At 36.6% G+C, this 144179-nt stretch overlaps 3 protein-coding genes and 1 long non-coding RNA gene across 4 annotated transcripts; 1 reads left to right on the plus strand and 3 right to left on the minus strand.

The window, feature by feature from the left end:
* Nucleotides 1-4355: 4355 nt before the first annotated feature.
* Nucleotides 4356-13919, minus strand: LOC135156888 (uncharacterized). Its single transcript, XR_010295929.1, has 3 exons — nucleotides 13730-13919; nucleotides 5427-8611; nucleotides 4356-4737 (listed from the first exon to the last, which is right to left on the minus strand). It is a non-coding gene; the product is annotated as an uncharacterized LOC135156888 (long non-coding RNA).
* A 10656-nt stretch (nucleotides 13920-24575) lies between these two features.
* LOC129277515 (nuclear receptor subfamily 6 group A member 1-like) lies at nucleotides 24576-57476 on the minus strand. The gene is made up of 6 exons (XM_054913682.2): nucleotides 57428-57476; nucleotides 43584-43742; nucleotides 40324-40491; nucleotides 36871-36926; nucleotides 27658-28381; nucleotides 24576-27354 (listed from the first exon to the last, which is right to left on the minus strand). Exons 1-6 carry the CDS (start codon nucleotides 57474-57476, stop codon nucleotides 27116-27118), a joined length of 1395 nt encoding a protein of 464 aa, XP_054769657.1. The 3' UTR covers nucleotides 24576-27115.
* Nucleotides 57477-60643: 3167 nt separating this feature from the next.
* Nucleotides 60644-64416, plus strand: LOC129277518 (cylicin-1-like). The gene is made up of 4 exons (XM_064110054.1): nucleotides 60644-60655; nucleotides 61828-62211; nucleotides 62292-62726; nucleotides 63688-64416. Exons 1-4 carry the CDS (start codon nucleotides 60644-60646, stop codon nucleotides 64414-64416), a joined length of 1560 nt encoding a protein of 519 aa, XP_063966124.1.
* Nucleotides 64417-71650: 7234 nt separating this feature from the next.
* Nucleotides 71651-95846, minus strand: LOC129278001 (transient receptor potential cation channel subfamily A member 1 homolog). The gene is made up of 23 exons (XM_054914193.2): nucleotides 95673-95846; nucleotides 93310-93401; nucleotides 91621-91791; nucleotides 90846-91067; nucleotides 89596-89689; nucleotides 88687-88936; nucleotides 86684-86879; nucleotides 86101-86198; nucleotides 84877-85029; nucleotides 83073-83187; nucleotides 82129-82274; nucleotides 81586-81704; nucleotides 80994-81131; nucleotides 80332-80429; nucleotides 79358-79459; nucleotides 78637-78957; nucleotides 78170-78322; nucleotides 77372-77480; nucleotides 77059-77150; nucleotides 76281-76493; nucleotides 75001-75069; nucleotides 74263-74439; nucleotides 71651-74001 (listed from the first exon to the last, which is right to left on the minus strand). Exons 1-23 carry the CDS (start codon nucleotides 95719-95721, stop codon nucleotides 73861-73863), a joined length of 3318 nt encoding a protein of 1105 aa, XP_054770168.2. The 5' UTR covers nucleotides 95722-95846; the 3' UTR covers nucleotides 71651-73860.
* Between the last annotated feature and the right edge of the window lie 48333 nt (nucleotides 95847-144179).

Genomic DNA, 144179 nt, shown 5'->3' on the forward strand with positions numbered 1-144179 from the left:
TTGATGCACCTCTCGATTTAGTTTGTTTTATTTTTTGTTTTTACCTTTTTTCGGCGAGGCTTGATTGTTGAATTTCTTGACAGCTATATACGCCACCAATGCATGGAGTTCACAATGAGACACTTCATGCCATGAATACAAATTTTCTACGCTTTCAATGACTTTGCTGTGATTTTTTGTGTCAAATGCTTTAGACCATAGCACTCAATGATATTTTTACCGCAATATATACACCTGTGAGTCAATGAAATACCACATAGTTTTCCTTAAAAATGATGACATACTACTCCCACCCTTTTTCCAAATTAAAACGCACATACAGTAGCCAATAAACCTGTGTGATAAAATACCAGGATTTATCATGTTTATTGCCATACAGAATGGATTTCTTAATAATGCAAGTTTAAAGCATGCACAATCATGCCTTCGTGCCAAAAGGTAATTAAAATCCTAAAATGATATCGCTAAAAATGCGCAAGTTTATGTGCTTTCATATATGCTAATATTGGACGTCGGATAATTTTGAGGGTATATTATTTTATATGCACCAGACTGGCTCATTTCAATCTCATTTGATTTTTAGCTTTGTACTCTCTGATATGCCCCCCCCCCCCCCCCTTGAGTTCCTTTGACGGTTTTCGCCTGCCAGGAACCTTGTAATTCCACAGACTCAAAGTACACCATATTGCAATATTGAAATGAAAAGCAGTTTATTATATATTCCCTTTGATGAGTTTGTACATCACTGGTAATTAAACGATGTCATGGTTAAAATAAGGGTAGATGTTGTTTTATTCTTGAGTAGAATATTCATAATGCACAATGAATTTATATCATAAAAACAGAATTAATTCTTCCCGTGAGCGAGATTGAACAGTAATACGATGTAAAACAAATACAAAATATAGGACTATATTATGATGAGGAAACGGGAATGAAAGGCAAGAACAAAAAGAAAAAGGAAGAGAGTCGATGATAATTACATATGAGAGAAAACGGTATTCAAACATGTTAAAAAGTGAAAGAAAAAATAAAATCATAAAATTTCAAGACGGATATTACCCATCCCCTGTTAATAGCTCGTTCCCAACATCGTGCGATCTTATATACGAACGCCGCCACCGGCCTTTCGTAACTGCTCTCGACAAGTTTTGAACCATTCACAAATTTCTACGATCAATACGATTACCAGGACTGATCTGATACGATCACTACGATTATTCCACGATTAAGACCACCGGTCCAATCATGGCGCAAATCGTGACAGTGGGAACGTACTAGCTCCTATCGGTCTGGGCCCCACCTTACAGAGAGTTACGATTGATCCAATCAATCGTAACTCTATGGAAATCCATCAGTGTCATAATTTTTTTCTACAGGAAATTCGCCCAATGTCCTTTGTAAATACTGAGAAGCACAGTGAATTTTCAAGTAAACAATGAATGCATGAACATACATCATGTTTAAAAATATTTTGAACAAACATGCATTATATATGTTGACGTTGGTGGCCGTCCATAGTTACGATTGATCGGATCAATCGCAACTCTTCGTATAAAGACGAGGCCCTGGAGTCGATATCCTTCGTGTGACAGTCGCCATCATGGTAGCTTTACATTTTCAGTTCAATAACAGAAAAATGGAGACGAAGGAGGCGTAAAGCACGAGACTTGTTTCCAAATTCTAGTAACATTATTAAGAACATGCCAATAATGGATAGGACCTATAGGCCTAAGTATGATATGTCATCAGGATAGGCTGCGATAAAATGAAATAAATAATACGGGGCAATATACAGAGTATTCCCTAAATGGGCAGGGGATGGGTAGGGTGGGGGACATGACGATTGAACAAAAATCATGTAATTTCTTATAATAATCTCCATGGCATAAAATTATTGTCGTATAGATGATAATTATAACTTTATATACACAGGCCGCGGAACAGTTTTGAAATGGGGGGGGGGGGGCGGCATATAAAATAAGATGGTCATTAATACGTTTTTGAACACGAGTCTAATGGAAGGGGGGCAAACCCTCTAAGCACCACTGTTCGGCAGCCCCTGATTCATTTTTTAAAATATAATTCAGTATTACGAATATGCTAGGAAATATTGAAAGATAAATCAGGCATCTTATATTTCAAATGGAACCCAACTCCGTCACAAAAGCAACAATGTGAAAAAATGAAAATGAAAGGGGCTTGAAAACCTATTAAAATGTTGGTAAATCCCCAAAGGGGCATGTCACTATTTCCATTCATTACTAGATTATATTGTGAATGCATGTGCCCTAAAACGAATGTGGTGTGGATAATATAAACTACCAATTTGTTAATTTTACCGATTTTACATCAAACTTTTCGAGCTGGTGCCCGATCAATACAAAATATCTACGCATTCTTGTATTGTATTATAAACCCCTTTGCAAGCACGGAATGGGCTGAAAACTTCAGGATATAATCTCTGTCAGTCCTATATATCAAATTACTACATAATATGTAAAGTAGGAATTCAAAGGGCTATTTCAAATAAATATTGCCAAGAGCGGGCGCTAGATGCCAAAATTCAAACCCTATACGGCTGAAAAAGGGTCAAAATTGAATTATAACGGATGAAAACACATTCAATTACTAGGCTTATTTTATACACTTTTATTATATTGGGATGTTAGATGATTATGATGATACTCGAGTCTATTTCAAATTAATAAAAGCCCTTGACCACAGTCTTAGACGCATGGCCAAGTCCACCCCAACAAATGAATTTTTATACAAAGAAAGATCATGTTGATGAAGATCCATAATATGAAACCAGGTATACAAGACAAAGTTATGATCTTTTAAAAATACTCTTTGTGTATACAAACAGTATTACACAAGACTGTTTCACTAAAAAGCTTATGCACAGCCTATACAGGCGGCATGAAAATTAGATAATTATGTCATCCACTATTCATGATATAATAGAAAGTATTCAACTTATATTGTTTTTCCTCTTATTGCAAGTTCAGCTTGGAGGGGGGGGGGGTGCATGGACCCCAAGGTCTTCACGACCAAGAAAAAATGAGAAGAGGAAATAAAATGAAAGTAAAATGCTTGAGATATGATATCAATCCATTGAATATTATGTACAAATCTGTCACAGAATCAGATTTGTGTATTTTGAAGGTCAAAATGTTTAATCACTCGCTTCGCTAGCTCCCAGCTTTTTAGAGATTTAGTGCCCATATGTCATATCTGGCCCCCTCAACATCTTAGCTTATTACGCTACTGCCTCATTACAATGTGAAACATGGTTTGACTCAACCTGTAACATGGAATAGCCATTATCAAAACGTATGATGAATCAATTCACAGCTTCTTTATGCCAATAATAAATATTTATGATTTATTATCTAATAAACAATCAAAATACAAAGAAGATTGTGATTGTTTTGAGATTATCTGTTCTCTCATATACACTCTTTATTGTGCAACATCTGTTTCATCAAACAAGCGAAAATTTCAAAGTGGATGAGTATAACTGTCTTTTTCCCCCTCTGATTTCGATTGGAATTTTAGTGTTGTACATTGTTTTTTTCGATTCATTCAAATTAATTTATGTCTTAAAAGTTTATTTTTACTTTTTAATTGATTATTTATTAATTTCATTCTACTATCATTATCATCATTGCATTATTATTATTATCATTATCATCATCATAATTATGTTGTTATTATTGCTATTAACAATATCATTACCATAATTTTATCACGATATACATATTGATTTACGTTTATTTTTCATTCATTCATCAGGAGCGAAATATATAGGCCTACATGTTACCATGGTTATGATAGCTCTACTTGTGGTTCCTCTTAGGGTTGTCCTTGCTGCGTTGCCAATTTGCAGTTAGGAGTTTTGCTCGTTTGTGTTATCGGCGATTTGGGTGGATTGTTGATTAATTTTTGCTGGCGAATGGGCGTATCCGCCTTATAGCTACGCCCTTGCACAAGTTGCACACACTGCAGAATATCGTAGGTTGTCATTTGGGTAATTACTGGAGTAACCCTGGACAAACGGATGTGTTACCACCAGACAAATAGTAAACAGCGCATCCTACGTCAAATCAAGGGAAGATGTCACGAAACGATTTGTTGGTGATTATTTCACCCATACCTGTTATAAGCTCCCGAAATTCTTGCATCTGATTGGCTGAGAGCAAATTTTTCCCGGAATATCATTGACAAGATGTTTTATGAAAGGCTATTCGGATTTCCAATGTCCCTCTAATTTGTTGTCATGGTAAGTATATACGTAAATAACTAATGGAATGAGTGATCAAGTTTTTATTTCCCTTTTCATGTTTTGTTTTCACTGATTCTGATCAACGTCTCTCTCTCTCCTTAATTATCCTCTTAATGGCACTAAGGTTTCCATTTCATCTGTCTAGGCCAACTGAATATATTTGACAAAAACTAGTTCTAATCTCTTTCACATATAACCTTTCTATACTCTATATATCTATTTTTCTTCTACTAATTTTCTTATATAAATTTTTTTTTCTATATCTCTCTTCTATATATCGAAATAAAACTAATTAGCGTGGGCTTCAAGACCGGAATTCGTCTTCATTCCATCTCCTACAAAGTAAAGGAGCTTAAACGTTTGTTTAAAGGTCAAGAAAATTTTGATCGGAATCAACAGAGGAAAATCAAACTAGCATAACGCTAAATACGTATCCGGACATCTACCCCCTGGACATCCACCCCCCGGACATCCACCACCCGGACATCCACCCCCCGGACATCCACCCCCTTAGGACATCTACCCCCTAGGACAAGTACCCCCTAGGACATCTACCCCCCGGACATTTACCCCCCGGACATCTACCCCCCGGACAAGTACCCCCCGGACATCTACCCCCCGGACATCTACCCCCCGGACATCTACCCCCCGGACAAGTACCCCCCGGACATCTACCCCCCGGACATCTACCCCCCGGACATCTACCCCCCGGACATCTACCCCCCGGACATCTACCCCTTGAACATCTACCCCCCCGGACATTTACCCCCCGTATCCAAAATATCCGTGAGTAGATGCCCGGGGGTAGCCTGTCTGGGGGGGGGGGGTAAATGTCCGGGGGGTAATTGTCCGGGGGGTAGATGTCGGGGGGGTAGATGTCCGGGGGTAGATTTCCGGGGGGGGGGGTAGATGTCCGGGGGGTAGATGTCCGGGGGGTAAATGTCCGGGGGGTAGATGTCCGGGGGTAATTGTCCGGGGGGTAGATGTCCGGGGGGTAGATGTCCGGGGGGTAGATGTCCTAGGGGATACATGTCCTAGGGGGTAGATGTACTAAGGGGGTGGATGTCCGGGGGGTGGATGTCCGGGTGGTAGATGTCCGGGGGATGGATGTCCAGGGGGTAGATGTCCTAGAATCCGCTAAATATTTCATCAAACTCGGAGGCAAAATAAGAAAGTTATGGCACTTTAAAATTTCGCTCATTTTTGCACAACTCAAGGGTATGCAAAATAATGAGAGAGTAAAAAATGATGTCCCTCACTCACTATTTCTCTTGTTTTTTATTGTTTGAATTATACAATGTTTCAATTTTTACAGATTTGACAATGAGGACCAACTTGACTGAACCACAAAATATTACAGGAAAATGAGTAAAAACTATTTGATATTTCATATAGCAAAATACAAAAGAAATGATGAATGGATGACGTCATCCGTCCCCTCATTTGCATACTAACCATGGTGTACATGTAACTGTGTTTTTTCTATTAAGCGAAACTTACAAATGTCATAAATTTCTTATTTTAAACCGATTTTTGCAAATTTTCAGTGTTATGCTTGTTTGATTTTGAATAAACCTTAAAATTTTCATGCAACGCTCTTTGCTTTATGAAACTTACAATAGTTTTAACAATTTAAACGAGTGTATAAAATCTTAAACAACAATGTTTGATTTTTATACTTAATTCTCAATAAATTAAGCATGGTTATTTAATCTGTTAAAATACCTATTGTGAGGTTCATTAAACAGCGTCAGTATATTTTACTGCATGTATCTACGATGGCTGATTTTTTTATATTTCATTTACTTATCCTCTTGATTTGTCTTTAGTTGAGCCCTTTTAATCATAAATTTGTTTTTGTTTCATTCTCTTGCATGACCTTGAACCACTTAGTCCTTGTGAAAATGCAGCCATTAACAAGCAGACCACAAAAATGAATTATTGCTGTAAGAGAACAGTATCAACGAATTGAAAAAAAAATGGCCAGCAACGTAGAAGGAAGCACATGAATTAATATTTTGAACATGTTGAATCAGAGCAACAGATACAGTCGGTGGCGAATTTTCTTATAATGCATGCTGGATCAAAATTAAGATAAATCCTTGTTGATAACTTGATATTATAATTTCAATATATTCTTTAAACATGGAGAGAGGGGGAATAGAGAGAGAAGGGGAGAGGGGGGTGAGAGAGAGAGGGGGGGTAGGGGGAGGTGGGGAGGGGTGGTAGATAGGTACAGAGGAAGGGGCTGGGCAAAGTGAACGTTATTGAACAAGATATCACAGACATCAAAATCGAAAACGTCAACTTCGGCACAATCATGACAATTTTGAAGAGAAAACCCTCAAATGTTGTATACCTAGATGTTCGATTAGAAAGCATGCAGGAAGGTAAGGAACGCGGATAAAGTTGGCGAAAATAGATAATATTCTGTAAGATAACCCGTCCCCCTACTATATACACTGTAAAAATATTGGGTGAAACGAGCACGGGGGTAATCATGACTGTGTCCATGGCAACCATGCATGGACCTACTACAGTCAATTTTGGGCAGTAATTTACACGATGCGAGAAGCATATAATGTCCAGTAAGGTTAAAAAAACCAGCCGCAATTACTTTAGAATGGGCAAAACTGTCATCACATTGGATAAATAAAAATGCCAAAAAGAAATGCCCAAAATGGTTGGACACATTATTACCCTCATCGAGCATTTTTACCCAATATTTTTAAGAGTGTACGTGGCATAAAAATTTTCATCGAATATCTTGTGATTCGAATTCACTCATGTGAACATCCTGAGTCCATCCGATGGGACTTCTTAACCATAAGTCTCTTGGTTTGTTTAAGGGGGTACTCCATGACGGACCATTAGACTGAAAATACTATGATTTGAACAGTATGATAAAGTAAAGTCAAGCAAAGTACAAAACACTACAAATTTCGTTGAAATCGGACAAGGAATAAAAAGTTATTAGATTAATTTATCAAATTTAAAGTTATTTCGGCGAAAAAAGTTCTGTGCACGTCTTCATGAATATGCCTTTAGCAAGCTAATTTTTTGAAATTACATTATTCAAAGTTTGTCATGCAATAGTAAAAAACGGTTGAACATACTGATTTAATATGTACGATCACTGCTGCAACTCATTTTGTTACAAGGGAGACATAATAATCATACACGCCTGTATGAAAATATGAAATGATTATGATTTCATGTAAAATCAAAAGTAAGGGGAAGGCATCATCAGTCTAAACCTATCGCATAATTATAATGATGCCGTGAACAGTTTTCACGAAATATTAAATCATCCAAAGGAGTTAACAGCGCCGGTAACTCCTTGATCATTCAATAACTTCGTTTATTTGATATTATAAGATTTTGATGAAATATCAGGGTTTTGTTTTTCCCCGTTAAATTTCACTCAATATTTTTAACCCAGAGAATCCGTTTTGAAATGAAAAGCGTATAAGCCTATATAACGTTTTCTCCCACGCCCCATCGACTATACGTTTACTATCGTACCTCGTACAGAACATTATCCGTGTTATTCTGCTTTCCATAATATCTCTCGGTCATATTAAAGTCTGCGACTCCTGCGAGACAGTAACAAATTTAATATACCATGACTAAGAACTAAAGAAACCTGCAATTACAGTCAAATATGCATGCAGAAAGCACACTATAAAAAATGGTTGAATTTTGGGTTGAATTCACCATCCAGGCTTTAAGATAGAAATATGAAATATTATTGTTACACATAACAATAACAAATAAATCTATTTCGTTTATGACAGCCTACACAGAGGAAAATACTTGGTTACCATCCGAGAAGGAACGTATATAGATAACGGAAAAATGTACAGCCATTAACGTATCTGAAGTAAAGACGTTCCTCTTTATCAAAATGCATGATAAAATACCCCCTGCACAGTTACATGTACATGTTTACATAATGACTCTCATCCATCGCTGAAATGCAAGTGACAAAGGCACATTTTGATTTTTTTTCAAATAGACTAGCAACATAACATGAAGAACAACAACAAACAAACACATATAGTCATTGCAATTATCGATATAATCATAATTTAGTATGGGATATACCATGGATCTATATAGAATAGTGTACATTACCAGGCGGCGACATGAGCGAGACATTGGGCGGGTAATGATCATCTAACATGGTTGAAAGCCCCGGTGCACCGGGTGCTCCGTGGGGAGGAGGTGGTGGTGGCGGCGGCAGCGGCGGCGGTGGAGCTGAGTTGAACATGTACATTGGTGATGCTCTGCTGCCGGGGAACTCTCCCGTTGAGCAATGACCTGAAACGCGGTGAAGGCAATTTGAACAGTGCATTGTTAAAATGAATGGATTCGAATGGATTTAACGCATTAATTCATGCATACTCTTTACCCATCCATATCTCCGTCATCCCCCAGCCATCTAACTCAGTTTTCGTCAATCTATTATTTATAATCACTCCAAGGGAGAGTAATCCCAACACAGTCGAAAATGTGACGTGCAATCGAAAAAAAAAAGACTAAACACATCCATAATCCCACACAACAGAAATAAGGACTGTAATAATGATAATTATGCAGCATCTTAATTCATATTCTTTATAATTCCGCCTACTTATAAGGCTGAATTTAGGAATAACCTTGAATATGGGAATCATATCAGCATTTTATTAATAAATATATTCATTCGTTTACTCTTTGATTTTCTTCAATCAATACATCCTATTCCTTTTGATCATTCACACTTAAAACATAAGCCTCGACATTATTCAACCGTCACGTTTTGTTTTTCTTTTCGTTTCTACTTTAAAGTTAACATCTCTTCCATCGTACATTCACTCCATACTTCTTCCATTCATATATTATTATTAATCATCGTGTGCGTCCATCACCTATCCATTAATCCATCCTTTTTTTCTTTTGCCCTCATTCATTCATTCATTCATTCATTCATTCATTCATTCATTCATTCATTCATTCATTCATTCATTCATTCATTCATTCATTCATTCATTCATTCATTCATTCATTCATTCATTCATTCATTCATTCATACATTCATTCATTCATTCATTCATTCATTCATTCATTCATTCATTCATTCATTCATTCGTTCATTCATTCATTCATTCATTCATTCATTCATACATTCGTTCATTCATTCATTCATTCATTCAGTCAGTCAGTCAGTCAGTCAGTCAGTCAGTCAGTCAGTCATTCATTCATTCATTCAATATAACATCATTCATTTAATTAATATTACGACAACTATTCATGTGGACATTTGACTCGAATCAAATATGATTTCGATATAATTGAGGGATAAAATCTCTCTATGCAAAACCTCGAAACATTAATATTTTTCCTTTTTACCATCATCGCGGGCTATTTTCAATATAGAATGTGTAATCAATATAATCATATTTCTTGAGGTAAAAACGACACATTAATTATTCTTTACTTTTTTCTTCAGCGCATTTCTAGATATCACATTTTCTTCTTAAAGGAAAATGAAACCTTTGGAACAAGATGGCTTGTGTGAAAACAGAAAAATCAAAGAAATAGATCAACAAAAGTTTGAGAAAAATTGAATGAATAATAAGAAAGTTTTGAGCATTTGAAATTTAGTTCATTATTGTAATATAGATCCTCCCATTGGCAATACGAGTAAGATGTGTGATGTCACATGTGAACAACTTTCCCATTGCTTTTGTAAATATTTCACTTAAAATGCCTTTTTCATTACATCTATCAGTAGATCATGAATTATTTCTAGTATAGGAGGGCTTGTAATACAGATTTTCAAAGAATATATTATGGATAAAGAGTTTGTATCACCATAAGAAAGAGCAAAAGGAAACATTTTGGGGTATTTTATAGTCCATCAAATGGAAAGTTGTTCACCTGTGACATCACACATTTTTGTTGCATTGCCAATGGGAGGATCTCCATAGCATTAGTGATCGCAATATTTAAATGCTCATAACTTTCTCATTATTTGTCCGATTTTGCTCAAACTTTCTTTGATCTTATTCTTTGATTTTTATTTTTCCACACAAGCCCACTTGTTCCAAGGGTTTCATTTTCCTTTAACTAACGTATAGAATTCATGTTAACAGAGAATAAAATCTCTGTAAATATGCGACTGAAAACATCTATAAGAATCGCATTTTTTTTTACGAAAGGCCTTCGACAATGGTCGTCACTGAAAGCACATGAATTACGAATCCATGGACATCGAAAATTGTGGTAAAACAGAGACAACAAACTAAAAAGACAAAGAAACCTGCATGAATTAGCATTTTTTAAAGGGCAATCATTACATGCTCTTTCAACTAGAACGAAGTATCTCACATTGTCATTGTTGCATGAGTTACGCGACCCTGGAGTATGTATAGGTCAAACGATGGTACAGCTAATTACTTTATGACCTCATTGAGTTCCAACAGTATATACATGTACGTTAATAACATACGCCATCATTCAGTACGTTCATAACATAAACGCCATCATTCCTTTTCACAACATCGCGTTTTGAGCGAGAACACCCCCCATACATATTTAATTAAAGGACAAGCCCACCCCTCATATAAGTTGATTTATATAACAGGAGAAAATTCCAACAAGCATAATACTGAAAACTTCATCAAAAATCTGATGTAAAATAGAAAAGTTATGACAATTTAAAGTTTCGCTTAATTTCACAAAACAGTTATGTTACATCAAATGAGGGGACTGATGGCGTCATTCTACTTACTGATTCTTTTGTATTTTATTTCATGAAATATTCTAATTTTCTCCTCAGTGTTCTGTGAAACAAATTTTTACTCCTCCTGAACATGTGGTAATTCCATTGTTTTAAAGTTTTCTGGTTCGGTCAAGTTGGTCCTTAATAGCAAATCTGTAAAAATTGAAATATTGTTTAATTCAAACAATAAAAAACAAAAGAAATAGTGAGTGATGGACATAATCGACTCTCAAATTTGCATGCCACTGAGTTGTGCATATAACTGTTTTGTGAAAAATAAGCGAAATTTTAAAATGTCATAACTTTCTTATTTTACATCCGATTTTGATGAAATTTTCAGTGTTATGCTTGTTTGATTTTTCTCTATTTTGTATTTTTTTAAGAAAGAAAAAAAAAACACACGAAAAGTTCAAGTTCATCATAAAAATAGACCGATGTAATTTGCTTTCCCAATTGTTACACAATTGCAAAAATGTGGATCAGAATTGCATGATGAATTTCGATCATAATTATGCTGCAGTTCTACAGTGATGAAGTGTGGCACAACATGGCGTAGGCCTTTGTGAGGAATTTATAAAAGTTATTATAAGTAATATTCGCGAAATAGCAAATATTTTGGCCTTTTAAAAACTTAAAATCTAGTCTTGAGATCACATTTCATCGTTTTCCTTTATTTTTTTTTCTTGATCGTGGAAGGTAAGACAGATATGTTATACAAGGGTACTTACACGACCAGGGTCGTCGATCCTTTTACGCAACTTTGCGCAGAAAAAAATGATTGATTTTATTTCATTCATAATTATATACATCATTGCCAACTTTACATAACATTTTGTCATTGGTATAAAAGGATCGTCATTTCGCTGCAAGAGCTTGAGAACGATGTCCAATTGACAGTCTTGCAGGTGCGGATCCAGGATTTTCCAAAGGGAGGAGGCACATTTTCCCAAAAGAAATTTGAAAAGCAAGCAAAAAAAAAGGTTTTCATCAAAAATTGAAGGTCATTTCGTCCACGAAAAATTTGACAAGCAAAAAAAAAGTCCTCACTTGTGTATGAAGGACATAATTATTCTCATTAAAAACATATTCTATGACTTTTTTCAAAAGGGGGCACACTTGTGTAAGAACGGCATATTTACATTAAAAATCTATATTATGGCTCTCAAGGGGGGGGGGGGTACGAACCGGATGTGCCCCCGGATCCGCCAGTGCAGTCTTGCATGTTTAATATATATTTATGCCAAATAAACATTATTATATTTGCAATGCATATTGTAAGTTTTACTTGTTAAAACGAACGAGTTCACAAAATGGTACTATTTGATCAAAGATGACTTGATTAGGCTGATATAATTCATTTTGAAACTTTTTCATTCCTTCCTTTTTCTTTAACGTAACTATCATTATATGCCACAAAACGTAAGTCACTTGTATACATTTCATTTGTGAATTTCAATAAAGGTTCACCATGAAATGAAATTTGAAATTCAGTGTATTTTCTTTGAACAATAAGTATCAAATTGTATCGCGTATGCAGTGATTATCATACATATATATACATATTTCAAATTGAGTAACTTTGTGGAATTGTTTTTTTTTAATCCGAGCTATGGGGCCCTCCAGCTATCAGTCCACATATATGCAATAATAATTTATTTCAAAACCCAGAAAATTTCTTTCATAAGCTTCATTACGTTTTGCAGTGAGAAAAGATTAATTTCCGTCCTTGACAATTATTTGGTTGAAATAAAAGCATAGAAATTGGACAAAATATTGGTGAAAGTTTGATGAAAATCCATTAAAAGAATAAGAGTTATGAATGTTAAAAGTTTTTAAATTGTGACGTCATATCCGAGCAGCCCTCCCGCCCCATCATCGTGTAATATAACAGGGAAGTGAGGTCTAACCTCCTACTTCCCTTATAATTATAAACATGATAAATTACATGAATTTGATTTTTAATGCCTTATGGAACAATAAAAATACATTTATAGAATATAATCACTGTCAATTCCTTTTAGAAAATTACATTTCCCTATCCCTTAAAAAGAGATGGGGAAAATGGTAAGAAGTTGCGCAATATAAGGAGAACTTCCTGAAACATCGCGGCGCAATGCACGTTGCCGATATATCTCGTTAGAACCAAAGTCCTCATGAAACTCCCATGAAAGACTTCCTTTTTTTGTGGGGGTGGGAGGGGCGGTCGGAGGGGTGTTCTTCACAACATTAGAATCTCCTTCAAGTTCAAATCATACTAGTAGGTCAATGTTCAAATGGATAATCAACTATATAGGCCTAGTGTGAATATGACAAAGAGGGGTTCAAGTTTATTTATGTGTACTATAGCTTTAGGGCATTAATATCAAGAATTTGCATTAATGGAGCAAATACTAAAATGTTTTTGCGGTTGCGATAGACCAAAGCTGCACTATTTTTTTCGCTCGCTGTCGTTCAATATTTTTAGAATCTCAATCCTTCTTATCTGTCGTCCACAGAAGTCAAATTCTTCCCGAACTTTTCCCGGCCTATTGTAACATATAGGTATATCATGGGCCAATTGGTCCATTGGTGTATATATATATATATATAATACGGAGACGGTGATGCATATATATTACAGTCGAATCTTTTGCTATGGAAAATGAGAATCATACAATGAATAATTGCTTTACCTGAAACATACATGGACAATCTATAAGCCAGAGGGATGAACGAAAAATACCAGGTAAGCCGTGTACTGTCACAAGATAAGACGAGTGGTAATCATACTCCGAAAATAACTAAAAAGTCACACTTTTTCGCAACATAGGCCAAACATGCTAGAATGTAAAACCTTAATTCAAATATAACGGTAGGGCCAGTAAGGCGAAGTAATGTGCTGGACATGAGAAATAATCGAAAGAAAGCCAGCCTAATATAGACTTTTGTCTCCCGTTTCGAACAATCCCGGTACATAGGCTACCCTTCTTCAATACAATACACACAAAAATGAAGCCTAACAAGTGAAGAAAGGCGAAGTGACTTCAAAAGTGCAGCCTATAATTATGTTCATTGGGTATCTCAGAAAAACAATAGCCTATGTTCTTTGGTACTGTGGTCGATAAACTTATTATAATACATGCAGGTCTATACCACATAGGCCCTATAACCATGATCATAACAAAAATTCTTAAAATTATATATAATTAGAGAATATTCATTTTTGCAAATAACATGTTTTATTTCATTGCAAGTCAGTGCAAGTCAAGTCCCGAAGTCAGTGCAACCAATCTCAACAAATTTAGATGTTATTATTATTATTATTGTTGTTGTTGTTATTATTATTATTATTACTGTTATTATTGTTATCATTATTGTTATTATAATTATGATCATTATCTAAACTATCATCAATACAAATGGACCCAGTATCTAAACATGGAATATGGGTAGAACCATGCATGGAAAGTTCATGTTTTAACCCCGGGGGGGGGGGGGGCACTTCCATTGACGAGTGGATACCATGCGCGACCATGGGGTCTCGAAAAGCACCCTAAACACGTATTTTCCATATTCTGAAAATGCACCCCTTAACACGTATTGGCGTGTGAAACCCTACCCTTAACAAGTATTGGAAACAAAACGATACTCTTGGCAAGTATTCCCTGAAATGAACCCCTAAACAAGTACATGAATATTTTGTCACGGGTCCTTCGGTCGTTGGTTTTACCTTTTAATACACATCATTTGGTTTAGTACGACCCCACCTTTCACACCTCGTGCAAATCGGACTCTAAACACGTAGTGTTGGGGAAAAAAGGACATCCTTTATAAAACATTTTAATTTTGTTTTATCATCCCCGCAAATTTGACCCTAAACACGTAATTTTCCTAGCGAAATAAATACCCTTTTTTCATTATTTTTGTGTTTTTGACACCCTTATCACGTTACGTACGTAACGTGGCCTATCTTGAAAAAGACATCCTTTTTACGTGTTTTTTTGGTCGCGCATGGTATCCACTCGTCAATGTAAGTGCGGGGTTTTAACATCAGTAGACCATTTCAGTTCCTGAACGAACTCTGAAAAGGGGTCAGAAAAAGCACACAAACACACATCCAATCAAAATAGCACTATAGATTGACTCAAGTTTTACTACTAACTTTGTGTCAGCATGGTATAATCATCAATTGACATCCGGAAGCCTGTCGAACAACTTGGGTTCAAAACTCTTTTGTAACTCCTCGTCGGCTTTATTGGGACCTCTGCTACCATCTTCGCCGCTACTCTACGAAACGAGGAACATATTTTTACATTCAGTGGTCCATGAGTCTTTTTTTTTCAGGAGAGCATGAATCGCATCGTGTTTTGTACGGCTCATTCGCTCTGCGACCCAGACGCTATTACGTAACAATGATTGAAAATGTCTGGATGGTCAAATCACCTCAACAGATTACCTGGTAGTCTTGGCCACGCAAACTTTTCAAACTCGTAGACATAAACTCGTAGACATAAACTCGTATGGCCTGATCAACAAGATCGGGTACAAGGTTTGACCAGAATTTCAAGTATGTGTATATGTTTATGTCTACGATAAAAGATAAAAAAGTTCAAATAAGTGCTTCTTTTTTAACTGATATTATTTTATTGAAATTTTGCAGTTAAAGGATTCTGATGAAACGAATCGAAAGACCGGTCTCCCGTCGATTTTGTTCATTGGTGTGAAAATCATTTTAAAGGGATACTCCGGGTTAAAGATATTTATATCTAAATAAATAGAGTGAAATTCACAGATGCTGAAAATTTCATCAAAATCGGATAACAAAATAACGAAGTTATTGAATTTTAAAGATTTGCATTATTCCGGTGAAACAGTTCTAGGCATGTCTTCATGAATATTCATTAGGAGGGCTGATGATGTCACATCCCCACTTTCCATTTTCTTAAATACGTGAAAGCATATTATTGTTTCATTTTTTTCATACATGTGTAAATGATGTGTCTCCTTTATGATGAAATAAGTTGCAGCAATAAATAACTAATGCACTTAATCAGTTGTCAATCCAATTGTTTTAGTTCTTGTTGGAAAAATTTAGAATAAACCTAATTTCATATAATCAAATACAAAAGAACAAGTGGGATAATGACATCATCAGCGCACCTAATGAATATTCATGAAGCCATGCCTAGTTATTTTTCAACGGAATAATGCAAATCTTTGAAATTCAATAAATTCGTTATTTGTTATCCGATTGTGATCAAATTTTCAGCATTTTGCTTTGTGAATTTTAGTCTATTTATTGAGATATAAATATCTTCAGCCTGGAGTATCCCTTTAAGTAATCCATAAAAAAAAAATGTATATCACTGACGTAGAGATATAGAGGGATTTTTTTTTTTTTTTTTTTTTTGGGGGGGGGTCATGTTCCATTATCAACAAAAAATGAATAAAAAGAAAGAGGAAAGAAATATAATGGAATGAAAAAGAGAAATCCAAGATGGTATTTTCTGAATATACAAATCTATAACAAAAATGAGATTTTCATGTTCAAAAGGTTAAAAAAATAAAAAATTGCATGCTCGCTTTGGCCTTTTAGGAAAAAATGTCATATGTTGTGCCCCCTCATTTTTTCGCTCATTACGCCACTGACATATAGGGATATGGGCTATATGCCTATATAACCAACTGATGTTGAAAAAAAGATATGTCGTGAATGATTTTTGTTTGTGAAAATGGAACATAATGTACGTTTATGAATGAATGAATGAGTGAGTGAATGAAAAAGAAGAATGAATGGATGAATAGATGAAAGAAAGAAAGAATGAATCAATAAATGAAAGAAAGAAAGAATGAATGGATGGACGAATGAATGAATAAATTAATTTCATCGAAATCGGATGTGAAATAAGAAAGTTATGACATTTTAAAGTTTCGCTTGACTCCACACGAACTGCAGTTACATACACCTCCACTGCATTATTTATATTTTTTCCCCCTCATAACTCTATTCTACCCTGATGACGAGACTCGTTATTACTGAATAAATATTGTTGTGATTAAGTAAAATAAATAAATAAAAAAGAAAAACTACAGGCTGAGTTACGTCATAGGCTCTCCGTAATTTGCATACCACTTTGTTGTGCACCTGTGTATAATTATCTCTTTGTAAAAAGGGAGGTGAAATTATTGAATATTATAATTTTCTTATTTTACAACCGATTTCAGTGAAAAGCTTCTCTTGATTTTCTCCTTTAAACATATTATTTTTGTTGAGGTGGAATTTCACTTTATATTTAATCTATAAATTGTTTTTCAGATACTCTATGAAGTCAAGAGGATTTCATGTGGTTCAAACACCTAATTGCCACTTATCAAAATGTCATCAGGACATCAGCGTAGACATTTAGAACAATACTGATAATTTGGAAGATCATTTTCCTAAATGATTAAATTTCAAGAACATTTCATCCAGCTATAAACATCTTCATTCCACTCCAATTGTAGGGATCTTTGCATTCTGTAGAGTACCTCCCTGTAATCATTATAGAGTAGTTTTCTACTATAGTGTACTATGCCGGTGTATATAGGTCTAAATTAGAAGAACATATCAGTCATTTTATTTACTCCGGAGTTGAATTAACCCATTGGTCAGATGTTGTTTGAAGGTTTGCATGGTGGTATGTACAATCGCTGATGTGGTTTACGGTACACCATGTGAAGTGTTGTAGAAACAGTGGATAGGAGAAGAGAAGAAATAGATAGGCGAGAAAGTGGAGATTTGAGAGTAGAGTATTCTTTCTTGAAAGTAGTCCTGAAAAGGACTGTAAACCAGGAAAGATTGATGAGTTGAGAACAGCTTGAGTAGTAGAGCTAGTGAGGAGATGCTGGCTTGAGTCGGCGAGTAGAGATGATGAGTAGTAGAGAGACTCGACGTTTCGGGCAGGTTGACTGTCCGTCTTCAGGAGTCATCATCTCTACTCGCCGACTCAAGCCAGCATCTCCTCACTAGCTCTACTACTCAAGCTGTTCTCAACTCATCAATCTTTCCTGGTTTACAGTCCTTTTCAGGACTACTTTCAAGAAAGAATACTCTACTCTCAAATCTCCACTTTCTCGCCTATCTATTTCTTCTCTTCTCCTATCCACTGTTTCTACAACACTTCACATGGTGTACCGTAAACCACATCAGCGATTTAACCCATTGGTGTTATTACAACACCGTTGGTTGTTACTTATAACACTCCTGTATCATATTCAAATTAAGGAGTATAATTTCAACACCTCAGTGTGTGTGTTTTTAGTGACACGAACTGGTGCCGGTTTAATACCCCATATTTGCTTACCGTGAATATTTCATACTCCTGCTATCCCCTCCCCTCCTCCAGCTCCCTACCCCCTCTCACGCGCCCTCTTACCCCATCTCACGCGCCCTCTTACCCCATCTCACACGCCCTCTTACCCCCTCTCACGATTAAATTGCAAATTCGTCCACTACCAACTCGTCCACTCACCACACGGTCTACCTTCATTTCGTGTCATGCCATTCCTTCCATCAACATTTCGTCTAGCAACCATTTGGTCAAATCCTCACTTCGTCTAATCACCATTTCGTCTATTACCACTTCGTCTAACAACCAGTTGGTCTAATACCCATTTTCTTTTCATTCAGTTTGCACAATTAACACTTTAGTTTAATTAGATCAAATGGTATATGGACTAAATGGCTATTGGACCAACTGGTTATCAGACGGAGTGGTATTAGACTAAATGAAAGAAGACCTGTGGTGAGTAGACGAACTAATGAGATACCAAATGGTATAGTAGACAAGTTGGCAATTGGACGAATTGGCATTAGACGAATTGGAAATAAACCCTCTCATGCGCCCTCTTACCTCTCCCACACGCCCTCTTACCCCCTCTAACGCGCCCTCTTACCCCCTTTCACGTGCCGTATTACCCCCTCGCACACGCCCTATACCCCCTCCCACACACCCTATACCCTCTCTCACGCGCCCTCTTACCCCCTCTCATACGCCCTCTCCCACGCCCTCTTACCCCCTCTCACACACCCTATATCAGGAGTTCTCAAACTTTTTCTTTAAAGGGCCAGATGAGACTCCAAGTAAACCTGAAAGGGCCAAGGTGAAGTGGATACTTAAAAAAAAAATGTGCGTGAAGCGCAAAGACCCAAGCCGTCGGGGTCCTAGATACTCTTTTGTACAATCTGGCCCTTATTTTGGGAGCATTTGATCCAAACAAATTTATGATAGTTTCATATGGAACGCAGGCCAAAAAAATCGAAATACAGCGAGAGTCATTATTAATGATAACAAAATTGTATTACTTTGTTAAAAGGAATCTAAATTGTACCTATAAATACCTGGTATTGGGGAGACAGATAATGTCTTGAAGTATCAAAGTAGAATGAATAATAGAGCATGTCTGTTGTAGACTCTAACAAGGATGTCAGTCTCCTAGTCACTTTCAATATGGGTGAAAGTGACACTGTCTGTCAGCAACAAGTTGCCTGAACCTTGGCCCCTTGGCACAAAATGTGTAATTACCAGATGAAGGCACTGGTGCAAATGTTCACTGGTCAAAAGACAAGTTGCTTCGGTATGACTAGTTAGTTCTTTAAAAATGTTCATTGTGGAAAATGCACTTTCGCACCTGTAAACATGTAGATCGAACAGACAGAAAAGACTCCACTAAACCTTGTTTAAAAGTGAAATTTATTTGACTGCCATTACTTTTATTACGGTTAGATCTACATGGATACACAATGTAATCATATTGAGCTATGTTTCATATTATGACAAAAAAAAACCAGCAGAGTCTCGCGGGCCGGATTGAGAATCTCCGCGGGCCGGATCCGGCCCGCGGGCCGTAGTTTGAGAACCCCTGCCCTATATCCTCTCTCTCACACGCCCTCTTATCCCCTCTCATACGCCCTCTTACCCCCTCCCACACACCCTATACCCTCTCTCACACGCCCTCTTACCCCCTCCCACACACCCTATACCCTCTCTCACGCGCCCTCTTACCCCCTCTCACACGCCCTCTTACCCCCTCTCCCACGCCCTATTAGTATTACCCCCTCTCACGGGCCCTCTTACTCTTTCTTACGCGGTTTATTTCCAGCTGGTTCGTCTAATTACCAACTTGTCAACTATCATTAATTGGTCAATCATCGATTCATCCACTATCCACATGGTCTCATTGCCATTTCGTCCCCTCACCATTTCGTCTAATAACCAGTTGGTCCAATAGCCATTAAGTCCAAAACCCATTTGGTCTAATTGGATAAGTGTTAATTGGGCGAAATAAATGAAAAGAAAATAGCCGGTGTTAGACCGACTGGTCATAAGACGAAATGGTCATAGACGAACTGGTGATTAGACGAAGTGATTATTGGACCAAATGGTTGCTAGACGAAATGTTGATGGACGGAATGGCATTAGATTAAATGAAGGTAGACCACGTGACGAGTTGGCAGTACTGTAGACGAATCGGCAGTCTACCTCTCACCCTCTGACCCCTCTCACGCACACTCCTACCCCCTCTCACACGCCCTCTTACCCTCTCACGCACACTCCCACCCCTCTCACACGCCCTCTTACCCTCTCACGCACACTCCCACCCCTCTCACGTGCCCTCTTTCCCCTTGTTTTCTTTAATGTCGAACATTTCTATGTACCTCTCCGATGACACGACATTTGCTCCTGCGACAATTGCTCCCGGCTTAATTTCGTCGAAGATGGTTAGGGTTGAAAAAGGGATCGTCGCCGGATCAAAATAATGTCATGGAACCATATCTCCTCCCTCCCTCTCCAAGTGACGTACCTCTTAAACCTCGTCAGGACAGGCCAAACATAATGAAGGTCAAAGGTAGCAGTCCTTCCCAGAAGCACATTCCCTTGTTTTCCGTCACAAATTAAGCAACAAAAAAAACAACATAAAATAAACAAAAACAAACAAAACAAAATAAACAAAAGGAAAATAAAAGGTCACCGAAATCCTGTTGGAGGGAGGGGTACGTAGTCTCTACCCCCTGAGTTACACCGATTCTCTCTTCACACATGTCACATACAGTGAAAAAGAAAATAAACTAATTTCACAAGGGCATTGAAGAGAATAAGAGAAAGGACTTTATTCAGCTTTGTTTTATATCTACATCACAGATACATACACGTCCACATTAACTATTTTCTTCTTCATTCGAACACCGGTCAGCTGCAACACTTGTGATAAATGAACTCTAGAACTTTCATTCAAAGTTGTATTGCAAGTCAATGCTAAATCTAAATAGATATAAATCATACAAAAAGGTCATCAATATCGTTATAAAATTAGGTTAAATTTATATTAAAATCTTATTTAGTGCAGCTAAAAGTAGTGAACATTAAAAAAAACACTGCCCAGAGGCCTTTTACGATAACACAAATCGTATTTTACAATATTTTATTTAAAAACGATTATATTCGTTCCTGACATTTTTGCAACACCATCATACTTGCTCGAAAATGTTTGAAGAAAAAGGAAACTTCTTGAGACAACGTAATAATCGTGTTTACACACTTTTCATGTCTGCACAATTAAAGAACGCAGCAACTAAATTTTGACTCATTTCATTTTCATCAGATAGTTTTAAATTAATTTTAAAATTCATTACATGTAGCATCTAAAACTCCACGATTTATATTCTCAACAAAATAATTCAATTCTATAGTATGTTAGACGATTCATACCAAAATTCAATTATATTTCATCGGTAATGGTAAATAGGCTATTAATGAAGTAAGCTTTCAGATTAATAAAAAAATGAAATTTGCAAAAAATAAATTTTCAAGTTTTGGGTTAACAATTTGTATCGTACATAGTCAGTAAGAGGGAAACATGTCAAAGTTTGAAATCGAATGTATAATGTATCTAATATGAATAATCGTACCAAATTTGAAACAAAATAAGATTTTCTTCACCCTCAGATTTTATAAGGATTTTAAAAATCGACAACTTGACTGACAGTGCAAGGATTACTTTAAAAAAATTATCTTCAATTCAGAAAATATACATCTAGTGAATGTTTTGCACATAAGATAGAAAATTATTGATACACTATACTATGTCGGGCCAAACGAATCAATAGTGCTCTCATCAGCTGTCTCCAAATGCATGAAATGATTGTGTTGTGTAAAAACATGCATGGTCACGGTGTTACACAATTCTTCATAGTTGAAGAGAGCAAAAAATAATGAATTGTAACTTCAAAACCACCGACATGGCTGACCCAACATTATTTTAATTTCAGTCAATACAAAAAAAGGTTGTGTATTGACTGAGATTCTAACTGTGTGAGGTATTTAACAGGTCACCACATTGGTCAGAATAGACGGCTTTTAAACCTGTTGACGGTTGTAAACTGCGCACGAGCAGAAAAAGGTAATTGGAGACAACCATGAAGGTGGCTTTCAAATTCACTGACATAGGCATTTGTGATTTGATGATTATTCATGTATTCCTTTCAAAATATTTATCACATCCAAGCTGAAGAGTAATAGATAGAGCCTTCATAATCACTGGTATTTGACAGTAGCCTAAACAATAGTCAAATGTGCCAAAGGCAGACAATAAAACAGATTTCCAAACTTTATCCCTGATGTACTATTCTAGTCACCTGGTCTATAAAATGCCTTTTGTTCTTAGAATTTGAATACTCTACCGGTAAAGCTACGCAACATCTACATTTGAAAATGATAGTGCTTATCCTAATGAAAAATCACAAAGGTCATTTGAGAAAAGTTGATCATGAGCTAACCGTGAACTGGCTTCCTGTGACGTCGTCATTTGGCAAAAAATATCATCCTGCGCTTGCGCACAACAATTATTCCCCATCTTTCTTGCAATTGCGCGGGACAGTTATTCCATTCGAGTCATGCGCTTGCGCAGAACAGATGTTCCCGTCTTGCGCTTGCGCAGAAGAATTATTCCAATTTTGTGCTTGCCACAGTTCTCCCTTAAGAGTGCCTAAACGCGTCGCAAAAGTTATATCGCAAATGTATTAAAAGCTGTCTATTCTGACCAAGAGACATGCGCTTCTAGTTGAAAAATGAAATAACCCTACAATTATCATTTGCATATTTGTGATAAAGCATGACTTTAAGTGAGCAACATTTTATTTTTGAATTGACACCTCACTAGTCATTTCATTCAAGCTGACAAAGAGTTTAATATCCCATGTGCATTATATGCTTAAAAATAAATGAAACATCTCCCCCGTCTTTACGTAAATCATTAATAAATCATTAAATTAAAGAAAAATCTTTCATGGACAATGTATAATGTCAATCAGTCAATCACCCATATAGAAAGACAGTGTTATGATGATTACAATGAAAGAAATATAAACATTGCATTAATAATTACAAATTTTGTAAGATTTTTCATACCTCATGCAAACCTTCCAAGTACTCATACACACATCCAAAATGCAGCCAGTGTGTGTTCTTTTTTTTTGCAGTTATATGAGGTATATGTAAGCCGATTAATAACACCATTTAACTATATACTTGTGACATGCAATATTACAATGCAAATCCTTTTCCGAGAAAAAAGGGCCTTAATTAAACCATCCATATATGTACAGCTGCAATATAAATAAAGCTGCTTACTGGTACAAGAAACCAAGATACACGAAATATGATAATGAAAGAGTTACATGACACTCGAAAAGCATTCTAAAACATCTTTGCTCGGTAATGGTGAAAGTCGTTCTTAATTTGTAATATATGAATCATAATAACAAAAGAATAGTGATGATGATAATAATAATGATGATGATAATAAATGATAATAATAACAATAAAAGAATTATGATGATCATAATAATAATAAAAAAATAAAAAAATAACAATTATACCTCTTACAACACTTAGCCACTATCTCACCACTCTAATCTTTGACCATGATAAGATTTGCAATGATTCTGTATTTAACCTTACACTTCCTCCCCAACATAGCATGCATACGTAAAAATATGATCAAGAATTGAAACAAAGCAGTTAAATTCTACATCAGTGAATAGAAAAATAATATCGAAATTAGATCGATTACAATTTCGTTTTGAATCTAGTAATTGAAGAGATAATGTAGTTAACATACGCAGCAATAAAATGATAAATCCCATGAAGAACTACGCACACCGTAATCAATACAATGCCTTGTAATATCTCGATTAGTAATCGTGATCAAAGCGAAAGACAAATAAAAACGTATAAAAAATGTTTTGCAGCAGAAAAAAATGAAAATCGAAATAGCAGTGATAATTTCCAATACGTAAAAATAAAATATCTAAAAACATACATCTCGTGCCATTCAGTATGTAGGACTACGTTAATAAACGCTCAATTTGACACAACGGTACAGAAGAGTAAAGAAGGGCGAAAACACAAGTTGAAATGAAAAAGAAAAAGAATAGTATAACAAAACACATAATACTGCAGCTTCCATATTTGGTATAAAAGCACACGTTAAAATAGAAACACATTATTTTATACACCTTTAAAAGACATTATTATTACAACAACCGAATTACATAGACGGTATACATGGTCGTACGCAGCAGGGGGCAGTTGCCCCGCCCCCAGAATTTTTGGGAAAAAATCGCCCCAATGACAAGCTCGGTTGCTTCGCTCCCTCGCTTTCGAGTTCCTTTGAAAATGTTTACGCGTCCTGCCCCATGGTAAGAATTCCTGCGTACGGCCATGACAATATGGGTGTGTTTTTCTCCTAATTCGATGGTAAAATCGCGATTCCCATCTCATTTATGCGCATGCCCAGAACAGAAAGGAGAGAAGTCAAGTTACTGATCTGTTCAGAGGCCCGTAACACAAAACTTAGCAATGATCGTAGAACATTTTTCTACGATTGATTCCATTGACTACAATGTACAATCAATCGTGAAAATCAAACGTACGATCAATCGCTAACCTTTGTGTTATGGGGCCCCTGATCAGTGAAGTCAAGTAACGTCTATAGATCCTATCGGGAGTCCATAACACCCCTGACTTCGCGAAGTACGCGATTCGCACAGCTAGCACTGTTCCATCATCATACAGGTCGACCCTATACCAATTTTCATTTTTAATCGAAAGTAATTTCGATTTAATTGATGACAGGTCAAAGGTCAATCGAGGGACTTTTTCCAGCGTATAACACTTCATTAACACTGTCTATACCCATACTAAGCTCCAAGGAGTATGTTTCTTACTATTCTTTTAGTAATATTACATTTTCACACATACTTATAATGAAAAAAATATCTTGCTTAACCTTAAACAAATTAGAGCAATAAAATGAGGCAATAGCATTTCGGATTACTCGTGGACCAAATTTACTTTAGGAAAGAATAGGATATCGGCATAGCGAGCCAAGGGTATAATATGCCCACATAAAGAGTTAGGTGTATCATGTTGGCGCTTTACAAATAATGTGATATTGATATCATTCAAGATAAATCATTGACATTTTTAATTTAGAATAATCATCACAAGATATTTTCAAATTCAATTACTTCAATCTAAATGGCAATTATCATGAAAATAACCTCTCGAATCTTTCCCCCCAAAAGGCGAATAAACGCTAGCACTAATGGAGCGGTGTCTCTACGGGGAATGAAAATTCCTTTTACAATACAGATTAACATTCAATTATTAATTATGATTACATGTATATACATTGTTATCTTATATTTCCCTTACGTCCAGTAATAATTTTGAGACAGGAGTATTTACCTAAGACATTTTTTTTAACTTTGCGCTTAAGAAATTAGAATCTATTAAAAGAAATCTTGAAAAATAAAGAGTTCCACATGAACTCGATATAATTCGCAATACGTTAACTATGATATAGAATCGTAATATATTTATCATCACTATTCATGTACACACACGAACTATGAACAGTGATCGAATTTCATTTCATAGAATGAGATATATACTAACACACACGAATCCATTAAGCACAAAATACATATTGAATACTTCAACTCTATATACTCTTAACACTGTACTTACCTAATATTAACACACACATTCACGTCATGTTTTGATACGAAGTATAAGAAAAACATGGTCATAAAATGATATTCTTTTTATACTTAAAAAATCTATTTACATTGATGGATAAAACGTTAGTGTACGGTTTTCCGTCATGATATATATCACTTATAAGTGTTAGTTTACTTTTTTAAAAGTTCCATTCAAAACGGTCGAAATATGTTTCACAAAAAATGTTTTGTGCATGCTACACCTTATTTGGTGGTCTTTATAAATACAAGTCTCCTTCGTAATTTAAACCATCTAAAACACACACAACGTTATGGACTGCGCTGTGCGCGTCCGTTCATATACCTCCATTTTACATACAGGTTAATAGTTAAAGGCATTATAATTTACTATCGCATCATAATAAATATTATGATACTGCACCATGCAATAAGGCTGTATAATTATAATAAGCATTTAACCAATCAATTTTGGTAATATAATTACCATAAAGACTTGCAATGTTCTCATATTCACAAACCTGTGAAAACCCATTTACACTACCCAATACCCATACCATTCCCCAAAATTTGAAATGGTTGCTGTTAAACTTAATATTGTCAGAATGCTATATATCTTTTTATTAAAAAAGAATATTTGCATTTAAAATCTTTTTGATAACATCTGGACAATAATATGACGACTGCGTAAACCTTAATATATTCGTTTAGGCTGCAAAAAAGGGTAACCACATGGATTGTGGATTTTACTACAACACATTAGGTTGTTACTTTAACACTCTCGTGTTGTGTTCAAACTCTTGGGTCAGAGCGATTTCATAGAGAGAGTTCGGCCAAACCGGTTTCAATGGGGGTACCAGCATGGCGCATAGTGCTTTGTTAGGCAAGCCACATCAATAGAAATTGTGCCATTTGGTAACCCATTGAAACTGGGTTGGCCAAACTCTCTCTATTGATTGCTCTGTCTAGCTAGGGTATAGCTATGACGCCCTCTACGTTCGATGCATCTCCACACACGTTAGCGTTTGGTGTGTGTCACACCGGCATGCATGATGGCTTTAAAGAGCAGCGGCGCATTATCAAATGAGATCGCATTGCACTTCAATGCCAGGTGTCGGATCTGTGGGATGAGGATGAGAAGTTCACGGAATCGTTCCGCTGCGATGTTGTTGTTCAGCTGCACGTGGTCATGTAGTACGTAGTAGTACTGCTTGCTTAGATCCTTGATAACCGGCAGCTTTGTCAAGTTTGGATTCTCTGTGGGCCAAAGAAGAGGTTTAAAACAAAACTAATATTAATCTCTACAAGGCTAAACTGACGGGCATGCATTTGATACTTACAGAAATACTAATTACGATATGTTTCATATCTAAGCAATCCGAACTGAATGTTCAACTAATGACCAAGATATCCAAAGTAGTAGAATCAATTAATTTCTACAGGCAGATTGGAAGGCGCTAATGGAAAGGTAATTTCTTAAGAAAACTGTCATCACGAAAGAAGCCTACTGATTTTATTGGGCGCACAGCAAGGTTGTCAGAGAGGTATTAGTTGACTTACCAGGGTTTAAGAAGCAGATAACCTTCAGGCAAACGTGTTCCTGGACGCTGACCTTGAGTGCCCGGTATCTCGCAAGCGCGTTGGTAGCCACATCGATAATCTCCAGTCCATTCTGCCCGAACTTTCTCAGCTCGTCCTCACTGGGGATATAGGTGTCAAGGATTTGACCGAGCTTGGTGAAGAGTTCCAAAGGCTGCGTCCGCATGACTTCAAGCAACAGGAGCTCGATAAGACAAGTGGTCAGGAGCGATGTTGAATCAGAGATGGGGATTCTTGATTGGAACGGCAGCCTCTTGGTCCACTGGATCTGGTGATGAAGCATTCGGTCCATGAGCTTGCAGAGGAGTTCAAAGATTCCTGCATAACCGACCGGTTGATCCGTAGCTACTTCGAAAGGCAGGGTAAGCGGTTCAGTCGGTTCAGCCATGATGAGGGCTTCCACTTCCGGTAGGAGTGCTAAATTGCGTGAGGCCTCGCGTTCTGCGCGTTCCATGCGACGCGCGTACTCGACTGCGCTGATGCCTACAACACCAGACGCGACAAGGGCTGGGTTTCCAGCGAAGTCAAAGAAGTGATCGCTGGAGCTCGATCCCACGGAAGTTGGTGAGAAAGTGGGGGAGACACCATCACTACCATCGTTAGGGCTTTTGGTTGCCAGTCCGTTCATCTCTTCCCGTGCATACTCCTCACCAGACATTATCCGTTCGATCTCCTCAGGGCTCAACTGGACAAAGAGAAGGGACGATAACAAAATATTCTTTATGTTAATATCATATTTATACGCCAATTAATACTTAGTCTAAAATTATATCATGTGTTAAATTAAAATAAAATAAATATGTTCTTTGACATCATTGGAGCATACTGTGAAGTGAAAATGTTATTCATTTCGGCTTACGCTTGCGGGGACGAAGTGCTGATTCTTGCTTTTTAATAAAAAATATTGAAAAAAAAATATAAAAAAAACCAATATTGTTTAGAGTCATATGTTGCACTGAATGAAGTAACAATAATGATTGAACAATGTTATATAAACATTAGACAACCGACAGACGCATTTCTTTGTTTAATTTATTGATAAAAGTCAAATCGTCTGTTGCATTTTTCTAGTATTTCATCAGTATAGGCCTAGTTATTAAATTTCATCGGTGATATTCAACAATTGTGTAAATCTTGTCTAGGAATATTGTGGCGTCCCCTAGATTGAAATGGATAAAAATGGAATGGGCATTACTCAACCCAACAGTCTCATAACAATTGGAATTGGATTTCTGATGCATACCAAGGGCATAAGGTTAGTTTAGGGGTGGGTGGCGTGTCATAAAAGCGATCGTTATGTTTCCGATCGATTGGGTTATGAAGCGCCGAAACGAGTGCTTGAAGAACTTATTTTCATGAAGATCCCCCCCCCCAAAAAAAAAAAAAAAAAAAAAAATCATTTATATTTTAAAACCATATTTTGCAATGAAAATTTGTGTTTTAACAGCAAGAATGTTTTTCAGCTTTTATTATTTCATCTATGGCTTTTGTAATGCATAATGGTTGTTTAAATAATAACATTGCCATATTGCATTCATTCATATAGTCGTGAAGTCAGGCTAATTTAGGAACATTATATATGTGGAAACACGGGATTTATTTTTGGTATCAACATGGGTGCCCAACGCTGAACATTTACACAAGAATATTCCAGCCAGCCAACTTTGATAGAATTACCTTACGCGGGGCAAAAATACATGATGCAAACTTTGAAGGGCTACCCATGAAGAATAAGTTTAATTTTGCGGGATTAGTAAAAACACTAAATAGATGAAAACATTTTCGTAACCTTGGGCGTTGTAGTGTTTCCATTAAACATTACCTCGTGATACGTGGTCAAATCGCTTCTCAAATATGCGGTAGGGGATAATTGGTGATATGTGGTAGAGCGGGAAGGAGAGGGGGGGGGGGGGCTGGAAAGGGGTGGAAAGAGCATAATTTATTCTCATTCTTTTGAAGGGTAAAAAAGGTTTTTAAAGAAAATGTTGTATTCTGTAAAGTATAACACTAAACTTGTTCAAATATGACCCATGACTTACTCTTCCATTCTTTATTTTTATTTATTTTTTTAAAGAAAATTAAAGTATTGTGCTGTCTTTGTTTTACTTTGACTTCTACCATATGGGAAAGCGTTTCTGTGAGAAATTTCTATCAGAAATACATGATGAAAGAAAAGTTGTCACATCCGGGCAATGATATGAGATTAGCACAGAGCCTGTGATCTCATTTGTTAACATATTATTGTTGACTTTTCTTTATCCGCTTTCATTCAATCTTTCGCAATCATAGTTTTTATATTTTTCATTTGAAAAAAAAATACCATTATTGTCTTGGTTTGGTCGGAATTCAATCGTATGGATCCATGTTGCAATTTATGGAAAAAAATAGACAATAAATTCAAAATTTGATCAACCCGTTCTTAAATATTTTCTATATGCCCTTTGATTATACGGTGTGCCCATACTTTTATTTCTTATTTCTTCTAATGTTACTACATTGACATTTCAGTCTTTTGATCATAATGACAATATCAAAGTTAATTGTTTGAATAACTACAATGTTTTACAGGGTCCACATTAAAAAAAGTTAAAATGTGTATGAACAGTCAATCTCTTATTTGATAAATTCATACGCAGAATTTTATCCGGGGGCAAGACGCTTAAAGAAAGCGAGTGATCAAAGCGGCCGAGCGAGTGATCAAAGCGGCCGAGCTTGTCATGGGAACACTTTTCTTTTTCCTATATATGAAATTGAAGGATTTCGCGTACAACCATGGATATATTCAAATGAAACTTCTACGAAGTACTGTATAGAATAACATAACCGAATATTACTTCACTCATTCCCTATTCAAAGTCCCGGTAAATATCATGCCTGTCATTAAAGGAGAATGAAACTCTTGGAGCAAGTTAGCTTTTGTGAAAGCAGAAAAATCAAAGAATAAGATCAACAAAAGTTTGAGTAAAATAGGACTAGCAATAGAAGAGTTATGAGCATTTGAATGTCGAGATCACTAATGCTATGGAGATCCTCCCATTGGCAACGCAACCAAGATCTATGATATCACAGATGAACAACTCTCCCCTTTTGGACACTGAAATATACCCCAAAACATATCTTTTTGCTCATTCTAATCATATGACAAACGATTCATCAATGATATAATGTTGTGAAACCTCTGTACTTGTCCTCTCATAAAGAGAACACCTCACCTTGTGATAGATTCTATAAAAGTGAAAATATAAGTGCAATAAGTACTAAAGCAATGAGGGAGTTGTACGTGTGTGACATCACAGATCTTGGTCGCATTGCCAATGGGAGGATCTACATGGCATTAGTGATCTCAATATTCAAATGCTCATAACTTTCTTATTATTCATTCAATCTTCCTCAAACTTTCAACAATATGTTTCTTTGATTTTTCTCTTTGATATGGATTCAGCTGGTTTCAAGGGTTTCATTCTCCTTTAAATAAACTAACGAAATATTCTTGCAAATGTCTCACAACAAAAATACCCACATTTCTTTTCGAAATGCGATGCGTGCAGGTTGGTCAAGGCTAGTTTTCGCCTTATTCTTTAAGTGAAACAGAAAGGGTAACTTGACAGCTTATTAGTTTCTAATCGAATTTACCTTGAGACAATTTCTCTTAATTTCTTCTTATTTATATGCAATTCCCACCTAATGAAATTGTTTTTACCTTGGTAATTCCATGTTTACTTTTAAGTACTGCCATTTCACTTTCCCAATTATCCTAAAATAAAAATGTTCATATAAGTATTCATAATTATTCATCATTGTCAAATGTTAATCTATATTTTGTACAATCATAAACATAAAGAAAACCCATCTTTATCCAGAGGAGTCGCGATTTGTTTGATCTATTAATATGTTGTCGCTCTCCACGTTTTTGGTGTTCTTTTGTCCACGGGAGAATCGCAATGTTTTGATGGAAAGATGACCAAACAGATGAGAAGATATATCTATTCATATTTTAAGCCGGGGGGGGGGGTGCCCCATCCTGCTTCAGGGATGGGGCACATGCATGTCAAGTGTCCCATTCATTGCGACAAAAAGAATAATTGCTATTTACCATCTACAATCATGTTGACGCTAAACCGTTTTAATTATTATAGTTCTTAAAATAAACATTGACATTCAATAAATAAAACCCTGCTAATATGTATTGAATCATTGGTATCACTGTCGACACATATTTTTTTTCAACATCTGCCATCAAAATAAGTGTTGAATAAAGTCACGTGGAAGGCCTGTAAGAATTTTTCATATTGTGAAAACAATGTTTCATAATTTTTGAAAATGTTGAAAATCTATTCAAATAATGCCCATGTTTGAAATCAACAGAAACAAATCACTTTAACCCTGATATTGGTTCTTAAACTCGTCAATTATCTCCATCCGTCCCCCTCCCCCACCGTAGCCCCCGTCAACGCCCCGTAGCCCCCTGCCCCTCCCCACAAAATCCGGCCATAGCCCCGCCTATCTCTCTCCCAACTCCCTGACCCAATAATGCCCATTCGGTCACCTTAACACGTCCTTCACTTTTGTGTTTTCTTGCATACCAGCTTATATTCATCGGACGATAGTGTATTCTCATTCTCTATCACGATGTTATGAGGGTTATGACCAAAAGTGAGATGCCGCAACATGCGCGACAATCATATTGAAATTCGTGCTCCTCGCTCAAACCATCCCGATGGACAATGAAATCGAATTCCTTTTAATGTTGTTCATTCTCAGCAAAATCTCATTAAAACATTCAATAGCTGGACAACCCCAATCAATTTCCCTCCTATATAGTTCCTCTGACCATTGAGCTCCGTTAGTAGCTACATGCTCTGACCTCGCCGGTGTGCGATTGCTGCCAGCAAAATCCTATTCACTTTTTTAAATCTCGTCTGGAAGATATGATATTTGCATGCTTGGTTTATACAAACGCACCCCCCCCCCCCCCCCCCGATATTCGAGACCCGAGCACGTTTTCACCGATATTTCTTGGAACTCTTTCACAATTTCGAACACAGTCACGCTCGACTGACACAATGGATGAAGAGAGACAATCGCTTGGGATTCGTGCTTCAGAAAAATGTGTGCACTGTGCATCGATTTGAAACATAGGCGACGACCTTGGTGTTACATAACACGTCGCATGCGGGTCGGTCTTTGAGGGCAGTGTCCCCGAGCTACTGCGGCAGCGGCTGGCTTCGATGCCTGATGGTTAGGGGGTAAGGGGGAAATGAGCTTACGTGATCTGTGCGCCGTCACGATCACATTCGCGGCTGTCTTACTTATCATTCGTTTCGACGTGTCCTTGCACATCTTCTCTTGAATATGTATCACTCGCCAATTAGATAGTTACGTAACGGGCCAAGGTCGGACTGAGATATTAGGCCAAGAGCCAACAATAGAGGGATGTTCGTTAGGAGGATAACACGCTCTACCTTCTTAGATTTCAAAACTTCTTATTCAACGGACAGACAGGATCACATATGCTGTTAATTACTAATCTCCAGTGAGTTATCGCTTAATGAAACGCGCTGTTTTCAAGAAAAACTCCGTCGGGATAACGATCATAAATATTCTAAAACATCCAACAGGATAACAAACTGCTAAAAAGTGCTATTTTTATATGCATATATAAGATTTGGCCTATTACACCAACTGATTTTGGAAAAAAAATCCTGAGCGAAGCATTCATCATTTAGTAAAAGTTTATTTTTCTTGATGGTACACACAGCCCATTATTCGACTTTGTGATTTATAGCGTTTTTTATAATCATATCTTTCAGCGTAATACCCGGGCAGCGTCATTATTTTTTTATGCAAGTATTATTACTTATTTATATTTTGTGTGCCCATGCAACTAAAAATAAACAATTTCATTCTGTATCGGGCCTAAACAATTACTATGGAGTATAATACTATACATATCTTAGAAAATGATACAAAGATGAAAAGAAAGAAATTCAATAGTTGACCCTCATGACCAAAATATTGACGGAAACATCATTAACAGGACGGGTTTGAAAAAGAACAAAAACGAACAAGTAAACTGTCAATTCCGAGAAACAACATGCCTACAATTACAATGACTATTTTAGTGGTGGTCTATGAGAATGTCAGCATTAAATATGACCCTTTAAACACCGTCAGATTGAAGGATGATTTACCGACAGGGATGTAAATAAAACCCTGGTTATGACAGAAGTCTACCGTCCTATCACGTATGATTAACACATCAACATTAATGTGATCTCGTAAATGTATCTTTGTTTTTCAATGCGAGACATTTCGATGAAGTTCTATCCCCATTAAACGAAACACCTGTTCGAGTGACGCAGAGAGTCTATGTTAATTTATTGCTTTGACAAGCTTGTGACGCATATTACTGCAGATCACGTTCTGTTGTTTTAGCGAAATATACACTGGTTATGGATTTTTCCAGCACTTTCCCCCACTTTCTTTTTGTTTGTTGTTGTGAACTATTCGAAATCAAATTATCCATGCACCACTTCCCGACCACCCCCGTCATCGCAAGCAAAAATGCTACATAAAACTGAACAACAGATGGCGCTAATCCATCATCATGTCCAGTATACGGTTATTCAAAACAAAAAAAATACGGTACTGATCACAGTCATCATGGACAATCTGTTCCATGATGGTGTTCGACAAGACTTCAGTCCCACACCAAGCCCATAGAGTGACTCGATGAGCCATTTTTGGAGGGAGCACACTGTGGTATGTGGAGCAAAAATTACACGGACCACATGAGTGTCTGCATGTCTCCTGAACCCGACATGGTATAATTTATAAAGGATTGCTTAGCATAAGATTCAGAGCAAATACTGTCGGTGTATTTCCCCCCAAAATAATCTCAAAGAATAAAAACTAGGGTGAAAATGATTAAAACTTGTCGACTTCTGATTAGGGCACGATACCAATTCCGAATGTGTCCCAAACGGCTCATGAACACATCCAATGCCCCCCAATGCCACGGCCTTCATTGTGTTACTATAACCTCGAGAAGAAAGGAGTAGAAACAGAGAGAAATAGTAATATTATCCAACAATGTGATGAAAAGACAGATGCTTGGTCAGTGGAGTCCCGCCCCGATGACCAACCCATCACCGTGGAAAATGGATCGTATTACCATGGGCCATGATATTACGAGAATGGTCAGTAGTACCCTGGGGAACCATGATTTACAATAATCTGTTTTGTATTCGTCCGGTAAAAAAAATCCCCAGACAACCTTGAGCATTCCCAGACAATCTGCTTCAAAAGGAGAAAAGAATTTAAAGAGAATGTGACCAAATAGCAACGCGTTCTTTCGAAGTCCGAAAAACCCCTAGACACACCCACACCCACATAATGGGTGGTTGTGTGCGGAAAATGTAAAATAAGACTGTTTCGGAAACGATGGATAAAACGGAGAGAGGATGAATGAGGGAGGGGAAGAGAATGAGGAGAATGCGAGAGAGCGATAAAGAGAGAGAGAGAGAGAGAGAGAGAGGGGGGGGGTGAATATAGAGGAGGCGTGGGTGGGAGTGAATTAAGATAAAACTATAAAAGATTTTAAGGGGGAAATATTTGTTTTAAAGCCTTGTAAAATGAAATTGTCTTCTGAAACGAAGTAGCACTCAAGAGATTAAACCACTATCACAATCATAAAGGCATTGCAAATACTTCAGCTTCTTTGAAAATCGCTGAACGGTATAAGACTATATACGGCAGATACCCCTCCCCCGGCCCGGCCCCCTCCCCCACAACCCTCATTGCAAATTTGTTTAACCCCTTTTGAAAGGCCGTAATAGATTTCGCGCATTTTTAATCGCATTTTAATCTGCTATTCGGAACCTTCTAAGACTTTCCAATTTGATTTTTTTTCTTTACCCTTTCTTTTCTCTATTGTGTAATTTCAATCATGTCACAAACTTGTATGATTTCTGTGCCAGCGAGTCACGTTTCACCGATTTATTTTCAATTCAGACAGCATTCAATAAACATCATTTGATAAGATATTTTTCTTCTTTTGCTTCTTACCAACATAACAAAGTATTACCACATTGTTTGTTTCGCTGTTTGAGGGGTGGTCTTTGTTGAATATAAGCCTACCTAATACACTGCTTATCAGTTTCATATTCGAATTCCACATCTTTCGTCTTCTTCCTCTCCTCCTCCTCTTCTTCTTCTCATCTTCTTCTTCCTCTCCTCCTCCTCCTTCTCCCTCTTCTTCTTCCTCTCCTCCTCCTTCTTCTTCTTCTTTTCTCGTCCTCTTCTTATACGCCCTCATTTACCACTTTACTCTTCTTCTGAAACTCCCTATTTTCCTGCTTCTCTTGATTTTTTCCATTGTTAATTTTATTCAATTAATTTAAAAACTCTTTTTCTTTTCTTCTGCGTCGTAAAGTCTGTGATTGGTGATCATAGGCGGCGGAAGCGGGGGGGGGGGGGGGGGCAGGTCCCCCCTAAATTTGAGGTGGGGGGACGGTCCCCCCATAAATTTTTATTTGATGACCTCTTTTTTTTTTTTTTTTTTTTGCTTGTCAAATTTTTTATTTGTGTCCATCACTTAATTTCAGGTTGACCCCCCCCTAAATTGTTTGGCTTTCGCCGCCAATGTTGGTGATCACTGATAGTATTCAGATCAGTGGTTGAAAGTATACAGATCAGTGTTGGTAATCAATCACCACGCTATCACGACAAATATCCAATAGAGGGCGCTCGACCACTAAAATTTGTAGTCACATTCACCTTTTCTCTCCGTCCCCATTTTCCTTTCTCGACTGTCTTTTAGCTGTTTTATTACGATAGAAGAGTTTTTTTTTTTTAGTTTAGTGTACTTCATCCACATTATTCATTCATTAATCTATTCATTTTAATTTTGTACAATATCTCTGTTTAATGAGTGTATAAGGAGTTATATGATTTTATATCAGGGGACCGGTGAGGGTGGTTGAAATATGGATTTATTTACAATGCCTATACAGAATGCCGCCCTGTACACTTCTTTGAATGTCTGTGTGTAAAAGTCCTCTCGTGATATGTTAGTGGTCTGGCGCCCTCTATCTGCTCTTGAACATTTGTCTTGAAAAATACCTATTGATAACAATATTGTAGACAAATTGAAATATATTTGATAAAACTTACCGAAACAGGCCCGATGCTTTTATTTCGACCACCAGGCATACCGTCCTCACGAATAGCTAAATGGAAAAAATAATGAATCGAAAAGAACAAATTACTTTATGTAAATATATATTTGACGACTGTCAATCAGCGATGAGTAGTTGCTTTCTTATACAATAATCATATTAATTTCATGTTTTCAAATGGAATGGAGACCAACGAGAGACAATAGGCTAAGATGGTAGAAGGGGCGGAGTGGGAGTCTGGCTTCAAAGAAATAAAGTTAACTCATTATATCAAGACAGCTAGAAAGACTGAGCGATAGATGGCGCTATTTCAATCCACACGATTAACATTCTGATATATGTAATGGCTATATTAGTAAAATCGGGATATTTTGATGAAAAATTAATGAACCATATCGTAAAATAAACAGGTGTATAATAAATATAAACAGGTTTGTAAGATGGCTTTATGACGTATACTTGCCTTTTTCTCGTTTTACGATAAAATCTTTATTCAGAATTGACTATCTACAATGCCTTTTTACATCGGAAAAATAGGAAATGCAATGTAGAGTTTCAAAAGCACGATTCACAAGCTCGTTCCCCGACACATCTAAACTGAGTAGCATGTAGGGAGGGGAGGGGGTCTGCCCCCATGCACACTGACGTCTTCTACCGCTAATCATAATGGTCACTGATGTCATTTACATTATAATGTAGTCTTGCATGGACGTGCTTGTATTCGGGTATAACATGCACTTCATCTCTTATTTTAATACAATAAAAAATAGTATCATATACTTAGTTTATTCCTTTACAAAAAATAGATAAATAAACAGTATGGTCGATTTTTTCCCTCACTCTCACCAAAACTAATGTAGGAAGCGCACACCGACTTTTCACAGCAGGTGAATCTATTAGGTTAAAAACCTACTAACCCAGAAATAAAATACTCGGAAAAATATCATATTTTGATGTCTTTATCACTAACGACTATGCTAATGAGATCTCCCACTGATTCATTCTGCTTTCATTTAATCCTAAAATATTAGTCTTCAAAACTTTCAAATATACTTCTCACCTTCCATTTTTCTTCATGACACTGGGCACGAATAACTAGAAAAACCAGGTCACAAAAAAAAACACCGATGGTGTAGAAGTGGCATTCAGGTGTCATTACTGACGGGCGGGGGGGGGGGGGCGAATCCCCATTTGATGGGAGACAATTTTTGTGGAAAGCGTGGACTTGAGGTATTTCACCAATACCATTTGATACATCTCTCTTTCTTTCTGGGTACCCACGCTCGCTCTGTCCTAATTTCTCTCTTTCCCTCTTTTCTTCAAAATACCGGCCTATATAAATTTATTTCAATTATTTTATTCTAAAATGACTTTCCACTAGTAATCATTGATCTATGTGTCCCCGTTGTCACCCCATATTAGCCTGAGATCACTGTCTTGAGGCAAGTTGGCGCCGTGATGAGAGTCAGACGATTCCACGGCGACCCTCAAATAATCGTGAATCATTTCCCGCGCGAATGTTTGACCAACAAATGTACAGTTAAAATTATTGCGTCATTACCCTCATCAAGACTCTAATAATAGGTCTACATTCAGCTGCCAAATCAATAACGATGCTAACTGTTCCCAACTAGTAATGTTTCTCTTTATTCGTCAGATCTGATATCATTCCTTGATTTTGATTGGCTGAGAAGCAATGTTACCATGGTAACTATCGGACAAGAAAGACTTTGTAGGAGAAAACGTCCCCCAAATCCTTTTATGAAACACTCCCCGGGTATCACCTTGAAATAAACTTTATAAAGAGAGTTATGCAATTTTCTGACGGTAATATTATCATTATCACTTATATCATAATTATTAATCATTATGAATAATTCATCTTATTTTAGCGCTCACATCCACTCTTAATGCAGGCTTTGGCCCGATTGCAGACACGGTATTTCGAGGAATAATTATCACGAGCAGATACCAATATAATGGGGCAAGTGCAGCAAAATGAATTTCCTACTGAAACATCAAGGCAATGACTGGGATTCGAATCCATGACCCTATACTATCGAGACTTTGAGAGTCAGTTGAATGTGTCTGGGAAACCCCAACACAAAACACCTCCTATAATCACTAGCGTGACCCCCCCCCTGACGAGCCACAACCCATGCAAAGGACGTATCCCTGCCCCCCCCCTGACGAGCTTGAAAGACTTTTTTTGCCCCCCCCCCTGACGAGCTTGAAGACCTTTATTGCCCCCCTGACGAGCTTGAAGACTTTTTTTTTTTTTTTGCTTGTCAAATTTTTTGGCGGACGGTTTTGCCCCCCCCCCCCCCTCTGTGGAAAATCCTAGGTACGCCACTGTCTATAATCCTTCATTCTCCCTCATCGCCGAATACGTATTCAAACACATAAAAATGTATGGTAGCATACATCCCATTTTCCCTTTCATGCAACCTCTATTTCCTCCCCTAAAACTAAGTTGAAGGCAAAATCAGACACCTGTTTATGACTTATGCCTATGACAAAGACTAATTGATCGCTTAAATGTCGTCCCCTTTTCCCAGTTACTTTCCAAGGATAATCTTATTTGCGCAACATTCGTTTGAGGGAATTGGAAGTGAGTAATTCTGCCAAATTTGTCTTGTCCAGTCCTCCTATTTCTCCTTCTATAATGCTACTTCATTCTTGTTAATTCCTTGAAATGTTTTTTTTTAATACAACCTCGCAAAAGAACTTTTGAAGCGTTGCTCTGAGTATATTACGATACTGGAGTGAGCATTCAATGGTGTTTTATTCGACCCAAAGAAAGTCAAGGGTGGTTATTTTTTAACATTGTATTTACACACAGTCATCCCCCTTCATCTCTCCCTCTCTATCTCCCTTTTCACTCGGCATGCTACCACTGATCCAGAACCAAGATACGGCACTTCCCAATTTTTTTTCGAGGAAAAGCGCCATCTCTTGGTGAATCATGGCGAATGTCATTTCTTTGGACACGTCCCTGAAGTGACCTGTTGATGGTCTATAATCTACATTTCATGATAGTCTAACATAAATCATGTTGAAGGAAATTAATCATGCTATCATAAATGGACTAATTTGATGGATACATCAATATTAACAGTAAATGTGGTCAAATCAAAAGAATGTACAGTATAAACATCAAATACCAGAGGGATATAAGCTAACAGAATACAACAAATTTGGGGGTAGAATCACCCGATTGCACTTCATTCAACTTCAATCTTAAGCTTCATCAATAAAAGATGTTTAAAATGATCGTTTTAAATAAGAAGAATTATAACCACAACATAATACTAACTTCACGACACGACAGCATCAAAAGCATATTATCGGCTACTTGTCGTTTATCATGTTTATTAAACTTTCTTCCTTAATATAAAAAAAACATATTTGAAGTTGTATTTTAGCATAAATGCTTTGATAAGCCTACCTTTTCTGTTCATGCCGACCTGTAGGCATTTGAGGAGTCGACAGTACTGACATCTGTTCCTTTTCTGTCTTGACATCATACAGTTCTTGTCCCTCATACACCTGTACACTCTCTTGTTGCATATGCTTCTCTTGAAGAAACCTTTACATCCTTCACATGATACGATTCCTGGACAGATCGAAAGACATACAAAATTGATAATAACAATAACAATACTTACAATAATAATAATTGTAATTATAGGTGTTTGGTATGACTCGACCAGGGATAGAACCCAAGACCTACCGCTCACGAGGCGGGCGCTCTACCACTGAGCCACCATGCACTGTAATATTGATCTTCATTCTCATGCTTCAACTGTCGAGTATACTCTGTGGCTCAGTGGTAGAACGCCTGACTAATGAACTGGAGGCCATGGGAGGTTCGATCCTCGACAGAATCAGACTTTTCGAACGGGATCTTCTGCCCTTCTTGTCAGGCGCTTAACGCATTAGGGTGGAAGATAACAACATATAAACATGATTAAACAATAACGTTATAATGTTATTCAGGGAGAGCAGTTATGCAGGGAGAACAGAATATTAAAAGGACAATTATACGCCCAAACAAAAGTTGGTTTGAATATAACATAAAATAGTCATGACATTTTTTAAATTCACTCAGTTTTATAAATAAACAGTTATGGGGACATCTCGATCGGTACGCAAAAGAAAGTCGACAACATAATATACACAAAATATTTATTTTGTTATTTCATTGTATAAAATGCTTTGATATTTTGTATATTAGACAATGAAGAAGCTTTTAATTGCTTTTGAATGGTTTATAGTATTTGCGATTCTATGTTTATGGGTCAATCAAATATAATAAATTGTTTGCATTACGAAAGAAAAACTTAAAATAGTCCATATTGTTGTCTTGCGATATTTCATTGACTACATTAATAAGCTCCTGAAATCTAAATATTTAAAGCTTATGAAAATAATGAATACTGACAAATCTTCCCGTCTTCACTTGGATAAAAAAAAATTGACCTTGAATAATTTTCGCGCTTCCTCTTGGAAATATTACTTGTCTGCAATTTTTTTTCATTGTATAGATTTGGCTATAAATTTCAACTTAAAATTTCGCATTTTTGTTAGAGCAATGATTTTAAACCATAAGCATTAACAAGACTGCAATTTAATGACCACGCATTCTCCCTTAAATTCAACTGAAGAATAAAGAACATAATCTGAAGAGGATTATCGTGATTCCACGAAATAAACGAATGAAAAATAAAATCGAGGGGACACACTTTTTCGGTCTGATGGCCTTTTCATCTCCAATGCATTCAACCTTTTCAGAGTTACCCATGTGGATCGAACTGTTCCTCGATCTCGACGTTGCAGGCCCACAGTTGGCATTATTATTTTGCCAACATTCTCCATAGATTCACTTCGAATTATTTCATAACATAAAAGGCCCGTGACATTACCATCTAACCGCACCCCTCACCTGTTTGTATTGGACATATTCAAGTTACAACCTTGAGAAGTGAGGGGAAGGGGGGGGGGTGGGCATCACCCCTTTCCTGACAATTTATTTTTATGGTTCAGTGAACACAATTCTAGAAAAAATGTCACCATATAAAGGGTGTTGTCCCCCCCCCCCCCTCAGGAGCTTTAAAAAAATATGAATGAATTAAAATTTCGGTACAATGATTAGTTGATTACAGTTGCCTATTATTAGGTCAATATATTTGTAAGATCTTTAGGATTAAAATATTTTAACAATAATGCACCAGGCGAATGAAAATAAGAATTGTATTCCATACATGATGTTTAATGGTATTTTTTTCATTTATTCATTTATTTCGTCAAATAACAGTCTCACTTTCGAGCCTATATTGTTCTTCAAAATTGACTTTATAAGGGAATACATGGTCGTATGATTTCAGTCTTTCAAAGATTTTCTCCTGGGTGTTTTAATCACATAACAGGTCTCTTGCAAAAGTATGAAATATCTGGTGGTATACAATTTTAAATGATGTTGCGAGTTTGATGGCCATGTATCATAAAAACTAATTTCGTTGCCAAAAGAGGGCGCTACAACGATTCACACTCTGTCATGTCCGAAATTTTGAAAGAAAATTTTGTATTTTGAACCTCCGGTCATTTCAGTTTGGTCTTTTAAAAATCGTAAATAAAAGCTTGATTAAGCTTAACGGTTTTGACGATCCCGCTATCCTACTTACTTCCCCGCTTATATTGTGTGGTGTTTAGGAGAATGAAACCATTGAAATCAGTTGAATTCTTATAAAAGATAAAAATCAAAGAAACAGACCAATGAAAGATTGAGGAAGATAATTATTATGAAAGTTGGCAAAAAGAAGCTGCTGAAAACTGCTTATCTAATAAAAGAGAGCCGATGGAGTAATTAGAAAGTCAAAAGGGGCTAAGCTTTCGATCCTAGCAGAATCTTCGTCGGAGGCAAAATGACAATGAAATTATGAAAGTTATGAGCATTATGTATTAATAAGAAGAAATGACTTTGTGTTAACTAAAGACATGTCTTGGTTTCAGAAATTGGCTTGCCATAGATTTCGTACCTCGGCATACACACAGGCTATGGCTTGCCAGAGCCTTCTTACCTCGGCATACGCAGGCTAAAATGTTCAGGTGTGACTGCCCATAGGCATATAGTAGTCCACTTTGGGCCTTTTGCCCCTTGTGAGCGGGAAGATACTTTCACCAAAGCCCAATATAGAGAGAGAGAGAGACGCACAAAGTCACATTAACCCCCCCCTTCCACTTCAGTAGCAGCTAACGACTTTGAGGAAATGCCCCCCCCCCCCCTTTACGATAAGAGCTAACTCTGTTTTGGAGGCTTTGCTTCAGACTACACATTTTGCACTTAAATATTTCTTTCAGTCTTGCCTCATTTTTTTATTAAAAAAACTTCGAAAAAATCGTTCACGGAGAGACTAGAACCTGCGCCAATTATCTTGACTGCAGTAAACTCACATTAGCGCATCGTTTTACCGATCGCGATATACCAGTCGAGCTGATCAAAGCGATTGAAATTATGCTATATTCTGTCCATTAATATTCATGAGGCAGAGTCTGACTAAATAAACCCTGGTAAGTAAACCTTTTTTTTTCTTGGGGGGGGGGGGGGGGTAAAAACCATTTATGTGAATTAGACCTTATTATAGGTAGGGAAAAATACGCCACCTGTGGCCAAACTTGACTACCCCTTTAGTAGCTGAGGACGCTTACCATAGTGGAGACCTGTAGCGCGATCTCCGCAGATGAGACAAGACTTGCCATCATCTTGGACGGGTGGTGATCCCAGGTCTGTTGCTACAGGACTGATACTTGTTGATGTGTATGTGGCACCAGGCACGAACGACGGACCTCTGATCGAAAAATCAAAAGCTGCAATAGGATTTAAAAAAAAACAAGATTAATTAACATCATTTTGATAAGATCACTACAGAGTACAATAGTTTAAAATAATTCATTATTTTATTGCTGGTAGGGCACGGTCTACAGGTACTGGTCCTATCGACAACAGGCGTCTATTGAGATGAGTCTAAAACACGGATGCTCAAGGATCTACACGACAATCTCCAGGATAGCTTTCCCCGGATTGAGCCTCGACGAGCGTTGATGACTGTACACGCTATATAACACGGTAACTACATCATCTACACGGCGCTTACAAGGATCTACACGGATCATGCAGGTAGAGCACGGTGTCTACACGAACCATCTAGGGGTCAGAAGGAACCAACACGGCAACTACAAGGACCAACACGGCAGCCACACCGGACCATCCCGGATTGATCTGCCAACACGGCAGTCCACGGATGACGCCAGATGTTTTTGACCTCCCCAAAACTGTCGTATCATCCTTTGACACATCGCCAAAATAAGCGTTATAACAAAAAAAAATCCAGAATGGTTTTAAGTTGTTTTGTATTTTCCAACATCTAAAAACTTGAAATGTAATTTCTTCCGATTAACCTTATTTCACTTGAAGAACTTCACTTTTTTATCATTTTTTTTTCTTTCTTGTCATTTAATACATCATGTTAATATTTCATTTTGTAATCGTTGAAACGCATAATTATCAGTACTAATTTCCGGTATCTTTGAATTTTGACGTATATTTTGTATAATTATATGGGATATGGATTTATTGTATAATTAATAATCATGTTTCAAATAATTTGTACAACTTGTTCATGAAATGTGAATGTTTATTTTGATTTCTAGAGAATACAATAAATTAAAAACATTCTGTAATTTCTCCATAGTTGGTTATCTGACTCTGACCTATAGTATAGCCCTAATTGCAATTAAAGAAGTCATAATGCACTGGAAATAGACTACATCTTGATTTTGAAGAGATGATACTCCGGCGTTTGAAAAGGGGATCATGTTTTTTTGTCTGTGTTACGTAATCAACTGTCCCGGAGACGAATGCTTCAATGTGCTCTACATTAGTAACAATAAAATTCATGAGAGAGAGGGAGGGAGGGAGGGGAGGGGAGAAAAAAAGGTGGCGAGCGATCAGCCTATTGGGTCTTTCAATATGCCCCACAATATTGATTTGTGTTTCGCGTTCCATACCAGAGTATCAGGCTAAAACGTGTCGAATGAATTCGAAGGCTGAAAAGATGAAGACTAGTGAAAATATACGGGGCATCTACCCTGGCCCGATGTCAATTTGGTTCAATAAACAATGAAAATAAGAAAAAAAATATTCGTGACGGAACTCAAAATTGAAAAAATTGAAACGTCCAATCGTAGTATTGCAGGGTTTTTTAATCTTCGAAATTTTGATTTGTGACATCACATTCCAGCAGCTCCCAAATTATGTCGTGACTAATTATTTTTCGTAGAAGCGTGCTGGGCCTATATCAAAGTTTGTGCCTATCAAAATCATTTCATACTTTCTGAGAGGATGCAATAAATGGAATTGATACGAGATGAAAATATTGAGTGCTACCTGCATGCTGGTAAGATGCATCACACAGAAGTAGTTAAAATAGCAACGAATGGTTAATGAAAACTAATTATATATCACATATGCCCACAGACATGGTTCACACTTAAAATACATTTACAGGAGTTTAAAAAATATGAATAATTTCAAGAACCCAAACATGTGGGCGTGTGAGAAAAAGAGATAAATTACTTGGGATAAAAAAACTTTCATAGGTTTGCAGAGTGTCATTTGAGAAAATTATCTTATACTAACGCAACAAAAATTAGTACAAATAGTTGAAGAAATTATGTCGTTTACGATTTCCATATTAATGATAATTTGATTGCAAACATTTTTTTTTCTGCGTCAGGTCGCATGTATTTTAACTATTAAGTTATGAAACCGTTTTTCGAAATCGTCGCGAATAGAGGCTCATCGATGTCCAGCAGGTGGATCCAGGATTTCCCAAGGGGGGGGGGGCAAATTTTTCGGAGGAAAATTTTGATAAGCCCCCCCCCCCTCCAAAAAAAAAAGGGTTTTCAAACAATTAGGGATAAAATTAATATTTCGTACCCGAACAAAAATTTGACAAGCAAAAAAAAAAAGGTCTTCTTTTTCAAAAGGGGGGGGGGGGGGGCACATCTCGGTGTCAACGGTTTCAATGTAATTTTTTTTACATTAAAAATCTTAATTTTTCTTCTCAAAGGGGGGGGGGGCACGTGCCCCCCCCCCCCCTTGATCCGCGCCTGATGTCCATAAAAGAAGCCATGTCTCGAGACCCTACATAATAAATTATATAGTCTTTATCATGCTAATAAATACAATACTTCATCTTGGCCTGACATGCTTTCGATGCATCATTATCATTATGTATCGATGCATTACAATTATATAAACAATTTAAGTGATATCTTTGGATGATATGAAGTCATCTGACATCGGTATATAGGAATTATAGCGTAGTGATCAAAACATTTTGAGGGGCCAGACATGGATTCCGGGAATTTTTTTTAAAAAAGCTGCGAGTGAGAGAAGCGAGTGAACAACAGTTTTCATTTAAAATAAAAATTGATAGATTTTCACATAATATTAAGAAAATAATACGTTTTACCCCATTCTTCATATGATTTCTCCCATTTTTATTCTTGATTTTGAAAATTTTGTGGATCCACGGCCCCCTCACCTATCTGTGGGCTTACATCAGAAACACATAACTAATACAATCCAAGCAGGGAAGTGTTATAGATAACACTTCCCTGATCCAAGCTACCGCATTATATTAACTGTGCATTCGTTTTTGGCGCAAGCCAGCGAGTTGGGGATGCGTTAATAAATAAATAATTCACACTGACCCAAATAAGCGGGGATAAGATGTCAAGAGTGTTCGGATCGTGCTCCTGTATATTTCCTCTTTTTAATCACTACCTCTACCGTGTGACATCGCAATTAAAAAGTCTGCGGTTTGAAATAGACAAAAAAATACACTATTTGCCTAACGAAAAAAAATCTAAATCCCCTTATTTTCAGTGTCATACCACTTGCAAAACTCATAATTGACGCAAGCAACTCAGTTCTATCCCAAATAAAATTCGTAAAACTATTTCATAACTGTTACTGAAATCCTGAAAAGAAAATAAGCCGATCAATAAAAGAAACATTCCAGTATAATCAAGGTTTATTATTCACATCGATCATTGACACGACAAGGTATGGGGGAGGGGGCGGTGGGGTGACTAGCTACAACATTAACCAGTGAATAACATTAATCAATAATAACCTCGAGAGATCAGTGGGGTCCGATACCTGCCCCTTTTTAAAACTCCACCGATCGAAACAACATCCCACACCGTTCAGAAAGAAAAGAAAAATCGATTATTGGTGAAAGGATACCAACTTGCAAACTGGGGTGTCTTTTTTAAGAGGGGATTGGCCAAGCCATGGCGTTAATACTTGCGATTCTCTTCAGTCCTTTGTTAGCCGATGTCCTTGAGTGGTGCAACAGCGCAATGCACATGCCCATGTACTTCATTGTTATCTCGCCAAAACTCCCCCCATTGTGTCTGGGCCGAAGATGGACACCTATTGTTACCGACTGGAGCAGCTCGCTCGAGCCAAGCCAACAACAAAAGCAACTCTCTACAGGAACAATATGGTGGAGAGTTATTTTCGACTTTTTCTTTCCTTTGATCATATCAAAGCAGCTTCGTTCATCCATTCCTCAATCACCAGTCATACCTGGGCGGTTTTCTTGACAAATATATCTTTCATTTCACATATTTTGCTATTTTATGTCCCATTTCATTAATCGGATCATGCTTTCTACCTCCATGATCGGATTTGAATAGTTGATGCCTCTGAGAGCTGAGATGACTTTAGACGAACATTATTATCAGAACTTTGTATTTAAACAAAATGACGGAAAAGCTTGTCAGAAATGGTCATGCTTGCCAGACATAGCAACAAAATAAAGGCAAATTCGCAACCAATATTAAAGTGGGTCAAAGGAGAATGAATCCGGACTACCACGATTACTGAATTTTCGAAGCAAAGAAACATCTTAAAAACCCAATTTCCCACTAAAAAATGACAGTATTTATTTTTTAATTAAGGAATTGTGAATTGAAAATCGTAGATCTGAATATGACAATGCCGTGATTAATGATTATTGATGTAATCACGGTCAAAAACGGGACCCTCTTTTCAACTGTAAGTGATAATAGACCTACATGCCTAGGTCTACTTTGGAAATCCACTTAATTGCCCATCCCCTGAATTAATTTCAAGCATAAAGGCCTAAATTTTAATTATCTTTTTTTAATTTGAAATTAAATTTGCCTTTCATAGAAATGTGGAGCTCAAAAACTTATCAGCTTAAGGAAATGCTCCAATGGTCGAACTGTTTATGAACAGTTTTCCGATGCGAGTATATTTGGTCAAACTTTCAGTCAGCTTCCGATAGCCTATAATTGTTATATAATAAGGGATTTTCCTTCATACCGGATTAATTGTCAAAAATCTGTATTTTGATCCATATCAAGTAAATCTATACCACAGTAAACACAGTGTCTGGAAGATGGACTTAAAACATAAATGTTTATCTAAGTAAATAGGCCCTATGGAATTCTAAGATCACTCAGGAACATGAAAAAAGTCCATCACTATAATCACTCAACATCGTCTTATCTTACTTTTTGTAGTATAGGTCTTACACTTTTTTTCGGGGAGGGGGGGGGGGGGGGTGGCGCAATCAATGCACATCGAGACTTATCAAAGGGTACGCCCCTGCACTTAGCTTAGCCGCCATAATAATGCAACCGTTATATTGAGAATCTCCTTTGAGGCTTATGCTTGTCTGGAAGTCTCAAATTGTTTACCATTACAATCACATTGATTCCTTCACAAAAAAGATGTCATCTATTATTCCGGGGCAGTTCAACTCATTCCAGAAAATATATTTAGCTTTTTTTCCCTATACCAGCATGGCTCGTTGGGCAAGTTCCGTCCCTGATTGGGATCTATATATATTTTTTTATCGATCCACATCTTTAATGACATTTAAGAGATTTACCAGGGGCGTGCAATGATATTTTTATTTGGGAGGGGGTGGGGTAAAATGGGTTTGAGAGAAACAAAGGGTGGGGGTAAAATGGGTTTGAGATAAACTAAAGATGAACTTCTATTAGTTTTCAGTTGAATAAAAGGGCGTATTAGAGAGTTACATGTTTTTTTTAATAATCATCTTCATTATTCCTTCCTTTCTCTCACTCACTTTCCCTTTTTATTTAGTGGGCTGAATTTGGCAAGGTGGAGTTCCACTTCATTTTGAATAGTTCAATACGTCTAGAGTTGTTTTCAAATAGCAAAATTATTAAATTCTTTGTTTCTTTGTAAATAAATTTTCGCATCTATGATTTTATCAAAACGTGTATAATAATAAGTGTACATTAATGTCCGTCTGGATAAATGTAGAGGAAGCTAACTAAAGATTGTGTTTCTGTTTGATGAGTAGGAACTGATGTGGGTGTGTGATGCCGGTGAGTGTAGATAATTGTGGACGTGAGTGTGTGTGTTTTAGTTTTACGCATTTTAAAAGGGCACCCCGGGCTGAAAATATTTACATCTAATTAATAGAGTAAAATTCATAGAGTAGAATGCTGCATATTTCATCAAAATCTGATAACAAAATAACAAAGATATTGAATTTTTAAGTTTAGCAATATCTGTTAAAATGGTAGTATGCCCTTCGTCATGAATATTCATTAGGTGGTCTGATGTCACTTCCCCACTTTCATTTTTCTTATGTTATTACATGAAATTATATATATTTCATTTTTCATACAAAATAAGGATATGTCTCTCTTATGATAATGTAAGTTACAGCAATGAATATCTAATGCATTAAATCAGCTGTCGATCCAACTGTTTAGTTCTAGGGGGGAAATATCTAAATAAATATAATTTCGTATAATAAAATACAAAAGAATAAGAGTGGGGATATGACATCACAAGTTTGCTCATTAAATATTCATGAAGACATGCACAGAAGTATTCCACCAAAATAATGCAAATCTTTAAAATGTCGTAACTTTATAGGACCCTATTCCTTGTCCGACTTTGATCAAATTTTCAGTGTTTTGCTTTTCTGATTTTTTTTTTATCTGTTCAAATCATATTTCCAGGTAAACTTGTGGAAGGGGCGGTGACGGAGTACTCATTCCCCTGTTGGATGACAGAGGGCGGGCTTCAAATCATAGTGCTTATCCATGAGAGCTGTAGAGTGAACACATATCCATCAAGAATACGGAGACTCTATAAAGGTGTAAGACGATAGTACATGTACATTCGGTTGGAAATGATTAGTAATGAAGACAATTTCTCTGTAAATTTTACAAAATCTTTCATCATATTTTTGTTTCACTTTCAAGTCTATTCTTCTTTATGAATCATGTTCAGTACATACACATGAGTCACACCACATATAATTGGGAGATATGATCATCTTTCAATGGTCAATCGAAATTCGTCATCTCCATAACTGACCAGAAATATTTGAACTTCTAAAGTAGCCACTCTCCAGGAGGTATTCCCAGTCTTTTTCAAGGTCTGTTTTGTCAATTTTTTCCTTCCCCGAAAACCGAACTTCACCCAAAACCAAGCACGAAGGACGTGTTAATTTAGCGCTTACATAAGAAAGCGTTTTTTTGCGGTGGGTCACTTTGCAGGGGTCACATTCTTGCTATGAGGAGTAAAAACATAATTTCGTTTACTTCACCTGGAAAGCGTATCCGAAAGAAAGGAAGGTTTTTGTTGAGTAGTTCCTCGTAACAGTAAGGTCAAAGCAATTACCCCGCAATGAATTTGACTGTTATTCTCAAACTTCACCAGGTTGAATGCTCGCGAGTTCAAAAGGAAAGTGACCAGAGAGCATTAGCGGTTTTTAGAATCTTTTCTCCCGTATTTCAACATCTTTTGTCCACTTCCAAAACCCTTTCTTTCTACACAACGTGATTAACGAGCATTAATTTTGATTACCCATTTACTTGGTATTTTGAATCAAGGAAAGATATTCAATATAACTGCAAATAAACATGATTCGAACTCCATTGGTGTTTCCACGCGAAATGACAACCACAATAAACAAATTATAGTGAGATAATAGTGTATAATATGCTGAAATACAATCAACGACATCGCTGGGTAGGCCTGGCCAACATCATTTATAACAATTAACATGTAAGGTAACAATCGAACCCAGGTGATGTGACAGATTCATAAACTTATGACGAAAGGCCGTATACTTGAACAGAAACTTGGAGGGGCAGGGGTAGAGGGGGTAAGGAGGGGTAGAGGAGGAAGGGAGGGGTGAACCGGGGGGTGAAGTGGTTGTCACTGCCATGTAGCCTACATGATTGTTGGCCTACCTTATATACATAATAATGAAGAGCAGCGTCAAACTGATTTAAACGTCATTCTGTATCTATTCAAGTTCAATAAACACTTGCTCGTCTTCGATAGAAACAATAACGAATCTTCGGGTACAGAGAATAAAATTTTAATCAACCATGTCGAAATTCTTTATATAGGATATGGACTTAAGTGTGATATCCCGCCACTCAAATTTCGGTGAATTCACAAGGGCCGCCTTAAGAAATAAAAGAAAAGCGAAAGGAAAGAGAACAGAAAGGAAACGAAAGAAAGAGTGTGCTGCACTCAACCCAGGTGAGGTAAATGGGTACCGGTAGGAAGTAATTCCTTAAAAAGCTGTGTGCGCTATGAACGCCTAGCTTAGCCGGGTAATATAGGAGCGCCTCGAGCACCTAACAAGGTGGATATGTGCGCAATATAAATACCCTATATTATTATTATAATAATCAGATTAGGAAGAACAGAAAAAGAAGGATGAAACCAACTATAGCTCACTTGCCCGAAAGTTACATGGATTTCTTAAATAGAATCAGGGGCGGCGTCGGATTATTTTGATGGGGGGGGGGGGGGGGGCAAGAGGACACGGAGGTGACGTCATAAAGAATTTTTTTTTAATTTAACTTAAGTATATAGGGGCATCATAGAGTAACACGATCCAGACCTCTCCTTATCATACTCTTCTTCCCAATATTTCCCCTTCCCCTCTTTCCCACTTATATTTCTTTTTCTTTTCATTTTTTTTTTAATTATAGAGGGCGGTCGCCCCATGTACCCCATGACGCGCCCCTGAATAAAATAGATTTTGAAGTATAAAAGTCATAACCCCGAAAATTTAATTGATATCCGAAGAAAATAGTGAAGTTTCAGAAACTTTCAGGTAATGAGTTTTTATTTATTAGTGCGCAAATAGTTACCAAGAATGCGAAAATCATTTCCAAGCACTGTGACAAAAATATAACTTTGAGATACCTTATAAAAATATATAGAATAATCATTAAGAATGCGAAAAACATTTCCAAGCATTGTGACAAATATATTACTTTGAGATACCTTATACAAATATATAGAATAATCATTAAGAAATGCATAGCACTATAGAGTATCTTTATTCATTTACAAATAAGATGTATTCACCGCTAGCAACATTCCTTTTCTTTAACGTTTGATATTGGGTACCAGTATTTAGGCCTAATCATATAGAACGCTTCTTCTTTGTCTTCCATATCAGATTTAAGAACTAATTTAAACTTTCAAGATTTATGCGTGTAATATTTATCGTTACTTAAGATCATATTAAAGTTCTTTCACATAATTACTACAATTACAAAGAAATATTCCCATTTTTACCCAAAACCATAGGCCTACACTTCAGAGTAGACCATTATGCTTGTAATGTGTGGGTCAAAATAGGCATGCTGTTTCGGGACTTCAAGGTCACAGGTTGTTTTACCCCTCCTTCCAGGTGTGTGTAAACGGGTACCACTTTAATTCTTCTGGGAGAAAAAATATCAGGGCGGCCCTTGAAATTATTGAAGCATTCATTACCCTTGGAAAATAACATGGGTACAACCTATTTTGTAAAACACTAGTTTTTCTTAACCTTCTACTTCTTCATTGTTGGAATCCTCGTTTTTCCTTTGTGAATATCCAAATTCATCTGCACTGGCGTACGGATGGGGGGGGGGCATTCTTCCTCCCCCCAAAATTGTTCTACGACCAAGAAAAAAGTAAATGAAGGAGAAAGAGAAGAAAGTGAAAAAGGGTAAGATCTGAATACACGTTAAAATCTTTCACAAATTAGATTTTCATTTAAAAAAGGTCCGATATTTTTTTCTAGCTTGCTTTGCTCGCTTGAGAATTTAGTGTTAAGAAATATTTCCACACGCGCATTGCTATGCCCCTCAAAATGTTTGGCTCATTAAGCTACTGTTTGCCAGGAACTTATTTCTTAAAAACTGTTAATACCCTGTTTCTTGCTTAATTGCTGCTCTAAAGGGCAATTCTGATTAAGTGATTAGATTGAAGTTTAAATGAGACGTTTCTTAAAATATAGTAAAAAAATGACAAACCTTATTAGCTGAAGGTGAAATATTTATATTTTTTCAATAAACATTCGTCCAGATGAATTATTAGGCAGGGGGGAGGTGTTGTTTGCTATCAAATAAGAGGTCATCACTCCTAAATGAAGGTGATTTTGGTCAAGAAAACTTTGACGAGCACCCCCAGAATAATTTTGGGGAGTGCTTCTGCACCCCGCTTCCGCAGTGTCATAAATTTACGCGTATACAATTTCATATAAATTATTTGAAATTTTATTATTTAGTCATACAGTAACTTTGATGAAATATATTTTACCTTACTGAAAAGTCATGGTTCAAAATATGGCCATATTTTGAAAAATAAAATCGTAAAAAAATGCGCTCTAAGTAAAACAAGGGAAAATGATGGCACTTAGGGGGATAAGTCTCAAATAGATACATTAGCAATATTTCATTCTTGACCAACGCTCATCAAAACTCAACTAAGCTTTTGACATAATGTAGGGCCTATAGTCTACATGTAGATAGTCTAGATTCTTACAGCTGACATCTGGTCAATATCTATTACAATCCAAGGATAGGAAAGTGTCCTTCTTCAACTTCAAAATTTAATTTAATATCATGACACGGGTTGTTACACAATTATTATTCTTCATTGTTCATCTTCATTTTCCCCTTTGTAAATAAGTCGAGTTGAACCAGGTGTGTGGTTAAACTCCACCTGTAGGTATCCCGTCCATTATCACGACTACACCATGAAGACATCATCACCTATACCGCCACAATTCATTACTTATTATGTATTTCATTATTCGCAAATTGACCTTTTATTATTGTCGTCGAATGAGGAATATTTGATAAACACTGATTCGATGACCCTATACTATTTGCTTCCGTGACGAGAAAGTGGCATCGAGTGTGGATGTTTTAAAGTATGTTTTTAGTTCAATGCTAGAATAAATGTCGGGGTAATGTTTTGAGATGGAAACAGACCATAATTGTAAAAGGAGTGAAATATAAACCATATGTAACATTTTTAATGTTTTACTTAATTTCTGTTTCAACATGGCCGTTACTTCTATATACATCCCCTGTTAAATCCCCTTTTCCAGTTTTGATGTATTAACTTATTGTAGTTTTGTGTTAGACATCGGGATCCCGACCGAAATACAAAATACCTTTCTATAAATTAAATAGTTAAAATAAATTATCACCATAATGTGAATTAATAAAAATGTAATAACATAAGAAAAAAGGAAAGTGGGAATGTGACATCATCAGCCCACGTAATTAATATTCATGAAAACATGCCTAAAACTGTTTCACCGGAAAAATGCTAATCTTTAAATTCAACAACTTCGTTATTTTGTTATCCGATTTTGATCAAATTTTCAGCATTTTGCTCTGTGAATTCTCTCTGTTTATTCCGATATAAATATCTTCAGCCCTGAGCATTGATTAATGTGTATGAGTATGATCCATTGTAAAAAAAAAAAAAAAATCTGCTCCGTTATCGATCGCTAAGCTTCATGTTGCTGTTAGAGGGACCTGGTAGTTAAACTAAAGGTCAAGTTCACCCCCCCCCCCCAAAAAAAAAAAAATCTTGAGTTGAACCAATAGCGAAAAATAAAACAAGCATAACGCTGAAAATTTCATCAAAAGAGGATGTAACACATTAAAAGTATGACATTTTAAAGTTTCGCTTATTTTTTCACAAAACAGTTTCATGAACAACTCGGTGACATGAAATTGAGAGTCGATGATATCCCTCACTATTTCTTTTCATTGTTCGAATTATATTATTTCAATTTTAAAGATTTGACAATAAGGACCAACTTGACTGTTCAAACCATTAAATGTTCAGTGAGGAATAAAAATTTGTTTCATATAACACATATTCATATTATAATATTTCATATTACATATAATAAGATACAACAGAAATAGTGAGTGGATGATGTCATCAGTCCCCATATTTGGCATACCGACCAGGATGTGCCTATAGCATAATTGTTATGTGAAATCATGGAGCTCCATGGTGAAATTAAAGTGATCATTTCACTTTGTTCTGATTTAAAAAATTCTCCTTTTGGTTCCTGAAAATGGGCTAAACATTAGGCTTATAGTGTAAAAATACCATCCCAAAAGTTTCAAAGTATTATATTTACAGGATCAATTTTAAAACCTTGGAGATGTAAACCAAAGTTTGAAATAATTGGGAGCTGGTTTCAATGAATATGTGTATACAGGGAATCTGTGCACCACAACACATCAATTCTAGATGAACACAGCATGACCTACATACAGTGTGTACAAGGTATACACTGAATGTACAGTGCAGCTAATAGTGTATGTATAGGAGATACACACAACAGAAGGCAGTCAAAATAGCCAACGGACTTTTTGAATTGGAGAAAACTGGTCATAAGCTGAACCCGTCTACTAGACGGTTCTCAAAATCAGGCTAATAAATTGCTACTTGCATCTAAATTAGAGTTTTTCATCCTATATTGTGGTCTGTTTCAGGGTTTTTTAGGACAAATACAGGCACTCATACGCACGTTTCAACTCAGTTTGAGAATTTTTTTAATCAGCTGCTCACAAAGTTAAACGATCCCTTTAAGCGAAACATTTAAGTGTTATAACTTTCTTATTTTCCATCCGAATTTAATGAAATTTTCAGTGTTATGCGTGTTAGATTTTCTCTGTTCTTCAAAACCAACTTTTTGTTTGAGTGGAATATGAACAAAATTTCGATACGATTGCAAGTGTCTTGCTAAAAATATCCGGCAGTTATCATCTACACTTCCTCTAGTTAATCATGGCATTGCTACTTTGCCAGTGCTGGACGTTTATAGGCTTTATACAGCAAACATGAGTAGGCCTATATCGTAACGTACAAGTTCATAGCTTATCTGTGCGAAGATTTATAACGGTACCTTCAGCTTCAACGCAAATTAAACACTGTACAGGGAATATAACGGTTTACAGCTAGAAAAGCAAGGCTTATTATTACGCAACAACTTGAACGAGAAGGGGGATTATCAGACAAAGGCCTTTTGAACTGCAGGATAGTACGATCGATAAACACTTGGATAAACTAGCCAACTCGTGGAACCAGCCGCCATTTTTTATGGGCGGGTACCCTGCCAAGTTCATAACAAAATTGAACAAGGCTTAAATGTGATATAGAACACTCGACATTGTCTTAGCGTTGAATGAGTGTAGCCGATTATGAAAATCAAATACAGATAGGCCTATATCAAGTGACGAGTATACTGTCATGAGTGTATAGACGCAATTGACAATATCAAGTCGAAGTTCATAAGTTCGCATAGGCTTACACTATACGTCATGGTGAGATAATACCGTACCACACTTACCAGTTTTCTAAATAATTTTTAGAGGTTAAACGCCGGTACCCGAACAAACTTCGAATGGAATACTAATAAGTATTTCACAAAGTTGTTATTATTAACTAATATCACACTGCTATTACCTTCATATAACTCTATAATATTTGTTTGGAAGATCCCATTATTAAGCACCATCCATATCATAATCTTGAAAAGCATGTGCATTCTGTCAGAAATTCTTACAGGCGCGTAACCTAAAAACAAAATCCTTCACCTTCCTTGAGCGCAGTGCAATCTTTTCAAGGCGGGTATCATACCGGTACAAGACGACCATGGCCATGTGAGTGACAAATTACCGAATACTGCTACAACGTGATAATTCAAAATCAAAATGGTAAACATCCTTCTATTATTATCAATAATGTTTACTTAATAAAACATATTCAAGACTATCATTTAAAAAAAGTTTAATATTGTGAGCTGAAAGTTTGTTGAAACATCTCAATTCTCATCATGGTACATCATCAGTGGCCATGGTGGTTGGCCAGCCAGCTAAGTACCATCTCCATCTCCAACCTTCAGCTCAATATAAAAATAATAATAGTATTCTATATTTACAATCACACACGTTAAATATATATAAATGTAACTCTTATAACATTTATTGCAGTTGTTTAGTATAACATAGAAATGAAACAAATTAACCAAAGACTACTCAATAAATAAAACGAACTCTGGGTAAATCGCGATGATGGCTGCCTGGCTGATGACAACGATCGAAAAAGAGGAGTCTGGTTTTTATCTCACCTTGAAGTTGTTCCACTGTCGGGCGAGGTGATTCCCCGGTTCCCGTCATCGCATAAGGATTCCATCTGGGATAAGGTAACATATCAAGCCCCGGTCATCGAACAGGACTCACACACGATACAAAAAATAGGCCAGACCAGCGACAGGGACGTCGAGGAGAAGGACGATATCCAAGGAGTGTTGAAGGAGAGCGCGGTACTATACTTGGAGTTGGACTTGCCACCTTCACTCAGTTTCTAATTATTACTATCTGCTCGGTACCCCCAATGCACTAGCAAATCCATCAGACAGACACAGACGCTGTTGCGTAATATCACATTATTGGTCATACATGCATACACACAAGTCGTGCAAACACACAAATACATCGCAAAACACCCGGTATATACACAAAGTACACATAGAGAGAGACAGGACTGGTTCGAAAACGATGAGAATGGGATTTAATCACCCAGCGAAACTGTCGAAATCAAGGTTACGGATGAGACCTTCGACTTAAAGCGGGGGTAAGTCCTAAAAATATAAGCCCGCACCGTCAAATATCTACCATAATATGACATATATTTGGAACCGTGAACCAATGCTCTGTTCGACTTTTGTATTCCTAGCAAAAAAAGTAAATTTATCAACGACAACTGAGAACGAATTTGAGAAAAATATAAAGAAAGTTCCACGATTTATTAATCGAAGTGGTCCCTGTGCTGTTGATAATGCTGACCACCCCTCTCAGAAACGTAGTGGCCTAGACCTAAGTGATTACGTAACAGTAAGCTCTACATTTACCTTCCCCTTTATTCATGACATTGTACACACAAAAAGCCTCGCCCGCTTGCTCGCCTTCCCGCGGTGGCTGGTCCGCCGAGGCGCTTCGGCTAGCTCGTCTCGCTAAGCAGCACAGTGTACCGCTGAATTATAAAAAAAAATAACGGAAGTTATAGGAGAAAGAGAGAAAAGAGGCAAACTCTTTTCTTTGTCACACTTATTTTCGTCTCTATTTCTGAAAGACAGATCTTGAGTTTGCTCAGCCAAGTATATAATATCCAGGATTCCTTTCAGAAGATGGAATTCTGCTTTGATTCTTCCTCTATTTTCAAGAGATTAAAAAAGTAACCTCAAAGAGATATTTTGACAAATTTCTCCTTGAGTGAAATAATGTAATTTAGTTGACTGGTTGATATCAGTATATTCCTGCCTGTTTCATTTGCATATTTAGGCTACATTTACATTTTAATAAGCATATTTTTTTTCTATCTCCGTATGTATGCGTGTATGTCCATGCAGACTAAGGAAAATACCCGCAAAGTAACAACTTTTTTAATCGTGGTGTTATTATTTTGCTGTTCGTATCTAATGCATATTGTACGAAAAAAGAAAAGAAGGGAAAGGACCACAATAAAACTAAGCAAAAACAATTAATTAGAATTTGGATGATCATTATCACCAATGCGATATGTACTAAAAGGGGAAGTGTTGTGTTACCAAGGAGAGTTAGAGTGATATCTCCTTGGTGTTTAAGGTCTGCAGCGGCATGCAGAATGAAAATATATAGGCCCTATTTTCTCTCAAAAAAAAATCGCTAAAAGAGGTTACCCACACTGAGAAAATGTTTATTTGACGACAAAAGGCGTGCAATTAAACTATTGAAGAAAAAAAAACTATTGAAAAGTGATCATGAAAATTGGATGGAAAATACGGCTGTGTAAAGTTTGTGTTATTTTGGAATTTAGTGATAACCATTATGGATATGAGGTGGTCTAATTATGTCCATTGTCCTTGGTGATGAGAAATATGTCTATTTCAGGAACACCAAACGGGTAGATAAACATCTCCTCCTTGTCATGTGTAAGAACGATGGTAAAAATTAACCGAATGATAGCATGAGAATAGTGAATGATGATAAGAAGAATATAAAAATTAATGATGAAAGTAAGAATAAGAATCCCAGAAGGAAAAACCAGTAAGACCAGTAAGAATTTTTACTGGTTTCCAGTAGAATTTTACTGGTTTCCAGTATAATTTTACTGGTTTCCAGTATATTTTAATGGGCCAGTTGATTTTTAACTGGACCAGTAAAAATCAACTGGAGACCAGTTCCAACAATTGCATTCCAGTTGAAGCAATTACATGTAGTAATACCAGTTAAATTGTTTTTCATCAAACTGGTGTTTCTGGTCCAATAAATGGTTTCCAGTAGATTTTTACTGGTTTCCAGTCTATGTTTACTGGACCAGTTGATTTTTAACTGGACCAGTAAAAATCAACTGGAGACCAGTTCAAACAAATGCATTCCAGTTGAAGCAAAGTAGTAATACCAGTTAAATTGTTTTTCATCAAACTGGTGTTACTGGTCCAATAAATAATTATCATAATTATCAAGTATAAACATTATCATTAAAATAATTATTTCCTTTAAATATGATTAAGATCAAAGCAAGATATATTCCTCTGATATATAGTCAACTGGTCTTAAGTAATTCATTGTTTGAAATTGAACTGGTCAAGACCAGTAATACCAGTAATTCTGATGATGCTGATCACGTGGTTTACCTCATTTGCATATTTCCTATTTTAAAGAGAAAAATCAGGATTTAGAATGGAATATCCTTGCAATGGCACTCATTGTTGTTTAAAAACTTTCCCAAAAAGTGTGTGAACTAATTCACAATGAAAATGTGTAATTTCATATATCACATTTAAAATAACAGCAGAAAGATTAATTTACTAACCATCTTTTCCATAACATTTCACTGACCATGGTATATAACAAACCAAATGCATGTAATAAATTGATCCAGTAAGACCAGTACGAGGACCAGTTCGAGGACCAGTCAGAGTAGTAGAAAATACCGGTAAAGACCAGCTTGAATTGGATACCAGTATATGAAGACCAGTGAGAAACAACCACCAGAAACAGTATAAAATTCCAGTAATTCAAGACCAGTTTAATTTTTAACTGGACCAGTAAAATTTTAACTGGACCAGTATGACCAGTTAGACCAGTAAACCGATGTTCCAATTTCCAGAGTTACCAGTTAAAATTCTACTGGTCTAACTGGTCCAGTGGAACTGGTTTTTCCTTCTGGGATGATAGTATAAGAATCACGTAAATATACTAAAAATGAAAGTAAGAGTTGTAGTAAGGAAGATAAAAATAGTGTAGTAAGGATGGTAAGAATGAGAGTAAGGATGATAAGAATGATTTTTGTGCCTCTAAACATGGACCTATACGTAGGTCCATGCTCTAAACGAGGGATTTTAGTCATCATAATCAACGACATATTCTTATCTGGCTTCTGCATTTTTTTCTCGTTCAAAAAGGGTCGGCCTTAATCTTAATTTCAGGAAATTTAGTAAGGGTGATAAGAATGAAAGTAAAGATGAGAATAATGGTAAAAATGACATAGTAAGCCAATGATTAATGGTAGTAGGAAATATAGTAAGAGTGATAAGACTGATGGTAAGAAATGAAGTAAGGATGATAAGAATGATAGTAAGTATTGGTAATAATGATAGTAAGGATGATAATAATGACAATAAGGATGATAAAGATGAAAATAATGGTAGCATGTACTGCAGTAAGGGTGATTAGAATGATAGTAAAAATGGGTAATAATGATAGCAAGGATGATGAGAATGATGATAATGATGAATAGAATGGTAGTAAGAACTGTAGTAAGGGTGGTGAAAATGATAGTAAGAATTGTCGGAGGATGCTAAGAATGATAGTAAGAATTGTAGTAAGGATGCCTAGTAAGAATTGTAGGAAGGATGGTAATAATGATAGTAAGAATTGTCGGAGGATGCTAAGAATGATAGTAAGAATTGTAGGAAGGATGCTGAGAATGATAGTAAGAATTGTCGGAGGATGCTAAGAATGATAGTAAGGATGCTAAGAATGATAGTAAGAATTGTAGGAATGATGCTAAGAATAATAGTAAGAATTGTAGGACGGACGCTAAGAATGATAGTAAGAATTGTAAGGATGCTAAGAATAATAGTAAGAATTGTAGGACGGACGCTAAGAATGATAGTAAGAATTGTAAGAAGGATGCTAAGAATGATAGTAAGAATTGTAGGACGGACGCTAAGAATGATAGTAAGAATTGTAGGAAGGATGCTAAGAATAATAGTAAGAATTGTAGGACGGACGCTAAGAATGATAGTAAGAATTGTAAGGATGCTAAGAATAATAGTAAGAATTGTAGGACGGACGCTAAGAATGATAGTAAGAATTGTAAGAAGGATGCTAAGAATGATAGTAAGAATTGTAAGGATGCTAAGAATAATAGTAAGAATTGTAGGACGGACGCTAAGAATGATAGTAAGAATTGTAAGAAGGATGCTAAGAATGATAGTAAGGATGCTAAGAATGATAGTAAGAATTGTCGGAGGGTGCTAAGAATGATAGTAAGGATGCTAAGAATGATAGTAAGAATTGTAGGAATGATGCTAAGTATAATAGTAAGAATTGTAGGACGGACGCTAAGAATGATAGTAAGAATTGTAAGGATGCTAAGAATAATAGTAAGAATTGTAGGACGGACGCTAAGAATGATAGTAAGAATTGTAAGAAGGATGCTAAGAATGATAGTAAGAATTGTAGGAATGATGCTAAGAATAATAGTAAGAATTGTAGGACGGACGCTAAGAATGATAGTAAGAATTGTAAGGATGCTAAGAATAATAGTAAGAATTGTAGGACGGACGCTAAGAATGATAGTAAGAATTGTAAGAAGGATGCTAAGAATGATAGTAAGAATTGTCGGAGGGTGCTAAGAATGATAGTAAGGATGCTAAGAATGATAGTAAGAATTGTAGGAATGATGCTAAGAATAATAGTAAGAATTGTAGGACGGACGCTTAGAATGATAGTAAGAATTGTAAGGATGCTAAGAATAATAGTAAGAATTGTAGGACGGACGCTAAGAATGATAGTAAGAATTGTAAGAAGGATGCTAAGAATGATAGTAAGGATGCTAAGAATGATAGTAAGAATTGTAGGAATGATGCTAAGAATAATAGTAAGAATTGTAGGACGGACGCTAAGAATGATAGTAAGAATTGTAAGGATGCTAAGAATAATAGTAAGAATTGTAGGACGGACGCTAAGAATGATAGTAAGAATTGTAAGAAGGATGCTAAGAATGATAGTAAGAATTGTAAGGATGCTAAGAATAATAGTAAGAATTGTAGGACGGACGCTAAGAATGATAGTAAGAATTGTAAGAAGGATGCTAAGAATGATAGTAAGGATGCTAAGAATGATAGTAAGAATTGTCGGAGGGTGCTAAGAATGATAGTAAGGATGCTAAGAATGATAGTAAGAATTGTAGGAATGATGCTAAGTATAATAGTAAGAATTGTAGGACGGACGCTAAGAATGATAGTAAGAATTGTAAGGATGCTAAGAATAATAGTAAGAATTGTAGGACGGACGCTAAGAATGATAGTAAGAATTGTCGGAGGATGCTAAGAATGATAGTAAGGATGCTAAGAATGATAGTAAGAATTGTAGGAATGATGCTAAGAATAATAGTAAGAATTGTAGGACGGACGCTAAGAATGATAGTAAGAATTGTAAGGATGCTAAGAATAATAGTAAGAATTGTAGGACGGACGCTAAGAATGATAGTAAGAATTGTAAGAAGGATGCTAAGAATGATAGTAAGGATGCTAAGAATGATAGTAAGAATTGTCGGAGGGTGCTAAGAATGATAGTAAGGATGCTAAGAATGATAGTAAGAATTGTAGGAATGATGCTAAGTATAATAGTAAGAATTGTAGGAGGGTGCTAAGAATGATAGTAAGGATGCTAAGAATGATAGTAAGAATTGTAGGAATGATGCTAAGTATAATAGTAAGAATTGTAGGACGGACGCTAAGAATGATAGTAAGAATTGTAAGGATGCTAAGAATAATAGTAAGAATTGTAGGACGGACGCTAAGAATGATAGTAAGAATTGTAAGAAGGATGCTAAGAATGATAGTAAGAATTGTAGGAATGATGCTAAGAATAATAGTAAGAATTGTAGGACGGACGCTAAGAATGATAGTAAGAATTGTAAGGATGCTAAGAATAATAGTAAGAATTGTAGGACGGACGCTAAGAATGATAGTAAGAATTGTAAGAAGGATGCTAAGAATGATAGTAAGAATTGTCGGAGGGTGCTAAGAATGATAGTAAGGATGCTAAGAATGATAGTAAGAATTGTAGGAATGATGCTAAGAATAATAGTAAGAATTGTAGGACGGACGCTTAGAATGATAGTAAGAATTGTAAGGATGCTAAGAATAATAGTAAGAATTGTAGGACGGACGCTAAGAATGATAGTAAGAATTGTAAGAAGGATGCTAAGAATGATAGTAAGAATTGTAGGAAGGATGCGAAGAATGATAGTAAGAATTGTAAGGATGCTAAGAATGATAGTAAGAATTGTAAGGACGCTAAGAATAGTAGTAGGAATTGTAAGAAGGATGCTAAGAATGATAGTAAGAAGGACGCTAAGAATGGAAGTAAGAATTGTAAGAAGGATGCTAAGAATGATAGTAAGAATTGTAATCGGACGGACGCTAAGAATGATAGTAAGAATTGTAAGAAGGACGCTAAGAATGATAGTAAGAATTGTAAGAAGGATGCTAAGAATGGTAGTAAGAATTGTAAGAAGGATGCTAAGAATGATAGTAAGAATTGTAAGAAGGATGCTAAGAATGATAGTAAAAATTATAAGAAGGACGCTAAGAATGATAGTAAGAATTGTAAGAAGGATGCTAAGAATGATAGTAAGAATTGTAAGAAGGATGCTAAGAATGGTAGTAAGAATTGTAAGAAGGACGCTAAGAATGACAGTAAGAATTTCAAGAAGGATGCTAAGAATGATAGTAAGAATTATTGTAGGAAGGATGCTAAGAATGATAGTAAGGATGCTAAGAATGATAGTAAGGATGCTAAGAATGATAGTAAGATTTGTAGGAAGGATGATATAGAATGATATAGAATATAAAATGCTAAGAATTGCGGCGTCGCAAAGGGACATGAGGGCGATTGCGTCGATCATTTTTCAAGAAGTGTAAACAGACAAGGTGTTGGGAAGGGAAAAAGAAACGGGAAGTGTATACATATATATATATATATATATATATAATGAGATGAGGCCAACTGAAAAGATGACGCAGGACACCATTATTACATATATATATATATATATAAACACTTAAAATATAAACACTTAAGATATATGAAATATAAACGCATAATATATATATATATATATATAATATATATTCATATTATCAAATATATATATATATATATATTGAGAAGATGCTATACGTAGATACAGCGAATAAAGCAATCGACGTGCCGGGGTTTATTCGCTGTATCTACATATAGCATCTTCTCAAATATATAATAGAAAGCACCTCGCAATGTATAGGTCCTTGCTCTTCACAATTGTATGTATATATATATATATATATATATATATATATATATATATATATATATATATATATATATATATATGTATATGGGTGGTGCAATTCTTGGTTATATCAAAAATCAAAATAACATTGGGCTGCGCCTCTGTTGACATTGGTTTGGCATAAAAATCGGTCGTTCCCTTCGGACTTGACTAAAATTGTTTTACGTAGTAGTAGGCCTAGTAGTAGTAGTAGTAGTAGTAAATCAGCAGTAGTACGAGTAGTGGGTAGTAGTAATATTGGACCTCTAGGAAGAACAGAACCATTTAATGGCTCTGAATAGAGTGATACATCCGCATCTTTTTAAGTGTTTATATCTTAATATATTGTACAATGTAATTTGTTATGATTTTTATACGGTTAATAAAACCAAACCAATAGTAGAAATATTAGTATTATGTAGTAGTAGTAGTAGGATGAGTAGTAGTATAAGTATAGTAGAAAAAAAGTTCCTCAATGGGAAGAATATGTATCCGGGTTGACTCTGCTCGCTAAACTGACCTTTCTGAACAAACTCTCCGAACAGCCCATTGAAGTGCCATGTTGATGATAGAGAGAGAGAGAGAGAGAGAGAGGGGGGGGGGGGGTAAGAACACAATAAATATCCTTGAACTGTTATATTTGGCATTCACTTTTATCTTGAACTCGGTAACTATACACATAATTTGGTACACGCAGATTTTTCCTGGAAATACTCCAATTCGTAGGATGATAAATAGAGATTATGCAGCTTCTTGATTGAGTATGAGGTCACTTAGTAATAAAAGGAAACTCGAACGCCTGATTGTTGCTGCATCTTTTCGATAATGACTTTGATTTCTTATGAATGCCACTATTGTTATCGCCAGCTTTGGAAGCAATTATTTCCCTTCTTTTCCACCGATGTCAACCGAAATGACTGATAGCGAACGGTGGACGGATCTATTGCTTTATTGCTAAAAGTGAAATCTTACAACTCAGTGGTTGTTCAGTTTGTAAAATTGGCGTATAATGAAAGGGTATTATCAATAACCATAATCAAAATCGAAACGCGCGATCCATTCATCTACTTTAGGAAGGAGGTTTGAAAATAATGTTCAAACTTGACTTTTTCTAATAATTCTTTTTGAAATAAAAAAAAATCAAAGGTAGTAGCGGCTGTATTTTTGACTGGATATCGTTCAATATCCCTCGTAAAAAGTTTATGGATATTTTTTAGTTATGCAATTTATTTTGATTTGCTGAGTTTGACAAATTATGTACATTATTTTCCTTAATTGATTGATTTAAGTGACAGGTTGGCCGATCTAATAATTTAATCCATGTATAAAACCAATAAACATAAAGGCAACCTTGGGTCGGGAATACCTATCAAAAACATTGACTTCACATAGATAGCCCCCCCCCCCCCATGACAGCCTTATTGAGTAACTGATGATGAAGTAATTAAAAGATCGACGTGTTACACTCTAAAAATCAAGGATTTGAAATAAATCCAGATCGACTGTGGATAGTGACCAGCCAAATGTTGGATTTATTTCAAATCTCTTGGATTAACTTTCAAATCTCAAAAGATTTCAATTCAAATCTTTTAGATTTATATTTGAATCTACAAGGTTTAAAACTAAATCTAATATTCGGCTGGTCACTATTCACAGCCGATCTGGATTTATTTTGAATCCTTGATTTTTAGAGTGTATGAGAGACATCACCAGCTTCATACTGCGATAAAGCAAAGCATAAGGAATAACTGCTATTGATGAACATGATGAAGTTGTATGCAGTTACAGCTTCACGTATTTGCTACAATGTAACAAAATAGTTATGAAAGTTAATGCATTTATACCAATAAAGTATTTATTGTAATCAGTGGCGTACCGGGGGTCACGGCATGGGGGGGGGGCACCAGCAAAAATCTTGAGTCACTTAGCGCGCGAAGCGCGCTCAGGTATAATGACCTAATAGAGACATTTTAAGGATATGTATCTCACTGATCAAATAATGCGAGCGCGAAGCTCGAGCTGAAAATTTAGGAAATTCAGACCTGAAGAGGTGTATTTTAAGGCTTTTTCAGGAGTTCACGAAGACCATACGTATTTCACTAACCAAATTATGCGAGTACGAAGCGCGAGCTGAAAATTTTTGATATTCGGATCAGAAAAAGGGACATTTTAAAGGACAAGTCCACTCCAACAAAAAGTTGATTTGAATAAAAAGAGAAAAACCCAACAAACATAACACTGAAAATTTCATCAAAATCGGATGTAAAATAAGAAAGTTAATATGACATTTTAAAGTTCCGCTTAATATCACAAAACAGTTATATGCACATCCTGGTCTGTATGCAAATGATGAGACTGATGACGTCATCCACTCACTATTTCTTTTGTATTTTATTACATGAAATATGAAATAGTTTAATTTCCTCCTCATTGCCAAGTGAAACAACGAATAATTCCTCCCTGAACATGTGGAATTAGCATTGTTTAATACTATATGGTTCAGTCAAGTTGGTCCTTATTGTCAAATTTGTAAAAAATGAAATATTATATAATTCAAACAATAAAAAACAAAAGAAATAGTGAGTGAGGGACATCATCGACTATCTCATTTGCATATCACTCAGTTGTGCATATCACTGTTTTGTGAAAAATAATCGAAACTTTAAAATGTCATAACTTTCTTATTTTACATCCGATTTTGATGAAATTTTCAGTGTTGTGCTATTTTGATTTTTCTCTATTTATTCAAATCAACATTTTTCTGGGGTGGACTTGACCTTTAAGGAATGATTTTAGGAATTCATGAAGAGCAGACATTTCGCACCAATCCACTAATGCGAACGCAAGCACCAACAGAAAATGTTTTATTTTAAGACCTTAAAATGAGGCAATTACTTTCAATAGTCATGGAAAAGAAGCATAATTATTTCACTACATAAAGCAATAATAACTCGAAGTGCGAGGAAATATATTTGGTGTATATTGACTTGAAAACGGGAGGTTTTATAGTACAATGGGATTATATATCTCGTTAAACAGACAATGTGAGCACCATGCAGAAACAATGAAGACATAGGCCCTGAGCAAATTATGTTTCATGAAGTTATGACAAAATGGAATGTTTTTGTTTTCTTCATGTTATCATCATGGGTTTTACGTATGGAGATGATGATAATACAGAGCTCTGTGGAAGACTAGTGATTTCTATGAACATTTTAATTGTACTTTATTTGCGTTTTTTACTATATTTTTGTATTGAACTGAACAGGGTACTCTGATTTGCAATGAATAAATAAATAAATATGAAAAGATGATACACTTTCAAAAGACTGGTTCAACTCAATGCCACCTATACAAGCGATGCACTGTTTAAGTGTTCCCTCATCACCCCATTCACTACCGAAATTCGTTATCCCAACGGGTTTTGTACAGCGACGATTTGACTCTAGCAGTCAGTAGGTTAAATTTCCGTATATCGAGGATATCGTCTCCGAAGTCACCCATAACGGATTAAAAAGGCCCCAACCGGAACAGGAGCAGAAAATAATCTTCAGAATATTTCAAAGAATTTTTCAAAAAAAACTCCCATGCTTTCACACATTGACTGTCAAATCGAAGGGTAAGTAAGGACCTACCACACGCAGTCAAAGTGAAGGCTTCACAAAGCGGCCATGATTATGGGTTTATTATCAAGGGAATGTGTTCCCTGCACATTCTAAAATGGTATGTTAACCTAACCAAAATTGGTAGTGGCCGTAGAAGTTTTTACGACTTGGGATTCAGCATAGGTCCATGTCAGAATCAAGTTTGTTTGATTTGTTGAAATGCGCTGGAGTTGTGTCAGGGTGAAAAAGAAATTCATAAGATTTTATCAGGTTAATCTTTGATGATATTGATGGTGTTATTATTATTATTTTGTAAGTGCGAACTGTAAACAAAATGAAACAAACAAAAGGAAAAGGTAGACGGATCTTTCTTTCATTTTCATACTTTGCATGGATTTATCTACATTTAACAGTCGTTTTGTACGAGGATAGGTCATTATCTTTGGATAATTATAACAAAGTTGTATGGATGCTTTGGTTTCCTCATTTTTATAAGTTTTCTTGTGAAAAATAGAACTTGTTCAGGGGATTGAAGATTCCATAAATAATCAATCACGGGTCATTTTGTGTGATTACAAGAAACATGAGTCTAATCATATCAGTCACCGGTACTCATCTTATTACTGACAAGATATTCATTAAGTGTGACCGTTACATGAACATAGGCCTTCCGTCTTGTAATATAACGGAACAGCATGATCGGATGTGCTGGGCTTAGCTGGCAGGGTTTTTAGTCTAGCCACGGACTTTCATTGATTTTTCACTTTTCCCCAATTATTCTTGCCCACGCCCCCGTTTATTGATCCAAACCCGCTGCCATCATTCCATCAATAGATAAGTATTGTGCGGCCTGGAAAATAGCTGCCCACTGTATTTCCTTTTGTTGTCATATCATAAGAAAACTCGGGACAAAGAGTGGGGTTTGGTACAAAGACTTGGACTGGTCAGTGAGCGGTAATGCACTCAGCATTTGGCCTTGTAGACATGCAAATCAGCAGGCCAGACGAAGCAACATGAGTGATTTGATAAACAGTAATGGTCAAGCAATGGAAACTCAACTGGTCAAATGATACTAACCCGCTGGGGGCCTCTGAGGTAAATATGTAGAGGAGATAGCGACGACGTCCAAGCACAAGGCATTTGGAGCGGAGGCGATACGGCTACGACCTTGAATGCAATTACGCTAACAACATACATGTGCGCACATAACTCATGGCGCTGTACAGCTCTTTATAGGACGAGAAATAAACGTCCATGACATAACATTACGCCATCTTGAAAGAGGTCTTGTTTAACGAGGGGCCAAGTCTATGTGATGATAAAAACCAATGGTCCAGAGTTTATCTGTTATCAATAATGTCGGACAAGAGATCAAAACTAAAGTTTGGCCACGAAATATTTGTTTCTGTTAAAACAATATTATGAAGCATCAAGATGTTTATCGTTTGTAAACCCCTTTAATTAATAATTATCAAGAAGCAGGTCGTAAAAATGATTTTGATAATGACAAAGATTTCGTTTTGTTTAGTTTACTATTGTATTAGTAGCCACTTCAGCGGCACTTCAGTTGAGAAATTGTTCTCCTAGAGGATTCTACAGAGTGTTTTATTTTAACGCATAACATAAAATAGATCCTATATAGTTTTCAAATTCTTGCAGTTTCTTCTGACCATAAGGTCGTCGGTTCGAATCCTACCCCAATCGTATTCACCCAAAGATCTGCTGCACTAGACCCGGGTGAAGCAACGCCAGAATAAACGTTTGTCGGGTAGGATTTTATTCCTTGAAAATTGAACCGCCTATCGCCATGCCTTTAGGAGCTATAGGGAGCCTGCTTTCAGGTTTTAATTGCAAATGACTAACTATTTAGCTATTTATAAATGGACCATATAATTATTGATATTGAGTTGTATCCATATTAAACAAATTTATTCTACTCTTCAAATGAAAAAGTTGGTGTCGCCTTTCTCAAATGCAAGGTTGAAATAATAACTTCGACTTTTTAAAAAGCTAGAGGCTTGGATTCGATTCCCGACAGCGACATATCATAACCTGTACCACTTGTGACAGTAGGGGGAGCCAAACATTAATTCAATAGAGGTTTCTGGCACGAAAGGTTAACAATCCGAAGTTACAGGGGAGGTATACTGTAGCTCAGCGAGCGCGTCGAAATTTGAACTTTTAAATTAAAAATAATATCATATTTTTACCCTTCTCTCTTTTCTTTTGTAGTTTTTCATTCGTGGTCGTGATTTTTTTTTTTTTTTTTTTTTTTTTTTTGGGGGGGGGGGGCAAGAGCCCAAAGCCCCCAATCTGTACTCATCTGGGTTCAGGGGTAAAACATAAAATTTAGACCGTACGTGGATATTAAAAAAACATACAGGCAATGGATTAGTTTTGGAATTGTTGGGGGAGGGAAAGCTGAATGGATGTATTATTTCACCCTTATAATTTTCCCCTTTTCTCCATCTCTTTTTTTGGTGTAGTGATGGACTCCGTAGGAACCAAACTTTCCCAGCAAAATCGACAGTAATACTAATAAGGAATACAAGTATACTCCTCATTATACCGGACCCCAGGCAGTAATCGTTTCGTGTTTGACGAGAATAATAAGTCATGTGACTCGGGTTTGGAAGGCAAACGCATAGAATAAGAAGGGGAATTGCAAATGTCATGCTTTCTTTTTAATCTTTAAATGTAAATCCCTTTTGAATGCTAGCCCATTAATACTGGAGTCATGAAATCTACTAAAATAATAATGCAAAATTTAAAGCTACTACGATTCCGTTCAACCTGATCAATCTGATCTCTTGAAAAAAAATAGAATGAAACCCCCTAAATCCATCTCCTTTTTTTTTGAAGTCTCTCTTTAAACTTGACTGTCAAGTCATCATAAATCGCAAACATTTTAGAGGCGCGCGCCACAGCGCCCAGTTAGGTATTTTGTTTATTTCATTAATTTATTTATATAAAAATGGGGAAGCCCGTTCAACAATTCTGTTGGTCTCCCAAGGGCCCTGCATGTGACAGGCATTGGACTTTTTTTCCGAGAGATGGCGCTCTTTTCAAAATAAACTTCGGTCACACGCTTCTAACATTTCCCCATATTGCTCATGCATACCTTACATCATTTGAAGAAAACAAAAACACACCAGAAATAAGCGCTAATAATGATGCAATTCAAAGTTTTCAAACAATTGCAATTCGGTAGATCATTCAATATCCTTCATACGATTATATTATTCTCCAAATTAGGTTCAGATTTTTTGAATTAAAGATTCATAGGGGAACTCCATGCTGAAAATAATATGATTTGAACAGAAAAGGTAAAACCGGACCAAAAAGATATTGAAAATTTCATCAAAATAGGGAAAGGAATAACAAAGTTATTACATTTTTTCATTATTCGTTAAAACGATTATATGCTTGTCTTCACGAATATGCAATGTACAAGCTGATGATGTCATATCACCTTTTATTCTTTTGACTTTATCATATGAAATTATATTTACTCAAATTTTGTCCACCAAAAATGAAAGAAAATGGATTGACAAATTATTTGATGCATACGATATTAATTGCTGCATCTCATTTTGTTACAAGGAAGATATACTATACATGTATGGGGAAAAAAAATCATGATTTCACGTATTAACATAGGAAGAAGGATAGTGGGGACATGACATCATTAGCACACCTAATGAATATTCATGACGGCGTGCATGTAACTGTTTTCACAAAATATTGCTACACTTTAAAATTCAATGACTTCGGTATTTTTCATCCAATTTTAATGAAAATTTTAACATTTTACTTGTTGAAATTTTACTCTATTCATTAAAAACTTTTCAACTAGGAGTAATTGTATACCTATCTGAAAATGCATATGATTTGGGATGATTTCGTCAGTGAACTGAAAGGCAAGTTATCAGAACCGAAATGCATGTGCAGTGGTTCAGGTGTACCCCAGGGGTATTAAGCTTGGTCCCATCTTATTTTTTGATAATGATAAATGATGCATCCAATGATAACATCTTGACAACACCTTCAAATATGTGGATGACTTCAAATAGTGGAGTGCGGTAGCAATACAAAACATTCACAAATAAAAACATCACTAGAATTTCATTAATCGTGGACTTCCCGGAATGTATGTAATTCGATGATTCAAAACTTTCTACAATGTTTATATCATTTTCAAAGCAGCATCTGCAACTACACTGTACATTTACTTTACGCATATATGACTGAATGTGTCAAAACACACCAGAGCAAGATTGCCCCAATCACTGGCCAGAACTATATAAAACAAAACTTAAATAGAACATCATAACTTTTCTTCTACAGCATTTTATGATGGAAATATTTCACTACTCTTTATCTCAACCAAATAATTAGAATTAAGGAAAATCAAAAGCTAAACAGCAACTAAAGAAATGTAGAATTTAACTATACTGAACAATAGAGAACACACATGGGCTCAGCCACTAAAAAAAAGAGCTAACGCAAACGGAATGATTTGACAAAAGGAGTAGAATCTGGATTTTTAAAGAAAATATAAAAAATCCTTTAGAATAAATCGGATCAACATAATTTACAAAGTCAAAAGATACCTGTGAAGGCTGTGATCTGCATTGTTTAATAACATGATAAATGAAAGTAAATCTCATCTCACACACAAAAAATGGGCGAATACTATTTCACATGTCGGGTCAAATATTTTCTTTCATTTCACTGCTATTTCCATATATTATACTTATGTGTTGGTAGTTTGTTAAAAACCTATTTTCACTCGTTTTCCAGTTAACTTCTTTTCCTGTCATTCAATCATTACATACATTTTGATATTCATTTTTATCAACACCATGTTAGACAGCACCGAATTTTATTTGAAGCTTGTGCGACAAAGCGACATGGACAGGCTTCTAACTTTTAGGCAAAGTTCTAAGTCTCTATCTGGCTGATATGAACGGGGAAAAAAATAAAACTAATCAAACTTGATATATGCCTTCCATTCTTTCGTCATCATACCAGAACACTGTTAAATAGAACTTAATAAAACGCAACTACGACTAAAATCAAAATAAACCTAGCAAAACTTGTTTATTAACTAATGGCGTTTGGATGTAACGTTTTCAACTCCAGACCACACACAGTTATTGTAGTGATATCGTGATATCTGACCATAGTCACTGTTCTATAAAAAGTATTGCGTTGTCAAAAATCAAATGCAACATGATTTTCAACTGATCAGAAATGTTCTTATTTTAGTTGTTTCTATAACGGATTTGGAATTCTTGCGTCTAATTCATTGGAATTTTTGCGTCTAATTCATTGGAAATGACGTTGAAACATGTACGTTAAAATACTACTGTTTCATTGAGTTGAGTTTTGTTTTGATGTCCATGACATTCTCCGTGATTCTCATGATTTTTTTGCTCATGTCATGAATTTCTTCTCTCATGTCATTGATTGTCATCTCACTCGTCTTCACGAACTCAACGTCCTCCTGAAAAAAAAACGAAAGAAAACGATAGAATGATCAGAAAATTTCAACACAACCACTCTTTTTTCATTCATGATCCCCCATGCATTTAATTAATTTGGGCTATCATGGTTATGGCATCAAAAGGTCTCAAATAGGAAAAGAAAATAAAATAAAAAACAAACCACTTCAGGTAAAAACAAGTTAAAACAAAACACACACACCAAATATACATAATAAATTATTCAAAAGAATAAAGAAAATAAAGAAAATGGGTTTAATTACCGTTCTCTCGAGAAAGCTGACCAGCAAATCATGAGTTTCCTTGTAGCCAGTGAATTTATAAAGCAGCTTATACCAAGCAGAAATGCGGGTCCAGACAGGTATTACATCGAACTTGATAACACTGTTCTTCCACAAGAACAGGAACATGTTATCTTGAACGTCCAGGACCGTTTTGACCTAAATTGGACGAAGAGATTTAGGAATGGTAACACCAATATAGGAGGGTATAACATGAACCCCCTCTTTCTCTCTAGATTTGGATATTCCTTCTTCCCAAAGTTAATTAAATGTTAAAATGTTAAATTGAAAGTAATTATCCATGATGTAAGAAGTAAAGCTCTGAGGAGCATTTCATGAAAGTTGTCAGCACTGACATGTTGGCTTTCTCCGACAGTTGCCATGGCATAGTAACAATCAAAACCAAGGATTTCACTGAAATTGTCAGCACCGACAATTTAATCAGTGCTGACAACTTTCATGAAACACTCCCAGGTTGTCTCTTAAAACAAGAATATAGACAAACAATCTTACAATAGTATATTTTCAATTTGTAATTTTGTAAACATTGGTCCAATGTTTACAATCCTTCCAGGAACTGTTTTATACATATTAAAAAAAACTGTTTTCAAATATCACTTTATTTTATAGAATGATATAAATCATTTATTCTAAGCATGGAATAGAATAATTCATTTTTTAACTGAGAATTCCTGTTTAAACTTTGGTGTTTTGACTTGCCTCCAGAGTACGTTTATACATCTTGGCTTTCGTCTGAATCTGTTCAATATCGTAGACAGCCAAAGCAGTCTGTAACGAAAGATTCATAAAACAAATAATGATGGCACAGAAATATACACAGTAAAAAAATTATACAACGCTGTTTACTATATGGTCCTTATAGTAATTGTTTAAACAGTTTAAACAAGTGTTTAAATCTTAAGCAACAAAGTTTAATTCTAATCTTCAATAGATTAAACATGATTGTTTAAACGGTTAAACAAATACTGTAATGTTCATATAGTAATCAGCGTTGTATAAAATCTTAAACAGCGTTTTTACTGTGTATATAGACATCGGGGAAGGGTGGGGGGGGGGGGGGTGAGAGTATAAACCATACATTACTTATCGTACGTGATAGCAATGTTCTTATATTTTGAACAATTCATGTTTCTTACGATACTATAGCCCATTTATGCTCTAGATGAAAGCCTACATGAATTGGTTGGGGTTTCACTTTGGAAAGCGTCAGCTGGTATTTCCCCCAAAAGTCATCGTATCAGTTTCTCTATCTTTCTAATGTAAATCCATACGTATACAACATTTTGGTCCACGGGCTAAGTATGGTATATCCTACAGTATTTTTGGACGTTTTGTATATAGGGGCACTTATAGTTTAGTGATGTGAACTTATAGTTTCCAACAAGCTATTTTGACTGATTATGTCTGTCAGTTAAATCTATATTTCTCTCGTTTTTTAGAAGTTGGGGACCTTTGCGCTGGCTTGATGGGTCAATTTATGCCGTAGGATGGGCGTCAGTGGCCTTTCTACTGCCAAGCCGGATACCTGTTTATATCTAGACTGGTTTCATATTTATGTCCATGCGCTCCATGGTGTCAATTTTAACGAACAAGGGGCATTTGCGAAGGACGGAAGCTGCGCCTTTCCGACCGCCACTCCAGTTAGCTTTAATATTTCTGTAATGTATGATAGACTACCATCATCCTTTTGACCCTGTGATCGATATGGTAAGTATATCCACAGAGGGGTGTTTTTCGAGGGGATGTTGGGGGCTTGGGGCCAAAACCGACCGAAGCACACCAGCTGAAACCCAATTTCTGACTCACAATCCCGATCTCAACACAATTCTGGGGTTAAATCTTATGGAATCAAATTGATGGGTCAAAATGTCGCAGGCTCCCCGATTATCAGGTCAGTGCGTTTTTGTTCATACAAATTAATTAAGTGGGTATTACAGGCCTAGTAAATAAAAAGGGTTTATATTACCACGAAGGCTTACCAATAGATTCATGATGAGGATCGGCATGAAGATGATGAAGATGTAAAATATGATCCGAGTTGAGAGTGGATAAAAGACCAAACTGGTGAAGTCTTCAGCAGGGTCTGGTTTGTAGAGATAATCAAGATTATTGAAAATACCACCATAATCCATGTCTCCGCTTAACATGCCTACAACCTTGCCGAATGAATCCCAAAAGGAGTGGAAAGGTACCTAGCAAAACAATTAAAAAAAGAGAAGTTAGTCGATTTAACAATCAGTCGATCAACCAATCATTCAATATGTCAATCAATCAATACGCCAATCAACTAATCAATCGACCAACTAATCATTCAGTCTGGCAATCGATCGGTCAATCATTTTTTTGTGTGTATTAAATAGTTTTTATTATTATTCATATACAAAATAAAATACATATAACAAATCGAAGTTTGATGTCTTTACCAATTGATGAGACATTGACAACTCATAAATTTAACACTATTTTTTCCTTAAGTGTTACAATATGACACAATATCATATCAGACATCTTTCAATACATAATCATAAATAACATCGATGATAATAATATGCATTAAGAATAAACTTCTACAATAAATTTAACATATTCAATTTTGTTTTCCAGTGTCAAATATTAACATAAAAAAGATCAATCAATGAATCAATCGATACGTCAATCAATAAATATGTCAATAATCTCTTATATATATATATATATATATATATCGTTTATTATTTTGAATATCTATCATATTTCAAGTCCATTGTGCAGATTTACCTGATTCAAGAGTAATATGCAGAATACAACTGCAAATGATATAATAAATATGCCGACGACCAAGATGAAGTTCATAAGAGTAGACAGTACCTCTGAGGAAAATAAAGAACAATTGAGAGTAAATGAAATAATTATGATTGGTTTTTTTTTCAAAGAATGATTGTACATGATTAATAGAATCAAGCACGAAAATAATTCTTTCATTTGACATACATATGATTAAATAAAACATGTTTACAACAGCTGTATTATCATGTGTACTATTATCTACTGATGAAGCAAGCTTGTGTATGATACTATGTACTACATTTACCTAGAAACATGAGGACATAGATCCCGAGGAAAGGCATGGTCTGGAGATATAAGATGAAGTTAAACCAAGCCAGAGACACTGCAAATGCACCAAGTTGCCATTGCCATTCCTATATACAGAACATGAAAAAAAGTTTGAGGGGGAGATAAAGAGAGAGAGTGTATGTGTGTGTGCGTGTGGAAAGAGAGTGAGAGAGGGGGGGGGGGGTGAGGGGTAGAAAGAGGAAGAGTCAATTTCAATCCCACAACAAGTCCATCAGTTTATGGAGTTCCATCTCGTTCTTAGGGACGTTTCATGAAATGACTTGATGGGTGTTTTCTTTGACAAGACCTGTTTTATCCGACCGTTACCATAGTAACATTGCTTCTCAGCCAATCATAATCAAGGATATTTATCAGACCTGACAATTTGTCGAATTTTGGTTTTAAAGAAACGCCCCTGACCAGTGATCTTACGTCAATATTTGTACTCAGCCTGTGAGCTTAACACCTAACCTACACACAAAAAGATAAAGTTGAGGTGTAAACATGCACCTTTTAAGATGTAGCCAAAAATTGCAAGTGTGCACCTTCCCTAAAGGGTACAACTCTGGACCCTGAAGGGTACAAAAACCTACTTCGGGTGCAAAGTTGCACACTAAAAAGATACTCCCAGTGTTATCTTTCTTAGTGTGTACGTAGAACAGTGTGGAGTCAACTGATGTGGAGAGAGCGTGTATCAGTGGTCCTTACCAAAATATACTTTAGGTATAAATACTTAAGGCTGATATCATAATACTAATGATCACATAATACTCACGGCCTTCAGATTAACATCAAAATAATGATGGTTACTAAAGCCAGGTAGGATAAATAGGATGGTGGAAACCTGGAGAGCAATCTCACGGATTACACTCAACAATCCTTTGATGGAACTCAGTGTTGACTGTATGTGCACCCAAACACGATACAGCTGTTAAACAAATAAACATAAGAATTATATGAAAATATATCGCAATAGTGATGATGGTGTCAAGCCGTTTTCAATTTCCTAGGAAATTAGAGATGTTACTACTTAAACATAAGGGGCTGTCGATATGAGACCTGATGAATACAAATTTGAGCGATTCTGCTATTCTGTTGCTATTTTTTTAAGGTTTTCTTAAAGCAAAATTGATGTTGGACAAACGCTCCTTTTGTTGAAATGACCGCTGAACTACTTTTTTTTGTATATAATCATAACACATTGAGTACTTAATTATCGATGGGATTAATTCAATTTCTTACAAATAGCAAGATGTATATCACAGTCAGGGTAAGAATAATCCAGATCCCAACTTTTCCAAAGACGATCAGTGCAACCGGGTCCAGCATCTCAACCCACTTTCTCTGTCCATCGGCCAACCAGGTGTAGTTGCCGCCGTCCCCATCGGCCTGAATGTAGAAAGGCGGAGGGATGTAGAGACTGTGGACAGACACCAGGATGAGATGCGTAATCAAAATGAAGAAATTGAGCCAGTACAAGAGACGGGTAGCTTCCTGCTTGTGAGTTAACATCAAACGGACCACAGGATGATTCAACAATTCCTTACTCTCTTCCGTTTTAAGCTGCAGAAAAAAGAAGGTTTTACGACAGGGGAAAACATGGCAAAGGAGTCTGGTAATCGAGACACAATATTTGGGATCATTAATATATACGGTACAAATTCAAAAAGAAATCTCATTTGTTAATGGTTCTTTTGAACAAAATGCACGGAAAATAATTGTGTTTGGATTGGCCGATACAATATCACTCTCGTGCGAATACAGTGATTGGCCCTTCCGTTTAAATCTGATTTAGTTTAGGCAAATGAAGAATCAGAGGTATGATAATAATAGTGGAGAGGTAACTTAATAAAGTCACTATGTGTCCGTTTCCCCAATATAATAAACCATATTGAGATTCGACCACTCATCATTTTGGAACAATATCAAAACAATTTTCAAATGATGTTGATTATTTTTTTACCATGAGACGAAGAGGATGATAGGCAGCACGGTATATGGGATCCGTCACATTGATCCGTGCATCATCTTTCAGTTTTCCATTGTCCTGGAAATTGGAGGATAACTACAAGAAAAACAGTATCAAACCTTTGTTATCTGTGTCTTGGCAAAAAAATGTAAAAAATATTACGTTGAAGTGTGAAAGAAATCGCACCAAGAATAAAAAAAGGTTATGGGTTTTTGAAATGAGATCACAAAAGTGTCGTCGTGCTTGTCCCGAAAATAAAGAACGACGAAGAGCGATTTACAACCGGATTATGCGTCGTGATGAATCTAGACACAGGAGAGAATGTTTCTTCTGATTTTACATGAGAGCCATTTGATGGCCTGCCTTGGACTATAGAAATCTCACATTGGCAGCTTGGTGAGTAAATTACAATGTGTGGTTTTGTTTTAATCCACTATCCAAATCACCTTTCACTCAAAAAAGACCGGGGGGGGGGGGGCTGTTTCACGATATGAGACGGACAATCTTATTGATCAATACGGAATAGCGCGCGTCCTCTTGGCATGATCTGACCAATGCGCTCATACCGAACGCAGCTAGGCATTTAAGTGCGACTCTAAATCTTTGTGAAACAACCCCTGGAGTGATATATATATAATAATAATAATGTAATTCTTCTTTCATTCATTGTGCATTTAGCACTCTGCTGAGTGGAATTGGCGCATTATAATTCACATCTGTTATCGTTTTTACTATTGTTATTATTACTACAGTAGTGCATGTGATGAACAAAGAATGTGATGAACATTTCCATACACGCTTAATACTATTTTATACAAGTTATTATTATATATTTATGCTGAGGTAAAATTGATCTTGTACTCATACTTTGATTTGTATCTGTATTTGATTTATATTTGTCATGGAAATGAAATAAACTTCTTGAATCTTGAAAAAAAGACACGGACAAAGAGTGTTTCCTTGCCTACCTGTTCGCCTGCCTGGTCATTTGGGTCACTGTGGCTAAATGTGTGCAATATCATATTATATCCACGCGACGCCATGTAATCTAGAGTCATCATTCGTCCTGGATAAAAGAGAAATATATATTTGTATTCACCAGCAAACCAGCTGGTTCATGATAATGTCCGCCACATCCGAGAGGTACAGTTTTCACAGACGTGTTTCCATCAGACGTTTTGGCCTACTTTAAAGAATAATAAAAAGCGGGCGCTAGATAACTAAGATTTGCAATATTCACAATCGGCGGTTGAAAAATATTTAACCTGTTGGTTCCGCTAGATTTGAACGAGATGTGCGTGAACAATTTCTTTTCGCGGGAAATGATAGTGCCAGTTAACGTTTAAACAGTTCATGAGGAAACAACTGAAATGATTGTAAGTTTGTAACAGATTGTGACTTTAATGTGGTTGGCTATATAACGAAAATTGATAGAAAACAGTATATTGAACTAGAAACAGAACAACCTGCATGTGACGTCACACATTCATCATCATTTTGAATAAAAGTCGGAAATAAACCCACTACACTCTGGTGCTTTTACGGTATGGTAGTAACCAAGAATTTCCAGGAGAAGAAGATGTAAGTCTTTCAGGAAGGGGAGGGGGTAATATAATTATTGTAACCTAACCATTCCACATGTCATCTTTCATCCAAGTTGAGTACCAGTCTTCCAAGAGCTCGTAGTCGACACTGATGTTGCAATTACTGTTATCACGATTACAACTTAGCTTCGTAACGCACTTATCTAGTACAAACTTGGCAACTCCTACATGGTTTAAAAAGATGGGAATAAAAAAGCAGGTTTAATGATGGTGATCATAAAAAAAACTCCAAATATAGAGTGAAAGTACTAATTGTAGTGTATTTCATTCATTCAATCACGGTTTAAATGTCATCTATCGGCCGTGAACAATTACATTTATATTTCTTTCAATTTGACAATACAACCGGCTAATTTGGTTTGTTTTCAAATAATATTTTGCTTCAGTATTACCTGGAATCGGAAAAGAATATTTGATTTTGGCCAATCGACTACGCAGAATACGTTCAAGGCAAAGTAATGACAAAATGCAGAGAGAAACGTGGAGTGTGAAACTAGAGCCCTAGCCAATGCCAGAGGACCACCCGAAAGATTTGAAAACGAATATAATGACGGATATAATCTACTTCCAGTCCGGCCATTCGTGATTCAATGGGACTGTTCTTCAGGCCCATGTTACCTGGCATCTGTTCAATCAGTTTCCTCATTGGGGTTGTTATATTGCCCGCTTCTTCATTTGTGGATCGAGTCAAAAGTCTACGCCAATCATTCTGCTCTAACAACCTTACAGCTACCCTCCTATAACACAAAATGGGAAAAAAAATTAAATAAATGTTTTTGTTTCTTAAAATTACAATTTTTGTTTTATTCTCCGTCATTTTGTCCGTCGTACACCGCTTCCAACTTCATACCAACACTAATTCTGTTGCTACTATGACTACGACTTATATAGCATTTGCTAGTCCTATATCTGGGGAATACTACTTGTCTAGTCATTATTACTGTTACTAATATTGCTAGTAGCAATATCAATTATTATATGTTTAGGCCTACTCGGCTTCTCCCTAACTCCAAAACTGTTACAACAGACTGGTGCTAATTACAATGCAAGCTACTGCGACTACCTCAAATATGCCTTGGAAACAATTTCTGAAAGTATTACTGATAAAGTCAGGGGGATATAGTTCAAGATCAGTGCTTCGTAAAGAACACCAGAACCTACTCATGACCGCTGTTGATGGCGTGGTCGAGACAATTGAGACCGTTCATGTCGTTTTCGAAGAACTTGCTTTCCGTTTGACTCCGTTCAAGAAGCAGATCGACTTGGAACAGGTCCCCCCTTTGGCATGCATACATCAATGGAGTTACCTACAAAATTGACAAACAAAATTAAAATGGAAATAAAAGCTATGATGATGCTAGCAATACTAATGCCGTCTTGGTCCATGTTCGATGACAGTAAAATAGTTGTATTGTCTGATAGATATACTCCTTTTCAAAGAAGAATGTCTGAAAAGGTGGCATAACTTTGGTTGCAACAAAATTTAATCTGGCACCGACTCTTGTCGTCCTAATGAATGTGTAGAAGCATGGTAAAAGTAGGATACTAGAAGGAAGATACGGGCTTTTAAAATGTGGAGCTGCTCGGCTTTCCTTGTACAGCATAGAGTATGGCTTTGTTGAAGAAACCAAATTCACTGTTACTACTACAATATGTTATCTACATTATAAGAAGAGCGGATTGTCATGTGATGAATGGTAGTGGAAAGGAGGATGAGGAGAAATGTTTAGTATGAAGCTGGAAGAATTTCGTATGGCAAAGAAGATTGGAGGGGAGTGAAAGAGGAAGAATGATATATTGTTACGACCTGGTCCCCATTGCATAAAAGTTAACAGTATGGTAACTTTGCCATGCAAAGGTAACTTGCATAAAATCCTTGATTTTGATTGGCTTTTTATCAGCGTTACCATGATAGTTACCATTGGATTTAACAGTTACCACAATATCAACTTTTATGCAACGGGCCCAGATCCACCATTAAGATTCCTCACTATGATGTTTTACCATCAAAAACAAAGAATCAACTTCTTACAACTGTTCCCTCAAGGTCGAACAGATTCATACGACTATGACTTATTACGTCATTACATTAGAAATGTACTTACTCTCCGTGCATCTGTTACACCGGCAAATGTCTCGTCAACTTCCAAGAATAGTTTGGTCAATTCTCTATGACCTTCCTTGATCGCTAGGTGAAGTGGAATTTGTCCTTTAGCATTCCTAGTCAAAAGAGAGCGCGAAAAAGAGGGCGGAGATAAAAGAGTCAGGTTCGGGGATGTGAACTCTACATACCAGAAGTCAACCCAAGGCAGTCAGTCTGCAAGCCCCTGTGTTAATGAGCAAATGAGCAAGATTTATCCAAGTCCTCTCGTGGCTGAATTCATGTCCCTGCAAAATCTCGTGAATTGTGAGACTTTGTTACTCAAAGAATTTAACCACTTTCTCCTTGAGTAAAATTAATAATTTTTGAACCATACAAAAGAGTAAATGTTACTCTTTAATACTGATTATTTCTTTTGAATAAAATATTTTGATAAATAAGTGAATTTTAGGCATAAAAAGATGTCTCAAACGGAATTTTCTTCCTCTTTTTCACTTGCAAATTGTGCAAAATTTTGTGTTTTAGGCACAAACATTATCTATATCATCAGAAAGCTCAAACTCTATATTTTCTTACAATGTCGCTCTTGATATATGACACCTTTTAGATGGGTCAGCAGCCAGCTTTTTCCATCAAAATGCAAGACGAGATTTCTGAAATTTCTGAGTAGCATAAAATCCAGAGTTCTGATTGGTTGAATAGTGTTTTCAAAACAACAGGCGCGGGCAATTTGAAGAGATTACCACATGGTGTGTGTGACCTTGCAGAGGCCCAGTATGGGAACATTGGAATTTGTGTGGGTGTGTGGTCTCTATGACCAATCAGAGCGCAGTATTCTTGTTTTTAAACTGCTAAATGTACTTAGCCTATGAAAAGCTGGCTGCTGACCCGTCTAAGATACCTATTCTTATAAATATCATATCATATTAAAGCTTAGATCTTCAGCTTTATCATAATTCAAAAATTATTTGGGCCCAACCAGAAATTAAGTGTAAAAACAACAAGTTTTGTTGCATGAAAGTAATTATTTTGTTTCATGTTTTAGATAAAAAGTTTCACCTATGTTACAAAATCTTTTTAAAAACCAGACACATGACCTGAAAGAATGATTTTTCTTCTTTATAAAGATACCAAAAACATGAAATTTGATCAATATTTAGGGCAGCAATGGCCGAATAAAAAGAGGTGTTTTCGTCCGCACCAAACTCATTAACAATGCAAAAACCCTCTAGTCATGAATATCACTTGGATAAAAGCTACTTTTTCAGGGCTTGCCGACTGACTGAAGGCTAGAAATGCTAGGAATAGAAATTGAAAAAAAATCTTCGCCCCCCCCCAAAAAAAAAAAACCAGACCTCAAGTGGTGATTACATAATCCATAATGTGTTTACCCTTTTGATATACTCACATCGCTCCAAAACCGCCCCATAGACATCGAAAAACAGTAACTCCTCAATACTCTTGACTCTCCAGAGGTTACTAAAACCAGTTTGCAGTTACCAGTAGATGAAATATCTAGTCCTGGGCCCTGTCTTACAAAGAGTTGTGAGTAGCAACGATGGAAAGCCAGCAATGTCAACATCTTTGTTCAAAATATAGTCTATGATGTATATTCATACATTCATTTTTTTTTATTCAATGTGCTTCTCTTTGTTTACAAAGGACATTGTTTAAATTACCTGCAGAAAATATTATGACAATGATGGATTTCCATGGAATTGAGGTTGATCGGATCCATCGTAACTCCTTGTAAGACCGGATCCAGATGGGTTTTCTAGTCAAATCTATGTGAAATTGATTAAACTTACCCACTTTTGAAATTTACATTGCTTTTTTTTATCATGTCTTTTGCCGTGTCGAGATGCCCTCCTTGCGCAATCAGGTGCATGACGTTATTCCCAGTTTGTTCTTCTTTGTAAAGGAAAGCAGCCTTGCGCCACTTCACGAATTTTTGGAGACTCCTAGAAAGTGATCAGAGGGGAAAGTCTTGGTGGAAAATTCAAATCGCGTTTTGATTAAGAACACTATAGGAAACATGAATTGAATACCATAATGTTCAAAGAACTTTATGCTTCTGTCATGAACCACCATAAACCATCGTGTATGTGGTGCATTTCTTCGCACACACGTGCATCGCAACCTACTATCAAATGAACAAAGTCTTGCGATCAGTCGTGGTCACATAATGGTCTGCGTCTTCTCCAGGGCAGCTACAACATGGGTAATTTTGTTTTTCAAGAGAACTTGCAAGGTACATTCGACACGCAAACGACTTGGTACATGTAGATGTCATGGCTCCATTTAAACCATGACATTCGGTTAACTTTTCAGTATGTCTGAGCATTCGACGTGAGAGGCACGTGCAGGAGGTACGATACACTTGCGTATTTTTGCGTTTATAAGAACACGTAGCCAAACGTATCAGTTTTGGACATGTCCAAGAGCCATATTGCTTGCTTTGCGTACTTCTACGAGTGAAAAAGCCTGACCCATTCGTAAGCCGCAAGAATTTCATACAAAGTTTGCTGTGGAGCACACAACGGAGGTGCGCGCCCGAGTTAAGGCCGAGGTATAAAGGATGTCATCTTAGTTTCATAGCATAGTGTGACTTCACATGCACCAAGTGTGTTACATTGTACCTTGCAAGTAAGGCAATCTAATTTTGCCCCAATAATAATACATCGAAATATTAACAAGGGCGGTAGAGACCCAAAAGACGATAAAGAAAGGACTGGTGTAGGCCTACAGCTGTATGTGACCAAAACAGATCGCAGAAATTTGCAGAGAGTCGTTTGCAGCAAGCTACCATGCAAACCTAGTGAATTAACGCTCCTTGAATGCAAACAGGTACTCAAAATCGTTTGCCCCTTTTTGCATTTTTGTTATTACATATTCTGCACGGACACGCAAGGTAGATTCATTCAAACGCTGTGTCATTGCTCCTCCGCAAGGCATGGTTTATGTAAGAATAGGTCTAATGTTGTTTAACTTTGAAAATCGTAATTTCAATATTTAGAATGAACATTTCTTACTCTGTCCGTCCTGCTGCCGCACATCGAAGAACAATCCTTTCAATTTCACCATCATCAAGGTGACCTCTCGAGATGTAGTCAAAACTGACCAGCAAATCCTTGGTGTGAGCGAGAAATAAAAGATTAAAAACATGCTTTAACATCAGTATAATTCAACATCATATTATAAGAAATATAAGAAATTAAACAAAAAAACCTTATGTGTCATGTGGATCATAAAGCACAGTATACTTCGGCCAGTCCAAATTACTCCTGTTTTCGCTCTTGTTTTTCTCCATAATACATTTTAAATTTCTCTTGTTTGTTTCACTTCTACCACTTCGTTTTTCAAGCCAACTCATCTACAAGTGTGCACCTCTCTTCTCCTAATACACATGTCCCCATTACCTGATACCTCGTTTCAATTTCGGTCTATTTCTCCGATTTCACTCTTTTTCACTTCGGATAAACTTGAATTGACTTCACCTTTATCATTTTCGGTGTTTGCTCAAAGGTCTCCGTGGGTCGCAGGTATATTGTCTATTTGGTCCAGGAATATTGAAAACGGGGATTAAAAACGGAGGGGAGTTTTCGTTACACCAACCTTCAGGACTTGTGCGATGTTCCTTTCGACTGCGAGCCACTCTATGAATTTCATTATAACGGACCGATCCTTCACATATTTGAGGAGAACGATCATGGATTGGCTCGAACCTCTTGAAGCTGTGTACTTGAGAAGAGAATGTTTCCCATCTTCAACTATAAAATCAGCCATTGTAAGGGGCAGCTCAGTCGAATGACTAGACGATAGATGAAAGATAGGAGTGAATTCATAATTAACGTGTAGCTTTAACAAGACTGTAGATTCCTTTTCATCAATTTTCTTCCCATTCATTAGGTTTTCAATAAAGAAAAGTAATGTTGACCTATTGACTTAACATCGAATTATGAGGCGAATTTCTATTGAACGTTGTTCATAAAGGACGACGAATCATTGACCTTTTTATAATTCACAAGTCCTGGATAAGTTGTGGATCCCTTACCCCGTAAAGTAAGCCATTTTTCTGTGATAGCGGGCGGGTAGTGGATGGATCAGACGCTCTTATATCTTTTTGATTGGCGAACGCACATCAGCGTGGTTCAAACGGCGAGTCTTTATAGTGATCCGACTACCACTCGCAGCTGATCAGTAATATTATTTATTTATTCATTTATTTATTTATTTCGTTTCTGCATGACATGACAATTTACATAGTGTGACCATCACAAAATTAAATACATTACTTTTCACACAGAAAAGATGTATAATTATGATCATTTACACAACTGATTATACCAAGGTTGCAGACATGCAGTGGCATGACAATATAAGCAGATGCTTGAGCTGTTGTCACACCTTTGGATATATGAAATACATACATAATATAAAAAAATACTGAAAAGTCAAAACTAACGATTACACAAAGAAAAAAACCCAACATGATTCACCATTTCTTTCCTTCAAAATGGCAGCGAGTATCGAATCTATCATTTCAATGGCGGGAAGAGTCCCTTTCTAATGCAAAAGGTATAAAACGCCGACAAAAGATCTTATACCAGATTTCGAATCCGCCTGTTTAATACTTCATTTTCGAATTCTAATGCTAAGTTCGGATTGGTTTCCCCTCTCCCTATTCAGAGAGACCAAAACACTTTACAACACTCAAATTATGTTGCGAAACCCTGAAGTAGGGGTCTCAAGAACTGAAGGTGTAAATGTGGGGTCTTGGAAAATACGATCTATCGGGCAGTGTGAAAAAAAGCATAAATGTACAAAACATGAATAATTGTATACGAGAACATGATTTAACAATCTATATTTATGTATGGACATGGCGGGCGCAAGATTAAGGAGCGAGGCCTCTGCCTCCGCACTCTACCTTTTCATGTCGTCAATCGATAAGCATGATAAGGGGGTTCTTCGGAGCGGCATCTAGACAACCGAAATCGAGCTCTCAAAAAAGGGCGTCGTCAAACCGGTACATCTATCGCAAGCCATTTGTGTCATAAAGGCGATAAACTCAGTTTATCGCCGAAAAACCTAGTTTATCAATCGAAAAACTTAGTTTTTCAATTGAAAAACTAAGTTTTTCGCCGATAAACTTAGTTTTTCAAGTGATAAACTTAGTTTATCGACGAAAAACTAAGTTTATCGGCGAAAAACTTAGTTTTTCAATTGAAAAACTAGGTTTTTCGATTGATAAACTAGGTTTTTCGGCGATAAACTGAGTTTATCGCCTTTATGACACAAATGGCTTGCCATATACATCCCCTTATCTTTGACCTACTAATATATGCTCGTAACACATCGGAGCCTACACGAGTGAACTTCCCGTGGTTTCGAGCTGGGGAAGGATTTTCGTGGGAGCAAGAATTCCTGGATCCGAAAGTTTCTTTAAAGGGGAAAATTTAGAAAGTATGTGTAAATACGCGTAGAGGGGATACGTTTGACGGATCAAAATACACGTTTAAACGGTAATTTTAGTAATATATTTGACTGCGAGTGTGTGTTCACAAACAATGCTGATCTGTGTCACCGGAAATGGACCGACACGGCTTCAAATTTACCTTAGCATCATGGCGCAGACCTCATCGGTGAGCTGTGAATGGTTATTTTTGCATGTATAGTGTAAAGGCGTCATTCCCTCAGTCGTCTTCATCGTCAGGAATTTTGGACATAGCTCGTTAAACATGATCGCCAAATCCAGGTGTCCTTTCATGCATGCTGTATGCATCAGATTGGTACCGTACCTTCCTGTGTAATCTAGAAGATAGTCGTTGTTGTCATCACCTCTATCCGTTTCGTCTTCAGGAAGCACTGAAATTCACGAAAACACACCAGATGCTACTCAATGGGGTTCCGGTTTAGGTCTGCAGTTTTTAACTATAGGGCAGGGGTGGTCAAATTTTCACGTTCCCCCCTGCCCCCCCCCCCCCCGATACGCCACTGGGATCATTGCTTTAGAGACATGACATGATGAAGATGACTGACCCAGAGGAGCGTTTCATGAGAGGACCTGTCGGATGTTTTATTCGACAAAGTATTACTTTAATCCAACATTTTCCCTAGGAATGTTGCTCTTCAGCAAATCAAATCGAGTTAAGATATGATATCCAACAACTTGTCGAACAAAAATTTGTTGAAACGCTCTCTTGGAGTATAATGATGGTAATAATGATAATTATCATCCTAACCTCTCTTATTTCATCAAGTAAAAATGAGGTCATGATATATTACGTTTGACATTGTGAATTTGAACAGATTCTCCTGTAAAGATAAGTTACAGCAGGAGATAACCTTTTACCAGAGTATAGTGGTCATAATATGTTTACTTTTGTATTTTCTTTACTTATTATAAAAAGCCTGACTTGGTGTGAATATCGTTTCTGAAACCATAAGGAAATATAATAGATATATATCTATATTTCTACTCACGACAAATGAATCATTTCCTTTTTAACCATTGAGATACTTACAGCAAGAGAGACAGTATGTGGCAAGGTTGAGGTTACCGATCTTGATGGCTTGGTGAAGGGCTGTTCGTCCGTGCAAGTTCTTTACCGATAAGATCTAATGTGAATATTGAAATGGTGGTTGCTTTCCGGTGAGCTGGCGTATGAGTTTTTCCGAAAATCTGACCGAAATGCTTTATCTTTTTAAATGATGACTCTGCAGTGAGTTGAACATTATTCTGTAGAGGGACTCTTTGTATAACAGGTGAGTAAATGGGAGTTTGAATTAATAAGTGTCATTTAGATGTAGAAGACACAATGCCATAAACTGGGATTAAAAAACGCAGAACCTAGAAAATGTATTGTCAAAATCCCTTCATAACAACGAGTATCCAAGAAGTCTTTGTCGAATATATTATTGGTGATTCAAAACAACATACAGCTTCGTCCTAGACTCTTGACAAACTACATAAACTATTTGCAATTTTCCTCAGCTCCGAAACTTGCATTGCTGTTCCGGTTCAACAATTTTCGACAAAGACCTCCCAGCTGTTAGCTGTGATTTGACTTGCATTTTCAATACATTTATTGTGTTCTTGAATTCGTTCTGAGTTGCGGTGCGAAAACTTGGTATTGTCGTGATGCACGCACTTACTACGTCAAAACGAAAAGTCAATTGTTTGCCGCGCACACACACTGCTACTTGTACACTATTATAATGACATTTGATTGGTTGTTTGATATCGATCATTCAGCCCATTTTACAATGACGTCATCATTCGTTCGTTCAATTTTGGATCCATACGACTTTGTCCATTGCACGAGCGCACCGAGATCGCAGGCGCCACAAGTAAAATCATCCGTGTTTCAGCTCGCGTGTTGTATGCCTACAATCAACAGACTGAGTTTGGACAGCCTGGGCATATTTTGCGTCAAAACTCACAAATTTCAAATGAAAAAAAAGGATCTATTTTGCGATGTCATATACATCAAACAATGAATGTTCTTTTCTTATGTGCAATAGACAGAATACTTCGAAAGATGAAATGAATGATCCATTCAACTCGGATACGCCTCGTTGATTGAATCATTAATCATCTTTTCACCTCATGGTATCCTATCCATTGCACTCATAAACAGTCATTATTAAATATTTTGTTTAGTATACACCATTTTCGGACTCCAGAATTTGAATTCATGTGGTGAGTGAACAAGAGGGTGTGTGCACGCGCATGCAGGCAAGGGGGATAGCAAACGAATTTATGGTGCCTTACCTTTTTTAAGTTGTGCCCCTTCTTTTCGCATATTTTCAAAAACTGCAGACCAAACTTGGTATTCTTACGAGTGAGTATGGTGAAGAGTGGGGTATGATTTGTTCCATCTTCTTCCAGAGGGTTTGCTCCGTTTTCAAGAAGAAGTTGTGCAGTCTCGTAATGGTTGTTATTGCATGCGATGTTCAGTAGCGTTGATTTCATCCCACTGATGTTAACAGGTTCCTGCGATTTTATCAAATAATCATCATAATGGAAAATGAAATAGAATATGGCTTTCTTATCTTTCTTCTGTAATAACAGTTTTCTTTTCTAGTCCAGATTACGTACAGTATAAACACGTATCACTGTATTTTCTAAGCTCCTAAGAAACACACACTTGAAATACGGATTACAATAGTAATGAAATCTGATCCTGGCATGCAGTCTTAACCTCTTCTCATGCAAGAATGGTACGAAAATTTTAGCATTCAATCTTTGGAAGTCGCTTTTTATATATACACAAAAAGTCTTTCATAATAAAGTTAATAACACAACAGGGAGAAGCCAGATACTGCGAACAGTCAAGGTCGATTGATAATTGATAAATGGAAAATGACATAACAGTCACTGGAATAATAGCAGTAGAGTACAATGGTAGAATGACTTCTTAATGCATTGATGTAACTAGACCTATCGTTGTCTATGTATGTTCCTGATAAAAAGAAAAGCAACAATCTGAAACAAATCTAAATTTAATGAAATGAGAGAGAGAGAAAACAAATACATTGTTACATACATCCACTTTGATATCTCCCAATGACAGTAGTGCTGCGATGACTGTCATCTGCCTGCGCGATTCGTCATGATTACAAGCCAAATGAAGAGGAGTTTGACCATGGATGTCCTTTTCATTGAACAGCGCCCCCTTCGATGCCAAAAGCTCGATTATCTTCACTTTACTCTGTGCCTGAAAACCATGCAAACGATCGGAGATATCATTCTTCAAGGTACGGGGAGGTGTTCCATAAAGCTGTTCTAAAGTTACGAGCAACTATACAGACGACTGGTGATCATTTCTCACGCGCTAAATCAACATCAATGGAAATTTGGTGTACATCATTACCACATGAAATGATCTCCAGTCGCTTCTAAAGTCGCTCATAACTTTCGAACAGCTTTGATACCAGGGTGGTGTTTCATAAAGCTGTTCGTAAAGTTACGCACAACTTTACGCACGACTGGAACCTGTTCTTAGGCGCTAAATCAGTTACATAGGGATATAGCATTTAGCACAAGAAAGGGTCACCAGTCGCGCGTAAAGTCATTCGTAACTTACGAACAGCTTTATGAAACGGGCCCCAGGTGGGTATTTCATAAAGCAGTTCGTAATATACGAATGACTTTACGCACGACTGGTGATCCTATCTTATGCAATGTGATATCCCTGTATAATCGATATATGACCTAAGAACATGTTCCAGTCGTGCGTAAGGTTGTGCGTAACTTTACGAGCATCCTTATGAAACACCCTGCATGATCGTCAAGTAAGGCCAATTATTAAGCCTCTATCCATCATAGATGCTTACCGGAGGCACTATGTTTCCGGATCGTTTGTCAGTCCGTCCATCCATCAGGAGCCCGTAACAACAAAGCTTAGCAATGATCGTGGAATATCTTTCTATGATTTATTTCTTTTCGTACAAATCAAGCGTACGATTAATCGCTAACCTTTGTGTTACGGAGCTCAGTCCCATTTTTGTATTCATAAGAACTGTTTGAAAGATCGCTCGCTACGTACGTTACGCGCACTTTCAGAAAGAGGATTGCTGGTGGTGCGCGCCTGTCCAGTTTTGGGGTATCACTATCAAGGTCAATAATCACTGAGACAACTTACCTGAAAATATGTTATCAGACTACAGAACTATCATGTATGTATATGTTCATTATGTTAAAGGTATATACATTTAGTCTACTCCTAACCTTTCCCCATTCCTGCTTTTGACATTACTTCTCCCTCTGTATACTTTTCTCTTTGTATCCCCTTTCCAATATTATACATTAGTATACTTTGTTATTATTATTTTTTTTTTTACTGTTTCGCTTATTTGTTTACTGAAATTTTACTCTGTACAAATTCATGTAATTCAGCCTTTGGCTGCTAATTGAATTTTTATCACAATAAATACCATTTATCTATCTATCTATCTATCTATATGGGAGTGACAATATTACTGATAGGGTATGATATTGGTAATTACGTAATAACTTTTGTCGGCCAGTTTTGAGTTCTAATCTGTATACAGTATATACAGATCAGTGGTTTGGGGTAAGTTTAGTTGGTAAGACTGTATAGTAGTATGGCAACCGCGAGTACTACATGTGCATTACAAGCGTTAATACAACATGATAATGTGGGATATCTTCTCGAAATATTTAGATAATCTTAGATTCATCTTGTGTCATGACTGCATACTTCATATCTCACCTGTGTTTCGTTTCTCGCTTGTTGTCGCACCACGAGATGCGACGGCCGACATCCACATTCACCCTCTGTCTCGAGTATCGTCGATGTATCCTCTGTCACAAGATAAACAAGTGAATCAATAATTATGCTCCGTCTTATGATATACACTACTCAAAAAAAGTTAAGGACCACTTTTTAATGTGTGTATACAATTTTCAAACCGGGTGTTGTATTTCTAGAAATACCCGAATATGGCTGTCTTGAATCTCCTCAAACACCCTGTAACAATTTCACACATGGGTGGTTTCAGTTGTTGCATGATGTCTCTCGCATTATTGCATATCCTGAAAAGTGGGCCCATTGTGAAGTGGTACAAATGTGGATTCAAATGCATTTTCTGTCTTTAGTCTCTACAATCAACAAATTGCTGACAACAGCAATGCCAAGATACAGCTGTCCAGGATGCCATCAAACACAATGAAATCAATTTCACACATGCAGTTCTTTCATGTCTCTTGCATCATTGCAATGTGCCCGTACAAAAGTGGCTTCCAAAGCATTTTCTGTCTTTAGTCTCTACAATCAACAACTTGCTGACAATAGCAATGCCAAGATACAGCTGTCCAGAATGCCATCAAACACAATGACATCAATTTCACACATGCAGTTCTTTCATGATGTCTCTGGCATCATTGCAGTGGGCCATAAGACAAGTGTCTTCCAAAGCATTTTCCGTCTTTAGTCTGTACAATCAACAACTTGCCTACAACAGCAATGCCAAGACACCACCTAAGTGAAACAGATGTAGCCAGAGCCCTAGGGATGCTGGAAGCTGGCCTCAGTCAGCGAAGAGTAGCCAGAATGATGGGCGTGTCACACAGTGTCATTAGCAGAGCAAATCAAAGACACCGAGAGACAGTGCTATACTCCGAGAGACCCCGCAGTGGCCGACCAGTTTCGACAACCCCTAGAGATGATCGCTACTTGACGAATCTCAGCCTCCGCAACCGCTTTCACAGTGCACGCCGCCTCAACAATGACTTCGCTGCAGCAACTGGAGTGATTGTTTCCACTCAAACAATCCGTAACCGACTTCACAGAGCCAATATGCATGCCAGACGGCCAGCTCAGTGTGTCCCACTCACCCCTGCTCACAGAAGAATTCGTCTCAACTGGACCCGGGAGCATGTCAGATGGACCAGACAGCAATGGCGTAGAGTTCTGTTCACAGATGATAGCAGATTTTCCCTTGACCACAATGATGGACGTTCGAGAGTCTGGAGGCGACCAGGAGAGAGATTTGCAGACCCCTGTATTGCAGAACATGACCGTTATGGGGGAGGCAGCGTCATGGTGTGGGGAGGCATCACCTACGCCAACCGTACTCGTCTCTACGTGGTCCCAGGGGGAGCAATGACAGGAGTGAGGTACAGGGATGAGGTCCTTGAACCTATAGTGGTGCCATTTGCAGAAAATGTGGGACAAAACATCATTTTCATGGATGACAATGCCCGTGCCCACCGAGCTAGGGTGGTGACCGAGTTCCTTGAGGGCCAGGGGACTGAGCGTATGGAGTGGCCAGCGAGGTCCCCGGACTTAAACCCGATAGAGCACGTCTGGGACATGATGGGGAGGAGTCTCGACCAGCTCGAAGCCCATCCACTTGGACTGCAGCAGCTGGATGTGGCTCTGGAGGCTGCATGGGATGCACTGGACGTCAGAGACATCAATCGCCTCATCAGCTCCATGAGACAGCGCTGTGAAGCCGTTATTGCTGCGGGAGGTGGTCACACTCGTTACTGAACTGCCTGAAAGACACTCAGACATTCGTTTTTACCACTTCATGTCGGTAGCTGATACCCCTCGGGGCCCACTTTTCAGGATGTGCAGTGATGCGAGAGACATTGTGCAACAACTGAAACCACCCATGCGTGAAATTGATTACAGCGTGTTTAAGGACATTTAGGACAGTTGTACTGAGGTATTTCCAGAAATAAAACACCTTGTATAAAATCTTTATGTACGTTTTAAAAAGTGGTCCTTAACTTTTTTTGAGTAGTGTATAAATTGGGACAAGTTGAAAGGACAGTCCGGACTGGTGTCCACTATGTCGAAAATAAATCCAAACTGGCATACTGCTGTGACTTCCAAATGGACATAGTTTGCTCAATATCCGCCTGGGAAATAAGATTTCGGTGTCTAAACCATGGTTTAAAGGGTCAGGAAATGCATGGGGAAAGGTAACAAGGAGGGTCAGTGGTCCAATATGCTAAAACAAATCCAAGATAGCTTTAAAAATTTGGGTCTAAAATGACTAGTCGTGGAGTACTCGACTGACTCCACCCCTGAAAGCAATTGCGCTGAAACCTTGACAGTAAACTTACCTCCACTGTGTTCTAAGATGAGTTCAACCAATGATACAAGGGATTTCATACAGGCATGATGAAGGGCAGTATTACCCCTGTTGTCTTTGATTTGGAGCTCTTCTTTGATTTCATCTGGAGAAAGATCTTTGAAGAGACTACTTGCCTTTTCTATACTGGGATATCTGGAGGTCACCAGCTGCGGAAAAGAATTGAAAGTATTAACATTTGCACATCTGGCATGTCGTCGTTACCCCCCCCCAAAAAAAAAAAAAAAAATAGTAGTAATAAAAATAAAACGCGTTACATTTACATTGGTCAAACCAGGAAGGCGCCACCTCCCTGGACGGCTACCATTTCAACGTCTGCATGTAAACACTAATTTTATTATCCCTGACCAAGGAGTTACCACATCGCGATCCCTCCTTAGTCTGCTGTGCAAACCATCTTCACTTGAGTTAAGGATCTGAATTGCAGCCTACTTATGCCTTGTATACTGGAGGCCCTCTCGCTCTGAATCGAAACAGCCAGTTTTGTATGTGCTAGTCTTTGCGTGGAGACACACTAACCTTGTCGATCACAGTTTCAATCAGGGTCTGTGCCTGCAGGCTAATCCCTCCATCCCTGTCCCATTTCTCCATGAGTTAATACATGGCTATTTGTGTATGGCCCAAACCCCACTCTCAATAAAGGTGGTATTCCTGATAGAGTTTTGCTCATCCTCTACTTCCAATACCCCATGATCACCTTCAAAGTCTCTACCTTGATCACCGTTAACAGGTTAATCCATTACCAAACTAAACAAGAAGAAATGTATTCCATGATAGTGGTCTTCATAGCCGTTACCGTCGGTGACCCGACAATTGCTCCGCCGACATCTGCTCCGCCGACAATTGCTACGCAAAATAAGACAATTGCTCCGCCGACAATTGCTCCGGACAATTGCTCCGCCGACAGTTGCTCCGTCGACACTTGCTCCGCTGATATGTGCTCCGTCGACACTTGCTCCGCCGACATCTGCTCCGCCGACATCTGCTCCGCCGAAAATTGCTCCGCCGACAATTGCTCCGCCGATCATTGCTCCGCCGACATCTGCTCCGATTATACGACAATTGCTCCGCGACAATTGCTCCGCCGATATTTGCTCCGCCGAAAATTGCTCCGATTATACGACAATTGCATGAACATCTTATTTCTCCAAGTTGTTCTATGTTACGGAATGATAAGAAATTCATCCTGATACAAATTGTTTTGTTGTTGTTTTGTTCTTGTTATTCGTTAATGTTTTATTTATTTCATAAGTGCCGCTGCCACTTGACAAATTGTAACGGAGAAGGGGAATGACACACTCCCCATTGAAATTGTGAATCTGGATTTTTGTTCATATATTATTATCATTGGTTTCACTCCGGTCTTGAGCGGGGAGAGAATTTGGGGGGGAGGTGCTGGACACAATATCTATTCTGCTTTCCAGCAACTTATACACCATACATTCGCGCGGGCTCTCTCTCTCTCTTTCTCGTTTTGTTCTTTCACGTTGTATATTTTTATTGGTGACCGCTTGATTTATTGTATATTTATCAGTATTATAATTATTAATATTTTTATCAATAATTTTTATTTACGTCTTGGGCCTTATCTACCCTTGCACTTTTTTCCTTCAATTTGTTTCAAACGAAAGTATGATAATCACTGGCGTACAGATTGGGGAGGGGCGTGCTAGGGATCACGGATCCCCCCATTCTCCCTACCAATGAAAAAAAAAAGAATAAAGGAAAGGAAAATAAATGTCATCCTTGTCTGGCTGGCCCCCTCCATTTTTTGTTGTTGGCTCATTACGCTACTGGTGAGTTACTATAAAACTAGACTTCGGTTGTATTTTTGTTCTATTCTGTGCAATAGCGACAAAATAAATATATTATAATAAATGAATATATGTATGTATCTCTCTCATTACGTCTAAACAAATAATGTTATTTTTAAAAGACAATAATATGTATACCAGCAATAATATAGTTACAAATTCATGAAACCCAATACGCATCTCGCTGAATGTATAATGCGAGCACAAAGCGCGAGCTGTTATTGATCTGGAAAGGGGACATTTATACGCCTTTTTTAAATTGTAAACATGAAGCATTTCTCCGGGGGGGGGGGGAGATATCTCGTAAAAGAAATGAGAGCACGATGCGTTAATTGAATATTTCTGATATATTTACCAGAGTTACAATTCTATATATTTCTTTTTCTTTGTGTTATTTCTTTCGACAAACTGTAATTGAAGTATTGAAGAGTAGGCTGTTATGCCTGCTGATCATGATAGAATGTGGATTATTTTGCTGATTCATTAGATCTTAACATGTGTTCTTTAAATTTGGTAATTTGGGTACATGTTAGAAACACAGGCATTGTGCATTCAGATGCACATTGTGGAAATGAGATTCAGTATTCCCTTGCAGTTAAGAAAGGTTTTGAAAATGACGCTACTCTCAATTACATGTAATCTGTGTCCATAGTTGCGAGTGTGTGAAAATGAAGGTGTTTGCAGTCATTAAAGTGTAGTTTTGGTTGGAAAACGAAAAATAAAACTGTCGAGAACGTACAGTCTTCATGATTTCTTTTATCTCATGTTCTGATCAGTAAATCAAATAAAAAATTATAATGACAAGAACTTGTTAAGTTTATCCTTCTATTTCAATCCCATGAATAAACAGAAATCGCGATATTCAGAAATAATACGTCATACACCTCCTTTTTCCTCAAGCTCTCACTCACTCCCCCCTCTTTCTCTCTCTCTCTCTCTCTCTCTTTCCCTCCATAACCCTTTTCACAATAGATAAGATAAGATAAGATAAGATAAGATAATATATTTATTCGTCTTTCTTTCTGCACATACATTTTATCTTACAAGTATGATTTCACATTCTACAAATGAAAAAAATCAATTAACCATAAATCATTTTTACAGTAGAAAAAAAAAGAAACATAGCAAATAACTAAACGTATTGAGAGAAAGACAAGGAGAACCCCTGAAAAAGCAAGGCTTGTAAGGCTAGGGTCTCCTTTGTTTCAAGTACATGACTGAATAGTATTCAGTGTTGACATGTAATATCTTTAAAAATACAGAAGAAACAAAAAAAAAGTGCAACAATAAGACAAAAAAGACAAACTAAAACTAATCAATGACAAAAAACACACACTAATAGAATACATTGCTTGAATGTACAGTTATGAAGTCTAATAAACTAAAAACAATATGATATAATTAAGTGATATATGATGGAAGAGGAAATAAGTATGGATAACATGGCATGAAAAAAAGAGGACGATCGTATGTATAAATAATACTAAAGTAAAAAAACAAAACATGACAAAGGTAAAAGAAACACAAGAAAATAATACAAAAGGAAAAACAAGTGGAATGCCTCTGGCCGTCTCACCTGCATCACGCGATTCAATATAGCAGCAGTGCTGATTTTGAAAACTACTATGACTCGCACAAGATGTTCAGTGATACTTGGTTACTCTTATTTCCACGTTTTATGAACTAGACCAATACACTTATAGAGATATGATGGCAATTCAACAAATACCCCCAACGTGGCCAAAGTTCTTTGACCTTACATGACCTTTGACCTTGATCATGTGACCTGAAACTCGCACAGGATGTTCAGTGATACTTGATTACTATTATGTCCAAGTTTTATGAACTAGACCAACACACTTTCAAATTTATGGCTGTAATTCAACAAATACCCCAATTTGGCCAAAGTTCATTGACCCTAAATGACCTTTGACCTTGATCATGTGACCTGAAACTTGCACAGGATGTTCAGTAATACTTGATTACTATTATGTCCAAGTTTCATGAATCAGATCCATAAACTTTCAAAGTTATGATGGTAATTCAACAGATACCCCCAATTCGGCCAAAGTTCATTGACCCTAAATGACCTTTGACCTTGGTCATGTGATGTGAAACTCATGCAGGATGTTCAGTGATACTTGATTAACCTTATGTATAAGTTTCATGAACTAGGTCCATATATTTTCTAAGTTATGATGACATTTCAAAAACTTAACCTTAGGTTAAGATTTTGATGTTGATTCCCCCAACATGGTCTAAGTTCATTGACCCTAAATGACCTTTGACCTTGGTCATGTGACATGAAACTCAGGCAGGATGTTCAGTAATACTTGATTAACCTTATGGCCAAGTTTCATGAACTAGGTCCATATACTTTCTAAGTTATGCTGTCATTTCAAAAACTTAACCTCAGGTTAAGATTTGGTGTTGACGCCGCCGCCGTCGGAAAAGCGGCGCCTATAGTCTCACTCTGCTATGCAGGTGAGACAAAAACATGGGCTGACCCTCTGCAGAAGAATCCAAATATATATTGATATATCATAACATTCTCCAGTCTTATATACAGTTTTATAGGCTCCAAAAATTAAAAATAACATAGTATATAAAAGCATATCAATCATTTTTGTTTGATTTCCGCATAAGCAAAACGACGACGACAATGATAATGATGGTGATGATGAAGATGCTGATGATGATAATGATGCTGATGATGATAATGGTGGTACAATGATAATGATAATAAGTACATGAACTCACGTTTTCTTCTCATAAAGTTCATTCTTGGACAATACATAGGCGGCCATATACAGATGAAGGTATATCATTTATAGAAGAAAATCTTGTTTGATTGATTTGTTTTATTTTTTGAAACTACGTGTAAAATTATATCCTCCATCAACAACAAATTGTTACTTACATTATAACATCATAATTAATATAATTCGACTATTGGCGGACCATATTTAGATTTATTCATTTTCCGTTCACAAAGCACAACAAAATCAAAGTAACAATACATAGTCAAATTTAATGTACAATATCAATCGGAATAATGCATAAGAATTAGAACGTATAAACAATGAGAACTAATGCGAACTAAAGTAACCTTGACTAATAACTATATAAAACAGAACATATGGATTTTATTTTTGGATTATTTTTTAAAATTTAATTATCCTTTTTCTATCAGTGAAGAAAACAATCATGATCAACATAAAACAAAAAAGCAACTCACTATTATATACAGTATTATCATAATCTAAAAACCTACAGTGTGTATGACATGATGTGGATGTGGAGACCAGACTGAGAGCACTGTGTGTACGAGAGAATATGGAAACCAGAGTGGAGGGGTGTGCCGAGAAGGTGACATAACATGTAGCCTTTCACAAGTTGGTATTTTCTTGAATATTAATTTTTACTTATTGAATGTCTTGGTCATGTTTGTGTGGGACAAAATTTGCACACACATTTCAAAATAAACGAAATCAACAAACTAATGAAAAATTTGAAAAAAATAACAACTATATTACAAAAAAATATGTTTAAAAAACATACACATAAAAGCAAGCAAGCTTATTCACTGAGAACATGGTGAAGTATACATATCTAGAAGGTAAGACTTACATCTTACTTTAAATGAATTTAGCGAAGGACTTTCTTTTATTTCAGGGGGCAAACTGTTCCATATGAGTGGTCCAATATAACTTATGACTGTTCTTGAGAAAGAAAAGCGGTAAAAAGGAATGTATAAATTATCAGAATTTCTCGTATTATATTTGTTTACACTGCGATTTGTTTTAAAATAACTGTTGAATGTGTCAGGCAACTGATTCTTGTAGTATGAAAACATAAAACTTGCAGTGTGAAGGGTATGTATATCATAATTTTTTAGAATCTTTAATTTACGGAATAATTGATGAGAGTGAGCTAAATATGGGGAATTTGTTATTATTCTTATTGCCCGTTTTTGTAAGCGAAATAATTGTAGCATTAAATAATTTGCACAGTCCCCCTATACGATATTGCAATAACTGAGATGCGTGAGTATCATTGTATTGTATAATTGAACACGAATATGCAATGGTAAGTCACCTTTGATTCTATTAAGTACACCAATGGTTTGAGAAATCTTCATAGAAATATTATTTACATGTTGTTTCCAACTCATGCTATCGTCAATTGTGACACCTAGGAATTTCGTATATTGCACTTTCTGAATTTCAAAATCATTTATATATAATTTATGGAGTTTTCTTCAATTTTCTTATTTGTAGGCTTAAAAATCATAAAAGGTGTCTTCTTAGTGTTAATTTGTAGTCTGTTGGCTTGGAACCACATGTGAACTTTTTCCATTTCAGAATTTAAGATATTATTTAATTGAATGGGATCCTTACCAGATAAAAATAAACTTGTATCGTCTGCAAATAAGGTAGTAGTTAAAATATTACTTACATGTTGCAGGTCATTGATGTACAATATAAAAAGAAGAGGGCCTAGGTTAGACCCCTGGGGTACCCCTACTCTAATGTCCTGAACGTCTGAATGAATTTTGTTGATGCATACACATTGTTTTCGATTTCTTAAGTAACTGATTAACCACTTCAATACTGTCCCTCTAAACCCGTATGATGATAGCTTATCAATTAAATAAGGTGGGGTACCGTTGAATTTCACCTGTAGCAAATGTCTCCACTTCGGAGCATATTTCGCCAGTCTGAGCGATTTTGACGCTAAGAATGGGGTATGTCTAATTTGTTTGTACTGTTATAACATGGAGCTATATGGTTATAATAATTACATGAAAACGCGTATTTTTTTCCATTTTAATCACCAGGCACGTAATAAAACTTACACAAATGCTCCCCCCACCATGAATAAGTATTAAGAATATCTATTCCTCCTTAGTGCTTACCCCTTTTTTTCTATTTCTTTCTATATGCATGTATCAGGGGCTGCGGAGCCGGGGGGCTTTAGCCCCCCAATTTTCCAAAACCGTGTACAAAAAACGTAAGAATTACCATATTATTGTGATTTTTAGCATGGACAGCCCCCCACTTTTGACTCAGCCCTCACTTTGAAAACCGTTCCGCGGCCCCTGTGTATGACATGTAATATATCATGCAAGCATAGTTTAAGTTTACTTTGTAAATTGACGCCTTCAGCCTGGCTACAAATTATTGTTATGCGTATGAAAGTACGAATAAAAAAATAAATAAATAATTGTCGCATTATCGGAGCAATTTACGGCGAAGCCATTTTCGGCGGAGCAGATGTCGGCGGAGCAATAATTGTCGCGGAGCAATTGTCGTATAATCGGAGCAGATGTCGGCGGAGCAATTATCGGCGGAGCAATTGTCGGCGGAGCAATTTTCGGCGGAGCAGATGTCGGCGGAGCAAATATCGGCGGAGCAAGTGTCGACGGAGCACATATCGGCGGAGCAAGTGTCGACGGAGCAACTGTCCGGAGCAATTGTCGGCGGAGCAGTTGTCGTATTTTGCGTAGCAATTGTCGGCGGAGCAAATGTCGGCGGAGCAATTGTCATGGAACCGTTACCGTCAACCCATTGGTATCCGTATAGTAGACTTGTTAAGAGGTTGAACGCTGCATTTTTGAGTACAAATGTCCCACTTGGCACAAATGTTCCTTGAGTCAAAAGAAAAAGATTCATCCAAAGAGACACGCTGTATCTATGCAAATAAGCAAGTAATTTGCATAAATTTGCATATTATGTCGATATAGTAAAAACAAGTATTTCAGAATATATATTTAACCAGAACTGCCCTAAAATTGGAAATAAAGACTTAGGGTAAGAAAGGGAAGAAAATTGTCATAAAATAATTGGGACATCCTTGTTTATTATTACCTAATTTACATAAATTATGCAAATTATAATTTAAAACAAAGTATTTTTTCATGAATCCTGAACTGTTTTATAAATAACAGCAATTAATACACAATGTCAACATTCTACATGAAAGATAATATATTAGCGAAAACATCGATATGCTTCATGACAGTATTAGTGTCTTAATTTGCTTAGAAAGAGGGCAAATATGTCAAAATGTATGACGTGATATTGCGCTAAAACGAGACCAAAACAACCTCTATTTCACAGTCACACTCACGAATCGGACAATAAAGCGATCAATGGTATGTCATTCGAGATAACACAATGTCAACACAATAGCTTCCATCGGCTTCTCGTATCGCTTTTGTTGGTGTGTCTGCCACACCGTAATCTATGGTATATACGGGCAAAATGCATTTCGGTATCGGTAAAACACTATTAATTTTGTTTTATTTGTTTCTAATTTGTTTCTCTTGGAAAATTTACAGGAGACATTGCTTTGCAGGTTACTGCTTTAATGAAACTCTGGCACATGAATCATGACGAATGTATCCTACCTCAATCCATATTGTAACTTTATTAAAATATATATCTTTTGGAGACCCCGAAGTGGCAAAACTGCATCCCCCTGCATTCCCGCCACTTTACAAAACCAGTTTGACTTGTATAATCGACTTGGAAAAGACAGATGTATGAGACATCAGTCAACATGTGTCCTGAAGAAAGTTTTTTTTTGTTTATTTAAGCCTACGCCCACGGGAGCCCTCCGAATTTACCCCATCCACTCTCCGTATTTCGACTTTAAATTAAAAAAACCATCGGCAAGGCAAATTGCGTTTTTTGGTATAATAAAGCAACTTTTATATCTATATTTTTATATTTACATTCATCATTATTGATATTATTATAATTATTATTAATATTATTATTATTAGTATTATTATTATTACTGTTATTATTATTATTATTATTATTATTATTGTTCTGCCATTTGTAATAGTGCTCTAGCACAGTAAAGGCTATAACCCAACATGAGCATGCCTAGGATACCCTCTCCCTTTTTGGTTTTATGTATTAAAAAATAGTTTATTGTCTTTAGAACTCTTAAAAGATTACTTTTGTTTGTATTGATATCTTGGAATAGATTGAGGAGAAAATACTCTACAACTGACATGTAGAGGAGCTGTGTTACATTGAAGAACAGCCACACAGCCCTTTATTGATTCCACTCTATGTTAAATTTAAATATTTTTTGAGCCCAATCGGAAGAAAGATGCATTTCTACTACACAAAGTAAAGCCTCTTTGCATTCTCCTCTTAAAAAAAAAAAAAAAAACATAGAAGGCATTGTTTTATATCTCATAAAATAAGTTCGTGTACGTGACGGTGGCCTGTCGAAGTTGCCCAACCCTTTATTTTGTTTCGACAATATATATTTAGAATATCGTCTAAATGAAACCCTCATCTGGAAAAGGGCACTTATTAAAGGCAGCATCTACATTATATAGAGGCCCTGGCACTGGGAAGAGGAGGCTGAAGCTTGTTAAATTTCTTCGGACCAATATGTTACATTGAAACTTTTTTGCTTTTCAAATTTACATCAAGAAATTTAACAAGCAAATAAACAAAATTGATTGCACTACAAAATGAAGGGTTTTTTTTGGTAACGTTTTTTTTTTTTCGTTTTGTCACATCTGCCGGAATTCCAGGGGGTGCTGTCTATGGAGAATAACACACGCAGCACAGCCCCCCCCCCTTAGAAAAATCTTGTGGGTGCTTCAGCCTCCGCTTCCAAGTACCAGGGCCTCCTCTATATAATGTAGATGCTGCCTTTAATAAGTGCCCTTTTCCAGATGAGGGCTTCATTTAGACGATATTCTAAATATATATTGTCAAAACAAAATAAAGGGTTGGGCAACTTCGACAGGCCACCGTCATGTACACGAACTTATTTTATGCGATATAAAACAATGCCTTCTATGGTTTTTTTTTTCAAGAGGAGAAAGCAAAGAGGCTTTACTGTGTGTAGTAGAAATGTATCTTTCTTCCGAATGGACTCTAAAAATATTTAAATTTAATATAGAGTGGAATCAATAAAGGGGTATTTTAGAACTTACGTGTGGCTTTTCTTCAATGTACCACAGCTCTTTTACATGTCAATTGTAGAGTATTTTCACCTCAATCTATTCCAAGATATGAGTTCTAAAGACAATAAACTATTTTTGAATACATAAAACTAAAAGGGGAAAGGGTATCCTAGGCATGCTCCTGTTGGGTTATAGCCTTTACTGTGCTAGAGCATTATTACAAACTGCAAAACAACAACAATAATAATAATAATATCAATAATAATAATAATAATAATATTAATGATAATAATAATATTAATATAGATAAATATGAAATATAGATAAATATGAAATATAGATATAAAAGTTGCTTTATTATACCAAAAACGCAATTTGCCTTGCCGGTGGCTTTAAAACACGATATTTTTTTTTATTTAGTGTCGAAATACAGAGAGGGGATGGGGTAAATTCGGAGGGCTCCCATGGACGTAGGCTTAAATTTAAAAAAAAAACTATCTTCTGGAAACATGTTAACTGATGTCTCATACATCTGTCTTTTCCAAGTCGATAATACAAGTCAAACTGGTTTTGTAAAGTAGCGGAAATGCCGCGGGGAATGCAGTTTTGCCACTTCGGGGTCTCCAAAAGATATATATTTTAACAAAGTTAAAATATGGATTGAGGTGGGGTACATTTGTCATGATTCATGTGCCAGAGCTTCAATAAAGCAGTAACCTGCAAAGCAATGTCTCCTGTAAATTTTCCAAGAGAAACAAATTAGAAACAAATAAAACAAAATTAATAGTGTTTTACCGATACCGAAATGCATTTTGCCCGTATATACCATAGATTACGGTGTGGCAGACACACCAACAAAAGCGATACGAGAAGCCGATGGAAGCTATTGTGTTGAGATTGTGTTATCTCGAATGACATACCATTGATCGCTTTATTGTCCGATTCGTGAGTGTGACTGTGACATAGAGGTTGTTTTGGTCTCGTTTTAGCGCAATATCACGTCATACATTTTGACATATTTGCCCTCTTTCTAAGCAAATTAAGACCCTAATACTGTCATGAAGCATATCGATGTTTTCGCTAATATATTATCTTTCATGTAGAATGTTGACATTGTGTATTAATTGCTTTTATTTATAAAACAGTTCAGGATTCATGAAAAAATACTTTGTTTTAAATTATAATTTGCATAATTTATGTAAATTAGGTAATAATAAACAAGGATATCCCAATTATTTTATGACAATTTTCTTCCCTTTCCTACCCTAAGTCTTTATGTCCAATTTTAGGGCAGTTCTGGTTAAAAATATATTCTGAAATACTTGTTTTTACTATATCGACATAATATGCAAATTTATGCAAATTACTTGCTTATTTGCATAGATACAGCGTGTCTCTTTGGATGAATCTTTTTCTTTTGACTCAAGGAACATTTGTGCCAAGTGGGACATTTGTACTAAAAAATGCAGCGTTCACCCCTTTTTTTGCAGTTAACAAGTCTACTAGTAGGAAAATATAACATCCTGATAGACATTATTTTATCTCGTCAACATTTCCCCGAGGTCAAGGTTAATCCGTTATGTAACTTCCGCTGGACGTTATTTCTTCAAGTATTTCAAGAAAAATTGATCTAATGAACCCTTGTTTTTTCTCGCACAACATCGGTTTTATCCCATAACTATTTATATTGTACTTCGGGTCGTGCGTACGCATGTAGGAACCCCCCCCCCCCCCGCACAAACTGTGTGTGCATGCATGTGTCTGTACTGTGTGTAATTGAGTTTTACAGTAATGGATTGATGAGGGGGAAAATGAAGAGGGTACTCATGGCCTATTTTTTTTTTAAAGGCCTAGTTCACCCCAGAAAATTGTTGATTTGAATCGATAGAGAAAAATCAAACAAACATAACGCTGCAAATTTCATCGAAGTCGGATGTAAAATAAGAAAGTTATGACATTTCAAAGTTTCGCTTATTTTTCACAAAGCAGTTAAATGCACAACTCAGCGATACGCAAATGAGAGACTCGATGATGTCCATCACTCACTATTTCTTTTGTTTTTTATTGTTTGAATTATACATTATTTCAATTTTTACAGATTTGACAATAAGGACCAACTTAACTTAACCATAAACTGTTAAAATAATGGTAATTCCACATGTTCTGGGAGAAATAAAACTTTGTTTCACTTGACAAGGAGGAGAAAATGAGAAATTTTCATATATCATATAATAAAATACAAAAGAATCAGTGAGTGAGTGACGTCATCCGTCTGCCAATTTGCATACCGACCAGGATGTGCATATAACTGTTTCGTGAAATTAAGCGAAATTTTAAAATGTCATAACTTTCTTATTTTACACCCGATTTTGATGAAATTTTCAGTGTTTTGCTTGTTGGATTTTTCTCCTTTTATTCAAATCAACTTTTCGTTGGGGTGGACTTGTCCTTTAAAGCTGCGAGCCAGCAAGCAAATATGTTCAACTTTTGAATGAAAAAACAACAATTTTTTTTAGATTTCGACATAATAATTAGAAAATTGTTTATTTCATCATTCTCTCTTTTTTTTTAGGGGGGGGGGCGTGAAAATGTTTGGAGGGTCCAAATGACCCACAAGTCCCAAACCCTTCCCATCGATCTGTCATGTATCAATCAAAATAATGAGATATGGATTACACCTCTAGTACATGTATGGGTTGTACTTCAACGTAAGCATCCGATAGACGCTACCAGGGCTTGAACCTATGCACCAATTACCTTGGAATTCAGGTGCACGCTAGAAGGAAAGGGAAAAGGTAAAATATGGTATAAGTTTTGCAAAAATATGACAAAATCTATCACAAAATTGTATTTTTTATTGATAGATATATTTTTTTCTTACTGGCAGCTTTTAGGAAAATACCTACGAACTGTATGTACCCCGATTTGAGGTTCTGAGGCATTGTAATGTACTTGAAATTTTCAAGCTGGGTTTCTTACCTTGAGTAATAAAGCGCGACCTGGACTTTTGTGCAGGATCGATAAACGTCTGTTTACTTCGGGCTTAGAATGTGAAGATATATTTGAAGATCTAGCACGTGAAGATCTTTCCCGCGACCTTTCATCTTCAGCACTGCTTAGGGTTGGGGTGGAATAACCAGTAGACAGGTCTCCAATGGATTCTTCAGAGCTGATGTCATCCGGGATGTCACTATCATCGTCTGATGACGATGGCGATGAATTCGATGAATTCGATGAATTCGAAGGAGTTTGTTGCGATCTTGAACGGGACCGCCTTGGCGTCCGACACGCCAGTGTGTACATGTTTTAAAACTGTTGGGGGTATGAAAATGGTTGATTGTAACATGGACCATGGTCAAACAGAATATTTGGGAATAAAACTTGAAACAGCATTATTCGATTCACTACTGAAGATCAAGATGAACGGAATTCATTTCGATTTTTTTAAGGACAAGTCCACCCCAACAAAATGCAAAAGAAATAGTGAGTGACTGACTGACGTCATCAATCTGCTCATTTACATACCGACCAGGATGTGCATATAGGCCTAACTTTTTTTGTGAAATTGAGCGGGTATTTTGAAATTTCATAACTTTCTTCTATTTTTACGTTCGATTTTGAAGAAATTTTCAGTGTTGTGCGTTTTGGATTTTTCTCCTTGTATTCAAATCATTTTTTTGTGGTGAACTTGTCCTTTAATTCTTATTATTTTTCCCCATTTGTATGTTATTCGGAGAGAGAGAGAGAGAGAGTGAGGAGGGAAGGGGGGGGGGGGGTCAAGTGTACAAATCAGAATATGCGTGACTTCATTCCGTAATCATTTTAGTCTTCTATTCTATTTCCGGGAGTATTTTCAAAAGGTGAACATAATACGGAAAATGCACCCTTCGACAAGGTTAGCTAAGGCAAATTGGATATTCCATGAATGAAAATATAGTAAGTGCAATGAAAAGAACATGAGAAGGAGCAGGATGCGGATGATATTAGAAGAAAACGAGAAGAAGAATACAAATAAGGGGAAAATGGAAGTGGTCAAGTGGGAAAGGCTCGGGGGAAGGAACTCTTCCCGAATCGAGAGGAAATAATCACAGGATGCAGAACATTGTCCGATGGCGACGTCATGTTAATGATGAAAGAGAAAATAAGATAATAATTATAAGATAACTTTTACTCACCTGCCAACCTGGGCAAATCAACGAGACGTAGGTAAACCTACTTTCGGAACTGTATTTGCGTACACCGCTTTCTATCAACATGGCATGAGAGAATGAGAACAGGGCGTGCTTTATTCGGTACACGCGCTTTGTTCCCAGTTATATTACGTAATCGATTCGAAGCTGCTAGATTACCTAAACGTAATAAAGAGTTTTACGATTCGAAAGAATAAGCCAGTTCACGGTTAGCTCATGCAGTGGCGTAGCTAGGATTTTTTTCCTGGGGGGCACTGGGGGGTCCTTGCTTTTTCAGGGGGGGGCAACATTTTTTTTCTGTGTGTGTGTGTGTGTGTATATACTATGTCACAAGGGCAGATCCGACTTTCGCCAATGGGGGGTGGGGCCTGAAATTATCTTCACCTATATTTTCCCCGATGAGTCACTTTTTAGCTTTATTCTTATAAAACAACATAAATATGAAATAATCTCATAAGCCCTATATAAAAAGTGCGAGCGCGAAACGCGAGCGATTTTTTTAAATATATTTCATGTATTTTGTCCTGAAAATTGAACATTTTTTTTTTGGCTTGGCAATGTTTGTGATCCTGAACAAGATGCGTATGTTACAACTTATAATTACTGCAAACGTGAAGCGCGAGCAGACATTTTTAATAAATGTTCTAGCATGATCGGAAACGGACCTGTTAAGGCCTGTCTACAGCTACCCACGAATGATTTCAATAATGGGAGCGCGAAGCGCGGGCTAAAACTTTTTGACATTTCAACCTAAAAAACGGACATTCTCAGCATTTTTTGTAATCATAAATGGGATAGGTATGTATAACTAAACAATTGATGCGAGTGCGAAGCGCGAGCGGAAGAAAATTGAGATTTTAGACCTAAAAGCGGGACACTATTCATATTTTGTAAATTATGAATATTTTTAAATAGAATGTAATGAAAAGGCCTGGGTTTTTTGTTTGCTTATATAGAATCGAGAGTACTCACCAATCAAATGCGAGCACGAAGCGCTAACTTATAGGCCTATGTTTTGACAGTCACATCTGAAAATTGATATTTTGAGAACTTTATGGAATACATGAAGACAATAGGAATGATAGGAATGCGACCACGCAGCGTGAGCTTATAAAATTTTGATATGGAGACCATATTAACGGACATTTTACAGAGTGCATTAACTTTGTAAATGGAAAAAAATAATGAAAGCTTGATGTCCGAGATGAAATATGTTTTGTATATTGACTTCAAAACTTGATATTTTAAGCTCCATATCAGCCCATTGAGCAAGATATGAATCTCATCGAACAGGCAATTCGAGCGCGAAGCGCGAGCGAAAATTTTATTTAGTAACATGAAATATTTTTTTTGCCAGTCTTCCAATAACATTATTTCATTCACTCGTCTTCCTCCTCTTATTTCCTTCTTTTTTTTACTTCTGTCTTCCCCCTTCTTTTTTTCTTATCTTTTCTTCTTTTTGTTTTGCTCCGCCAATTTTTTTTCAGGGGGGGGGGGCACCTGGGGGGCACACCAAATCTCAGGGGGGGGGCACGTGCCCCCCCCCCCCAGGCCCCCCCCCCCCCGTAGCTACGCCACTGAGCTCATGATCAACTTTTCTCAAATGACCTTTGTGATTTTTCATTAGGATAAGCACTATCATTTTCAAATGTAGATGTTGCGTAAGCTTTACCGGTAGAGTATTCAAATTCTAAGAACAAAAGGCATTTTATAGACCAGGTGACTAGAATAGTACATCAGGGATAAAGTGTGGAAATCTCTTTAATTGTCTGCCTTTGGCACATTTGACTATTGTTTAGGATTCTGTCAAATACCAGTGATTATGAAGGCTATATTTATTACTCTTCAGCTTGGTGTGATAAAATGAATATTATTTTGAAAGGAATACATGAATATTCATCAAATCACAAATGCCTATGTCAGTGAATTTGAAAGCCACCTTCATGGTTTATCTCAAATGACCTTTTTCTGCTCGTGCGCAGTTTACAACCGTGAAATTTATTCATCATGCGGCATGGGCTGCTCCGATGTGACACGCAAGCATGGTTCGTTCCCTTGGCGAATAGATCCATAATAATAGCAGTGCATGATTGGAAATTTGACATTTTCGCAGCTATTGTCAAAATATTTATCTATCTAAATTATTTCTATATTATTGACTGTATATACAAATTGTATTTGTGAATTGTAATATAAAGTATTCATGTTTTTTTTATGTAATAGTGAATCACGATTGGCGATATTTTGTTTTCGTTCATTTTCGCACCTATGATTGTAAAACGTTTTTCATCTAAACTTATTTCTATGTTGACTTCAACCTTTGTTTTTGTTTCATGATTCTATATGTAATATTGAATCATGATTTACGATATTTTGTTTTCGTCCATTTTCGCACCTACTTTGTCAAAATATATTGAATAAATGATTTCTACGTTGACTTCAACCTTTATTTGTGTTTATATAAGCTATTCAATGTTTCTATATGTAATATTGAATCATGATTTACGATATTTTGTTTTCGTCTATACTTTCTTCATATCACTCTCTATCCTATTTCGCCATTCTGCATCCCCCCTCTCTCTCTCGTCTCTCAAACTCTCTCTATTTGTATGTCTGTCCCTATCTCTCCTGCATGCTCATCCCTCTTTCATTTTTTTATGCCATGATATATTTACTGAAAGTAGACTTAAAGGGGAAGTTCACCCTGAAGAAAACTTTGTTGTAAAAATAGCAGAAAAAATAGTAAAAAATATTGGTGAAGATTTGAGGAAAATCCGTTAAATAGTAAGAAAGTTATTAGAGTTCAAAGTTTTGGATTTGTGACGTCATAGACGAGCAGCTGCCCCATGTGTTATGTAATATAAAATGCATGAATTTCAAATTTTTCATGGTTCCTGATGACTTATTATTGTTTTCTATTCATGATCGGGTGTGAAATGATTTGTCTATTGATATACAAAAGGTATAGTGAAAACCATTTTCAATTTTCTGAGAAAATTACATTTCATTGATTTTTTACCATTCGCTATGTAGGAATGCTGCTCGCATATGACGTCACAAATCAAATAATTGAAATTCTAATAACTTTTTAATTATTTGATGAATTTTTCTCAAACCTTCGGCAATATTTTTAATTATTTTTTCTGCTATTTTTACAATAAACTTTTTGTCAAGGTGAACTTCCCCTTTAATAGTTTTGATGAAATACTATTATGTTTTTTTTAATTTGCTTATATAAAAATATGTGTTCCTCAAATTGTATTTGTTTTGTACTACTTTGTATTTTTGTTTCGAGCAAAAATATTGCAAAGATGCCAATGATGTACTGATAAATTCATTCATGATAAGATAATGACCTTCTCAGTGACCTTCAACATGGAGAAGTCAAGAGTGGTACTACACAAACGCTGTGAAAGTGAACTGAAGCCGGCGCCATTGGCGGCTCGACATAATGTGTATTGAATTCCCTCCCTTTTTCACGCCGTACAATGGGCCAGGGCAAAACCAAAGTGCGCCAAAAGTAATTTGGGGCAATTTCAGATTTTTTTATTTTTGTCATGCCCAGCTGAGAGACAACACTTTGAAGAATACTTTTGTAAAATATTTCATACCGAAATGTGCATTAACATGATTAAGGTTGTTAATTTCTTACTTCAAATCGTAAAATGTGAAATTTTCCGAGTTGCCGCGAAGGCCTCTACCACAACCTAGTTGACAATCGAGTCATTTCACAGGAGGTTTTTACTAGTGTATGAATCTAAAATGGCCCCCACAATAATTCTGATATATTCTTTATTCGTGTAAAATGGTTAAAAGTAGAGAAAAGACACCTTTCAGGTGGTTTAGAGGAATTCCTCGAAATAATCTACGCCTTGCATTCACATTAGAAACGTTTATATTTCCGTGGATTTCCGTCTAAATTCTATCACCATTTCTCCCCGATGTCTAAGCTTAATGTGTCTAGATTTAGCGGCCTGTTTTTGCCCGTTTTTATTTTTGATTGATATATGATATGTCACCCGAAAATACGGTCATTTTCATACCATGCAGTCATATGTCATCGCAGCGCACCGTATGGGGACGCACACGATCATTCATTTAATTTGTCGATAGGTCGATTACATGAAAATAACAGAAGTCCAGGGTACGATGTAAACAAGATTGATACCACATAATTTTAAGGGTTTACACCCATCTTCTGTGATAAAAGTGTATATTTCAAAATAATTTCATCCAAAACTCTTCTCAGTGATATATGTATTCAGAGGTTCAGGTTGATATTTGTAAAAGTTTTTTTTCTCATTTAATTATCATTTTGATGTTATACAAATTTCACGGTTTCATAGACCCGTGAAAGCACAAAACAATGTTTTCTCAGTTAGTTAGATAGTGAGAGCGCGAAGCGCGAGCTAAGTTTTTGGAAATTTCATGTATTTTGTCCTGAAAATTGCCATGGGTGGACAGCAGTCTGCAGGCACATACTCTGATTGAAACTGTGATCAACGAGTGTGTCTTAATTCACCCTAGCTCTTCACACAACATAAGCATCATTACAGCTTGTTGCTGAGGGGCCTTCTGTCATGTCGGTACACTCTTCTGGGCAGGGTTCTTAGTACCTTTAGACCACTTTCGTGGAGCAAGGCATGATAGTTCGAGCCCTGATGGTCACGTCTTTCGGATAGTGACGTTAAACGTTTGTCTAGACGTAAATACTCATATCTGATCGATACACGACAGTGCTCGTTAATTTACAATTACATAAAAACACTATAGTTATTCTATTCACTCGAATAACAAATTCTTAATGAAAGAACCTTTATCCACACATGCTCTGATTGATTGTATCGGACCTGGTTTAATTTGTAAATGATAAATAGTCAATCAGTCATGCAGAGCGTCCGAATTAATCTAGTTTACAATAGGCTTGCTTTCGTGGTAGGCTATTTCATGAGGAGGCAATAAGTGAAGGCATTGCGTAACAATGGCATGTGGAGATGAAACTGGAGAATTTATCCATTGTATAGGAAGTGTTTTAAAGGGGAATCCAGCCTTGGCCATAAAATGTTGTGTTGGGAAGCAGAAAAATAAATTAAACAGAATGGTGAAAGTTTGAAAGAAATCGGACAAGCGATAAGAAAGTTATAGCTGCTTTAAAATTGAGATCACTAATACTATGTAGATTTCAAAATTGGCAACTGGTAAGTAAATTATGACAAGGGGCAAGGACAACTTTCACATAGGCCATGTACTTTATTATCAGGGATTCGTGGTTTTCTCCTAAGTATCCATTCCCCTGGGGCAGTAATCTAAATATAACCCAGGTGGTATATTGTTTTTATATCCTCATAAAAGAAAAATATAATTTGAAATAAAACTTTTGGGAAAAATGACATTTTAGCCATAATATGTATTGGAGTACATGGAAGAGTAGTCCTTGCCTTACATCACTATGACATCCCATATGAGGCCAATTTGAAGTCTCCATGGGTATAGTGATTACCATTATTAACAACTTTTAAACAATTCATAACTTTCTTGTTGTTTGTCCAATATTGTTAACACTTTCACCTATCAACTTGTCTGATTTTTCTTTTCCTTATAAAAACAAGTTTTTATTTGGGTTGGATTCCCCTTTAAAACACCAATCTTGGTATAATTTATCGCATTGGCGACGATTCCTGGGGACGTTCTCCTTCCCCCATTTAAAAAATTATTTAGGGGAAGGCGGGGTAAGTTGAGCATAGGGGCAAGTTGAGCCACCACCCCAGACCAATAATGAATGAGTCAGATATTGTGGTGGTGTCATGTATTGATGACCCATTGCATAACCCCTAACCCTACCACATTGTGTTCAACTTTGGAACAAAAAGTACTTTTTTAGAGGGAAAAATACAAATTTCAGCCAAAAAAAGTAAAAAAGGGTGTGAAATAGATAAGTGCTTTTTACACACACACGTCTTTAAATATAATCATGGAGGTAATGAAGACATAAGAACAATATTGTTAGTCCAGTTGGATCTACATTCTTGTCAGTCTTTTACATGATGGATGCATAAGAAATGTGTGGATGCGAAAATATCGCATTAAGTTCGGACTAGGGTAAGTTGAGCCAGTCAACATGGGGCAAGTTGAACCTTGGTAATTCTTATGCTAATGTATATATATATAAAAATCAAACCTTAAAAAGCCATTGACATGCAGGCAGAAAGGAGCAAATTTACATAACTGTTCTTTTCGTTTAAGAGGACGTTAGTATTTAAAGAGAATTAGCAAGTGAAAAGACTGTAAATAAAATATTGATATGCTGATTCTTCCCCCATACATTTTGTTCATAGTTTTTGTGGCTCAACTTACCCCAGAAGGTGACTCAACTTACCCAACAGATGGGACAAGTTAATGAGCCATTTGACATCTCTTTTTCCAAGGTGACAATGACTTTCAGTGTGGGGGTAGAAAGATTTATATAGGTGAAAAATATTTTAGAAGAATTAAATATTAAGGCAAGGTACTTATTTCTACAAGATTATCAATCATATCAATTCTAACGTGCAAAAAGCAAAAAGGGTCACAACTTACCCCGCCTTCCCCTACAGCAGCCTATACATGTAGTGTTAGATGGTCGTCCCTGCTCTGGACCAAACCTCTTGAAATCGCCTCTTGATAAGCTTATCATGTTTATCGGATTCTGAGAAAAGTTTGAAACGTTCAAGAGTACACCAGCATAAAGAAGATTTGAATAAAAAGAGAGAAATCAAACAAGAATACTGATAAAACTTCATTGAAATCGAATGTAAAATAAAAACACTATGACATTTGAAGCTTCGCTTATTTTTCGCCAGACGGTTTATAGGCCAACATGCACAAAACATTGGATCACTAATGACCCGTGACTGTTCCATTCTCTTGAAAGAGTCCTAAACATTATTTCATGCGGTTATCTAGCTGGGAACACAATTTGTTGTTGTTATTTGATGTCCTGAAAAATAGAGAGAAATAGGAATGATATCCTACATTAAAATCTTTCGACAAGCCTCCATCGAGGAAGACATTATCCACAGAGTAAAAAGGAGCATTGTCGGTCAAGGGGGGGGGGGGGACTCGACCCCCATCGCTGCCGCATCCCGTCAAATTTCACGCCTCAACATCAGTTCCTAAGCAAATGATTATCACCCTTTGACATTGGCCAAACCCGTTCTCTCCCACTGAGGCGTCATTTCTTGAAGACTTCCTTTACATGTAAAATTTCAGTTCTCAACCACCCCATTTGCAAAGGGGCATCTAGTTCTTGAGCCAATCATTTATTTGCGTTTTCAGTTCTTCAGGGTACGCTTTCAGATTTTGAAACTGCACTCACCGAAACTTACCAAATCCGAGTTCCCCCCCCCCCCGGGGGGGGGGGGGGGGAGGGGGCGGTCTTGCCACTTCGACTACTGGTTTCTCAAACCATGGACCTATTACGAATTCGTAATAGGTCCGTAATAGGTCCATGCTCAAACATTCCAGTGGATGCAATTATGGTCAAAAGAGGGCAGCAAAGAAAGTATATGGAGTGATAACATCGAGTGGCTCACATTGACTGCCCCCAAAGTAGGTTTGATTAATAATATTAATGTCCCCTAAGACATGTAAGAAGGGCATGGGTATCATGTTGAGATAATGCGAAAGTGATAGAATATTTTCATAATTCTTGGATTGTGAGAAAGAATCATCATCCCCTTTACTGGATGTTTTTCATTAATGTTGCACTAATAATTTGCATTTTATCTCGATTTGTCTTTTGTTCTAACATAAACAGTTTTTTTCAAAAGAGTGGATCAATTTAAAAATACTAAAGGAAGTGTTGATAATCATGAAGTAATCCAGATCAGACAAGGTATGTTCAAATCTATTCAAAAGGACCATAAAACAAGGCAATAACGAAGATGATGATGACATGATGATGAGAGTGTAATGATTACGACATTTGAGGGCGCTAGATAAAAAAAATCAAACTCTGTTCACGCTCAGGGTGCAATTTACATGATTTAGCATTTCCTTGGCCCGCTATACGTAAATAATTAGTCAATAATAAATACTTTGAATTGAGTGCCGACCCAGGCCATTCGCTCCACAAGTATTAGGAATATAAACACCTATTTGTTTTGTTGATGATTAATTAACAAGGGATAGGAAGGATTTTTTCACTCATTTTTTTTTTTTTTTTTTTTGGGGGGGGGTTGTTTATACCTCCCCATTCTTTCTCATTTCATTTCGTTTTCACGAGTTATGGAACACATCATAATTCTTGGCATTATGTTCCTATCTAATCCATCTAATTAGTAAATGAGAACTAATGTCTAAAGTAAAAAAAAGTATCGACTGGGAAAATATAAATCATCATAAATTGGTTCTATATGCTTAGCGGGCACTTCGCAAGGTTGACCGGTGATGTGTTGAAAGTAGGACATTACTAATGGGCCCAATTGAGGACATTAACCATCAATACGTGACATTTCTATAATAATTGAAACGTTTTTCCGTTCATGTACCAATAATTGCACATAGTACCCTTGTAACCATGACTACCAACAGACGTCATATTTCTCTTGTATTAGTGATCGTTTCATTTTGTTTTGATTTAAATAAAAGATCATTTTGGTTCATGGACATTGGCTAAAAGTAAGAATATACACCAGTATAATGATTCGCTACTTGTAAGATTTGTATTATACGAACGAAAAATATTGTCACAGTTATTTGGCAAATAATCATACTTGAAAAGTGTGACCCATTTTGCTTCCCAGATTCATAAGTGTATTCAAGCTATATGCTATTTTTATATTTTAACGGGCTGCGTAATAAGCAAAAAAAATAAATGATTGACGGGACCAGATTTTGCGGATGGAGCAAAAGTTATTAAAGGCTGTGAGCAAACGAAAGCCAAAAAATGACCGAAAACCTAATTGTTGGATGATTTTGACATAATATTCTGAATTCTGGAATACTGGAGCGTTGTGGCCCAGTGGATTAGTCTCCGGACTTTGAAACAGAGGGTCGTGGGTTCGAATCCCAGCCATGGCGTAATTTCCTTTAGCAAGAAACTGATCCACAAGGTGATGCACTCATCCCAGGTGAGGTAAATGGGTACCAGTAGGAAGTAATTCCTTAAAAAGCTGTGTGCGCTATATATGAACGCCTAGCTTAGCCGGGTAATATAGGAGCGCCTTGAGCACCTAACAAAGTGGATATGTGCGCAATATAAATACCCTATATTATCATTATTATTATACTATGTTTCCCCAATTCCTATTCCCTTTCTTTCTTTCTTTCTTTCTTTCTTTCTTTCTTTCTTTCTTTCTTTCTTTCTTTCTTTCTTTCTTTCTTTCTTTCTTTCTTTCTTTCTTTCTTTCTTTCTTTCTTTCTTTCTTTCTTTCTTTCTTTCTTTCTTTCTTTCTTTCTTTCTTTCTTTCTTTCTTTCTTTCTTTCTTTTTCTCCTTTTATTTTAAGTCGTTAAACTTTTTAGGGAGGGGCCATGGTCCCAAGACCCTCCCCCATATGCATACGCATGTGATTCTAATCTTCATAAAATAATATTCACCCAAGACGAAGGGTTTTGTTCCCTATGTGATTTGCTTAAAGATCAAATTAATTATCTGACGCTCGTATTATGAACAAATAAAAAAACATATTTATTCATTTATTTATGTCGGTATATACATTGCACATAGCACCCTTACGACTGAATTGCGTACAATTTACAATGATTGATATAATAGTTAATAACAGTTAAGAACATTGAAATAGGGTAAAATATCACTGTCACTGAAGATAACTTACAATTTCTTTTCGCTTTTCATAATTCATTTTATATCTCTTAAAATCATTCCATTTTGGTTATTCGTTATTAGCACTGTTATCAAATCCAATTTACCCTTCATTTTCCAATTTGTTCGGTCCACTTTTGTCAATTTGTTTCTGGCTATAGTCCGGGTTATAACTGAGCAAGGTGCCACCTGGAGAAGGAGAAATTTTCATATAGTGCCTCTAGACCAGTTTTTTACGCTGAATATGAATATATGAGGTAAACAGGCTGTATCCTGAAAATTAACCTGTGAGGGCGCTTTTTTCAAAATGGCCGCCACATTTTCCGAGAATTTGAATGTTCGTACATAGATTTTGACATAAGCATTTAATTGCCATAAAATTAGTGTCATATGAAAGCCAAATAAATTCTCTACAATTTGGTACTACTTATAGGGGATAAGTAGGTCATTTGGCTGAGATTTTAAGTAAAAAACTGCATTTTTTGTAATTTTTTCCCAAAAATTAAAATTTTTACAAATACATGATTTTACATAATTCTATGAAAAATTAATCAATTACCTTGAAATGTTCCTGAAAACTTTATTGATATACTATTATCATGTGGATGAAATTTCAACTCTGTATCATTCTTTTTAGCAAATTTATAAGGTATCAAACTTGAATACTTCAATTTCAGAAATGTCGCTTTTTGTATGCATTTCCATAGATTATTACGTATAACATGTATAATACATGTATGTATAATGTATAGTTAAACTTAAATGCAATTATGTCCGCTAGTTAATCACTTGCAGAGTTAAGAGTAGGCTTTTCTCTATTAGCTACATAAAACAAAATGTTGGCACATCGAAGCCTAACATTTTCAGGGGGTGGGGGTGTCGAAGTCCCCCCCCCCCCCCCCGTTGCTATATCATGTTGTTGTATATTGCCTATTATTTTGTTAGAAAAATAACTGTTTTTTGGAGCACCCATGGAGGCAAAAACAGGCATTTCTGCTATATAGTACAGCAAATTCTATTTTCTTGCAATGACTTGGAGAGGAAAGAGTAGGCTTTGCTCTATTAGCTCAATATAAAGATGTGTTGGCAAATCGAAGCCTATCTCATTACGGCGGCTGTAAAAGTTACCCCACTAATTTTCGGTATTTGGCTACTTGTTGAAAATTCACCATTTTGGAGCCCCCATTGAAGCAAAAGGCGTCTCTGATATATAGTTATGCCACTGTTATTGCCTTGAAACCGCTGAGAGAGAAAAGAATGGGCTTTGCTTTATCAGCTATAAAGATGTGCTGGCAAATAAAAGCCTACCCCCTTCTGGGGTCTGTCGAAATCACCCCCTCCCCCTTTGCATTATTGCCTATTTATTGGAAAATTCACAATGTTTGAGCTCCCATTGAGGTAAAAAGGCATCTCTGATATTTAGTTGTGTCACTTTTACTGCCTTGAAACCAATTAAGGAGGACAGCATATGCTTTGCTCTATCAGCTACCTATAAAGAAGTGCTGGCACATTGAAGCTTACCCATCTGGGCGGCTGTCAAACCATCCCACCCCTTTTGCATTATTGCCTAATTATTTGAAAATTCACAATTTGTGAGCCCCCATTGAGGCAATATGCACTTCTGATGTATAAACACCCGATTTCATTTTCTTGAAACCATTTGGAGAGGAAGAGTTTGGAGAGTAGATTCCCCTCTTTCAGCTATGTATGTCGAATTGCTGCCATATCGAAGCCTGACCCACTTCAGGGGACTATAAATGTTACCCCACCTTTTTTACGATTTTTGCCAATTCATTGGAAAACTTGCCATTTTGGAGCCCCCATTGAGGCAAAAAAGGTGTTTCTGGTATACAGTGCGTCCCAAAAAAAACTATACACTTTTGAAATGGCTGCCAAATAAAAAATGTATCATTTTGGGGGAAAAGACTTATAGATATGGAAAGCCTATAACGTCAACTTTCAAATGACACCAAAAAGTTTGAAAACTATTCATGCTTGAGCGAGCACTGCCCACTGAAACAAAGGGTATGAAAATTAGGGTGGGCTGGAATTAGCCTTCCAATTTCTTTCAGGTTTTTTTGTTTGGTACTTGCAAAGTTGATGGTTATTTGGTGAATTAAAGATCAGTTGTGATCAGTTTGTTGTTTGTGACAATTTAATGGGTTATTAAATTGAAATTTAATGCATGAGTGATCGTGAATTGGGTGCAGCATTTTGTCTTATCGTGTGGATCTCAACAATGTGTTCACGACAGTCAGGAGAAGAGGGGGTAATATGACTTAGGTAGGTGAAGTACGTTGATGGGATAAAGGTCAACAGAACATTTAGCAACCCCTCTCTCTATCTCAACCCCCCCCCCCGCTTCTCTCCTCCTGAGAGACTAAGCTCAGCTAGGCTGGGCAGGAATTAGCCTTACAGTTTTTTTAGTGGTTAGTCCTTTGGAACTTGTTAAGCTAAATTGATGAGTGAGATAAGTTTGGGTTTCTTAGGCAAATTTCATGAGTTACTAAATTGAAATTTAATGCATGAGTGAACAGGAATTGTGATTTTATTGTAGCATATTCATCTCGTGAACCTCAGAAGTGTGTTCGTGAGAGTCAGAGTAATGTGATGGTACCCGTTACAAGCAAGAGGGCGAGATATGCTAAGACTTGGTTAAAAGGGCATTCCTCTTCTTTTTTTCCTTTTACAAATTAAAAGTCATATGTACCCTCCCCTCTCCACCTCCATTTCCCAGCCCCCCCCCCCTCTCTCTGTCTCACTTCCTGCATTGTAGCCTATTCAAAACTTAACTGCCAAGTGACTGGTGGCTGATGGTCAGTTTTTTTTTTCAATGATTACCAAGAAATTTAATGATTAATGAAATAATTAATTGAAAAAAAAGGAATGTTTGATTGATCACCTTGCACATTGAATAAGTTGATTTACTGATAAATTGTTGATTAAATGATTGATAGGAAAAAATTGATGTCCCAATTCAGAATTAATCATAATCAACATTCTGCTCTGGACTCCACGCGTACATGACAATAGCCATCAATCTCTCAACAGGAGGGGAGGGCGGGAAAGAGGGAGGGGGCGGGGGCTGAATGTTCTGTTGACCCTTATTCCATCAACCTACTTCTCTCACTTAAGTCCTATCTCACCCCCTATTCTCCCGACTCCCATGAACACATTGCTGAGATCCACATGATAAATTTGAAATGCTGCCCAAAAGAGATCCAAATGATAAAGTTGAAATGCTGCCCAAAAAGTGTAATTTGTGTTCACTCATGCATTAAAGTTCAATTTAATAATTTATAAAATTTGCTTAAGCAACCAAAACTGGTCATGGTTGATCATTAATTTATCACATCGCCCTTAACTTTGCAAGTTCGAAAGGATTTGCCTCTCAAAAACTTACATAAATTGGAAGGCTAATTCCAGCCCACCCTAATTTTCATACCCTTTGTTTCAGTGGGCAGTGCTCGCTCAAGCATGAATAGTTTTCAAACTTTTTGGTGTCATTTGAAAGTTGACTTTATTGGCTTTCCATATATGTAAGTCTTTTCCCCAAAAATGCTAAATTTGTTATTTGGCAGCCATTTCAAAAGTGTATAGTTTTTTTTGGGACGCACTGTATAGTAGAGCCACTTCTTTATATATAGCTGATAGAGGAAAGCCTACTCTTTCCTGTCCAAGTAGTTTCAAGGCGGTAATAGTGGCAGAACTATATATCAGAACCGCCTTTTGGCCTCAATGGGGGCTCAAAAATTGTGAATTTTCAAATAAGCAATAATGAAAAAGGGGTGGGGTGATTTCAACAACCCTCTCATGGGGATATGCTTTTATTTTCGAGCATGTCTTTATATGTAGCTGTTCAAAGCAAAGCCTTTATTCTTTGTGGTTTCAAGGGTGAAAAAAGGCAGAACTATATATCAGAAATGCCTTTTTGCCTCAATGGGGGCTCCAAAATGGTGAATTTCAAGATGGGGGGGGGGGGGGTAATTTCGACAGTCCCCTGAAGGGAGTAGGCTTTTATTTGCCGGCACTTCTTTATATGTGCCTGATAAGGCGAAACCTATTCTTTCCTCCCTAAGTGGTTTCAAGGCAGTAAAAGTGGAAGAACTATAAATCAGAAACGCCTTTTTGCCTAAATGGGGGCTTCAAAATGGTGATTTTTTCAATAAATATGCAATAATGCAAAAGGCATGGGGTGATTTCAACTGCATCCCGGAGGGGTAGGCTTTTATTTGCCAGCACTTGTTTATATATAGCTGATAGAGCAAAGCCTACTCTTTCCTATCCAAGTCATTGCAAGAAAATAAGATTGGCTGTACTATATAGTAGAAATGCCCTTTTGCCTCAATGGGTGGTTTAAAATGGTGTAATTTCAAATACACAGGCAATAAACATAATATAGAGGGGGAGAGGTTGACTAAGACAGGCCCTGAGAGGGCTAGGTTTCGATGTGCAAGCGCTTCTTAATAATGTGTAGCTGATATACCAAAGCCCATGCTTTTCTTTCCAAGTAATAGCAAGAAAATAAAATTGGCTGTATGATATATAGTAGAAATGCCCTTATGCCTCAATCATGTCAATGGGTGATCCAAAATGGTGAAATTGCCAATAAATAGGCAATATACATGATATAGAGGAGGGGGTGGGGTGACTTAGACAGCACCTGAGAGGGCTAGCGTTCGATGTGCTGCGCTTATCTATGTAGCTGGTAGAACGAACTCTACTCTTTCAAATCAATAAAATAAATGATAAAGCACAAACGCTTTTTTGCCTCAATGTTGGGTCCAAAATGGTGAATTTCCAAATAAATTAGCAATAAGCAAAAGGGGGAGGGGTGACTTCCACAGCCCCCCCCCCCAAGGGGTAGGCTTAGATGTGCTACTTATTTTGATGTAGCTGGTAGAACAAAGCCTACTCTTTTCCTCTCCAAGTGGTTTTAAAGTCATTAAAGTGGATGTACTGTATAACAAAAATGCCTTTTGCCTCCATGGGTGCTCCAAAAAACAGTTATTTTTCTAACAAATAGGCAATATACAACAACATGATATAGCAACGGGGGGGGGGGGGGGGAGGACTTCGACACCCCCACCCCCTGAAAATGTTAGGCTTCGATGTGCCAACATTTTGTTTTATGTAGCTAATAGAGAAAAGCCTACTCTTAACTCTGCAATTGATTAACTATAGCGGACATAATTGCATTTAAGTTTAACTATACATTATACATACATGTATTATACATGTTATACGTAATAATCTATGGAAATGCATACAAAAAGCGACATTTCTGAAATTGAAGTATTCAAGTTTGATACCTTATAAATTTGCTAAAAAGAATGATACAGAGTTGAAATTTCATCCACATGATAATAGTATATCAATAAAGTTTTCAGAAACATTTCAAGATAATTGATTAATTTTTCATAGAATTATGTAAAATCATGTATTTGCAAAATTTTTAATTTTTGGGAAAAAATTACAAAAAATGCAGTTTTTTACTTAAAATCTCAGCCAAATAACCTACTTATCCCCTATAAATAGTACCAAATTGTAGAGAATTTATTTGGCTTTCATATGACACTAATTTTATGGCAATTGAATGCTTATGTCAAAATCTATGTACGTAAATTCAAATTCTCGGAAAATGTGGCGGCCATTTTGAAAAAAGCGCCCTCACAGGTTAATTTTCAGGATACAGCCTGTTTACCTCATATATTCATATTCAGCGTAAAAAACTGGTCTAGAGGCACTATATGAAAATTTCTCCTTCTCCAAGTGGCACCTTGCTCAGTTATAACCCGGACTACTAAGCATTTTTTCTCTATCACTCTTTATCCCTCTGTCCCTTTCACCAATTCTCACCTAAAATACATCCAAACTCTTTGTTTCTTCATTTCTTTTCTTCAAGCATTCAAACTTTTTTTCTTTGCTCATTCCCTTTTCTCTTTTCTGTTCAACTTTTTCTAGTTCCCCTTTATTCTTTTACTTCTTTTCCTCTTTTGTTTCTTGTTATTTTCCCTTCTTTTCTTGTTATATCGTCTCTATCGAAATTAAAAGTAATCAGAACTCCATGATCTATATCTTTACTTCTATACTTTCTATCTCGATATCCATCATCTGTTCTTATTCTCACCGTATATGTTCTATCGTTGAACGGTGAACTTGGTCCGTGTATAATGCTATATGGACTTCAGCTTCTCCAGCCCTTCAGTTTTTTTTTTCTGAAAAGACTCGCCTTTTGGTATTTTTTACCTTTTCACTACACCAATTCACGTATGAATGGGTTATGAGGGAGAAAAGGCCATTCGTGTCACCGTCGGACAATGGTACTTTTGAAAAGGTTCAATCGCTTCAACTTCCAACAACAAAAACTGCTTTAATTTACCCCCACATTCCTCTCCAAAACCACATTTGCAGCTATTTTTTTTACCTTGTTGTATAGTGTACCTGGTGTCTACTCCTATCGCCCCTTTTCCTTATTCATCTCCCCTTTCGCCTTGAAAGAATGATGGGGATTTGACTTCATTACACTCGACATTAGAGGGGTTCGTTACAAGGACAGCTTCACAGCGGACCTCTTCATTTCCTACATATATTATTATTTTCAGCTAAAATATTACATGATCCATCCAAGTTTCAAATGTATAATTAAGTTATTACAATTGTATTTCAATGGATTTCGTATACTGTTCTGTTGGAAATGAGAAACATTTAAGCTGACACTTGTACTTCAACTTAGGCATATCATCCAATTGAAATCACATAGAGTTAATTAGGTCTTTAGTTGAAAACGACATGATTTCAATGTACTACCAGCGCATCGTTCCAAAAAAAAAAAACTTACCACGGAAATTCTTCCAACACTTGTATTGGGCGAAAATTAAGAAATGGCAAGGGGTGAGGGATACTTCTGAAGAATTTCCTTTAGATTCCATTCTTTACTTTTTTGTAAGTACTATAGTGATTTGTTTCTTCATTTTATATCCGATTTATTCACTGTCTTTCGTGTGGTATAGTGATTAGAGCATTGGAGTCATAATCGTAAGGTTGTGAGTTCGAATCCCCGCTCTGCCATTGTCTCCACTTTGAATATTTTTGTCATCAATAAGGTCAGTCACTATAATGGCTTATTAACTAAGACGTAAACTGTTTCCTATGTAATTGGTTATATACCAGTCATACCAGCAAAAAGCTGTCCTGTCGAGGTCCTTTGGCAATAATACCATTATACTATATAACAGAAACAGAACAAGTACAAATCATTGTAAACGCATTTAGTAAAACCCGATTGAAAGTGTAAAATTTACAAAATGATATATGTAACAATGTAGATACAACCAAAAAGTACATTATGATACCTGGGCACATTCAATCTATACAAACGCTTGTTGAAAACAATCTTATGGAAGTCAGTTGTTTTTTTGACGAGAAAGATAGTGATAAAACAGCATAAAACGTGGTATGATAATATTAACACTACTACTACTACTACTACTACTACTACTACTACTACTACTACTACTACTACTACTACTACTACTACTACTACTACTACTACTACTACTACTACTACTACTACTTCTTCTTCTACTACTACTACTACTACTACTACTACTACTACTACTACTACTACTACTACTACTACTTCTACTGCTATTACTACTACTGCTACTACTACAACTTATACTACTACTACTATTTCTACTACTACTTCTATACTACTAATTCTATTTCTACTACTACTACTACTACTACTACTACTACTACTATACTACTACTACTAACCGACTACTACTGCTGCTGCTACTACTACTGCTAGTCTGCTACTACTACTATAATAAACAATCATGACAAACGTCTTATTTATCGAGGGTCCGACCGCTTAAGCTCAAGAGAAATGTTCTCCCATCGGGTCCTGAACATGTTGAATAACATATTATTACCCTTCTCCTTTCTAAACATCCGAGCGCCTGGCTCGAAGGGATAGGGTCCCAATTTTTTTGGAAATACTCGGTCAGGGATCGAACCCATGACCGTCCATTCTTGGGTCACTATTGCGGTTTTCATAGTCAATCACAACGTGAATATATATATATATATACTGGGCAATTATTATCCAACTGAGCAAATTTATTATCCAATTATTAGTTTTTATTAACTAATTTGGGCAGATTTTAACCAATAGTTGTGTTGACAGTATGTTTCCCAGGGTTGGTTAAAAGTTTGACATTTTGAGAGTGCATAGGCTATGTTGTTCGTGACATAAAGCTAAGCGATCGATTGCAATTATGAAAAACTCTTCTGATTGGTTTCTGGTCAGTGTTTAGAAAGAAATATACGCATGTTACTTCGATCTTAAAGGACAAGTCCACCCCAACAAAAAGTTGATTTGAATAAAAAGAGAAAAATCCAATTAGCATTACGCTGAAAATTTCATCAAAATCGGATGTATAACAAGAAAGTTATGACATTTAAAAGTTTTGCTTAATTTCACAAAACAGTGATATGCACATCCTGGTGGGTATGCAAATGAGGAGACTGATGACGTTAATCACTCACTATTTCTTTTATATTTTATTATATGAAATAGGGAATATTCTATTTTTCTCCTCATTGTCAAGTGAAACAACGATTAATTCCTCCCTCAGCATGTGGAATGAGCATTGTTTTATACTACATATGATTCAGTCAAGTTGGTCCTTATTGTCAAATCTATAAAAGATGAAATATTATATAATTCAAACAATAAAAAACAAAAGATATAGTGAGTGAGGGACATCACCGACTGTCTCATTTGCGTTGTGCATATCACTGTTTTGTGAAAAATAGGCAAAACTTTAAAATGTCATAACTTTCTTATTTTACATCCGATTTCGATGAAATTTTCAGTGTTTTGCTAGCTTGATTTTTCTCTATTTATTCAAATCACCATTTTTCTGGGGAACACTTGACCTTTAATTTACCAGTCTATTTAGCAATTGATCCTTATCCCCTCCGGACCTTGTCGACCCCCCCCCCTCTCCCCCTCCCTCTCTCTCCCTCTTTCTCTCATTCTCCCACTCTCCTTTTCAGCCCTCTATTTAGCGAGGAAGAATAGCTCTCGGGTGTTTGTATAAACGGGCAATGAATACAATGCAAACTGATTCCTTATTACACTTTGAGAACACCTTTACAAACCGTTTAACGCTTTATCAATCTCACCATGGACCTATCTAACTCACACAACAGTTCAGAAAAACATGGCCCTGTCGATCTCTATGAAGTTTTGAAAGATGCAAAGTAATTTTTGTGAATGACGTTGTAAGATCCCATGTCACATTCTCTGAAATAGTATTGAATTTGAAATTAAAATCTATCAAACTGATCTATCGTTTCAACCTTACCCCTCCCATATATCTTTTAAGATGACGTAATCATCATGTACATTGTCACGATCGTACATTTCTGGTACGTATGGTAAGTTGAAATTAATCATCGGATATTTTTTGTTATCATATATGGTATACTATAGTACTCTTAAGACTATTGCATCCTTGGAAAGGACCCAGGAACAGTTTGAGTAATTTAGAACATAAGCTAAACTCGAGTGATCCATGTGGGCGTGGCACGTTGGATTCGGTATCATTATGGTAGGGTCCATGATTATAACAATGCAGAAAAATTGAGAAATTCAAGAAAAACGCACAAACGAAATAAACAAGAAAACTTCCCACGATAATCATTATTCATTTCATTAGTGATGGTAGCGACGTGTTCTGTCAAATCAAGGTCAAATTAGTAGAATGGGCGGGGGGGGGGGGGGTGAGGTCCACGACACCGTGTGCAGAAATACATTTGCGATTAGGAACGGACTGATTTTTTCACATTTTTTAATTTATTTACTCTTTTGACAGGAGAATTTGGTAAACTCGTCAAAATGCATGGGAATATCTGGCGATTTCTATCAAAACCGTTACGCAAATTTGTCATTTAGTTTCTTGGCATGGGGGGATCAAGCAACCCACGCGTCGAATATTGCATTGATTAATGTGTAATATTGCCTAAATTATGGCCTTCATGTCAAATTCTGATATTAATCAGCTTTTTAAAAATAAATTGTCACATCGATCAAAACACAGATAACGATTCTATAAATCAATATTTTCCTTCCGTTCGCGTCGCTATATCAGCTTGGCATCGCTTTTTCGAATTAAGGCAAATATTCGAGAGAAAATAGAAATACAAAGTTTCTTTTCAATGATATTTATGTCCCACAATAACACACTTTTTTTAAATGGAATATTATCTGGAGCGGAGGGAATGATAGAGAATTATACATGCTATATGGGACTGACTACTGTTGTATGGTCGCCCCTAGGCAGACCGATGCATTTATCTCGGAGTTCAAGTTAAGGGCATCGTGCGAATAAACGCTTTTGGAATTCCAATATAAATATAATTCAGATGTAAGAAATCACCACTTGCCTTCTCTCACCCATCTCTCATGATCCACCCCCCTCTCTCTCCCTTCTTTCTGTCCCCTCTCTATTTTTTCCTCTATATTTTAATTCGTAATACACTTGTCCCTGGATAAATGGTAAAATATCAAAACCAGGTACGGTCGGAACATCCCAGGGTGGGGTGATCTTTTAAGAAGGCTGATTGTTCAAGCGTCACAAGGTCATCTTGTAGTAAATTGTTTAAGAACCAATTTTTCTTTAATTTCAGCGAGATGGGGGATGGGATACAACCGAATTAGTATCCCTATTTTTCTTTCATTTTTTTTTCTCTTACAATATCATGTATGTCCAACCTGTCTACCAGACCCCCCTCCCCATTTTCTCTATTTCTCGCTTCAGCTTCCACCAGTCTTTCTCTCTGAACAGCCCCTTTTCCCCTCTTCCTTCCCCTCCCCCATCCCCCATCCTCAAAATATCTCTCTCTCTCTCTCCCTCCCTCTCCATCCCCCCGATCTCATCCCCCACCCCTCCCTCTCTATTTCCTCTCTCACCCCCCCTCTTTCTCTCTCTCTCTCTCTCGCTCTTTCTCTCTCTCTCTCTTTCTTCATTGGAGAAGACAAGCAGGTGTCTGTTTAGATGGGTTGGAGTTCTGATCACCCCATGATGACGGACCCGTTAATGCGATATTCACTGATTACCATGGTAACGCTTTTCCGACCTGTTCCTGTGCCGTAATTTGGTTTGTGTGTTTTTCCCTTACTCCTGTTCAAGGATGCCTTCTTTCTAGGAGATCAGGACCAGAGAAGTGGGATGCACTGGAGGAATAGGTTTATATTAATCGGTCATCCACGAAAAAAGAAAACCACACCATTAAACCCAGACAAATACGTGTGTAACAAATGGAATTTATGTTACACACTTTTTATCGGGAAGCTTCTAGCCTTTGACGTCATAAAATGAGAACGTTGAGCATTCAGCCAACAACCGTTATGTTTCTTTTTTATTAAGGCTTCCTTTGTTTTATCACCACCAATATCATATATAAACATGACCTCAGGATGAATGAATGATTGTGGAGGCTAGACCCGAACGATGGACTTTCTCTGAAACTATTTATATAACAGCCAGACGCGAAATTTCCTTCTTCAAAAAATTCTTTAGATTATGGTAAAATGTGACTATCCCAAGTTCGATCTATGAAACCCCTACTAGCCCACAGATCAATACCTCAGCTTCGTGCTATGGTCATTGCTGCTGGAGGTCCATGAGGTCCAACGGTCTTGGTCCAGAATAATTAGTCCAGGTATACTCATGATACACGGTTCCCATTCCAGCCTTGGTTTCCCAATCTAGGACCTTCTTCACCAGGTTTTGTCCAAATGGTGCGCTAGTGCCCTTTGGTAAGGCATTTATCCTCATTTCCAAGTCCCTCGGAGAGGACCTTAAGCCGTTGGTCCCCTGGTTGCTTGCTCACAGGCATTCGTGCTTTCTTAGCCATGTTAGCAGTCAGGTAAAAAACCTCGGTATAATATAAACTCAACCACCCCAACACCTCCCCAAAGTCTTGAGATTATGCCCCCTCCTCCAAACAAGTATTCTCATCAACGTATCGCATTTCCACCATTTTGATGTAAAAGGGGGTGTGATCTCTTGTTTTGATACATGTGGATGGTATCCGTATAGTACCTCCTCCCCCTGAACTCGTGGAGAATGGAGGATCTTCTCTCGATGTTGAGTAATCTTAATTCCGATTGTTAAGTTCGGTCTAACTTCTGTTTCTCTCTTTAACTTTGTTTTGACACCATCTTATAAGTGGTTATCTAGTAACCAGATGTGGTCACCTGCAGGTAAATCAATGAAATTAAGTTTATCGCACTTTGTGAAATACGGTTTGGTCACAACATGGACCTACATGGTCACAAGTACAATCGTAGAAAATAGGGAATTTCCACTTGAGTTTTTGCAGTCGATCCGGAGATAAAAAAAATGAGGATAGTTGGTAAGGCCATGGACCTACTACATGTAGTACGTAAGACAGAGTTGAAATAAATATTCCAACGAGGCAGACCTCATGAAAATATCCTCAAAAGTGTAAGTTAAAGGGGAGGTTCACCCTGACCATGAATATAAGTTCTTATCAATGGAAGCAGATTTCCTTTTCCAGAAAAAAAGTGTTGGTCAAGGTTTTATGAAAGTCCCCCCAAAATCATTTATGTTTAAGCATTTGATTTTGATGCGTCAAAGACGAGTAGCTCCTCCATAATAAGCCATAATACCCCCAAATATCCTCTTCTATAAGTTAAAAAAAATATTGATAATTTTCAATTGATAATGAAATGGAGAGGGTTGCTTGCATATCACATCAAAAATCAAAACATTTAATATTGTATAAATCTGTTACTGTTTTATGGATTTACAACAAGCCTTAAGCAGCGGTTTTCCTCCAATTCTTCTGCTTTACAGATAAAAGCATACCATATATCGATGTAGCACCGGAGAGGAGAGTGCCCAAGGATACCTCGCCGTGGTGGGATTCGAACAAGCGACCCTCTGAAATACAATTAGGGAGTCAGAAGAACTACAGGCACAAGCGTAATGAGCCCAAAAAAATTGAGGGTCCACACATGCCGTGTGAGGCAAAAAAAATTCTTATAGCTGCTAGCGAGCCAAAAATCTATTTGTTTTAATTGATTTTGACGTTATAATTCTGAAAAATTATCACAATTTCATCAATTCCTTTCCTTTGCTGTTTTCCTTTTTTCACTTAGTCGTGATTTTTTATGTGGTGGGGGGGGGGGGGGGTGTCCATTGCCCCAAACCCAACCCCCATTTGTACGCCAGTAACTACAAGTATCACCTTTTTGCCAATCGACCACGGGACCACATGATTTTCCGTTGGTTTTTCCGAACTCTCTATTCCACCTTTAAAGCCTCCCAGCTCCCTGCAAAACAAATATCAAAGGATCGTCGACTGTCTCACTCATTTCGCGCCGATGCTGTGCAAATCAAAAAAAAAATTAAAGGTCAGCGGCAAGGGCACAAAAAGGATCTATTTATTTTCACTGTGGTTCATCGATGTAAAGAATGAGAGAAAAGACGAAGGGCAAGGAAAGAATTCCTCACATAACCACTGACAGTCCATCATTCTCTCATTTCCGTTGACATAGCCCCTTTCCAAAGACGTGTTTCTCAAAATAAGGAGAGATTGGCAAAAAAAAAGGTATGATCACTCCTGGGATGATTAAAGTACACGATGGATGAGTGTCTGTTGTCTCATGAACATGAGTCTTGTTCTATTGGTAAAAATTGTGGTTCTTCATTTTCTTTCCAGAAAATTCCTTTTCAATATTTTTAATGGTTAGTCTGCATGCCTATATCATGATTTTTTAATGTGAGCACACCGGTTGGTTGACGAATTACCGTTTTATCTGGAGCCTATAGCAACGATTATTAGAAAGAGGGTGCTGGATTGTTAACAAGCACCCCTCCCTCCTCCCCCCCCCCCCCCAAAAAAAAATGAATAAATAAATTAAAAAAAACAATAATTCTCACTCCAAGATGAAGGTGATTTTGAAAAAAAATGACAAGCCCAAAACAGAAGGTTTACGCTCCACAAAACAGGATTTTTGGATTAAGTCTGTATTCTGGTACACCAACCATGACAACCCAATTCCTTGGGATGCTGTGTACGGTTTACAATGTTCATCATAAACATTGCGTATGATTACGCAACACCCTCAGCACCCTTCACGCGTCATCAATAAATGATCATAGCTAGAATAAAGTCAGAAGAAGATGTGAAACAGCAACAACAACAAACAAATTTAAATTTTATCAAATATTTTTGGACTAAAATATAGCGCAATGAGAAATTATTAGTTCATTTTCTTGTATGGACTTCGATCGCTATATATATTTAACGAGACCTAATAGTTTGGGGGCTTGACACCCCCCCCCCCTCCCCTATACCTCCTCACTACTGCTCTATCGTTGAATTATTTCATAAGGTAAACTCGGAAATCTTTTTTAATAGTTATTGACATAATCAAGGTCTTGATTTGCTTAATGTAAGCCTATTCGTTTGCACGATAGGGAGGCAAAGGGTAACAAATAAACATCTTGAACGAATTTATCTGCAACCTGTGACACTCACGTTCAGTGGATTTTGGGATTGTTCTCTATTGTTAAATACCAAGACGACTCAGTTCTGACAATGGCTTCTCGCCAAGATATGAATATTTTTAGTTATTTTTGTTTTATTCTCTCCACGGCAGGCATGTCAGGATTTAAGAATAGGTACTCACTTGACATGCTAGACCAATGGCTGAAGCTCAGCTCAGATAAGAATATGATGTATATAATTATGATATTCCATTGATGTCTAGAGCAATTTTCCCGAGATGATTTTTGAACGTTTGCGATTCTTAAACATAAGAAGTAGAAGTGCTTTACCGAGCAGTGTCAGTGCCTTGTAGGCAAAATGTGTGGGGAAATGTTTTTGTTTGTGTTTTTAAGATGGATAAGTGGAGAGGGCAACTTTGATTTCAAAACAAGCAGAATATGTTGTTCAGTGTCCTATAATCATGATAATGGACATTTTTTAGGGGATGGTCATGCAACAAGACAATGTTTCATTTGTCAAGAACCCCATGTTTTGCTGGTTTATATTTATACGTATTATTGGGAAAACAAGGACCAAATATAAAAATATAACAAATTAAACACATTTAAGACCACAATTTATTGGATTAAAGCAGATAACAACCGTCCGTTGACGTATTGCGATAGATAATACTTCTCTCTTTTAACATCTTAAGATCTTAAACATGTTGATATTCATCATTCGCCATCTTTTGTCATGTTTGTCGTTGACGCCGTGGTGTAGTGAGCCAAACCTGATGGCATACTCACAAGGCGTATTTGTGAAATTTATAGAACGAGAAAACAGTGCGAACAAGCGAGCAAAGATTTAGGCATTAAAACATGAAAAATATTCGGCAAATAAAATCATATTTCACCCTGTTTCATTGTCCTTTTTTGTGATCTTTGTTCTGTTTATTTTGGGGCCGGGGGGGGGGGGGCTTGGAACTTTCCAGGGGGCACTGAGCCCGCCTATTCCCCCGATCTGTACGCCAGTGCGTTGACGGACATAATTAGTGCTAATGAAATAATATAGTTGCTGCATTTATTTATCTTTGGGAATAACCACAGTCCTGAATAACCCCTGAATCAGTTAATAATCAAATAAGAGCAAATCTTTACACCTTTGTATTACCTTTGGGGTAAATACTATCACCTTGGTATCATTATGATCAGTATCACTCAGTCTTTTGTCAGAAATTTAAAAGTAGTGTTTAAAAAGAATAGATAAACTTAGGTTGATGTTGTTATCATGTAAAGAAGAAGAGGGTTATCTCCGTGCATTGTTTCAATTCAAATTGAGATGAGTGGTTATTATCATGCACGTAATGTAATATAAACGTTATAATCTAAGAATCGTTTATAGATCATTGTTCATTCTTAAGTACCCACTGGAGGAGACTCATTATAGCGCAACAAAAATGATATCATGACTTTCAAAAATCATTTCAAAATATTAACATTTCAACAAGCGATTTTTTTTCAATATCGTTGTAAACAAAATGTTATCGTAAATGTATCATGATTTCTATATATGAAACTTGTATAATCATCAATTTATAAGAACGAGTATATAGGATCGCAATACCCCACCATCAACACCACCACCAACAACAACAACAGCAACAACAATGCAATGGATAGAATGGCTGACAAACAAACAAACAAACAAAAATAAACAAATCGACGAAGGGAGAAGGAGAGAGTGAAGCAGTAGGTTTTCCTTCTTGAAGGAAATAGAAATGTGCAGAGAGATGAATCGTCTTTCGTTCAAAATAAAAAAATCGATGAAACATCGAGTTTACTATCAAGACTATGAGCCATACATACCGCAGTGGCACTTTGCTGAATTTTCATCTTGTCCAACTGTGCTTGCTCAAACATCAATTTCGGGATTTTCAAATATGGACTTTTTTTTACATGAGATAAAATATTACACCTTGCCAACCTAGGAGGTTCTCTTAACAATTGATGACATTTCTATTGGTAAGTTAGGGCGACGGCCCGGGTCCCCACCCCTGGAATGAACTATCCATTAATTTCCAACTATCCAAAGATAGCACTGCCCCCCCTCCAACCACCGCAATGGAACCAAGACGACATACTTTTATTTATTTATTATTCATTTATATATTTTTTTTATTTTTATTTATCCATCCATCCATTCATTTATTAATTTATTTGCCTTCAAAGATTTTAGGGAGAAATTAACTGCTATTATTATTATTTGAATGTCAAAGTCTAATGGAGACAAATGTCAACCGATTCTACCTCCATGCATGCTTTACAATGGGGGTGGCAGGGATGGCGCCAAAGGAGGGGGCAAGGGGACGACCGCCCCCACATGATGTTTCAACAAGTGAAAAAAGGAGAGAAGATAAAAAAAAGAGAAAGAGAAAATGGAAGATAGAATGAAAAGAGTAGGAGAGGTCTATACCTCTATATAATGTAATACCCCTTCAATTAAATTGTTTGCCCCCCTCCGTATCCTACCGCCGCCACTAGGTGGGGGTCTAGACATTACTCCAGTCAATTTAGACAGTCGTACTACAATCGATTACAACATTAGATTTTTAATAGAATGTAGGCCTACACGCCCTGGATAAGTCGCTATTACCATGATTACGGGAATTTATGTGAGAATGGTATAAATGCCCACCCCTCATGTGTCTGGTATGAACTCGAATGAAGGTAAAAGGAGCAAAGTACATGTATGAAGTCCTCACTTAATTAATACGTATGAAATGATAATATTGACAAAGGGCAATCATTGATAACGATTCCCGTCCCTTCCGAGCAAAGGATATTCAACCATTTGATTGTTTGACTGCCGATAACATTGTTATTTTTTTCCAGTGCCACAATCCATGTTTGTTAAATCAGTTCCACTGTTTTGTTTGTTTGATTTCTATAATGTTAATTAAGCCTACACAATTAAATCATTCATTTGTATATTTCTAATTATTCTTCACATATTATATGTATACATATATCTTTTTTGTTTAACTTAATTATTCTGTAATTCATTTTGTAAAAAGCTGAGTTTTTTTATTAGATTGTTAGCTATTTCTCATTCGTTAACTGCTATCCATCATATTAGGATGAACCCCCCCCCCGCGTCATGATCTACACAACTAAATACAATGTTATTTTCCGGGGGTGAATGTAAAATTTTAAAGAAATTTAGACGGGAGAGGGAGGATAGCGACTGGCGCCCGAGATGACCTGGTGGCGGTTGTCATATTTTAGTTAGAATTGAAGGATCGATTTGAGAGTTTAAGTTGAATTTCGAAGAAAATAGCGATAAAAAAGTAGTTTGAAAAAAGGGGGGGGGGGGTGGCAACTGAATCCTAGTAATGCCAAACTGCACTTATGCCAAGCGGTGTCGTTAATGCAGGGATATCCCTGGTTAATGAAACAGAACACCCATATACATGGACTGCCAGAAACAATGCAATAAGAACGATAATGTGTTGGATAAAACGATAATTGTATCACCTTCGATATAGGTTATCTTTATTATCGGTTAAAGTGTTTATTGAACTGATTTAATTTGTTGACATTGTTAAAATGAGGAAGCCGATGCGTGTTACCTCTTCATTAAAGGACAAGTCCATCCCAACAAAAAGTTGATTTGAAGAAAAAGAGAAAAATCCAACAAGCATAACACTGAAAAGTTCATCAAAATCGGATGTAAAATAAAAAAAGTTTCGCTTAATTTCACTAAATTTCACTAAATCAATAAGAGGTTGAACGGCCAATATACACCGTAGAAAGAATACTTGAAAATTGCAATTTATAGGACAAGTCCACCCCAACTGAAAGTTGATTTGAATAAAAAGAGAAAAATCCACCAAGAATAACACTGAAAATTTAATCAAAATTGGATGTAAAATAAGAAAGTTATGACGTTTTAAAGTTTCGCTTAATTTCGCTAAACAGTTATATGCACATCATGGCTGGTATGCAAATGAGGAGACTATGACGTCATCCACTCACTATTTCTTTTGTATTTTATTATATGAAATATGAAATATTCTAATTTTCTCCTCGCTGTCAAGTGATACAACGATTAATACCTCCCTGAACATGTGAAATTAGCATTGTTTAATACTATATGGTTCAGTCAAGTTGGTCCTTATTGTCAAATCTATAAAAAATGAAATATTGTACAATTTAAACAATAAAAAACAAAAGAAATTGTGAGTGATGGACATCATCGACTGACTCACCTATTTGTGCATATCACTGTTTTGTTAAAAATAAGCGAAACCTTAAAATGTCATAACTTTTTTATTTTACATCCGATTTTGATGAAATTTTCAGCACTATGCTAGTTTGATTTTCTCTTTATATTCAAGTCAACATTTTTCTGGGGTGGACTTGACTTTTAAACATCAGCCAATTTATCAGATCGACCCTACTGGAAAGAACACAGTGTCACAAAGTATGTGTGCCACAGTGTGTTTACAGTGTGGAACACTATGTTAAATCACCTCCACACTGTTGAATGTGAGCATTTCAACAGTGTGAATCACATATTCACATATAGTCGACCATGTGAACACGCTGTGAACGGCCACACTGTCGAAGTGTCCACAGTGTGAAAATATCTTCACATTGTTGAAATCGAGCATTGTGATCACACTGAGTGACACAGTGTACTTTCTAGCTGGGAAGTCATTCAACATACGAAATATAGAAACCGGATAAAAACCAACCAACCAAACAAACAACGCGATCTTCATGGTCATGTTAAAAATCAACAACGTGAATTGTCATGATTGTGTTTAACTTTAATCATGTTATTAAAGGTCAAGTCCACCAAAGAAAATTGCTGATTTGCATAGATAGAGAAAATCAAATTAGCATGATGTTGACAATTTCATCAAAATCGGATGTAAAATAAGAAAGTTATGACATTTTAAAGTTTCGCGTATTTTGCACAAAACAGCTATATGCACAACTCAGTGACATGCAAATGAGACAGTCGATGATGTCTATCACTCACTATTTATTTTGTTTTTTATTGTTTGAATTATAAAATATTTCATTTTGTACAGATTTGAAAATAAGGACCAACTTGACTGAACCATTTAGTATTAAATAATGCTTATTCCACATGTTCAGGGAGGAATTAATCGTTGTTTCACTTGACAATGAGGAGAAAATTAGAATATTTCATATTTGATATAATAAAATACAAAAGAAATAGTGAGTGGATGACGACATCAGTCTCCTCACTTGCGTACCGACCAGGATGTACATAAAACTGTTTAGCGAAATTAAGCGAAACTTTAAAACGTCATAACTTTCTTATTTTACATCAAATTTTGATGAAATTTTTCTTGGTGGATTCTTGGTGGATTTTTCTCTTTTTATTCAAATCAACTTTTTGTTGGGGTGGACTTGTCCTTTAAATTGCAATTTTCAAGTATTCTTTCTACGGTGTATATTGGCCGTTCAACCTCTTATTGATTTAGTAAATTCAGATTAATGCCTCGGAACCTAAAAGATCTTCTCTGAAGGTCACTTGACTGAAATTCAAATCAGTATCGAGTATCGAAAAAGTAGCATGAACGCAATTTCCCTGAATTCTTTATTGTTAAAGGGATACTCCGGGCTGAAAATATTTATAAGTAAATAAAAAGGGCGAAATTCACAGAGCAAACAAAACGCAGAAAATTCCATCAAAATCTGATAACAAATAGCGAATTCTAAAGTTTAACAATATTTGAAAACATTTATGCACGTCGTCATGCCGATGACATCACATCCCCACTTCCATTTTTCTTGTATGTTATTACGTAAAATCATAATTGTTTGATTTGTTAATACATGTGTGAGTGTTATGTCTCCCTTGTTATGAAATAAGTTGCAACAATAAATATCTAATGCATTAAATCAGTTGTCAATCCAATCTGTTTTTAATTCTTGGACGATAGAAACTGAATAAACCTAATTTCATAAAATAAAATAATAAAATACAAAAGAACAAGTTGGGATATGACATCATCAGTTTGCTCATTGAATATTCATGAAGACATGTCTAGAACTTTTTCACTGGAATAATGCAAAGTTTTAAAATACCATAACTTTGTTATTCCTTGTCCGAATTCGATCAAATTTTAAGTGTTTTGTTTGTCTGATTTTTCTTTATCTGTTAAAATCATACTTTTTCAGCCTGGAGCATCCCTTTAAAATCTATTTTCATGTCGATGAAGTATTTACTCAAGCGGATTATTTAAAGTCTAACTGGATGATCATGATTAGGTTACAAGCAAAGCTGATATATTTTACCCAGATATTTCAGTTTATTCATCGAAATTTCCCCTCGACCAATTGAAAATGATTACATTCAAAGCCCGGTTAAAGGCGAAATAAACACGTAGGATGGGGTCCTGGGGTGGCTACCCCGGCCAATGAGAAATGTCCCCTTAGATGTTCCCAAAGGGGGGGGGGGGTCTTGGTTCTTCCACGGTCACTCTTACATATTTAAGAAAAAAGGAAGCATGCCCCTTCTTGTAGGTTTATAATCTCATGGTCTACTAACAGTTTGATTCCGCATGGACTAAGCCCATTTGGTCTACTTTCAACTTGGTCTAATTTACACTTGATCTACACTACTCTTGCTCTTATACCCACATAGTTTAATTCGTACTTAAAGGACAAATCCACCCCTACAAAAGTTGATTTGAATAAAAAGAGAAAAATCCAACAAACATAACGCTGAAAATTTCATCAAAATCGGATGCAAAATAAGAAAATTGTAATATTTTAAAGTTTCGCTTAATTTCACAAAACAGTTATATGCACATCCTGTTCGGTATGGAAATGAGGAGACTCATGACGTCATCCACTCACTATTTCTTTTGTATTTTATTATGTGAAATATGAAATATTCTAATTTTCTCCTCATTGCCAAGTGAAACAACGATTAATTCCGGCCTGAACATGTGGAATTAACATTGTTTAATACTATATAGCTCAGTCAAGTTGGCCCTTATTGTCGAATCTGTAAAAAATGAAATATTGTATAATTCAAACAATAAAAAACAAATGAAATAGTGAGTGAGGGACATCATCGACAGTCTCATTTGCATGCAACTGAGTTGCGCATATCACTGTTTTGTGAAAAATAAGTGGAACTTAACTTTCTTATTTTACATCCGATTTTAATGAAATTTTCAGCGTTATGCTAGTTTTATTTTTCTCTATTTATTCAAATCAACAATTTTCTGGGGTGGACCTGACCTTTAATAAAAACCCAGTTGGTATAACTCCACTACTTTCACTTCGCCTGGTATTAATTTTTAATTTGTTAATGAAGATTTTCTCATAAACAGTCCACCTAACCATAATAGGCTAAGTAGGCTGAGTGGTGTTAGGCCTATATATTAGGCCTATAGCCTAACTGAAACAGTGAATGGGTTATTGATGGCAATTATACCAAAATGGTTAGTAGACGAATTTGTATTAGACCATAATGAGAAAAGACCCAACGGAAAGTGTAACCCAGGTAGCAATTTACCGAATGCGGAGACGTCACGTACTTCGTTATAGGGCCTTCACTAAAAACATAACAAAGGCCTACGCAAATTGAATATAGAGGGGAAAATGTCTAGATTCTATTCCAATTGAGAATTATTGTAATTTTACTAATATCTTGGGGTTTTTTTTAACGGAAATCTACTCATCACCCCTTTGATAAATTTCAAATTATCGAAGAGGGTCATATCCAGTCTTTTACCATTGGTTCCACACTCGCTCGCATGAATAAATGAATGAATGAATGAGTGAATGAGTGAGTGAGTGAATAATTGACTATTGAATGAATGAGTTAAGGAAGGAATGAATGAATAATTAGTGAATAACGAAAGTTTTAATGAAATAATTCAGTCAATGATAATGGAGAGCGATCATCATACTCGTTAAATAACGAGATTGGGGAACGGGGGGGGGGGGGGTAGCAATGTTAATTGATATTTGTGCCCTGTGTGTCTACAGATTCCCCCCCCCCCCTTTCTCCTCCCCTTTGGAATTTAACCACAGCTCATACACCTTTTGTTGTATACGCAGTGATAGTGTACCTATAGAAAGGCCATCCATTATAATGCCAAGTTAGTTTTCCCACGCTTCTTAAGTTAGTGTCTGTGAGGGCTCTAATCGTTTCCGTGTGAGTACAATAACACGGGCTGAGAATGTGTAGAGTACGTTATTTACCAGGGTTGTTCTTCAAAATATAATGATTACACTCACGAATTGCAAAAAAAGGTGAGCATTTATATTTGCCGGGCAAACCGTTTTTCACTGGTCAAGTTTGGCTTCATAATTGGGTTAATTGGATTTTATTTTGTTTATCGAAATTTCGGTTATCATTAGTGCTCGCAATTTTTACCCAATCCCAGTTTGCACGTAGGCAACGGTCGGGTGTTAAAAAGGAGAACCAACGTTGGTTAAGAATTCAGTGTCTGCCCTTGCCAATAATTATGATCAAAGTGTATGATAATGAGTGGAAACTTAACAACTGACTTCACTGATTTTCTTTATGAAAAGAGCAAAATGGAGAATAAGGTTGAAATTATCTCAGTTTCTTTCAGTTGATTTCATAGCACTGCATTATCATTCACACATTGTAAAATTCAACAAAATATACTTTTGTTATTCTTGTACCTGTAGTTGGGGCCTTGGCAAGTTTGTATCTAGTCTAGATCCGGGGTCTAGATCTGGACTAGCTTGTATCCTGTGCACCAACTGCTGCAGAGATCTCACCTTGTTGTTTTTAGAATAATTATTATCTAGTATAAAGTCTGGATATGGTATAGACTACCATACCTGCTACATGACCTCGTAAGGTCATGTCTGCGGTCACTGTAGGGGTAGCCAGTTACGTAATGGCAACGCCTAGTAAGTGACACCCCTTCAGAAGCAGCGCATTCCACCGAGCTGACCCCCGACTAAGGTCAAGTCTGGAATTCTGCACGAGTGAATTGCGTTCAGGGTAAAATATGGCTGGAGGGGAATGGAAGGAGAAGAGAAAAGAATAGAGGGAGGGAGAGTATGAAGAGGAAAAAACAGGAAGGGGGGAGGGAGATAGGGGCAAACCTGTTTTTGCTACCCTTATTTTTGAAGCGCTTAAACATTTCTTTAATTTTACTAAAATGGTTCTCGTTGCAAATGACAAAAAACAAACAAACTAAAGGCCCTATATTTATAAAAAAATAAAACCAAATAAAAAACATTATGATCTCCAACCTCCAAATATAATTTTTCGAAAAACGTGACATGTATGAAACTATGACGACCCCCCCCCCACCCCCCGGTGAGGAAGAGGCCCTGTCAATTCCCACACACTATGGTAGATAATTCTTTTTTTTCTGGTGCCCATCACTGACCCCCCCCCCCAAATTCATAAATTATGGATTCGCCGCTGAATGAATGGAAGCAATTCGTATAATTCATCTTCCACCCCCTCCCCATCTTTTATTTCTAGGGAGTAGAAGCGTTTCGCCTTTCGTATGAAAAAGTAAAAGCTTTCAATTGACATGGTTTTTTTACCCCGTTAAAATCTGTTCGTGTTTGCAAAATCCGAGAATGGTTAACTATTCCATGGTAAAATCATGGGAGGAAAAAAAAAGACGTTGATGCCAGAATATGGGACATGACAATACACAGATTTTATTTTCCGGGGGGGGGGGGGCAAGACGGGTAAACTTTCAAAGAAACTCGAGAGCGACGAAACGAAGCAACCGAGCTTGTCACGCACACTTTCGTGAACACTTATTTTGATTTATTTAATTTTTTCCCAATTTTAGTTAAAAAATGAGTTTTTAAATTCACCCACTGCTTATGGCCATGATCAGGGAGCTCTTGGTATCTAGTGTCAAGGATAATATAGGCTAAGATCATCGTCTCTAAAAATCAAATTACCCTTAGTTAAAAGCAATTATAAGAAGAGAAGTTTACAGTACAGGGGGCCAGAAGCTGGAACGCACTACCTAATGACTTAAAAGTAACTAGTTTCAACATATTTAGACGCCAGAGTGATGTAAACTTGTTTGTTCTGTTTGTTTGTTTTTCTTTGTAATATTGATGATATTTTAATTGTATATTTATTTCGTATTATGTATCTTAATTGTATATACATGTAATG

Source organism: Lytechinus pictus, chromosome 15 (genome assembly GCF_037042905.1).
Source record: "Lytechinus pictus isolate F3 Inbred chromosome 15, Lp3.0, whole genome shotgun sequence".
NCBI lineage: Eukaryota > Metazoa > Echinodermata > Echinoidea > Temnopleuroida > Toxopneustidae > Lytechinus > Lytechinus pictus.

What these genes read in the sequence shown, in the direction of transcription:
- LOC129277515 (XM_054913682.2), bottom strand. Translation starts at nt 57,476, where the DNA reads ATGACGGGAACCGGGGAATCACCTCGCCCGACAGTGGAACAACTTCAA. An exon ending in GACAGTGGAACAACTTCAAG is followed by an intron (nt 43,743 to 57,427) that starts GTGAGATAAAAA and finishes ATCCTATTGCAG; the next exon opens with CTTTTGATTTTTCGATCAGA. An exon ending in CGCTACAGGTCTCCACTATG is followed by an intron (nt 40,492 to 43,583) that starts GTAAGCGTCCTC and finishes CGATCTGTCCAG; the next exon opens with GAATCGTATCATGTGAAGGA.
- LOC129278001 (XM_054914193.2), bottom strand. Translation starts at nt 95,721, where the DNA reads ATGAAATCCCTTGTATCATTGGTTGAACTCATCTTAGAACACAGTGGA. An exon ending in TGGGAGATATCAAAGTGGAT is followed by an intron (nt 91,068 to 91,620) that starts GTATGTAACAAT and finishes ATAAAATCGCAG; the next exon opens with GAACCTGTTAACATCAGTGG. An exon ending in GCGGCAGCAGGACGGACAGA is followed by an intron (nt 85,030 to 86,100) that starts GTAAGAAATGTT and finishes ATCACTTTCTAG; the next exon opens with GAGTCTCCAAAAATTCGTGA.
- LOC129277518 (XM_064110054.1), top strand. An exon ending in GGAGGGTGCTAAGAATGATA is followed by an intron (nt 62,212 to 62,291) that starts GTAAGGATGCTA and finishes ACGGACGCTTAG; the next exon opens with AATGATAGTAAGAATTGTAA. An exon ending in GGAGGGTGCTAAGAATGATA is followed by an intron (nt 62,727 to 63,687) that starts GTAAGGATGCTA and finishes ACGGACGCTTAG; the next exon opens with AATGATAGTAAGAATTGTAA.